The sequence below is a fragment of the Antedon mediterranea genome, chromosome 4 (assembly GCF_964355755.1).
Source record: "Antedon mediterranea chromosome 4, ecAntMedi1.1, whole genome shotgun sequence".
Taxonomy (NCBI): domain Eukaryota; kingdom Metazoa; phylum Echinodermata; class Crinoidea; order Comatulida; family Antedonidae; genus Antedon; species Antedon mediterranea.
In genome coordinates, this window is record NC_092673.1 from 35,338,381 (window position 1) to 35,482,559 (window position 144,179).

At 33.1% G+C, this 144,179-nt stretch overlaps 6 protein-coding genes and 2 long non-coding RNA genes across 13 annotated transcripts in view; 4 read left to right on the forward strand and 4 right to left on the reverse strand.

Annotated features, from left to right (window-relative positions):
- The first annotated feature begins 2,901 nt into the window (after window positions 1-2,901).
- LOC140047427 (iron-sulfur cluster transfer protein NUBPL-like) lies at window positions 2,902-16,296 on the forward strand. The gene is made up of 10 exons (XM_072092455.1): window positions 2,902-3,104; window positions 6,890-7,028; window positions 7,619-7,653; window positions 8,842-8,935; window positions 9,352-9,391; window positions 9,547-9,637; window positions 10,321-10,414; window positions 10,835-10,920; window positions 11,380-11,500; window positions 12,522-16,296. The coding sequence occupies exons 1-10, from the start codon at window positions 2,997-2,999 to the stop codon at window positions 12,680-12,682; spliced, it is 969 nt and encodes a 322-aa protein (XP_071948556.1). The 5' UTR covers window positions 2,902-2,996; the 3' UTR covers window positions 12,683-16,296.
- LOC140047426 (FK506-binding protein 15-like) lies at window positions 12,651-97,933 on the forward strand. Of its 5 annotated transcripts, none has more exons than XM_072092454.1 (32): window positions 12,651-12,705; window positions 39,307-39,416; window positions 48,085-48,169; window positions 48,580-48,649; window positions 48,827-48,901; window positions 49,586-49,684; window positions 55,300-55,452; window positions 58,896-58,964; window positions 59,549-59,692; window positions 64,547-64,659; window positions 65,089-65,134; window positions 66,028-66,138; window positions 72,660-72,807; window positions 73,736-73,854; window positions 74,971-75,195; window positions 78,196-78,392; window positions 78,974-79,015; window positions 81,261-81,363; window positions 83,125-83,296; window positions 86,822-86,958; window positions 87,219-87,302; window positions 87,617-87,640; window positions 88,171-88,233; window positions 88,660-88,812; window positions 89,318-89,410; window positions 89,539-89,667; window positions 89,974-90,081; window positions 93,704-93,833; window positions 94,293-94,517; window positions 94,751-95,255; window positions 95,559-95,661; window positions 95,987-97,933. In XM_072092454.1, exons 2-32 carry the CDS (start codon window positions 39,332-39,334, stop codon window positions 96,050-96,052), a joined length of 3,876 nt encoding a protein of 1,291 aa, XP_071948555.1. In that variant the 5' UTR covers window positions 12,651-12,705; window positions 39,307-39,331; the 3' UTR covers window positions 96,053-97,933. The 5 variants fall into 5 exon arrangements, with proteins under 5 accessions (XP_071948555.1, XP_071948551.1, XP_071948552.1 ...); XM_072092450.1 differs by lacking the exon at window positions 12,651-12,705 and adding an exon at window positions 22,944-23,089; XM_072092451.1 differs by lacking the exon at window positions 12,651-12,705 and adding an exon at window positions 22,944-23,089 and having other exon boundaries at window positions 73,739-73,854.
- LOC140046470 (uncharacterized) lies at window positions 16,420-20,171 on the forward strand. Of its 2 annotated transcripts, XR_011844793.1 has the most exons (4): window positions 16,420-17,658; window positions 17,818-17,877; window positions 18,529-18,603; window positions 19,299-20,171. It is a non-coding gene; the product is annotated as an uncharacterized lncRNA (long non-coding RNA). The 2 variants fall into 2 exon arrangements; XR_011844792.1 differs by having other exon boundaries at window positions 16,423-17,877.
- Window positions 56,617-57,942, reverse strand: LOC140046471 (uncharacterized). Its single transcript, XR_011844794.1, has 3 exons — window positions 57,603-57,942; window positions 57,156-57,260; window positions 56,617-57,033 (listed from the first exon to the last, which is right to left on the reverse strand). It is a non-coding gene; the product is annotated as an uncharacterized lncRNA (long non-coding RNA).
- Window positions 97,934-99,056: 1,123 nt separating the features above from the next.
- On the forward strand, window positions 99,057-135,929 carry LOC140047428 (suppressor APC domain-containing protein 2-like). The gene is made up of 6 exons (XM_072092456.1): window positions 99,057-99,193; window positions 99,567-100,291; window positions 115,599-115,711; window positions 128,243-128,488; window positions 132,050-132,148; window positions 134,705-135,929. Exons 2-6 carry the CDS (start codon window positions 99,571-99,573, stop codon window positions 134,828-134,830), a joined length of 1,305 nt encoding a protein of 434 aa, XP_071948557.1. The 5' UTR covers window positions 99,057-99,193; window positions 99,567-99,570; the 3' UTR covers window positions 134,831-135,929.
- LOC140047429 (uncharacterized) lies at window positions 129,909-131,036 on the reverse strand. The gene has a single exon (XM_072092457.1). The coding sequence runs from the start codon at window positions 131,014-131,016 to the stop codon at window positions 130,096-130,098; it is 921 nt and encodes a 306-aa protein (XP_071948558.1). The 5' UTR covers window positions 131,017-131,036; the 3' UTR covers window positions 129,909-130,095.
- LOC140047431 (uncharacterized) lies at window positions 131,843-133,471 on the reverse strand. Its single transcript, XM_072092458.1, has one exon. It carries the CDS (start codon window positions 133,468-133,470, stop codon window positions 132,577-132,579), a length of 894 nt encoding a protein of 297 aa, XP_071948559.1. The 5' UTR covers window position 133,471; the 3' UTR covers window positions 131,843-132,576.
- Window positions 135,930-143,868: 7,939 nt separating the features above from the next.
- The window catches only part of LOC140047843 (uncharacterized), a 10,896-nt gene continuing 10,585 nt past the window's right edge, over window positions 143,869-144,179 (reverse strand). The window contains exon 13 of the mRNA XM_072092875.1: window positions 143,869-144,179. This exon is cut by the window's right edge and continues 927 nt beyond it. Coding sequence (XP_071948976.1) covers window positions 143,869-144,179 — 311 coding nt within the window.

Sequence of the window (144,179 nt, forward strand, 5' to 3'; positions counted from 1 at the left end):
ACATTAGAATTGTAATTCTACCGTTACACATTATAGTGTATTTTTAAATATCCGTTTCATGCAAGATATTGTATTATAGGCCTACTAATATGTTGTGAATAAAAGTTTTAAATTTTTTTTAAGCAGATCTTCGAAATTGAAGCATATGTGATGAAGTCGAGTTTTTTTAAAACCCAACCTAAAATTCGCATCTGGATAGTTGAAATTTAACATTATAATTATCAAAGCTGATAATTGTTATTGTTTTCTAAATTATAGAAATATTAAAATTAGTAAGCAGGCTTTTGTGCGCTAGCTCTGTTTGTATTTCATAATTTTGTTTTGTTGAATTACTGTCACGGACGGCCGCGTGCATTGCATGTCTCACACTTGGGTAACAATCACCATTGTATGGCCGGCTGGTCGTTTCATAATTTCCGGGGACTAAGCTTTCATTCTTAGCTCTGCCCCAACCATGGTGAGCTTAACTGGAGACTTAATAAATATTTAATTTCATATTTCAATAAATATTTTTTCCAAAATTGTCTTTGCTCAGCCCCAATCGTGGTGGGGTAGTGAAGACTCTTATATGTCATGTTTCAAAATACTATAGGTGTCATTTCTGGGGACCTTGTAGCTATTTTAAACAGTTTGGTAAGCCCTGCGTTGTTATGCAAATGAGTTTGTGCAGGTGTAATGGGGAAGATGGTGTTGTTAGTCCTACGCGGTGAACACGCCACAAAATTAAATTTAAAAGTTAAATTTTGATTTTGTTAATCTTTATTAGAAATTCAAATCATGTAAAGATACAATTTTCCGGGCGGGAATCTAGAAACTCCCCTCCTTTAGTTTACAACAGTAATCTTGAAAAGAACCCCATGTGGAAAATAAGCTTATCCGTTGGAAAGAAGCCATCGTACCCAAGAGTACTACAAAATTAGGAACATTCGGGGTGTTATGGTGTCTATTTAATAGAAAAATGAATGCCATACACTTTTGTTTATGATTTAAGGTCCACTTGCCTAGGCCTGACATTTTCAACCCTCCAAATATCTCTCTTAAAAAAAAACAATATTTATAAAAAAAATATCTGTAGAGGTTCGAACCCTAGGTGATACTACTCAAAACTGAGCATTACCCGTTGCACCACAAACTGACACATGACTGAACAGCTGTCTATTTATACGTGTATTACGTAATTCATCATTACATCATAAATATCCTATCAACCTTGATAAAATCAAAATGATCAGTTAGCTCAGTCGCCTTTATTGTCTTTGCTCAGCCCCAAGCATGGTGGGGTACTGAAGATTCTTATGCATGTTGTTTGAAAACATAATAGATGTCATTTTCGGGTACCTTGTAGCACTATTTTAAACAGTTTGGTATGTGCGTGTGTTGTTATGCAAAAGAGTCTGTGCAGGTGTATTATGGTGCAGGTGTATTATGGTGCAGGTGTATTATGGTGAAGATGGTATGTTAGTCATTCGAAGTCAACACGCAACACTGTTAAATTTTGATGCTGTTAATTATTTACATTAGAAGATTTTTCAAATCATGTAAATAAAAGAGTACCGGTACTAAAAATGAAGGAGCACATGGGCTTCTTTTCGAGGTTTTATGGCAGTCTATTTAATTGAAAAAAAATGTCTATGCAACCGTTGTTTCTGATTTTAAAAAAGGTCCACTTGACATTTACAATCCTCAAAATATCTCTCTTTCAAAATAAAAGAATATTCATTATTTTCCATTTTAAAAAAATCCACTCGCGCCAAATTGAGTCCACTTGAGCACAATGTATTAGTATTAACATACGAAAAGATTGAAACTTTAGTGACGTTATTTCTATTTTATATCACTGCTCCCCTGGTACCAAATTGTGTCCACTTGAGCACAGTGTTTTATACGAAAAGATATTAAAATTTAGTGACTTTATTTCTATTTTATATCACTGTGCTCCACTGGGGCCAAATTGTGTTCACTTGAGCACATTGTATTAACATACGAAAAGATATTAAACTTTAGTGACTTTATTTCTATTTTATTTTTTTTATTAAACCTTATTTTGTGAGGGTGACCCTAAACTGCGCGCATATGCAGACAGTCAAAAACATATATGAAAAAACGGATGAACTATGTTAAAAAAATATAAAAATATATAATATATATGAGTTTTTTCTTTTGGGATTAAATATTTTTTTAGACCAGACTTAAAATTATTTATTGTTACCGCATTCCTTAGTTTGGTGGGTAGCAAATTCAGGTATGTTGGTGTTCTATAGATGAAGCTGTTCTTAAAAGTTTCAGTTTTAGGGAAAGGGACGACAAATTTCCTCTTACTGACACTTCGGGTACATCGATGATTTGGAATTCTGGCAAGACGCAGGGCAAGCTATTCCGGAGCAAGACCATTTGCAGACCTGTAGGCAAGGCAGCCCAGTTGTAGATGCATGCGATCTTGAACTGTATGAAAATATTAGTTCGTGGTGTGAGAGGATGACCTTTAAGGATAATGCGAAATGCTCTATTTTGAATGGTCTGTATTCGGTCAATATTCGATCTGATTCCCCAAACACTACATCAATAGTCAATGTGTGGGCGGATTATAGTGTTATAGAGGAGTATGGATGTGTGTTTGTTAATGAAATGACCGAGCACGCGATAAGATGGAGATGAACAAGCCCAGTTTGGAACGGAGTTTATTTACATGAAAAGAAAAAGATAAATTTGAATCAATATGAATGCCAAGATGTTTCTGTTTGTCAGTTTGTGATATGGGTATATACGAAAGGATATTAAAAGTAGTGACTTTTATTTCTATTTTATATCACTGTGCTACCCTGGTGCTAAATTGGGTCCACTTGAGCAGTTAACGTTGTACTATTTCTATTATTGAAGTTAATAAAGGCATAAATGGCGCTCCGTAGAGAATTAGAGAATGCTCCAGTCGTCAGAATACGCTCTGGGGCGCGCCGGGGAGTGTGTGCAGGGCGCACGTGGAAATCAAAGCAGATAGGATGTTATCATGTAGGCCTAGGCGCATTTTCGGAAGTAGTAAACAATGTTTAAAGTCATTCTTTTCTTGTATTCATAAAAAGAACTTGTCATCACATGCGAATCCTTTGGTAATTATAGATTTCAATGTTTACTATGTGGTTATGAATAATATTATTTTATACGACTATTTAGCGCCATCTCCTAGCTACTAATAAATAGAGTAAACTAGGCTAGTAGGCTAGCCTAAATTATTATTTTATTGTCACTATTCAGCAATATTTTGGCATGTAACTATTAAATAATTGTGTTTGAGTCTAGACTTAGACCTATCGTCTGAATTCATGAAAATACTGTATCGTCGTGTATGGCCAAAAACTAGACCACAATATGGATAAATATAATTATGCCGTATGTGGGTAGTAGGACTGGTGATGTATCTGTTATGCGCGATTTGAACGATTTGCGCAATATGAAATTGCGCAAGTATTTTCTGGCGCAATTTTAAATTGCGCAAACAATTCCTTGCGCAATTTGAATTGAAACATGTGTTTCAAATTGCGCAAGCAACGTATTAAATTGCGTATTAGTAATCTGCAAATTGCGCAAGGTTTTTAGACAGATTGTGAAATCATGCACGCCCATATTGGGTGTCACGAAACCTAAGACCACGAAAACTAAGACCCCCTAAGACCTAAGATCACGAAAGCTAAGACCCAAGAAATAAGATTACAAATATTTATCTTTCGCACCTGCCTTGTATTAACTCCCAACATTTATTCTGAACACCACACCTTAGAATTAGCACTTTATAAAAAAGAATCAAATAAAAAGTAACAAATACATTTTTAAATTGATGATTTTACAGACGTTTTTCTCGCACACATACGCTACTGTTTGCGAATTTCGCATGACTAGCCTAACAGTAGGCCGACCCCATGTTGAATGTTTTTGTTTCTATGGAACGTCAAAAGAGCAAAATTATATAGAGGGCTGAAAACTCTGTGGAGTCCATCTACAGTGTGGATAGAACAATGTAAAATTAAAATTGTAATGATAATAGTATAATCATGCTAGTACGAAGAAATAAATACTCGCAAATAAATTTTAATTTAAAAATCATGATAATAAGTTTTTTTTGTTTCGTTTTCTTTCTGTTTTTATACTTGTACTATTATTTTTGCTCATTTGGCGCTCCATAGAAACAAAAACATTGAGCATGGGAGGAGTTACAGTATACAAAGAAACACGTCTGTAAAATCATCAATTCAGAGGATTTATTTATTTGTTTTTATGTGTTTCTCCTTCTGAAAGTACTTATAAGTCCTAATTTTAAAGTGTGGTATTCAAGATAAAGTTAGTTAAAGACCCCTTCCCTGCAATTTTGGACGTTTTTTGGAAAATAATACATATATATCACTTTAAAAACATTAAACCATGTCATTCCTTGTCTTAAATGTACGTTTTATGGTAAATTATGATAAAAAGTGAGAAACAATGCACTACCTAAGTAGCTCGCGGCGATCGACCTCTCGTGGACGGTCTTAGGCCTAGCCTAGCTAGGCTTAGTTTTGTAGGCCTAGCTGGTAAACATCGATAACGTACGAACATCGTACGCTAGCTATATACCTAGCCTGACGTTGTATAGTTGCTGCATTAATTGTCTTTCTATTTTTGCCAGACTCCGTTGATACAAATTGGGGAAAACCCGGTATTTTCGCTGAAAAGTTAGGAGTCTTCCATTTGTTTTGGCTTCACGATCGATCGAAAAGTGGGCGAATTACAGGTGAAAAACAAAAATATCAATCCGCGCGCAATGCATTTTGGGATTTATAGCGGGCCGCTATAATTATTAGAATCGATTTATTTTTTACATTTTTAACCGTTTAACACGTTCACTGCCACGGCGTATTTATACGTCAAAAATTGCGTGTCGCTACTTGCCAAGACGTAATACTACGTCAAAATCGTAGCACTTTTGTATTGTATGTAGAATCGCTGGCAGTGGTGATTGGAACAGGAATTATCGCATGGCAGTTTATGAATGATGTACGTAAACGATAATCTAAAAATAAATGTCATATGTTTGTTTGTGTTTATTCCCTCATGCATTGAATATGGTTGATACGATGGCGCCCTCACACTCAATATAATCATCTCAAACATGTCATAAATTGCGCTAATAGTAAATAAAAATAATAAAGGATGAAATGATTCAGTGTGGTTTACTGTTTTTATCTCTCGATGATAGGTTTGACCGATTTTAGCGCGGAAAATCCCCGACGTATATTTACGTTCCTGGCAAAGTCAATAAAATTGTTGGACCATTGCCAGTGACGTATTTATACGTCTCAACGGTTTTTCCCGCCATCGTATTTTGAATGACATCATGATAGTCTGTGACCAGATGTTACACTTTCAAACTGTAATTTAATATGTAAACGGGACTTGGCACTGGGACAGAAATTACGGAAAATGCCTTGGCAGTCAATGTGTTAAAGAGTAAAAAAGTTATCGCAATAGGACCATATAGTATTATTTTTACATTCAATATAGTTTGTGATCTTAAATTAGATCTAAAAAACGTAGGGAATGGGGCTTTAACAAATAGTCAAAATACAAGAAAGGCAGGTGCGAAAGAAAAACATCCTCTGAACCAACACAATGGAGTAAATATATACCAACAAACAACCCGTCAAGTTTGTTTGTTGTAAAGAAAAAACATACATTTACTCAACGGGCGAAAATAATGTGAGTTTATCTATGTTTTGCGGTGGTATTTAATTATATTTATGGTAATAAATGAAACCTACTGTGTTTAAAATTATGTATGGATAAACAAGTATTGTTTTTAAGCTGTAGTATATCTTAGAATTTGTAATCTTAGTTCTTGGGTCTTAGCTTTCGTGATCTTAGGTCTTAGGGGGTCTTAGCTTTCATGGTCTTAGGTTTCGTGACACCCCGCCCATATTTTTATAGTAATTTCTAAGAATGATTCAAAATTAAAGATAATATCGCATTTCCTTATGCTCCCGGGAGCCTCCCTCTCGAATTTTCATTCAATTTTCTGAATAAAAAAAATCTCGAATTCCCAATGGTTCTATAAAATACCATATTCACACATATATGAGAAGAAGGCATAATAAATACCAATAGTAATATAATAATTTCAATTCAAATATCAGTACTAATGACGATTAATAATACTAATAACGATTGGATTTTTTTAGAAACAATAATTATTACGAATTATTAGACGTTTATCAATGGGGCTTCGTACGTTTACTTACTATTAATATTTAACTTAAAAATTAAATTTAATAACAAAGAAGATCGACCTTTCGGAACCATTCTCAACAACAAATGAGTACAATAATAAAAATATACAAACAGTTCGGTTTCAAATTGCGCAAAGGTGTCATATTGCAAGAACTATCTTGCGCAATTTACAAATTGTGCACAGCAATTTGAAATTGGTCAAGGATTTTTGTGCGCAATTTGAAATTGCGCAAGTTGATTGTGCAATTTAATATTGCGCAAGAAAATTCTTGCGCAATTTCAAATTGCGCAAATCGTTCAAATCGCGCATAACATATCCATTTGGAAACGCTATCGGCATGGCCATGGTCAACCGTAAATATAAAAGTTTTGTATACTAGGCACTGCCAGTCGACCATGCATGAAAATTAGTATTTTTTAATGCCATAGTTATCAGACGTTTCAACCCATCACGATTTGTTCGAGGGCTTAATTTCTCAAACTACTATCATCTAATCTCCCGAATCCATCATGTCGATTACTAAAACTGGACTGATATGATCACGGGCAGAAGAATTTTGAACATTTGTTGTGAATTTCAAAATGTGTTGATTGAGTGATTCATGATAGTTAAATAATTAATTTGTTTGCATTCTAGGGTATCCAAGGTGGAGATAAAAGCAAAGCAAATCATTTGAAAGAAAAAGGTCTACCAAAAAAATGGCCAATTGCAGGAGTGAAGCAGGTTATACTTGTGGCTTCTGGGAAAGGTGGTGTAGGAAAATCAACAACAGCAGGTGATGGACAAGATTATTTGGGTTCAGCTAACTAACAAACATGCCACACAGCGCATCACACAGCGCACCATACGTCGCACATCGCACCACACGTCTCACAGTGCGCCATGTCACACCGCACCACAATGCTATACACACGCTTATCCTAGACACATGCACGTTTAACTCTTAAATATCCAATTTCACTCGTAAATATAATTGAACCTAACCCTCTAAATGGCGCGCCCTTACAGTAGGTGTGTGTTGTACTATAGCTTTGATTTGTGTTTGGTGGCATGTTGTGTTATTTACTATTTGCATGTCATACAAGAGACCAAGTTGGCTCCCATGACAAAGCCAATTACTTGCTGTTACAATCTTGATTCTTAGAAATTATCCTATTTAAGGCATTTATTGAGTACCGCAAATGTAATTCTCACAGACAACTGTGCATAACAAAAGTTTTATTTTATTTGTGGAGTTTAGTATTTAAAAATAATAATAGCATACTGTATATATTAAGTAATAAATAAGTAAAGTAAATAAGTGCACATCCCTTGAAAGCAATACATATCAAATTGATCAATATTTATATTTATTTATTTTTATAGTCAATCTTGCTCTTGGTATCGCTACAAATAACAAGGTATGTAAAAACAGTCGTATCGCAACAACAATATTTTAAGTATTAATTAGTACCCAAAAACAATCTGTTCTTGAATGTATCCAAGACCAAAGAAATGGTTGTAGACTTCCGTAAATCACTTAATGTCAAATATCCAATATTTATTAATGGTATATCAGACAAGTTTGTAGAAGAATTTAAATTCTTGGGTATTTATATTTCAAATGATCTGAAGTGGCATATTAACACACGTAACATTATTAGAAAGTCCCAAAGAAGAATCTACTTCCTACGTAGACTTAGATCATTTGGTATAAACTCTGAAATAATGTCGTCCTTCTATGGGTCAGTTATAGAGAGTGTCATAACGTATTCTTTAACGGTATGGTTCGGTAGCACTACCGAAAAATGAAAAGCGTGACCTAAATAGAATAGTCAAGACTGCATCGCGTATAATTGGATCTGCACAATTGCCTTTGGAGAACATATTTTCGGATCGTCTTCTGAAAAAGGCAGTGGCTATCAAAGATGATCAATTTCATCCGGCCTCTAGTATGTTCCAGTTGATGTGCAGCGGTCGGCGATTTCGTTCTATTAAGGCCAATAAGGCACGATTTACAAATAGTTTCTTTCCAGGATCTATTAGAGCCTTAAACATCATGTAGACACTTTTTTGTAATGTTTTTGTTTTTGAGTTTGTGTTGTGTCCGTTGGATCATAGAGATATTTATAGTGAACTATAATATCTCTATCGTTGGATATTGTGCTCCGCCAACAGAGCAAACAGAATTTCTATGTTTTTTCTTAAAACAAATGATAATAAATGATACTTGATGATAGTGTAAGTAAATAAATAAATTCAAACTGTAACCGCAATTAATGGAAAGTTTTTCAACTAAACTGCCTTGAAAACAACGGTTCTCATCATTGAAGTTAAACAATTACTGAGAGAGCTTTATAGGCTTCTTGTAGCCTACACACAGTCACACCACTTATGTGTATATGATTGATATAACTCCGAATTTAACTTAAAACTCTGTACTATGTACAAATGTACTTTTAAATTTACACAAAATAAACAGTAATTTATCCCTTTTTTTTTAGTAGCCTACTTGGCTTTTTGCTACTCCCTAACTACTAACTTTTAAGACATTATCCTTTCAATAAGATCTTTATAAAGTGTGTGCATTTTTTGTGTTTATATTATAGTCCGCCTCTGTTGGCCTCCTAGATGCTGATATTTATGGACCTTCAATTCCAAGAATGATGAACTTAAGTGGTCAGCAACCTGAGTTAACAAACAGTATGCTTACTTTTTATTTGTTAAATATTTAATAAAATTCAAGATGGTGAAACAAGTGCAATATTTATATGTTAATTGTTATTATTTATTGCACTACATATTAATTAGTAATAGCAACGATAATGATACAAAGAAAGTTTATTGCAATCTCAAATAAAACATTTAAAATTGAAGTTTAACAAAAATAATAGCAACAGTGGTGGTGTTGATGATGCACTGGGTCATGGGTTCAAATCTTGTCAGATTTCAGGATAGTTGTCATATTTCAAGACTTTGTGGAGGAGGACAGCGACTTTCACTCTTTGGAAATATGTTGTTACAGTAAATAGTGTTCTGGAAAATTGTCTGTGGTCAGTAGTTAATGTACCATGCATCATAGTATGTAAATTTAAATAAATTCAATGTTTTTTTTCCAGAAAATCTCATGAGGCCATTAACCAACTTTGGAATAACCTGGTATGTTTATTTTGTATTTATATACAAAACATCTGTTTCATGTATTTGGTGGATAAACCTATTATTTTTTTTTATGTAATCACCATTTATTAAGTAAATGTTTAGCGCTCAGATACCTTATATATGCTAATGAATGTTTTATGTGTTATATGTAGTATGTCAATGGGATTTCTGGTGGACGAGACATCACCTATTGTGTGGAGAGGTCTAATGGTGATGTCAGCTGTTGAAAAGTTGATTAGACAGGTATTGGGAAACATACATTGCTTCTGTCCTTTTTTCTAGGATACCTCCAGCATTATAGTTTATACTTTTAAAACATGCATATATTTTCTGATTTATAAACTAAAATATAGAACAATAATGATGAATTGAATTGAATTTCACCACATATTTAATTATTTACATTGTTATATCAGGATAATATAGCGCTAACATCAGAGCTGAAGTATCCCCACTCCATCCCCCAACTACAGAGTGATTTAACATCAGAGCTGAAGTATCCCCACTCCATCCAACTACAGAGTGATTTAACATCAGAGCTGAAGTATCCCCACTCCATCCAACTACAGAGTGATTTAACATCAGAGCTGAAGTATACCCACTCCATCCCCCAACTACAGAGTGATTTAACATCAGAGCTGAAGTATCCCCACCCATCCCCCACTACAGAGTGATTTAACATCAGAGCTGAAGTATTCCCACTCCATCCCCCAACTACAGAGTGATTTAACATCAGAGCTGAAGTATCCCCACCTATCCCCACCCCAGGGTGGTTTAAAACCAGTACAATTCTGATCATTTTGATACCACATGATCTCCCAACCCCACCAACCCTTCTCCAGTTTTAATTGGTCAATGTTCTGCCCAAGGCCACTGAATAAAATTATGAATTTACTTAATAATAATAATAATTTCTTTTACTACAGGTGTCATGGGGCCCATTGGACTACTTGGTGGTCGACATGCCTCCTGGCACAGGTGATACACAGCTGTCAATGTCACAACTTATCCCAGTCGATGGTATGTCTTACTGTTCTAAAGTCAAATATTCAGCTTTAAGAGTTTGCAGTTGTTTCATGAAATAGGAAACTTTCATGTGTTAATACTATTAAATTATAATTAATATTTATCTATATTATAATAGCCATAGTCTTAACAGTGCTTTTATATAGTGCTGAGGAAATTTCTGATTCCCCCACACAGCAGAACATAAATCAATTTTTGTGAAATGGCTGAATGTGTTCAGCAATTCTTGGTCATCTATACACATGTCAAAGATACCAGATAATACAGATATTGGCTAACTTTATTTAGTTCTTTAATTGATGGATATGTTATATGACTGTTTTTATAGGGTCTGTTATTGTAAGCACGCCACAAGATATTGGCTAACTTTATTTAGCTCTTCAATTGATGGATATCCTTTGACTGTTTTTATAGGGTCTGTTATTGTAAGCACTCCACAAGATATTGCTTTGATGGATGCAAGACGAGGAGCAGAGATGTTCAAGAAAGTTGATATACCAGTAAGTATAATGTTGATGATTGATTCTGTATTGTATACACACACGCATACAAATGGTAGCATGCAAATATAGAAAAAATAAGCAATCAAGAGAAATTTAAAAAAAAACCTTCTAAAAGAGTTTCTGAAATGTGTTATGGGAAGTATCTACATTATACAAATTTTAGATGCTTGCTGTCTAAAAGAAAAAGGACCATCCCCTCCCCCCTGGCCACACAGTCCCCCCCCCCCCTCCCGATCTACACTGTTGATTATGTATATTGGTCATAATAATACTAGTAATAGAAATTGTAAGATTTATTATGACCCTAAACAACTTTTATTAATTTAAATGGTTATCTATAGCATTGTACAGAAAACCATAGGCATTCTGAATATTTGCAATAACCTCTGAATGTCAGATTTTTATGTAGTCGGTCTACATTTGTATTTATTTTTGTCATGTGATATTGGTTTGTAGGTTTTGGGTCTGGTGCAGAACATGAGTGTATTTAACTGTCCTAAGTGTGGACACAGCACCCATATATTTGGTCATGATGGTGCAAAGGTGGTAGCTAAGGAGCTGGGTCTAGATACACTAGGTAAAACTATATGTAATAACAACACAAGACACCTTTAGTTATTACAATCCATAATAATAGGACATATTGTATGTAAATAAGTAAGTAATTAGCATAATAAAACAAGGAATGTAGGCAACAACCAATCATATGGCAAGTGTGACGCCTAAGTTATAGATTTGTTTGTTCAAGGAAGGTTTACTCCACGAGATGTGGATGGCTTCCTTGACCTTAAGTTTGAAAGCGGAATCTGCAGAATCCAGAACGGTGAAGCAACCCGCATTAGCGAGGGCCTTACACCGTTCTGAATCCTGCAGATGTTGAAAAATGTGAGAAGCCTTGTCCCTGAAATGTTCACGCACCCGCATTGATAACCGTCTATTGGTTTCACCAATATACATGGAATTACATCCCATACATTTAAATTTATATACAACACGAGAGCGGACCACATCAGGGACAGGGTCCTTAAGACTAAACAAGTTTGAAATTTTGAATGATTTGAAATGCGGGTTGCTTCACCGTTCTGGATTCTGCAGATTCCGCTTTCAAACTTAAGGTCAAGGAAGCCCTTCACATCTCGTGGAGTAAACCTTCCTTGAACAAACAAATCTATAACTTAGGCGTCACACTTGCCATATGATTGGTTGTTGCCTACATTCCTTGTTTTATTATGCTAATTACTTACTTTTTTACATACAATATGTCCTATTGGTATATAAGCACTCTAGGCGTTGTTTACTGTTCTGATGATGAGAATAGTTTCTCGAAACATGTCACATTTACATTTTAAGGCAATTTGCCTTTTTATTAAATGCCTCGTTATAGTCATCCTAACTCGCAAGTTTGGTGGTATTATTCATAATCCATAATAAATTGTTACAACAAGCTACGTGAATCTGAATGTCAAATGGTACTTCCTCTATGTTGCATTAGTGTATATAATATGTCAAGTTAATAACTTGATGACAAGTTTAAAATGTGTGTTTTTCCATTGACCATTAATAGACTAAACAATTTTGAAATACTTTTTTGCCCTCAGTTGATATTCCTCTACATCTAAGTATCAGGCAAACATCAGATGAAGGTGCACCGATTGTTGTGTCTGACCCTGAGAGTGACCAGGCAAAAGCATATAGGAATCTGGCCGATGAAGTGGTCAGGAGGTTACCAGAATACAAAGACCCTATATCTAAGAGCTGACAGTAAAAGAGGAATCAAGATAGGTCTATTTGTTTATTTTTCACTAGCTGACTGGGCTAATCCGTAAATGTATGAGCCTGCATGCCATGCCTAGCTCAAACTACTGTGTTTGTTGCAATGTTGGTGTGTTATTATCTGATGTGTCATATGTTTGTGTCACTATTCATTAACAACATTACATCTGCTGTTGCATAGTTCATGACATAACAATAGTATCAATTTGTTGTTGTATTTTTTGTACAGTTACATTATGCTTTAACCCTCTTAGTACCGAATTCCCTAGAGAGAGCCATTTCCCCTCAACCGAATTCTTTTCAGAACAGCATTTTTATAGTACTCCAGGGAGTTGACATTTTTAAAACAGTAATTTCATCATTTTATTATAAATGTATGAAAATATGTTTCTAAAAACAAATATTCCTTATTAAATTTCCTGTAAAATGATGTATAATGAATATTTGTATGATTTATTTTTATTTATGAAATGTATGAATTAAAAAAAATTTAAATAAAATTTCTTTAAAAAAATCGTATAAAAACGATAATAAAATGATATTTAGAAAACCCCAAGAAACAAATATTTATAATACATACCTATAACTGTACATTTACTTGAACAAAAGTAATAATAGGAGAGTTAGATACGAGTTATTTTATTCAAATAAACCGCCATCGTATAATTTTAGCCTAGGCCCAATCAAACCATCCTATCACCATCGTTAGTCTGAACATGCCCACTACAAGCAAGTTGCTCAGGCGAGTAAATTCTGACAACGTGCTGCATGGGCCTACAAAAAATCCTTCTCGCGTTGCACATTTTTCAACAAAGAAGTCAGTATTTCCGGTTGTCTGACTAGATACGGGAAACGTGTAATCCACAAACAACGTAATTTTGATTAATTAATCAGTTTTTAATTAATATTTCCAAAAGATTTTCACATAGCGAAAATATTTTCGTTGACATTTTTGGAAAGTAAATTTTACGCTTGATCGAATAAAAGCTATCCCAGAATCCTCAGACAAGCAGAAGTTAGTGATTATCGCCCTCAAACACAGAAGGTACGATTGGTGTCTAACGCCGACTATGGGTGTTCAACGCATGTCCCCAGGGGTTTCAAACGCCGCCCGTGGCACTAAGAGGGTTTTAAGATCCAGAGTTTGTTCTAGCTTATGTTGAAACTAACTTAAAAGGTTAAAGAGAGCTTAGACATTTAAACCAATTTGTCATCCTATTTCCTTGTGGATAATGGGATGTCAGGAATGCCCCAGATCATAAGGTGGTGTAGATGAATGAATCCATTGAAAGGATTTCAAAAGTTATACCAGAGAGCAATGTGGCATACTGAAACCTGCCATCCATTAGCATTGTGTTGGTCTAACGATTGTGAGTCCGATTCCACGATTGTCACATTGCTTGTATCATTAGGCAAAACACTTTGCCTCTCTCCACCCAGGTGTACACCTCGATCAAGACACAACCTTGCGCTGATTAATAGCTGCATTATGGGAGTGTTTCCATAAGTGTTTGATCCAAAAATGACTGGGGTAATAATATTTACAGAGGTTAGAGGTTTCTTAACATTGAGCACTTTATAAATCCAGGATATTATTACCTCCGCCAAGGAGGTTATGTTTTCACCCCTGTATGTTTGTGTGTGTGTTTGTGTGTTTGTGTGTCTGTGAACAGCTTGGAGGCCACAGTTTTTATCCGATTCTCACCAAATTTAGCCACAATGATTTATGCCTCAAAAGCTCGGACGAGTTTGAATTTGAAGGGAAAAGGTCATAGGTCAAGGTCACAACTAACAAAAAACTATTTTACTGCCTACAGACCACAGTTTTTATCCGATTCTCACCAAATTTAGCCACAATGATCAATTACTTATATAATTGTGGTTAAATTTTGAAGGGTCAGGGTCAAAGATCAAGGTCCACAAAAAAAAAAAAAACCTCAGCAGGACTTGAACCAGCGATCTCAACTGTGAGAGGCTGGATACATAACCATTACACCAAACTCTCATCTACAACTTGGTAGTGTGCGTTAGCCTATTTACATTTAGAACTAATAAAAAAAAAATTTAAATATATATATATATTTTCCGGGGACATTTTATGTAGGGAATTTTACAGTAGTCGGAGGTTTGTACTCTCGGAGTACCCTCTAGTTATTATTATTATTAATATTATTATTATTACATTTAACTTTTGATATTAACTAATATAAATGCCTGCATGAAAAATCTAAGTACAGTCCTTTACGTGTATTGTACCTTAGTAGGGTACCGGTAGGGGTGATGATCATGTCTTGTGATTCAGTATTGCCTACAAGGATGTGACTAGAGGGGAGACTAGGAGGTGGGGGTAAACATTGTAATTACCAGCAAGGGGTTTCTTGGTCATGTTTGCAGGTTTAAAATTAGGCAGGATGGACTTCGTTGGGTATTCAGGATATGGCCACCCTACTTGATTACATCCATGCCTAGTACATATTATGTCATAATTAAACTGAGATAAGCGTGGCATGAAATTTAAGTATTTTGCATTTAGACTTAAAACCTGACTGCTTATCAATCTGAAATAAACCACTCCCACTTTATACATGTTGTAGCTATAGTGTTATACAACACGTAATTGAGATTTGCAATTACAATTTGTTTAAATAAATGATGATATGATTTTTTTTTGTGCAATATGTTGCTCATTGTGATTTAAAAAAAAATAAATAAACAGATTTTTGAGTATCTAATTTATGTCTTCTGTGTTTTTTAAAGTTCAACAATCTTATTTATGCAATGGTCGGTTGTTAACTCCAGCTCCAAATGGCGCGTTATATCTTAAAAGCACCTCGAAATACACCTTGTGCCGCCTTATATGGAGAGCTTGGTTGGTCTCCAATTAACGAGATTCATAACGCTCTTCGTATAAAATACTTCCATAGAATTATAAAGATGGAAAACTATCGATGGCCAAAAATTATGTTTATTGGAATGCTACAACTTAATTGTGAATTTAAAGACTTAAGGTATAAGTTTCTATCTTGTATAAACGATATTCTCTTGAAGTGTAATTTTGAATCCAAAAATATTTTCACCACTCTCTCAAATTATAAAGAAGTCTACTTTCCAATTTCTGAAATCTTAAGAAAACTTAACTATATAATGATAGATGAATGGAGAATTGAATTACAAAATAAATCAAGTCTCCACATCTATGAAACATTAAAATCAAAATCTGGACTTGAAAATTACTTAATTGATAAAACTAATTTTGAAGGTGCTGCATTAAAATTTAAAGCTCGTTCAAATACTCTACCTTTGAATGATAGAACTGCAAATTGGAATATTGATAATAATGAAAAATGTAAATTATGCGGTACAAATTCGGACGAAGACATCCATCATTTCATCTTTAATTGTCCAGCTTTAAATAATATACGTAATCAGGAATTATTTAATTTATATGTGGAAATGTATAGAAATGGCAACAAAGATATGTTTGATACTTTTTATACTTCTCATGAAAATGACAAACTTAAATATATTTTGGGATACTCAGATAATTTAATTGATGAAGAGTGTGAAAATATTTTGGATAGTTTTTGTAAAAGATACCTAAAACAAGCATGGAAATTTCGAAAAATGATTTACTGAATTCCATGAGTGTAAAGTTATGATCTACTGTATGTATCGATGTAAATTGGGGGGGGGGGGGGGGGGGGGTTGGATAGGGGTTGATAGTTGCTTTTGCCTTTTTTTTACTTTTCTGTTAATTGTTATATTTTGTATTGTGAAGGATGCACCTTTGTGCTAAGTGTGCCACCGATCTAAAGGTGTAATTCCAAATAAATAAATAAATAAATAAACTTGCAGTTGTAGCCAACTTGTATATTTTAAGTGACCGCTGCACTTAGGATTTAGTAAGTTCAGCGGTCACTTAAAATGAAGAAACAAATAAAGTATGCTTTTAGAATATTTATCGCATAAATTATCAAATGCAGGCCTTGATGTTGTCCTTGCTTCTTCTGAATTGTATTGTATGTGGTGTGGTATATAAAACAAATATTGACTAGGACTTTTATTGTGATATGGTTCAAAATATAGCCCACAGTAATTTGGAGATATACTATAGTTTCCAGATCAGCTTGAGTTAGTCTTGTTATATTTGTATAATATCATTGTTTACTTTTACAATGTTAACATTTCCAGGTAGGATTAAAGTTTCTTTACACAAACACCACTTTTTATACTTGCATGATTTTGTTTTTCTATTGAATTGAATCTTTCATAGTTTGAGCATACGCAAAAAGTGATTCCTCCTTTCCCTACCTACCCTAAGTTTAATTCAATTCAATTCATTTATTTTCCAGAAGAGAGCCCTGTTCATGTCAGTTTATTACTAATTTGATACATTCATTACAGCCTATGAATATGAATTTGATGTAATAGTTGATTACATTAATATAATAGCTGGCAATTGTCATAAAATTACCAGAGCATGCATTTGGTAACAATAATGAGTGTACATTGTGTATAAATGACGACATACCTTTATGTTTACTACCATTGATCGATAATGAGTCTATAAAAATACTTCCTTGTCGAGTGTACTTCTGGCTGCTTTCCCTTGTAGTACTACATTAATGGTTGATTGCAGTATAGTTTCCTTTATTTGTTGATACATAGTTACATTTCCTGTTATATATAAATTTAAACTCTATATTATCATACACGTGACACTGACGTCACACTGACCTAGTACCAGCAATTTATTTTAACTTTTGTAAAATTAAATTTGATGCATGGATAATTTAATTTGGGTCATTCTAAAAATAGTATTTATTTGTAATATTATTTTACTCAATGAATTTTAGAATCAATTAAAAAATACTAATTTATGAAAAAAAAGCAATATAATGTATTATGCAATTACCATGTGCTTGGTCTTTTTCTCTACGGCAGGAGTAGATAAACACCACGGTACGTTCTGCTCAAAGAAAATGTTTCTTTTTTATGTTGAAATAATGATTATTATTAATCATCTTATAGTTTTTCAGAAAATCACTTGTACCAGAAAATATTTGTATTTAGTTATTCACTTTTTATTTATTTATTCTTTTTTATTTTCCCTTTTCATAGGTTTTCTTTTCTTGTTAAGCAGCATAGTCTCTAGAAAACATGGGATTCTTTGATATATTGGTAAGTAATGTAAAACAAAATATTAGTTAGTAGTGTTTAATTTGCTCAATTCTTGGTGGAAGAGGTGATGGTTGAGATTAGAGTGGATTTTTTCCCACACCTGTTCAACAGCATTATGTTTAAACATTATGTAATAATGTTAAAATAGAGGTGAGCCCTCTTTGAAATAAGCACTAATTGAGATATCTTGCATCATTTTGTGTTTAAAGGCTTGGTGTATAGCATTTTGATTGAAAACAGAAAATGTGCATATCCATTATCAACCTATGATAGAACCATGTTTTATTATAATAAATAATAATAATATCATCGATTTGTTGTGAAACCTGTACCATAATGCAGCTAGTAATCAGCGCAAAGTTGTGTCTTGACCTTACCAGGTACCCATTTGTACACTTAGGTGGAGAGAGGCAATCGTATTAGTAAAGTGTTTTTCTCAAAGATGCAAGCAATGTGACGAGCATTGGATTTGAACCCACAATCCAACGTCCAACACACTGCGCCACATGCTCTTATCAAATCTTAAAATACATTGACAGATTAACATGTGATGACCAAGAGAGCGAGGGAAGTTGAAAAGGAGCCGGGTATGTGTTTGTTGTATAAAAAACATACTCATGTTGAAAGTATATGTTTTTATTAATTCCACAGAGAAGAATTCAGCAAGGCATTGTCCATTGGGGGACAAGACTAGTAAATAAGTTTTTCAGTCCTCGTATAGAAGATGTAAGTAATTTTAATATGTCTGATAAAGGTTTTACACTTGTTTTGTGCATTCAGTATATTCACAGTCAAGTACAGTTACATAATTCTTCTTTTAAAGATGAATGGTTGCCCTCTAAAAAAATAATAATTTTTAACAATTTTTTGTTGAATATGCCATTCTCATCACATAATAGTTATTCATTCATTTATTTATTCATAGTCAAACACAGTAAAATATGTACATGGTTTGAAATTATTTTTGTTAAAAATTCACATAAAAATATAAAAATGAGTTAAAAGGTTAACATTTTGTAAAAATACAAATAAAACACATCATTTAAAATACAGATAAAATACATAGTTTAAAATACAAAATACAAGCAAGATTGGTGTGTGAAGAGTTACTCACTTTTACCAAAAATTTGATAAAAAAAAAACCTGAAAAAATGTAATTTAAAGCAAGAAATAGTCAATAGTCAATTGGGTTTTGGTTGAATTTAACTGCTTATTTTGTAATTTTATATTAAAGTGAGAATATTATTTTGTTTTGGTTTTTTTCTACGTAAGTATTAAAACTATAAATGGCCTATTTGAAGTTTTATTTTATTAATCTGGTCAGTAAATTGGTAAGAGTTTTGGTTCTGAGAGTCACATATTTATAGTAAAGCTTAAAAGTGAAATAACACTGAAAAATTCTTTTTCTTTTCTTTTTTTAGGACATAATACTAATAGACAAAATGCAAAATTTGAGTCTTCAAGATAACTGAAATATTTCCATCTTTAAGCACTACCAGCAACAGTTAAATAAATATGGATACATTCAGAAGATTTTAACTGTTTAGATAACAATTTTTCCAGAGAATATTTACTCTTTTGTTAACTAGTTAGTCTCACATCCACTGTATGGACACCAGATAGTCGGGACAGTAAACGCAAAAGGATGACAGTAAATAACAGAGCGAGTACAAATCAATTTCAAGAAACACGTGCCCATGTAAACACCATGAACACCTAATCATAACCTTAAAAGTGGCATCAACCAAAGACAGTCCATACAATGAACAGAACAGAGTATAGTGTACTTATACTAATATTTTGTATAAATTACTGTATCCTTCCATCTAAAGCATGGTTCACACTAGCGACGCAACGCAGCTACATATTGATGCAACAGTGCTGCAAATATCGCAGGTTTGATTTCACGCAGGCGGGGGAAAATACAATGAGTGGAAGGGCATTTTCTTACATTGCATAAGTTGTGTTACATTGCATCGCTACTGGAAACCAAGCTTAACCGTCTTGATGTGAAAGCTCATTACTTTATGTTTTAAAAATAAGGTGGAATGTCATAATATTTCGTATCAAATATGAAATATTTTTGCAATGACATTTCATTTTTCTTAAAAACATAAAGTGAGCTCAAAGAATTTTGTGTTATAGTATGTAGGCCTCATTAGAAATAATTATGTTAATATGACCTGTTTCTGTGATTGCCATTATAGTAAATTAATGTATGTTAAATCTTTTTGGTTCGAAAGGTTTTCATTAGTAATAAATATTCTTCCCTTTGCTGCTGTACTTTGAATTGTTTTGCTATATTGTGAATTCATAGAACAACTGAAGTCTTATGCTATCGGTCTCGAAAAATGAAACTTAAAATTCATGTTTATAACATGTTCTGAAACTAGGTATATTGAAAAGAACAGTAGTAAGAAAAAAAGTATGAAGCAATATTTTAGAAAAGTGATGGAGAAAGCTACAAAATTAACGGACGTTTCTCGTTTTCATTCGGAACCATGCTCCTGCAAAGTTTTGTATTTTGTGCGTCTGCTTAAACCATGAAAATAAATAGTTGCGTTTCCTGTGAATTGGAAGGATGAAATCACATGCTATTTATTGATTATTGGTTGAATATCTGAATTATTATTATTATTATTAGTCAAGTAAATTTCCGGAAATGAATGGTGGCAAATATGCACTGTTACCATTATTTAAGTTGCCAAAATGGAATTAATTAGAGACAAATTCAACCAACCAGGGAAAGTTATTTTACAACTCCCTGATCATGGCGTATTATCGGCTCTATCTCTCGTTCTCCCATTATTTTTACCCACATGAACATACAGAATAAACATAGAGAATCGGCAATAAGCATCATTACTGGAATCATGTAATTGGGAATCTCTGACTTCACACCATAGTTTGTGGTTGAAATTATTATTATTATTATTTTTATTTGGTTTTCTGTAATTCTACGTATTTTGTTTTCTCATTTAGTATAATCAGGGAGTTCAATTGTTGTAACTCCCTGGTATAATTATACGTTCAAGGGTCATTCTTCAGTAAGTGTCTAAAATCGTGTCCCGATACTTTGGTGGGATAGAGACTGAAAATTCATCATTAAAAAATAAAAATTCTTGACTTAAATCATAATCAACATTATTGTAAATACATGTATAATTAATTACATAAAACAAAGATAATTACATTGATATTGTTAATTTTTATAAAAATGTTTCAGGCAACCCCCTAAAATCCTATGTCCCGATCGTACATCTTCAATTTTATGATCGCTGTATATATTTGATAACAGGACTTTTGTTATCGAAAATATTGTAAAAAGTTAGTTAATCATGATTTCATGCGATTATATTCTTCGAAATACATCTCTACATACATTAAATCTCAAACTTTAAAGTTTTTGTTTGGAAAAAGCTTGTCCCGCAGTTTTGTGTCATTTCCATCACATAATTTAAATGTACCGTCTACAGTTTAACGGCGGGGAAAAAAGTTGACTGTGCGTTGTAAACATGCGAAGATATTGAAATAAAACTAGCCGCGCATAATTTCAATAAAAGAGGAAAAAAGCTAAAAAAAACGAGGTTTTAGAAAAATTACAGTTGCGTATCCGAACGGTATAGAACTCATTAAATAATTATAATTTCTGTTTTTTTTCAACTGGAAGTACAAGTTATTCACGGTATCTAGAAGTATGCAATCCGTCTCCGCTGTCAGACATGCCTACGATGTGATCCTAGGCTGTCCAATGCTAAATACATCATCTCCGTCACGGTCAGCTCCGTCACATTTCCCAATGTTTCGTTGTGACGGAGATGACGGCCCGTGACGGATATGACTTTTTGTTATTGCCAGGGCCTTTTTTTGTTGTACATTTTGTTTTGTATATCTTTATTATGTTATTACATTGTATATCTATGTGACTTTGGTCAATAAACATAATCAAATCATATCTTAAAGTCATCTCCGTCACATGATTTTTTAGGTTTGTCATATCCGTCACGGTTTCATCTCCGTCACATGGATATTTTATCCTTTTAAATCCTAAAATATTTAAGTAATGAACGCAATTATGTGGTATATTGAAATATAAACAATATTCTTCTACTATGTCAATGGATAGTAATATTAGTTCAACAGAATTTTGTAAAACATCAGTGACAGTCATACTACTATTTTCTGAAAATTATTATTTTTTGGAATAGTAAATGGTTTTGAACGTATAACATCATACTTATAAATGTTAAAACAATCATTTTTTGATTAATAGAGACAAAAATAATATATAGTATCAAAGAATTAATAATGGAAATAATTTTATAATTCCTGAACCGTTATTTTTTCTATCTTTGTATATTCCATAATTGTGACGGAAATGACAGTAACATAGAACCATGTATTTATAAATACGAATAAAATACGAAATATATAATAAAGATTGCGCCAAACATACGCTTGCAATGTAATACATGTTCATTTATCTGAATAAACTTTTAAAATTAAAAAAATGCAAATTTTAAAATCGATTTTTTATAAACCTGAAATTAGACACTTACTGAAGAATGACCCTCAAATAGTTTTCATTCATCATTGATGCACTCATCTTATTTATTCTTTCCACACATTTTGGAAATTGAAAACATTTCTCTTGTGTGTTTAACATACGTTAATAGAATGAATATGTGTAAGTAATCATGCCGCCCATTTTGTGTCTTGTCAATACTCCATGGTCCAATCCACAAACCAGAAGTAAACAAACATTACGTAATCAAACAGCGCCCTCATATTTAAACTTTTTTTATACACATTCATGAATAATATGATGCCGAATACTCACTAATAATTATAAATACCAAAAATATCGTTGTGCATAATAATAAATTATATGTTATGTTATTGACATTTATTATGCTATTCTTTTGGAAATAATTAGGAAATTTATATTACCACATACAAAATAAAAAAAGGTCTGGCGACCAAATTTGTCAACAAATAAATTGGAATTTGTTGTCTACACAAAATCACAAAGTCACGTGAGTGCTATGGGTTTTTCAGAAGTTTAATTCCCAGGTTCAACGAAACAACCTGGAAGAATTGTATTGAAAAATCTGTCATATAAAGTCACAAATCAGTATCAAAGGTTTGAAATGTTTAGTGGAGGAGCCGATGATGAAGATGGATCAGAATTTGGCTCAACAATGTCTTCTGGGTGAGTATCAAAACTAGTTTAGGCCTAGGCCTAGGCCTACTAGCCTAGGCTCTAGCCTAATGATAATGTAGTAGTAGTAGAGAGTAGGCCGAGCTCTATAGAGAAGGGCCAAAATACTACTAGGCCTAGGCCTAGTAAAAGTAGGCTAGGCCTAGACCTTACGTTGCGGGGGTATGCGTTATATGGAAGACTCGGAGGACCTAGCCTAGCTAGTACTGTATATAGCCTTTTTACAATATTGAGTCCGTCCTGTGTGTGGAAGGAGGAAGAAAGAAAATATTTTAAATAAAAAATTATTATTAATTTAATGATTTGATAAAATATTTTAAATATAGCCTAGCTAGCTAGGTACTAGGAGCCTGAATGTATCTGTTTTTTATCTGGCCTGACTGAACACACCTTTTTACACTACATACAGGCCTCGGCCTCGATAGTATTATTATTATTGTATAGCGCACATTTATACAACATTTAATTATAATCAGCGGCGCTTCACATCAATTAGTATCGTAACATTGTTTGAAATATAGTGCTTTTAAATGTTTTTTAAACTGATTATAGTCATCTAAGTGTTTAATGTGACTTGGTAATCTGTTCCAAATTTTGGGTCCTGCTACGGCGAACGAACGGTCAGCAAATGTCTTTCGTTTAGTTCGTGGGATTGTCCGGTTACAATTGCTGGTGCTTGAACGATTACTGCGAGATAAGAAATCCATCAAATATAATCAAAATGTTCAGTAATGTACAGCTAACTCTTATAAAAACTTTAACAAGACAACCAAGGTTGACATAGTATTTATTTTAGATGCTATTAAATATTTCTGTTAGTAATTTTTATATTTTTTCTTTTAAAAAATGTCATCTGTTTTCATATAAATTGTAACTTTTCTTTTATTACTTGATGTAAACGTCGTTTGATTTTGTCTGTTTTGTTTTAATGGAAATTACAATCATCACTAAGATCTTTAGACTAAATCATGCAAGTGGTCAATATTGTTGGTCTCATTGCACTACCTAGTTTTAAATCATTATTTGTGGTTATTAAATTAGCTGAATCTATCAATAATGATGAGGTTTACATAGTAGCCCTATTTTTAAAATGTTTTTAATGACTCTTTTTGTACTGCCATGGATTTAAGTAATTGTACAGGTTAAGGTGGCTAGAGACATACAAAGTCTTAAAATGGTTTAACAAGTTTATCGCAAAATCAAAAATTTATGTTGGACAAGTAACCCATCCTAATAACATGAAAACTAATACAAGATGTGAGGTATATTAAAGTAAACTTCCTGCAAAAGATCTATTCCCATTTGTGGCTCAGACATTTAAATAAACTGTTATTTTATATAGTATTAGTATACTGTATTTTAATTATCATAATATATTGTAAATGATATGAATTTTAAACTTTCTATTTGTTATTTTAACTTTCTTAAATTTAATTATCTTGTTTTCTTGCATCATTTTAACATTTTATAGAATTTGCATATTACTTTAATGTATTATCTCAAAGTAGCAATAATGTTGTTTTCTATGTACAGTATGGTTTATCTTGTTTGCTGCCCTCTAAACTCAGTTGTTCTCATTCATATCCTAGTTTACTTATTTATAGTGAATGTACAAACTGCAAACCATTTATACAATATAATCATATATAAAAATTTTTTCTTCAATTCAACCAGTATTAAAGGTAGATTTGTAGTCACATAAAACAATTTTAATATTTTTACATTTGTGATCCGACACAATTTGCGACCCCATTTAAAAAATATAAAACATTATTTACAGAACAGGGCTTTTCAAAGTAATTTATTTTGATTTTTTAATTATTTAAAGTGATAATTGTTTACAATTTTTTTTATTGAGTATGTCATTTTATTGTCACAAATATTGGATTGGAAAAAGAAATTATTTAACCTGAATCATCATTACTTTGTCTTTTTATAAGTGAAATCATTATTAGTATTATTTTGTATTCCTACTGAAGTGATATAACAATATTAAAACTTCAAAATGGCCCTATTCGGTCAGATTTTATTAATCTTCATGTTTCAAGTTTTGGGGGACAATTCATCTTTAAATATCCAATTATTGTACAGTAAATTGACACTAAACTTTAGTACAAAAAAAAATTTGAAAATGATGACGTGAATATCAACCAGTATCCTGTTAGATATAATATTTCCTCGTTAGATTGTTAGTCACATGACCTACGTTAGCATAGACATATGACTCGGATAGTCCAGACTGTTTTTTTGTACAATACCTGGTGATCTTTTAGATATTACTTTTGGATTCATTTACAATCACGGTAAAAATGTAAGTAAATATTTCATATTATTTCAGTTAAACTTTGAATGTCTTATAACATTTAAATTTTGATATTTAGATTACTTTGAAACTATTATATTTCGTTTTTCATAAGGACTGAAAATGAAATGACGAGAATTATTTTTTTAAATTCGATTTTAAACCCAATAACTTTACGGGACACAAGAAAAATAATTAGGCAGAAAGAATGTAATTTAAGCTTAATTAGACTAGGCTATGAATGAGGTAGGTGCCACCCGGAGAGGTAGAAATTCTCATATAACTTTTCTAGACCAGTTTTTTCTGGGGAATCCAAATATATTGGGTAAACGGGCTGTAACCTGAGAACTTTCGCGTGAGGGCGCTTTTTTCAAAATGGCTGCCAGTTACAGTAGACTATGATATCTTGGCAACCACTGGTCATAGAGAGTTGATTTTGGTGTCAAATTGTTTGGAATGTACATGTTCCTATTTGATGTAATAGAACATTTTGTCAGAAAATGGCCGGAAATACCTCTATTGACCTTTGACCCAATATCTAACAGATATCATATCTCCGTAACTACTGGACACAGAAAGTTGTAATTGGTGTCAAACTCTCCAGAATATAGATGTTTATATTCAAACTAATAGAACATTATCTGTAAAAATGACCGGAAATAACGTTACTGACCTTTGACCCAAAATGCAAGACATTTCTCCTATCTGATCACGTTAATCCTGTCAATTAATTCATTTTGTGCCAATTGGAGGTTGACATTCTCATATTATTTTCTTGACCAGTTTTTCATGTGCAATCCGAGTAATATGAGATAAATAAGCCATAACAAGGCCAAGAATTTAATTCTTTTACTACATACATGCTTCCCTTTAGTGTTTCAGTCTGTATGTCGTGTATTAATCTTCAAGATCGCTCACATCACTGCAATCTGAAAAGTCTTCATATTCATTATGTGTAAACAGTTCCTGGACATCAGTGGGCATCACTGTCTCAATCCATTTAGGCTCCATTTGTTCGTTCCATCCATTGTGTGTACTGTTGTTGACAAAATCATTGACGTCGGCTGATTGCCATTCTTTAGTAATGAAGTTTGCTCTAAGTATATGAAACTCAAGGGTCTGCTGACATAGTGGCAGTAATGATATATCTGTAATCTTGTTGTGTCTGGAAAACTTTCTGTTGAAGATATCATATCTTGCTTGATTTACACTTTTCCCCTTCACTCCATACAATGGTGAAACATACTCTTCAAGTTCCTCATACAACTCTTTTGATGGAACATCTGACACTCCAAGGTTGCAGAATGTGTCAACACATTTTGCTTTGGATTCCAGAAGCTTCCAGCAGGTACGTTTTCCTTTCCGAACGAAAGCGGAGTTATACTCGTTACATGTGAAAGCATGGAATCCAATAAGGGATGATTTCTGCGCTTTTGTTAAATCAATGTCACTCAATTTCAGTACATTTCGGTATTTCCCAGTGTTTGTATCAATAATTACCCTCTGCCCATCACCCTATGAAATGAGATAGTGAAATGACTGGAATGTCAAAGTCTCCAGAATGGGAACGAATTATTACTACGCCTTGATTGTTATTTGTTAAAGCATGCTTTGCATGCAGGATGACTTTCGTGTCGGCTTCTTCTTGGCTACTATTAAGCTCCGGAACCAATACAACATCTCAGTTAGTAACGTAGATGCATTCTTTGTACGATGAAAAGTAGATAACATCACTCCTCGTATCTGTTAGAATGCTTTCTTTCTTTGACACTAGTACACAGCGAATAAGCTCAATCAATCTGGTCTTGTTTTTGCCGTTGGCAAGGAAATTGTTAAAATCACGGGGCAACTTTGATATTTTTGAGCTTACAATTACTTTTGGTGCAATACCGCGTCTGTTTCTCGCAGTGCTCGACCAGGATCCATAACATCATCTCACTTTATTTTCGAATAGTGGGAAGAAACTCGAAATCAAGGCAAATGGGAAAGTAAGAGTAATATAAGCTAATCGGGATGTTTTAGGAAAGCTTCTTACCACCTCAACAAAGCATGGTAGAATAATTGACTTTAAGAAAGCCTTTGAGTATCCATTTACCCCTGTCCGCTAAGCCTTGCTAATGCAGATGGGACAAGACGAACAACTCAGAAAAGTGTCCTAATGGAAATTCTCATCGAAAGTTCAACAGATGTTATAGATCCTGGTCGGGCACTGCCAGCAAAGGCTACTGTCATTGCCTATGTTGTTGACTTGATGGCATTAATCAGAACATTTACATCTTACCCTGATACGTACGAGGATCTTGTAGCAAAGGTTTTCAACAGCATCCCTAAAGGATACAAGCGTGTTGATATTGTTACCGATGCATACCTGCCAAAAAGCATTAAGTCTGTTGAGAGAAACATACGCGGTATTGCACCAAAAGTAATTGTAAGCTCAATAATATCAAAGTTGGCCCGTGATTTCAACAATTTCCTTGCCAACGGCGAGAACAAGACCAAATTGATTGAGCTTATTCGCTGTGTACTAGTGTCAAAGAAAGAAAGCATTCTAACAGATATGAGGAATGATGTTATCTACTTTTCATCGTACAAAGAATACATCTACGTTACTAACTGAGATGTTGTATTGGTTCCGGAGCTTAATAGTAGCCGGAAGAAGAAGCCTACACGAAAGTCATCCTGCATGCAAAGCATGCTTTAACAGATAACAATCAAGGCGTAGCAATAATTCGTTCCCATTCTGGAGACATTGATATTCCAGTCATTGCACTATCTCATTTCATAGATATTGGGCAGAGGGTAATTATTGATACAAACACTGGGAAATACCGAAAGGTACTGAAATTGAGTGACATTGATTTAACAAAAGCGCAGAAATCATCCCTTATTGGATTCCATGCTTTCACAGGTAACGATTATAACTCCGCTTTCTTTCGGAAAGGAAAACGTACCTGCTGGAAGCTTCTGGAATCAAAAGCAAAATTTGTTGACACATTCTGCAACCTTGGAGTCTCAGATGTTCCATCAAAAGAGTTGTATGAGGAATTTGAAGAGTATGTTTCACTATTGTATGGAGTGAAGGGGAAAAGTGTAAATCAAGCAAGATATGATATCTTCAACAGAAAGTTTTCCAGACACAATAAGATTACAGATATATAATTACTGCCACTATGTCAGCAGACCCTTGAGTTTCATATACTTAGAGCACACTTCATTACTAAAGAATGGCAATCAGCAGACGTCAATGATTTTGTCAACAACAGTACACACAATGGATGGAACGAACAAATGGAGCCTAAATGGATTGAGACAGTGATGCCCACTGTTGTCCAGGAACTGTTTACACATAATGAATATGAAGACTTTTCAGATTGCAGTGATGTGAGCGATCTTGAAGTTAATACACGACATACAGTTTGAAACACTAAAGGGAAGCATGTATATGTAGTAAAAGAATTAAATTCTTGGCCTTGTTATGGCTTATTTATCTCATATATTCGGATTGCACATGAAAAACTGGTCCAGAAAATAATATGAGAATGTCAACCTCCAATTGGCACAAAATGAATTAATTGACAAGATTAACGTGATCAGATGGGAGAAATGTCTTGCATTTTGGGTCAAAGGTCAGTAACGTTATTTCCGGTCATTTTTACAGATAATGTTCTATTAGTCTGAATATAAAGATCTATATTCTGGAGAGTTTGACACCAATTACAACTTTCTGTGTCGAGTAGTTACGGAGATATGATATCTGTTAGATATTGGGTCAAAGGTCAATAGAGGTATTTCCGGCCATTTTCTGACAAAATGTTCTATTACATCAAATAGGAACATGTACATTCCGAACAATTTGACACCAAAATCACCTCTCTATGACCAGTGGTTGCCAAGATATCATAGTCTACTGTAACTGGCAGCCATTTTTAAAAAAGCGCCCTCACGCGAAAGTTCTCAGGTTACAGCCCGTTTACCCAATATATTTGGATTCCCCAGAAAAAACTGGTCTAGAAAAGTCACATGAGAATTTCTACCTCTCCGGGTGGCACCTACCTCATTCATAGCCTAGTCTAAATGTAAAATGACAGACTCACTTACATTTATTGGTGGCAAGACACTATTAATGGCCGGCCCTTTACACCGCTGCCAAAAATGTGAATATGATCCGGATTTATGTAATCCGAGGCGTATCTGGGACATAGAAATGCGGAAATGTAGACTGATGTAAGGGACGCATTAGGCATGATAGTAGAGTATACAGTCCGACTTTATCAGATAGACGGTCTTACTAAAGTCATCCCTTAATAGACGATTGCTATAAAACAGTCTCAGCTAAGACAGCGTACAGTAACAAATTGGGGGCGTAATCTACGCGTAAAATACCAAATAAGGTAATGTTCGTCACGCTTGTTCAATTCACAATCATAACAGTACGTACATTTCTATGCAAGAAAATCTATTCTAGGGCTATATAAGAATAAACCGTTATTATTTGATTTAACACTTAAAACTCGTTCAATTGGTTATCTTTCACAATCAATAATATTATTAATACAACAAAAAGAGAAGTTTACCGTAATACTGTTTTAAGACTCCTTCGAGTAGGCTTTCATTTTTAAAACCGCTTTACAGGTAGCAATGGTTTATAATAAAGACTACATGTTACGTCACGAATTATAGCCGGCTTAGCTAAGACTGTTTACAAACCGCTTATAACAATCTGCCCCTGGCCTTTCCACAAGACAAGACTATTTTAAAAATAAATAAATGTAGCATTAACATAACAATATACAATATATAAATTGTTTATTGTACTGTGTCTGTCACGCTCTGTTGTTATTAGGGCAGATAATGTGAAAGTATTCATGGTACTTTCTTACTCATTGCTGCTGTAAATGGCAGAGGATACACTTCATTAAAGCTTATTACTTGTAACTTCCTCAGGGTTTTAAGATATTTCCAAAATCAGACCCTCTTAGCCTCGTCCATGGGTACATTAAGACATGGTGAAAATAGTAACCTTAAATAAAGGAACAGCGAAGTAAATTAGGCCATCTTAGCCTCGTCCATGGGCATTACAGTAAGACATGGTGAACATAATAACTTAACTTAATACCACAAGGAACTATGAAATAGACCCTCTTAGCCTTGTTAACATACTAATCTTTACCATAAGGAACTGCAAAATAAATAGCCCCGTCCATGGGCACATTAAGACATGCTGAACGTGCTTAATTTTATCACAAGGAATTGCGAAAAAATGAGACCTTCTTAGCCTCGTCCATGGGCACATTATGACATTATGAACATACGAACCTTTATCATAAGGAATTGCGAAAAAATGAGACCTTCTTAGCCTCGTCCATGGGCACATTATGACATTATGAACATACGAACCTTTATCATAAGGAATTGCGAAAAAATGAGACCTTCTTAGCCTCATCCATGGGCACATTATGACATTATGAACATACGAACCTTTATCATAAGGAATTTCGAAAAAATGAGACCTTCTTAGCCTCATTCATGGGCACACTACAACATAATATTAGTGGGCATACCAACCTTTATCACAAGAAATGGCGAAATAAATCAAGCCATCTTAGCCTTGTCCATGGGCACATTAATAATAATATAATAGTATAACCTTTACCACAAAGAACTGCAACATTGTAGGGCTTTTCTTCTGATCATCCCTCAAAACATTTTTGCTTGTAAAAGATATAAAAGTTTACAAAATTCTTTTTAAAGTGTAGCAAATACATATTACTTATTACTGTACATATTACTTATTACTGTACATATTACTTATTACTGTACATATTACTTATTACTGTACATATTACTTATTACTGTACATATTACTTATTACTGTACATATTACTTATTACTGTACATATTACTTATTACTGTACATATTACTTATTACTGTACATATTACTTATTACTGTATATATTACTTATTACTGTACATATTATTATTAAATGAGGAAAATTAAACTATAGAAGAGTATAGAAGATCCCCTGTTTCACAATAACATGTTTTCCTCCCAGAATGCAGCAGACTCCATGATGAGAAAAAGCCACTGACATTTATTTCAATAAATTATAAAAACATAAGTCAATTAAAATACAGAACTAGAATCTAACTAATTAATATTAATAAGTTTACTAGCCCTCTGCTTAATTTGCATATTCAAATTAGTAATTTTGATGTAGATTATATCAAACTGATTCATTTGCATATTCAAATTAGTAATTTTGATGTAGATTTTATCAAACTGATTCATTTGCATATTCAAATTATTTCTAGATTATATCTAACCTCATGTGTATCATCAGGAACTGCTATTTTCTTTTTCAGATATTTTGTGGGATGGTTGATAGGTTTAACTTAGTTTCTAACAAAATGACGTCAAACAGTTAGGTAGTTTCCGGCGTATCGTTACGTTCAATTGCACTGTCAAGTCGTTAGAGCTGTTATAATTTTTAAGTTTCTCTAATTGAAATAGTAGTTTTTTTTCCATTGTATGGACGTGTAACATTTTTAGCGCAACTGATTTCCGTATACTTAGTGGAAATAAGAGCTTTTTATAAAACAATGTCGGTGCTGACTGCCAGTCGACCCATTTCAATCAAACGCTCGACATCTCAATGTAGCAGTATGACTTCTTGTAGTCTTCCGACTTCTCGTAGTCTTCCGGATTCTCCTACTAAGATGGACGTTATTGTGAATGGCAATGCAGATTTAGTAGAATCCAAGGATCTTTCTGTTGAACAGAATGAAATTAATGAAGTTGTAAACAACAAGAATAATGAAGAGAAGAATGAAGACGGCAAGATGAAGAAAAGAGAAAGACGATCAGTTCGGTAAGGTAGAAATGGATGCGTTAAAAAGTACCACTTTCATTTGGAAATTTTTATTCTCAATAGTTGATAATCTAGTTATTAGTTTGAATAGGAACCATAGTTTTCTCCCGTGCCCATAATAAATAAAAACGTCTGGATTTAGTCGTTTCAGTGGGATTTATCATCAGGATCGTAATTTTGAGATAATCATATTTTTTTCTTGATCCCGACAGGCCGGCACGCTTTTTACCGTAAATTCTGGATGAGCGGGATTTTTTTCGGGAACTTGTCGCAATGATGTGATTTATTATTATGATTGGGGCAGTTGTACTTCCTATTTTGCCTCTAATGTTTTATGAATGCAACATTTACTATCCTTTAATGTCAAAATGTCATTCTAACTTAATTCTATTGAGCACTTTGTTGAGTCCTGAAGATTTCTCCTTATAGATGTTCTACCATATTCCAATGGGATTGAATAAAAAAAACCTTCATAGATGGTTATTTAAGAGTTTTTAACTTGTTGAAGTTTATAAATTTGTGCGTGAATGTTTTACAGTACAGTAGTAAACCTTCAATTTCACTTTTACCTTCGTGATTCAAATAAATTGAGATGATCTTGCAATAGATACAGCTGTATGATATTATTTAATAATGAGATTGAAAAGATTAACAATGTACAAAGGATAATTGGTTATTCTCTTATAGCCTTGGATTAAAATAAAATGTTACAATGTGTATATCACTGCACAAAAATCACCTTGCCGCATACAACTTTTTTAATGACCATGTGAGTGTTTCGGTGGACACTGTCGAGTCTAAATATATTTCTAAAAAACGCACGCAGATAGAGATAATTGAGAATTGTTTCATGTGGTATTATTGGAGTACAATGCTTGCAGTTTTTTAAGTGATTCCTAAATTTTATCAAATGCTTATTTCAACTATACTACTTCTTTTAGGGAAGAAGACAATTGTAGAATCTTTGATGTTATTCCTAAATGGGCCTTTCATGTTTGTTAGTAATTCTTTTCTTCCTCAGTTTTGGACAGTGGAGCAACACTACACATGCACAATTCAGTCAAGAGTGTATACAAGTTAAAGGGATATTACTTTAATATCTTTTTTATATTTAACATACAGTATGAACGCACTTTCGCATCTGTTCTGTTTCAGATTTCAGGTCTGCTTTCAGTTTTGGAAGTACTTTATCTACGCTGGTCATGGTTGGCTGATCATTAATGTTCTGTTATGCTGCCATGTTATAGAAACCATCTATTTGGTAATTTAACAACAAAAAACACTTCGACCATTTCCGAATAAGTTTTCCGTAGACTAAATTTGATCATTTTTTTTCAATTTTTTTTTTGTAAAATTTATTTACGCCCGTATTCTTAAACCGGACTTTAGTCGTAGTTCGAGCTAAAACTAAAAAAATGACGTCATTTTAATTCATAAACCGAACTTCAACTAAATCACCGACTAAATCAGGCCAACCTCGACTAAATCGAGACGGATTTTGATCGATTTTTTTAGTCCTGGAGGGGGCAGGCTAAATGGTCGACTAAATGGTTTTTAAACGATGTTTATAAAAAACGTAACAGTCATTGAGTTGTTATATTGGCCAGATATTGAAGAATGAAATATCTATATTCATATTAGCTTAATTAAATATACATTGGTATAAGTTATAATAATGAAAATCAACTTTATTTACAACTGTATACAAATTACATTATTTTCTTCGCGCAAGTCCGACTTGAGCTACGTCACGCCATAGCGACAATGGGAGATGCGGCAATTCACCACGCGATGGAATGTTTAGGGGGCCTATCGCTTTCTTGTCACGCTATGAAGTGTGTGGTTCGTCGCGATCATACTTTGTTGGGGGCCTAGAAAATATAAAAGTTACCGTACCGCCATGGTTCCTAAATATATTTTGAAGATTTTATTTGTTGTTAATCAAATATACTTCACTGTTAAATTAATACTGATATTGTTCTAATAATTAACGATTAAAATTATTTTTCATGTATATAGTCCTGATGCGTAAAAAGTGTTGTAAGAAATGGAAAGTGATAATATATCAATGCGCAAAATTTCGTCTGCTCCTCAAATACTCTCTTGTCATTGGCCAATGTATAGCCTTTGTTACCCAGACGTGTGCAACTCGACTAAAAGCTCGACTTCATTAAGTCGAACTGCAAACTTCGACTACTTCGTTTTTGAATCGAATTTGAAGTAATAGCTCGAACTACGACTTTTTCAAGTCGAACTTTAATGTTTAAAAAGGGGGATAATGTCCTTAAAACGCGTTGGGCCTTGGACCTCACCCTTGAGGCTATGTTCCATCTGACCTGCAAGATTATTAGTTTGTTACAACAGGTCCACTGGCGTATACACTGTCTGAGAAAAATCAACCTTGCTCACCATATCAGAAAACTACACCAATCAGGTAGTTGAAACATTCGCAATAATGTTAATAACATTCTTCCTGTTCCGTTTATTAAGAATGTATGTCACACGTGTCATCGCTGATGTATTTTATCATGTTTGATAGATGTTATATTAGGTGTACTGCCTGTACCGCAATTTCAATTAAACTCAATTATTAATTTGTAGTTGTTCTTGTAGGTTTTGTCACGCTTGGTTTGTTTAGTTTTTTAACCAAGATTTGATTGATCAGCTGAATTGCGGATTAAAATTCAAATTTAGGCTACTTTATTTTTTCAAATAAATTGTATGTTATGCCTATGTCAATTTCAACAAATTTCTTGCCCAGGTTACCTGGATAAACCAAGCTATTAATGCAAAAGGATAAGTTTTTTATTACTCCCCTACAATAATGGACCTCTCCACCAACCATGTCCTGACGTGTGTATGCTCCAACATACCACCACCATAATCATTTTGTTTAGTTGACAGCAGCACTCATATGATATGCCAACACCATTGTTGGTTTGCATAAAAATCGGGCAAGTAACAACTACAGATCCTACTAAATTTAACTAGAGTAGCAACCCCTATTAAGGGGACACCTTAGGGAGTCGACCTAACAAAGTGTCCCATTGATTGGCCGTGTTAAAGATATTTTCCCTTGTTTATTTCGTGACAAATTTTCTTTTTAATAGAGGTGTCCCCTGAATAGGGGTTCCACTGTAGCTTTGTTTCAACGTAGTTGCAGCAAAATAGTGGTACTATTCACAAACAAAGTAAAGTTTCTGCCACTTGAGGTGCAAGTTGAGATAGGTGATGGCCTAGATTCAATGTGGTACTATTCACAAACAAAGTAAAGTTTCTGCCACTTGAGGTGCAAGTTGAGATAGGTGATGGCCTAGATTCAATGTGGTACTATTCACAAACAAAGTAAAGTGTGCCACTTGAGGTGCAAGTTGAGATAGGTGATGGCCTAGATTCAATGTGGTACTATTCACAAACAAAGTAAAGTTTCTGCCACTTGAGGTGCAAGTTGAGATAGGTGATGGCCTAGATTCAATGTGGTACTATTCACAAACAAAGTAAAGTGTGCCACTTGAGGTGCAAGTTGAGATAGGTGATGGCCTAGATTCAATGTGGTACTATTCACAAACAAAGTAAAGTGTGCCACTTGAGGTGCAAGTTGAGATAGGTGATGGCCTAGATTCAATGTGGTACTATTCACAAACAAAGTAAAGTGTGCCACTTGAGGTGCAAGTTGAGATAGGTGATGGCCTAGATTCAATGTGGTACTATTCACAAACAAAGTAAAGTGTGCCACTTGAGGTGCAAGTTGAGATAGGTGATGGCCTAGATTCAATGTGGTACTATTCACAAACAAAGTAAAGTTTCTGCCACTTGAGGTGCAAGTTGAGATAGGTGATGGCCTAGATTCAATGTGGTACTATTCACAAACAAAGTAAAGTGTGCCACTTGAGGTGCAAGTTGAGATAGGTGATGGCCTAGATTCAATGTGGTACTATTCACAAACAAAGTAAAGTGTGCCACTTGAGGTGCAAGTTGAGATAGGTGATGGCCTAGATTCAATGTGGTACTATTCACAAACAAAGTAAAGTGTGCCACTTGAGGTGCAAGTTGAGATAGGTGATGGCCTAGATTCAATGTGGTACTATTCACAAACAAAGTAAAGTGTGCCACTTGAGGTGCAAGTTGAGATAGGTGATGGCCTAGATTCAATGTGGTACTATTCACAAACAAAGTAAAGTTTCTGCCACTTGAGGTGCAAGTTGAGATAGGTGATGGCCTAGATTCAATGTGGTACTATTCACAAACAAAGTAAAGTGTGCCACTTGAGGTGCAAGTTGAGATAGGTGATGGCCTAGATTCAATGTGGTACTATTCACAAACAAAGTAAAGTGTGCCACTTGAGGTGCAAGTTGAGATAGGTGATGGCCTAGATTCAATGTGGTACTATTCACAAACAAAGTAAAGTGTGCCACTTGAGGTGCAAGTTGAGATAGGTGATGGCCTAGATTCAATGTGGTACTATTCACAAACAAAGTAAAGTGTGCCACTTGAGGTGCAAGTTGAGATAGGTGATGGCCTAGATTCAATGTGGTACTATTCACAAACAAAGTAAAGTGTGCCACTTGAGGTGCAAGTTGAGATAGGTGATGGCCTAGATTCAATGTGGTACTATTCACAAACAAAGTAAAGTGTGCCACTTGAGGTGCAAGTTGAGATAGGTGATGGCCTAGATTCAATGTGGTACTATTCACAAACAAAGTAAAGTGTGCCACTTGAGGTGCAAGTTGAGATAGGTGATGGCCTAGATTCAATGTGGTACTATTCACAAACAAAGTAAAGTGTGCCACTTGAGGTGCAAGTTGAGATAGGTGATGGCCTAGATTCAATGTGGTACTATTCACAAACAAAGTAAAGTTTCTGCCACTTGAGGTGCAAGTTGAGATAGGTGATGGCCTAGATTCAATGTGGTACTATTCACAAACAAAGTAAAGTGTGCCACTTGAGGTGCAAGTTGAGATAGGTGATGGCCTAGATTCAATGTGGTACTATTCACAAACAAAGTAAAGTGTGCCACTTGAGGTGCAAGTTGAGATAGGTGATGGCCTAGATTCAATGTGGTACTATTCACAAACAAAGTAAAGTGTGCCACTTGAGGTGCAAGTTGAGATAGGTGATGGCCTAGATTCAATGTGGTACTATTCACAAACAAAGTAAAGTGTGCCACTTGAGGTGCAAGTTGAGATAGGTGATGGCCTAGATTCAATGTGGTACTATTCACAAACAAAGTAAAGTGTGCCACTTGAGGTGCAAGTTGAGATAGGTGATGGCCTAGATTCAATGTGGTACTATTCACAAACAAAGTAAAGTATTGATGTATTGGAACTGCTTTAAAAGGAGATAACCTAGATTTATGTACTTTTTTCTATTAATGTATACATTAATAGCACAACTTGATAGCCTGGAGATATAGTTGTATGCACAACAGAGTTTGGCTTGTCACCAAATTACACATTATTAACACAAAAATACACCAGATAGTGTCAGGTATTAAAACAATGGTTTACCGTCAAGTGGGAAGTTTAACAAGGGCGGGTGGAAAAGTTTTGCTTTTTAAATGTTTTTTTTTAATAGATTTTTGAATAATTTGTTTTCTTAAATTTTCCAACACAGGGAAGAAGTGAAGAAAGTTTTAAATTATTAAAATGCATGATATATGCACGTGGTAACTTTATTTGACAAAAAAATGAAATGTGCCCAAATATGGTAGTAATATGACATCACCACAGTGTAGACAGAGCTTTAGGACATTGTACTGTACTACATCTACCAACCATAGGTCAAACAAGTTTCATTAACTTTGTTCCGTAAATGTAACAAGGCCAGGTTTGAAGACAGGAAAAGGATGTCCATTATTATCAAATTAAAATTCTAAAAATAATGGTAGAAATTGCTTATTATCTGAGATTAATGTTTTATCTTAATTATAACTACTTAGTATTATTACCTTTGAAACTAAAAATAAATCTATTGTTTCATAATCATCATTTAATTATTGTTTTAATTATTTTCAGATACTGATTATGTGATAGCTTTGTAAAATGCTGATTTATTTATTAATTGGATATGATTTTAATTATTATCATGATTAGTGTTTAATTTATTTGTTCCATTGTTATGTATTATGATTTGCTATTGTTATTTCATAATCAAAAACAATGTTACCATAGAAACCCTCTGGAACACATTAAGATGACAATGTTACCATACAGTGTAAACCCTCTGGAACACATTAAGATGACAATGTTACCATAGAGAGTGTAAACCCTCTGGAACACATTAAGATGACAATGTTACCATACAGAGTGTAAACCCTCTTGAACACATTAAGATGACAATGTTACCATACAGAGTGTAAACCCTCTTGAACACATTAAGATGGTAAACCCTCTGGAACACATTAAGATGACACTTTTCCATAACAAACAAGGAGGAATATGTGTTTCAACACTACAGCCATCCATTATTCAAGGAATCACCTCCATTAAGGGTACACTTTGTTTGGTCTCAAAATTGTCCCTAATAGAGGTTCCACTGCATGTAAAAGGCAGATCTGATTGGTGACATACAGTATATGGAAAATTCATATATGGGCACATCACAGTCACAGTAAAGTTTTATAGTGTAGACAGAGCTTTAGATTGTGCAATCATGTTGGATCTATTTTTAAAGTGAACTGAGCATTGCAAAGTAGAAAATACTGTATTAAATTGGATGAACAAACCGGTATAAGTTTTAAAAAGCATTATAATTTGGAAATTCAGAGAGTTATTTCTTTGTTATATTGTTTTTTTATAGTTTTTTTTGTTTTTATTTCAACTTTAATTATAGAGGTACGTCCAGGGTATAAAATACATAGAAAAGATAAATTACAATACATTATTTAAACATGTAAATAGCATACATATTTTATAATTCAATGGTTTTTACAGTAACGTAAATCTTAGTATGAATGCACTTTTTATGAATCGGGAATAGTTTTAATATGCTTTTCATATTTTTGATTGAATACATATTAATTAATTTTTTTTAATAGGTCTAAACTTGGTTCATTGTTTGGTATGGATCGAGCCAATACACAAGATGGTAATCAGTCGCTACAGTATATTGCGCCTAAGCAGCCTAAGAAAGGAAAGTCAGCTAAATGTAAGTTATTCATGGTAATCAGTCGTTACAGTATATTGCGCCTAAGCAGCCTAAGAAAGGAAAGTCAGCTAAATGTAAGTTATTCATGGTAATCAGTCGTTACAGTATATTGCGCCTAAGCAGCCTAAGAAAGGAAAGTCAGCTAAATGTAAGTTATTAATGTTAGAACTAGAACGCACATGTGAGACACCTCTATTCAGGAGACGTCACACGCCTATTAAGCGGACACTTAGTTAGGTCCGGAAGGTGTCCCTTTAGTAGACATTCTACTGTATACAAGGGATCATGTCAAACTATTCTACTGCAGATACTGCAGTATCTTTTTTTTCACTGATTTTAGTTTGTTCAGTGTCTTTTTTTGTGACTTTTTGAGGTTTTCATTGCAATAAACAGTGTATATGATTACCCTAAACAAGTTTGCTAAAATAAGCATTGAATCAGGTTAAAGAGTAAACAACATATAGTTTACTGCAGTAACTGCAGTAGAATAATTTTGACATGCCCTCTAATGAGGATTAATTCATTTATTTGCTGACGTATATATTTTGATACTTGGTGACAAAAACTGTTGATCTATTTCTGGATGTCATGTCATACAAGATTCAATACGGTATGTAAAACAAATGTTAGTCAGAAATAGCCAGTGTACAGCAAATTTAAAACAACATTTTTTAAAATCATGTTTAATATGCATGAATCATAAAATAACACTTTTGTTGTTTAAAAGGTAAGGCTCTTTTATACTTCTCAAACCATAATACTATTTTTATTTCTCTTTTATAGCTACCTGTAGCGTTAAACTCATTTCCATATTTAAGTTCATTATAAATAGTGCATTACAACCTATACAATATAAAACATGGTTTCCAATACAAAAAATAGTTTCCTTAGTACTACTGTCACCATTACTTATGACAGCCAATGAGAATCAATGTTATAAGTCATGTGACCAGGTGTCAACTTAGCTCGCTGTGTATTCATGCCCTTCTTTACTGATTGCGTCGTGTTAGGCCCTTAGCAAAGGGGAAACGGCAAATATAATTTTTGACGGTAGGATTTTACGGGCTTCCTATGGGGCAAGACTACGTCCATATTGAAGCTTAGTGTCAGTAGATTTGCACTATTTTTGGGAATATTTTATGGACAAACTTGGATATTAGTGTTTTGTAAAATGCCAATTGGATTCCGGAAGAAATCGAAAGGTTTGTACATGACAATTGTCACAAATTTTTATTTCAAGATGACTCACTCAAATAAATCGGTAATTTCATTGTGTCTGTTACTGTATTTCCTAAAGTTCTAAATAATTTGATAACAAGTTGTAACAATGCTTAATTGCGATTTATACAGATTTGTTTGCATATTTCTTTTGTCTTATAATTGGGAATTAGTTTCGGAAAAACATTATGCGATAACATATTTTACAAAGGTCATAATCAAATTGACCTTTTTCTTATTGTTTCGTTTTGGCCATTTGTGTACAAAATTGTTTAATGTGTATACGTTTTGTTTGCGTGTGTTTTCATTGAAATCACTGAAATAACTTGGACACGCCATGTTGACACGCCAAAAAGGTGACTGCAGAGCTTTGGTATTTACAACATGCACAATATATATTTTTTCTTTTATTCGAAAAAAATAAGTTTTGTTTTTTTATATTATTTTTACTATTGTTCAATATAATGTTTTGACTATTTTTTTTACCCTTTAATATCCGAACTTATAACACATAAAAACACATGCTGTTATTGACTTGCAATAGACATCTGTTCAGTTTCATAGAGTGTTCATGTCACATTTCAGAACATTCAGTTAGAGTCAGGCAGAACTACAACAAACTGCTAGCTTGTCACAGTAGTTTTATTTTTTACTGCTAACGGTCTTTGGAATAATACAGTATAAAATAGAGGATAATGTAGTATTATAATCAGTTTGAAAAATATTAATATATCCATAAATTTTAGTAATAAGTTGAACTTGCACCACATTTACACGATTCAATTTGTACGATTTCAGCAAGGCTTCTTGATCCATTACTACGAATTCGCAGTCCGAATCAGGTATGGATTCAAATCGTACAATTTTGTGAACGATCCTATGCTTTATCACTGAACCCATTTTCCACGATATTTTTCTCAGGGCACTGAACCGAATGTGAAAGCAGTTTAAGCCATGTTAATTAATTGCAGGAACATTTGGACCTGCTTTCATACTCGATTCCTCTACACAGTTTTGGTAGATTCAAGCGACGACCAGCATGCGTAGGTCATAGGTCACGACGAATCAAAACCTCTTCATTTTGTGAATACAAACCATGTAACCTAAATATGAAATGAATTTAACATATTTTAAGTTAGAAATGTTTATGACACACTCGTTTGATAATTATTATTTTGTCTGAGTATTTCGTATGTCACCAACTGAGGAAAACAACTTTATTGAGGCTATTAGACATAATACAGCATCCCATAGGTATACTGTTTTATCAATGATAAATGAACACATATACTATAGACTGACCAAAACATGTTGTCATTTTGAATGTACAACTACAGTATGTAAAATAAAATTTGTTTTGTCTCACTGCATATAAATTATCACTACAGCATTACAAAAATTATTATGTCATAATTAGTAGCTAGACCAACTGCTACGAATTTTATGATCACCTATTTTGCATAGGTCTTTAAAAGTTTTAGTCCAGGGGTGCACAATGAGAGTACTGCTCTGTTCCTCTTGAAAGCCTGTTAGCTACTCTATGCCTCTATAAGGTCCATGCTACTCTGTGCCTCTATAAGGTCCATGCTACTCTGTGCCTCTATAAGGTCCATGCTACTCTGTGCCTCTATAAGGTCCATGCTACTCTGTGCCTCTATAAGGTCCATGCTACTCCGTTCCTCTATTAGGTCTGTACTACTCTGTGCATTTGGAAGACAGTCCTAAACCTCTTGTTGATGAGTATTGACACAATGTAGTTTCTTTCTAATGTAATTAATCTACCAGGTTCCTAATTTCATTAACTTTATGCCTTTGCACAATTAACCTTGATTCCTTATGACATTATGGTATTCCCAGGGAATAATACTAGATTGGTTGTACAGTATGTACCTGTTAAAGACCAACTCCTAAACTATGAGCATGTTTTTATGGATACTGGCACAGTATAATGTAATTATTCTGCCAGGTTCCTACTTTTTTTAGGCATATATCCATTTGTAAAGTTAACCTTGATGCCTTATGACACTGGCACATCTCAGGGAATAATTCCATTATTGTCAGTTTAGTTATTCAATCAATCTGTGTACAACCTTGAACTGAGAATCTTGCATGTGCTCCGTTTGTTCCATTTTCCAGGAACATTATTTTGTTTATTTTATTTTGTTTAGTTCGTTTTTCATATTTCAACAGATACATTTGTTCATGACAAATGATACAGAATATTATTAGATTTCCTGTTGAGTCACCTGGTTATATTTGTAGGTAACAAACCAAATTATTTTTTTTAGCCAAAATAAATCTTTCATGGAAAGAATTAGGACAATTTCATGTCCAGGATTTCATTGTATTTTTTTTTTGATGCAGGGTTTATTATTAATATTTTTGTGACTGTTTCTAGTTTAAACAAATTAGATATTTTTGCATCAAAAGCATGATTAATTTAAATTTGCCATAAATTAAAAAGTTTGAGTTGCCAATATTTAGGAATCTTGGTTAGTTTAAAAACAATATTTTTATATTAAATACATAGAACATTTTAGTTTTCTTTAGAACAAAACCAGAATACATTCATTTCCAAGTTGCCAAAATGCATTTTTTCTTTTGTGAAGAGAATAAAGCAATTCAACAAGATACTAGATAGACTAAGATACTAATAGATATTGAAGGAATCTTTTGGTTACACCAACCATTGTCATCGACATGATGAAAAACCTGCCAAAATGAACCTCTTCTGGATATAATTGCCATGATGTGTCCTTGATCTTGATGATAGCGGAGTTTTCAAAAAATATTTGTAAATTTTAAAAAGTTCTCGCCCCTGTTTCTATGAAGGTTGGGACTAGTCTCTTTCTCAAATACACTTTTCATAAACTATACTTCGTTTATTAAAAAATAAACTGTTTTTATAACTTATAAAATTTCACACAATTTATTCAAATCTTATATTCTTTTAACTGTGTTCACTCAACCATGCAGCATAGACAATTTGCATTTTGTGGCACACCATGTGTGCATTAGACAATACACCGTAGTAGTCTATTTATTCTAGTCTCAAAATAGTAGCGTGAAGGAAACAGTGCTGTACTGTTCCATGCATGTAGGTGGATTTATGATACAAGAAAAAAAATAAAAGAATGGAAAGAACTGTACCCGTATTAGCATAGTGCTTTATTGACTAATACATCTATTGAATTGAGCTTACAACATTGAGTCAGACTTGTTCATTATGTCGGTCTAAACATCCTCAAGTCTCCCTTGTGTCATTGGCTAAATTTTTCAGATTAGATTCTGTAGACTTATGTTTTTTAAATTTTTTTAAAACTGTTCTTTTAATCTTCTTTCCTCTCTAAACTATAAGCATAACACAAATTTGTATTCAAAACAAAATTATAATAATTTCTTAAATGTTTAAATATACAAGTTTGTATCCCACCCTTGCAACATTAATTTTAAATTATCAATTTGTGTTTATTGACTCCTATTTCTCTAGAGTTACTTGTAATTTATTAAAACCTGTTCACAAGCAATTTGTCAGGTATTAGCAAATGGTTCACATCTCCCTTGAGCTAGAGATAGTTTTTGAGTAACAGTGTTGCCAAACTGATAACAGAATGCGCAACTATTAGGATATTATGTAGGAAATATCAATAGCAAGTACCTAGGGACAATTATAGAAATTAAATAACAAGTCACACTTTTAACCTCCGATTAGAGCCATGTGTTTTTGCTAGGCCTAAATCTGCTTTTTATTTTCTTGTTTATTTTGTTAATATATCACTTTATTGTTACCATATTCCAATGTGAAATTTGCATCTTCTTTAAACCATATGTTATTAATTGCAACCTATCTTCTTAATAGGTAAAAGGAGACTGAACCCTGTGCTAGATTTTTGGAAAAACAATAATACATACATAACATACAGTTCAGATCAGTACTTTGATTCATACTTCAGCCTGGCTATTTCAAGATCTTTGATCCACCCCCTCATTGCTATCGATCTTATTATAATACATCACTGCATATGGTTCTATTAAATTTACCATCATAATCTTTGATTTATTCAAATATTTTTTAATCAATACTGTATTACTCAGTGGATGATTTAAAACACAAAATAATGTTCTCTATCTGAAGGTTCCTACTATGAAAGTGTTATCAGATTTCTCGTCCAGTTACGGAAACTTGGTTCGCACAAGGTCGCAACACAGTCTGTACTGTATGCGGAACATAAGCAATTTGACCAATCACAAGTGATGGATTATTCCAACTGTCGCTTGTCATTGGTCAACTCACTTGCGTTGCGCTTATGTCCTTGTGTCGTGTCCTAGTGGGAACCAAGCTTTAGCATATCAAGTGATGGATTATTCCAACTGTGTCCTTGTGTCGTGTCCTAGTGGGAACCAAGCTTTAGCATATCAAGTGATGGATTATTCCAACTGTGTCCTTGTGTCGTGTCCTAGTGGGAACCAAGCTTTAGCATATCAAGTGATGGATTATTCCAACTGTGTCCTTGTGTCGTGTCCTAGTGGGAACCAAGCTTTAGCATATCAATTTAAAGGAAAAGCAATAATATTCAACAAAATTGTTGAGTTGACAAGATTTTCCTAAAATGTTTATCTTTGTGATCTGAAACTATAAGTGAAAATGAAATAAATTGAAAATTAATTTATATAACTCAACTACATAATAAAGCAACATGAAATGATGTTATTCATTTTCACTATTCTATGGTCACAAGGAAGCCAGATGATTTTAATTTATAGAATTATACTTTTGCCGGGACTTTTGCTTTCTTAGTATTCAGGTTTGTTGACATCTTGTAACCATGGCATCGGAATAAACATATTGTGTTGGATACCATTGGATTTAAAGGCTCTTGCTTTTTCCGAAATGCCTAAAAACATTCTCTAATCTAAAATGTTCCACAGTTTTACTCATTGCAACATTTTTAAAAGAACCATTCATATTGGAGTCTTTGAATGAAAACAGACCCTTGAAATGGTGTCCGATTATTTTGACTGCCAGACATTTCGGCTAAATTCATGACGTGCCAATCTTGTCATAATTTATTCACCATCGTCTTTATTAAGTACAATTAAGGGTTAGGCCAACTTTACTCACCATTGCCTAGAGGGATACACTTTTTGTCAACTTGGCTTAAGTCAAATGAACTTGATAAATACTTTGGCCTTGGTAACAAACCGTGTATTTGGATCAAAATGAACGGTGGTCATATGCCCTTTGACATTTGATGAATTCTACTTAAAAATTGCATTGGAGGTACACGACAAACGCTTTCTAAGTTGGCCTCTTACTCAGCATTGGAGGTACACGACAAACGCTTTCTAAGTTGGCCTCTTACTCAGCATTGGAGGTACACGACAAACGCTTTCTAAGTTGGCCTCTTACTCGGCAAGTTTGAGGATTCATACAAGGGGTTTATCAATCATCTTTGAGTCATATTTCTATTCTTTAATTGAACAATACCTAATTATCATTTACTTCCCCATAACTCATTCATTCATTTCCTATTTTTTTATCACTTTCTATTTTGACCTTTCAGTTGACCTAGTTAACCTTCCTCGTCGCGTCTCCTCTACCCCTTTATTCGTTTAGTCTCTAATCTCTAAACCAATCTGTTGTGTCATTTTTCAGGATTGTGTTAAATATAGCCACAACCTTGCCCTCATGACACTTTTTGTAATTTCAAAATGTTTGTTGTTTTCCAACAATTATAATGTTTTTTTAAATAATTTACACTGTTTCAATTGTTATTGTTTTTATACATCCAATACAATTTTATTTTTGGCTTGAATCAAGAACAGACACATATACAGTACTTGTTCAAATGAGTACCCTGGTCGAATACGGTTCTTCAGTGAAGACAATTTCTGAGATGCATGGACGAATTCCATTCTTAGATCCAGCCTATAGAAATTGTCGGAGCATCATCGGCATTTTCACCAATCACACTTAAGTGAGGTTTTCCCTTACTGTAACTCAATCAATATCAAAGTATTTCTCTTAAATTGTATTCACTTTGATAGAAAATATTTCTTAATACTAAGTGTAAGTGTTTCCCTTAGCCTAAGTGTGATTGGTGAACACAGCCAGTGGGCCCCTGATAAATTTCAACATTTACAAAGACAGGATGTTCAGCATTTCATTTTACCGTTTTTAGGCCCTCATCTTCTTCCCGCCCCCCCCCCCCCTCCTCCTAAATAAAAATATAGAACTTTAAAGGCATGAAAATTTAGTTTTTACAAGTGATTAAAACTATTATACAAAAGAACATACAATGTTCAAGAGAAAGGGAAAATAAAAATGAATGTAGAAAAGGTTGCCTCCTCATTTCCTTTGTCCAACACAAGATTAGATACTAATTTGAATTACGCCCACTTACAAATCTTTGACTAATGAACAGATTTTAATTTACTGCCCATGGACTGTTACGCAGTAGATACAGTAAATGACAGATGAAGCAACACTTGTGGCTCATTAGGTCATAAAGTTCAACCCATACACAATGTGTAATCATGTGTAATTTAGTTGAAAGTAATGACTTTGAGTAAGTGTGGGTCCTAATCACATGCAACATATTTTTCTCCAGCTGTATTGTTTTATACATTGGTTAAATATTAATAATAAAAAATGAATAATATAACCAGGTGGCTATGGTCTTGTTCAGACGTAGTTATTTACCCAGGTGTCGTTGGCTTCATGAACCAATTACTAACTTGGTGTGTAGATCCTCCCCCTCCCCCATAAAACCTGAATGCACCCTGTGTGACTACTGTTTTTAATCAATTAATAGTTTGATTTATATAGCGCCATTTCTGGAACGTTTAATAAAAGCAATAGTGATTCAATGTTGAACGATACTAATATTAAGGATTGAGGTGAAAAATGTTCATTGTTACCTGTACTATGCGTATACTCAGCTCATACAGTAAACTTTCTCTCTAATTAATACCTAAACAATATAATGCTGATGTAGATAAACTCAACATACAGGTTAGTATACAGTAGGTGAAATGTAAGTAAATATGCATAATGTTCAGGTCTACAATGAGATTGGAAACTTCAAAGGTATGTAATTTCTAGTATTTTTTATTTAGTCACGAAAGCTATCACAATGGCAATTGTTTAATTGTAAACATGTGTTAGTGATTATGATCATTTATTGGCTTATGAATTTTCATGTCGCAATGTGAACAATTTAAAAGAAAAAAAATAAAAGAATATAATCTCAAAGCATTGTTTTTCAGAGCCTTGGCCACAAGAAATAAAGTGGTTGCAAGAAAATGGAACAATCCCCTGTGGGGCAACTGATGTTGTAAATGACCTCTGTCATAAAATAGTCAGGTTGAAACCTTACCAATCGTACTGCTGGCTACAGCTCTTTTTATAATATTGTTTTATAATATTGTTTTATTTAATTTGTTTCAGCTGGGAGTGGCAGTGGAGGTGGAGGTGGTTCAGAAGGAACTCAGGCCCAGGTGCTTCACGCGGTTGCTGTCCATGCATTCAGATAGTAAGTCTTCATCTTGGCTATCTCTCCTATGTTCCTTGTTGGTGTTGATGGACTATATGATTACTTATTAATAACAATTCTGGTGTGAAAAGTCCTACTGCATACAGGACACATGGTTCCAGGTGGCAGGTTGTGAATTTGAAGCTCTCTCTCTCTCTCTTTGCGTCTTGTTTTGGTAGGCGAACAACATCCACTCCATCTTAATTGGCTTTTGATAATTAAGGCTTTAAAACTATTGAAAGCTGCTGAAATCATCATTGTTCGGACTGTTTGATTGATGCATGGATCACTTAATTAATGATTTAATAATTTAACATTATCCAATTTTTACAATCGCATCTCCAAATTATCAAGTAACATTGATTCAAATTTATCCTTCATCATACAATATTTTGTATTATCTTTTTCAGTACCAATAGTCAGTATGTGAAACAAGGAAAACTAGGGGCAGCCATTTTAGGTTATCATGGAATCACAGATGTAAGTGTTTTTAAACTGTGGTCATGGTTTTTTTCTTTATTCTTTTACTTACCATATATTCTTTATACTATATTGATTTTATAATACTATATTTAAATGACATTCATTTTTTTTTAAATTTCTGAATTAATCTGTAATTTTCTTTCTTAACTTGTTCAATTTTGTGTTCATGTTTAGTACAAGCTTTTACTATATGTTAGCAAGCAACAGCAAGTCACACATGCAAAGATCACACCTAACTTTACATTCACAGTAAGTATACATAAATGGCAATCCACCCAATATGAAGGTGTAGATGGCGAACGCCATCAGATTCAAAGCTAAGAAATTTGTCCAATTGATTGAGTTTGGAGAGGGCACATTTGGAGCATGTGACCTTACAATCCCGTACAAACCAAGATTGACAGACAGGAGATTGCGTTTACAATAAGGTTGCTTGAAACACATTGACAACAAGTTTTTTAAGGTCTAAAAGTTCCCATTCCTTTGCTACTGTTCATTTTGAAAGCTAGTGTTCATTTTGAAAAAAAATATGCCCAACCTCAAGATGTGCCCAACCTCAAGATGTGTAACTATGTTTGAGAGAGTTGGAATAATATGGCCAACCTCAAGATGTGTAACTATGTTTGAGAGAGTTGGAATAATATGGCCAACCTCAAGATGTGTAACTATGTTTGAGAGAGTTGGAATAATATGGCCAACCTCAAGACATGTAACTATGTTTGAGAGTTGGAATAATATGGCCAACCTCAAGATGTGTAACTATGTTTGAGAGAGTTGGAAAATTGTGCCCAACCTCAAGATGTGTAACTATGTTTGAGAGAGTTGGAATAATGTTGTAATGTGCAAAAAGAAATTCACAATAAGTTTAATTATTATGTTAGAATAAAGAACATTTTGTATAATAAACATTTTTCCATTCTTTCTGTTTTTTAGGTACAAGCCAATAACTATGCTACATTCTATGATGAACAACGTCAGAATTGGTCACTTATGTTCGACAGCGAAGACTCTGCTTTTGAATTCACAAAACAGGTAGCTGGTTTAAACACCTAGGATACATGCAAATTAAATCCATCATTAATTGAACCTTATTGGCTGCAGCATCTACAGTTTGCTTTCAGACTATTACACACAATGAAAAAAAAACAGCTACAAATTGGTATTTATTTCGTCCATTTTCCCCTCAATGTTAATAATTGCTAATTGTGTAGTGAGTAGTAGCCTATAATCTTAGATACTGTAGGGCTTGTGAGTTCTTGTTCAATTTGGTTCCATGTCTTGGATACTGTAGGGCTTGTGAGTTCTTGTTCAATTTGGTTTCATGTCTTGGATACTGTAGGGCTTGTGAGTTCTTGTTCAATTTGGTTCCATGTCATATTTGTAAATTCCATGTTAGTGAGAAGCTCGCTGACTATGTGCTTTTCCACCTGTTTACTTTGGCTGGCTATGTATTGTTTGACTTCTTTAGTCATAGTAAAGTTAATTAAATAAAATAGTCAATAGTCAGTATTACCTTAATAAGACACATTTAAGTGCATCGTTCGACACATTCAGGCTGTTTTAGTATTTGTCGTCTTATTTTTTTAAATATTGTTACTAGTGCTATGGTATCATAGAATCATTGAAAGAGGTGCATCCCATAGAGAGATTTGTGTGAAATGGTTTGCACGATTTTTGCCATTCCACACTATCATTCAGTTCATTTGCCAAAGTCCTTAGTTGGACTGTATACATTCATACTATATACACTATCATTCAGTTCATTTGCCAAAGTCCTTAGTTGGACTGTATACATTCATATTATATACACTATCATTCAGTTCATTTGTCAAAGTCCTTAGTTGGACTGTATACATTCATATTATATACACTATCATTCAGTTCATTTGTCAAAGTCCTTAGTTGGACTGTATACATTCATATATATACACTATCATTCAGTTCGTTTGCCAAAGTCCTTAGTTGGACTGTATACATTCATACTATATACACTATCATTCAGTTCATTTGTCAAAGTCCTTAGTTGGACTGTATACATTCATATTATATACACTATCATTCAGTTCATTTGTCAAAGTCCTTAGTTGGACTGTATACATTCATATTATATACACTATCATTCAGTTCATTTGTCAAAGTCCTTAGTTGGACTGTATACATTCATATTATATACACTATCATTCAGTTCATTTGCCAAAGTCCTTAGTTGGACTGTATACATTCATACTATATACACTATCATTCAGTTCATTTGTCAAAGTCCTTAGTTGGACTGTATACATTCATATTATTTACACTATCATTCAGTTCATTTGTCAAAGTCCTTAGTTGGACTGTATACATTCATATTATATACACTATCATTCAGTTCATTTGCCAAAGTCCTTAGTTGGACTGTATACATTCATACTATATACACTATCATTCAGTTCATTTGTCAAAGTCCTTAGTTGGACTGTATACATTCATATTATATACACTATCATTCAGTTCATTTGTCAAAGTCCTTAGTTGGACTGTATACATTCATACTATATACACTATCATTCAGTTCATTTGTCAAAGTCCTTAGTTGGACTGTATACATCCATACTATATACACTATCATTCAGTTCATTTGTCAAAGTCCTTAGTTGGACTGTATACATTCATACTATATACACTATCATTCAGTTCATTTGTCAAAGTCCTTAGTTGGACTGTATACATTCATATTATATACACTATCAGTCAGTTCATTTGTCAAAGTCCTTAGTTGGACTGTATACATTCATATTATATACACTATCATTCAGTTCATTTGCCAAAGTCCTTAGTTGGACTGTATACATTCATACTATATACACTATCATTCAGTTCATTTGTCAAAGTCCTTAGTTGGACTACACTATCATTCAGTTCATTTGTCAAAGTCCTTAGTTGGACTGTATACATTCATACTATATACACTATCATTCAGTTCATTTGTCAAAGTCCTTAGTTGGACTGTATACATTCATACTATATACACTATCATTCAGTTCATTTGTCAAAGTCCTTAGTTGGACTGTATACATTCATATTATATACACTATCATTCAGTTCATTTGTCAAAGTCCTTAGTTGGACTGTATACATTCATACTATATACACTATCATTCAGTTCATTTGTCAAAGTCCTTAGTTGGACTGTATACATTCATACTATATACACTATCATTCAGTTCATTTGTCAAAGTCCTTAGTTGGACTGTATACATTCATACTATATACACTATCATTCAGTTCATTTGTCAAAGTCCTTAGTTGGACTGTATACATTCATACTATATACACTATCATTCAGTTCATTTGTCAAAGTCCTTAGTTGGACTGTATACATTCATATTATATACACTATCATTCAGTTCATTTGTCAAAGTCCTTAGTTGGACTGTATACATTCATATTATATACACTATCATTCAGTTCATTTGCCAAAGTCCTTAGTTGGACTGTATACATTCATACTATATACACTATCATTCAGTTCATTTGTCAAAGTCCTTAGTTGGACTACACTATCATTCAGTTCATTTGTCAAAGTCCTTAGTTGGACTGTATACATTCATACTATATACACTATCATTCAGTTCATTTGTCAAAGTCCTTAGTTGGACTGTATACATTCATACTATATACACTATCATTCAGTTCATTTGTCAAAGTCCTTAGTTGGACTGTATACATTCATACTATATACACTATCATTCAGTTCATTTGTCAAAGTCCTTAGTTGGACTGTATACATTCATACTATATACACTATCATTCAGTTCATTTGTCAAAGTCCTTAGTTGGACTGTATACATTCATATTATATACACTATCATTCAGTTCATTTGTCAAAGTCCTTAGTTGGACTGTATACATTCATATTATATACACTATCATTCAGTTCATTTGTCAAAGTCCTTAGTTGGACTGTATACATTCATACTATATACACTATCATTCAGTTCATTTGTCAAAGTCCTTAGTTGGACTGTATACATTCATATTATATACACTATCATTCAGTTCATTTGTCAAAGTCCTTAGTTGGACTGTATACATTCATACTATATACACTATCATTCAGTTCATTTGTCAAAGTCCTTAGTTGGACTGTATACATTCATACTATATACACTATCATTCAGTTCATTTGTCAAAGTCCTTAGTTGCACTGTATACATTCATACTATATACACTATCATTCAGTTCATTTGTCAAAGTCCTTAGTTGGACTACACTATCATTCAGTTCATTTGTCAAAGTCCTTAGTTGGACTGTATACATTCATACTATATACACTATCATTCAGTTCATTTGTCAAAGTCCTTAGTTGGACTGTATACATTCATATTATATACACTATCATTCAGTTCATTTGTCAAAGTCCTTAGTTGGACTGTATACATTCATATTATATACACTATCATTCAGTTCATTTGTCAAAGTCCTTAGTTGGACTGTATACATTCATACTATATACACTATCATTCAGTTCATTTGTCAAAGTCCTTAGTTGGACTGTATACATTCATACTATACACACTATCATTCAGTTCATTTGTCAAAGTCCTTAGTTGGACTGTATACATTCATACTATACACACTATCATTCAGTTCATTTGTCAAAGTCCTTAGTTGCACTGTATACATTCATACTATATACACTATCATTCAGTTCATTTGTCAAAGTCCTTAGTTGGACTGTATACATTCATACTATATACACTATCATTCAGTTCATTTGTCAAAGTCCTTAGTTGGACTGTATACATTCATACTATATACACTATCATTCAGTTCATTTGTCAAAGTCCTTAGTTGGACTGTATACATTCATATTATATACACTATCATTCAGTTCATTTGTCAAAGTCCTTAGTTGGACTGTATACATTCATACTATATACACTATCATTCAGTTCATTTGTCAAAGTCCTTAGTTGGACTGTATACATTCATATTATATACACTATCATTCAGTTCATTTGTCAAAGTCCTTAGTTGGACTGTATACATTCATACTATATACACTATCATTCAGTTCATTTGTCAAAGTCCTTAGTTGGACTGTATACATTCATACTATATACACTATCATTCAGTTCATTTGTCAAAGTCCTTAGTTGGACTGTATACATTCATACTATATACACTATCATTCAGTTCATTTGCCAAAGTCCTTAGTTGGACTGTATACATTCATATTATATACACTATCATTCAGTTCATTTGTCAAAGTCCTTAGTTGGACTGTATACATTCATACTATATACACTATCATTCAGTTCATTTGTCAAAGTCCTTAGTTGGACTGTATACATTCATACTATATACACTATCATTCAGTTCATTTGTCAAAGTCCTTAGTTGGACTACACTATCATTCAGTTCATTTGTCAAAGTCCTTAGTTGGACTGTATACATTCATACTATATACACTATCATTCAGTTCATTTGTCAAAGTCCTTAGTTGGACTGTATACATTCATACTATATACACTATCATTCAGTTCATTTGCCAAAGTCCTTAGTTGGACTGTATACATTCATACTATACACACTATCATTCAGTTCATTTGTCAAAGTCCTTAGTTGCACTGTATACATTCATACTATATACACTATCATTCAGTTCATTTGTCAAAGTCCTTAGTTGGACTGTATACATTCATACTATACACACTATCATTCAGTTCATTTGTCAAAGTCCTTAGTTGCACTGTATACATTCATACTATATACACTATCATTCAGTTCATTTGTCAAAGTCCTTAGTTGCACTGTATACATTCATACTATACACACTATCATTCAGTTCATTTGTCAAAGTCCTTAGTTGGACTGTATACATTCATACTATACACACTATCATTCAGTTCATTTGTCAAAGTCCTTAGTTGCACTGTATACATTCATACTATATACACTATCATTCAGTTCATTTGTCAAAGTCCTTAGTTGGACTGTATACATTCATATTATATACACTATCATTCAGTTCATTTGTCAAAGTCCTTAGTTGGACTGTATACATTCATACTATATACACTATCATTCAGTTCATTTGTCAAAGTCCTTAGTTGGACTGTATACATTCATACTATATACACTATCATTCAGTTCATTTGTCAAAGTCCTTAGTTGGACTGTATACATTCATACTATATACACTATCATTCAGTTCATTTGTCAAAGTCCTTAGTTGGACTGTATACATTCATACTATATACACTATCATTCAGTTCATTTGTCAAAGTCCTTAGTTGGACTGTATACATTCATACTATATACACTATCATTCAGTTCATTTGTCAAAGTCCTTAGTTGGACTGTATACATTCATACTATATACACTATCATTCAGTTCATTTGTCAAAGTCCTTAGTTGGACTGTATACATTCATACTATATACACTATCATTCAGTTCATTTGTCAAAGTCCTTAGTTGGACTGTATACATTCATATTATATACACTATCATTCAGTTCATTTGTCAAAGTCCTTAGTTGGACTACACTATCATTCAGTTCATTTGTCAAAGTCCTTAGTTGGACTGTATACATTCATACTATATAAAATCCTAAAGAGTAATTATAATAATTTTGTAATAATAATTTTTAATCTCTTTCAGATTGGTCTTGCTAAATTTAACGCAAGCGGTAGCAATCCAAGCAATGTAGTGTACCAAGAACTAAGGCTAGGCCAAGGACCAACGCTGCAAGAGGGTGACTCAGTGGAGGTTAAATACACCGGATGGCTACTGGAAAATAAAGCAATAGGAACGGTTAGTAACAAATTATATTAAAATGGATATGAAAGGATTTTAAAATTTCACAAAAAGGACTTTGTATGAATCCTTTTAATGTTAATAAACAGCACACAAAAAATTAGATTCAAATACCTAGTAGAAATTAAGAAATAAACAAATTACATTTTGGTATAAAACGTCCGCAAAATGGCCGACCAACTGGTACGCCATCTTAATTTTTATGAACGTTCTATACGCACGTACGAGATCGTCAAATTTAGAGTTTGAAACACCCGGGGTTGTAGCCACGGCAGCAGTCGTTTTGTGATTGGTTAATGAATTTTAATACAGTCCAATCACCGCCTTGTCTCGTTCGCGGACTGTGTCAAAACAAAAATAAACAAACCCATGCTACACGAGACTCGCGTGTTGCAAGCTCCCTGTTGCTGCAGTCGTAGAAAATATCGATATTTCACAAATCAATAAAAAGTTATGTCTGCAAAGATTGTACGTGAAAAGAAGAAAGTGTGTATTTGTACTTCTCACACTAAACCACTCACGCAGACTACAAATTAGGCTAGGTCTAGTAGACTATAGTTTCTTCTAAATTCGCTAGTAGTAGGCTAGGCCTACACATGGAGTTACTCCATGGCCTCCATAGCAGTCGCCGGTCCACCGACGAACCTCCAGGAAGTGGACAAGGCGCGGGCGTAGACGTATGTAAAAGGCGACGTAAATAAAAAAGGTAAGCTTGTGTTGAACTTGTTTTTGGCTCTGACTTTTGTTATTGACTAATATAGTAATATAATAATACTAATAATTAAAGTAGAGCAGAGGAGGTGAGGCCGAGAGGATTATTATAGTTTAGTTAGTAACTGTAGTGTAATTAAATAATAACCTCTTTCTGTTTGTTACCAAGTCATAAAATATAATACTATAGGGCCTAGAGGTAGGATTGAATAAAAATAATAGTACATTTCCATCCATTTATTGGTCTTATCTTTGCAGATTTATGGAATCAACAGTACATGAGATGGCTTTGAAGAACTGTAATAGTACTAGTAATAAAATTGTAAACATCAAATTATATGGCAGAAATAGTGTGTGGAATGAATTTTATTGAACAAATGCATCATAATGAGTTTGGAACAAGCAGGATTTTTCAAACAGGACATAAATTACTTTTTAGACCTGAGACATTTTAATTCTATCAACACCAGCCAGCTCCATCATATTCAAGAGATGGATTCTTTCATAAATGTCCATTGTACATAGTATTTGGCTAAATAAATAAAAAAAGAAGTACAGTAGTGGTTTATTTGTTTATATACCCAGACCCATTTAGATGGTTAAAAACAAACACTATATGATGCACTGCTACTAGTGTACTGTCTGGTAGTACATTACCATAGTTACAGTATGACTGTAACCCTAGCACTCGCGTCTAAAGAATTCTATTATGCATATTTTACTATTCTTCATAAATATTTAGTTCTGTAATTTTAATTGTCTGCGCTCATTCTATACTTGGTGTCTTAGTATACTGCATAAATGTATCGTGCAAGCATGATCCAAGTAGCATCTATTATAAAGTACTCTGGGTATCTTTCTATTCACCTGAAAAAAGGAAAATGAATAAGCACATGTTTATCTGCCCTCAAAACAAAATAATAATTTAGTATAATGTATTATGTAGGTTTGATCAACAGTTTAAAATAGCAATGCTCAGTATCTGTTACCTTAATATTATAATTTGACTCTAACATTTGCGCTTCCATTCCAATCAATAAATACATTTGCTTATCCCGTCCATCAATTATCATAATTGCACTCCAATTATAGACCTGTAGGTAGGTAAAAATACAAATGAATTGTTTATTTACTGTATACTGTACTGTATATTGTACTGTATATGATACAAGCTGAAATACCCCTAACTAGGCCTGGCCTGTTATAACCTTTATTACTACATTAGAGAAAATCCAACTCTATTCATTTTATTGGGAATCATAATATTTAGTATTCAGTGTTGCCTAGCCTACTAGCTAGTACAGTAGGGCGGCATGTAATAACAAAAAAATATTTTAATAATACGTTAGTCAGGACACTACAGCACACAACAATATTAATAAACGTACTTATAAATAATGTGTATATACATAATACAGTAACACAATTGTGCCTACCATTAACACCCTCAACGATACATCAAGGAGCATACGCTCTCAGCTCACCTCTGGCCGGGCGACTAAACACCGTATCCAGCAGTCATCACTACTAAAAAGGCCTAGGCCTAGCTAGCTCCAGGCCATGGCATTATTGTCAAACACCATTTACTCGTCCAACCGTTTCTTCAAAACGATGTTAACATCCGTGTTAACAAGACGATGTGGACGAATTTCCATCAATTTCAGTTAATTACAACGAAATAATAATAAAATGAATGTTTCAATAATACGTGTATAATAAATAGCGAAATAAACATCGCTCGCGAGGAGGGTCGAGAGAGAGGCCAAGGTGGTCGACTCTGTGATTCTCACGCATGCGCAAAATAACTCCGTGTACCCAGCAAGATAGGCATTTGGCTATGAATTTCGTAAAAGATGGCCTTGAAAAACGAAATTAAAATCCGTTTTAAAAAAAACTTGGTTGATAATATGAATTAATTTTATTCGATTAGGCTAACATACTTATCCAAGAATAAAAATATCAAAGCAATAAGTAATTACTACCATGCTTTTGCATCAATCAATGATTTACTGCTAAATTCCTATCTCTGTAATACAAAAATAACTTTTAGTGACGTCACAAAAAGTTTTTCACAGGTTTCTCAGGGGCGTTTTGAGGGCGTTGTCGTCCTCCAAAACATTAAGTATGACTATGGCAAGCTTAAAACTGATTGATCTACACGTTGAGCCAATAAAATGATATTGCTAGGAACCCTTTCATATCCATTTTAAGACATAAGAGGTGTACACGGTCTGTCCAGTTCCTGTCTGTCGAGAAATTTTATAAATTATATGAAATGGTCTTCGGTAATAAAATGACCATGACAAAAATTAAACACTTCCGAAACCTGTTTCTTGTAGCAGAATCATTGACATACAAATATAAAATATTTGTTAAGACACCTGAATTGGTTTAAAATACTGTATATCAAAAAACATAAACGCCCTCTATCTATATTATATACAATAGAATCCCTGATTATGCACATTCAGGAGCAAATAAAGTATACCCTGAATAAAAGTTGTCCATATATTTTAAAATGGCCCTCATTCGTTTCATGGGATCGCTTAAAAGGGACATTTCTCTTTCCTTATAAAGAAGGCATTATACTGTATATAAATCATATGCAATGCTGTTTAATGTTTACAAGGTAACCAAAGTATATGCATAAAAAAATGTATTGTAATTTAAAGTATCACGCATTAATATAAATATTTTATCATTGATACAGTATATTCATTTATTTACAGGCATTTGATAGCAATATGTCTATGGAGAAGGCTTTCAGATTCAAGATCGGAAAAGGAAAGGTCATTAAGGTATGGTTACAGAAGAAAACTATATATATATATTTTTTTTTTCATACACATCTCACAGAAACTCGGCAATTATGGGATGGGGAAACTATTTTATAATTTATTGTGCTTATAAACAAAGTCTTGTTTAAGGAAGTGGAGTTGTAGGTTAAAACCCTGGCACTAGGTGGAGTTGTAGGTTAAAACCCTGGCACTAGGTCAGAATTGAAGACTGCACCTACAGTTCCACTACATATTTTAAGAGGGAGAGAGTTTGTACGTATACAAATTAGTTGTACTTCATGGATCCATCAAAATGACCAGTAATTTTACTGGAAAACTTTTAAACTAGATTTGAAAACTGCCACAGGATGGGGGAATGTTTAGCCTTCTTTGGAGTACTAGCTCTTCTTTATATACCACTCTAGTTCCTACTGGTAGAACATTTAAAGACCAATTTCTCTTGTCAAATTATTGACAGTCTATAAAACATTTCATGCTTCATAAATTCTGAACGTCAAATGAATGGTGTATTGATAGACAACTCATGTTTTGATGTATTGATCATTTTTCAGAAATCTGAATTTATTCTTATCTCATTTTAATAGGGTTGGGATCAAGGTGTAATTGGTATGAAGAAAGGAGGTAAAAGGTTACTACTAGTACCCCCCAGCATGGCCTATGGAACCAGAGGTATGGGGTCAAGGATACCGCCAAATGCGACACTCGTATTTGATATAGAAATACGAAAGGTACAGTACATTATTTTACAGTTTTATTGCGTGCAATATTTATTCCAACATTGATCGTCATTCTTTTAAATCGGTGTTATGATCAATTATTTTGTGAAGGAAAAGTAAAATCATTTTGAGATATATTTTTTAGCTTCCATTTCGAAAGTTGTGTTATAGACTCCAAAACAAGCCAGTTTCTTAGTTCTTTCCTTTGACAAAACTAAGCTTACAGATTTTCTTCATCTCACTAGGTGAGATTAATTTCTCTCTAGTATTTCGTCAAGCACTTCTTTGTTAACAAATTCAGCACTCTACTATAGTGTCCAATAATAAGTTTAATATATAATATGAAACACACTCCGAAAAAAATGAGACAAGCCTATTTATATTTAAAACTGTATGTGTTCATTATTTGTTCATCTTCTGAAATAAAGGGCTGTACCTCTCCTAGGAATTTGTTGCATTTGGCTGATGGTGTGTCATTGCCCATTAAATGGCTTCCGTGTGTATTATCTTAGAAATTAAACTCTGTGTACATCAATATCCTGTTACATAGGAATACAATTGTACAGTATTACTGATTTGCAAACAGTAGGTCCTGGTCTTGGTCAATAATTGGCTGACTTAGCCTGCTATAGTATTTATTATCATCTCATTTGCATACATGTGTTAGATCCAGGTCATCACGAAAAGAAGAAGTTTAATTGGCTACATGCACTAGGGTTTATCATCACCTCATGGACCTAATCGTCATTCAAAGCTTCTAATATGACTTCTAAAATTCCTGTTCTCTATCATATAACAGTTTTTTCAGTGCCAAATCTTGCATATTTCTTAATGTCATTGCACACTGAAAGTATCAGATTTCATACGGATATGAATATTGATGTTTTGACCCACATCCTCCGCCTACGTTGTTTACAAATTTGACCCATCTAAAATAGAAACTGATGACAAATTTGATTACATAACCAATTAGGTCACGGTTAAAAATTCTTTAATAAATTATTTAATTATTGAACAGTACATAATAATAGTAACAAAACTAGTAAACGAAAAACAAGTGAGTGAAACATTCAGCAGGGAGAACAAACAAAAAGAATTTTAACACAACAACCAAAACCAAAATACTGTAAACCCTCTTTTCCAAACCAGAAAAACCAATTTATTTTTTTTCCAGCCTCAAAAGTGGAACCAATTTGTTTTTTACCTAACCAGAAAATATGGAATCAATTTATTTTGATAGATTAGAGAATTTAAACCAGCTTACGGCTCAGTATTCAACATACCTAAATTTGAATTGTTGACACGTAACACATGTCCTCATCAGAAGAATCTTATGTTGTTATGAGGATTGGTGACATTTCTCTTTGAATTAATTTTTCCATAACTAGAAAAAAGTGGAAAGTCGAACCAATTTGTTTTTTTCCTAACTACAAAAGTCGAACCAATTTGCTTTTTTCCTAACTATAAAAGTGGAACCAATTAATAAGAATAATGATAAAAGGAAATCTTATATAGCGCCGGTTTCCATCACAAATTAGTTGCTCATGGCGCATTGAAACAACAATGCAATGAATGAAATCATGTAGTAAAAAAGTCAGATCCGAGCAGATGATAAAGGTCTTAAGCTTTGATTTAAAGGAATTCAATAAATTTACAGATCTAACATGTTTGGGAAGTTGGTTCCAAAAAAATGGAGTTTCAAAGGTAAACGATTGATTACCTCATGATTATGTATCTTTGGCATATCTCATTAATTTATTAATTATTTACACTGTGGGTTGACTTCTGTCGCAGTTAATCGTAACTTAATTTAACCTGGTTGGCCTTTAGAGGTAATCAGATTGGATCTCTCTTTCCGTTGTCTCCTTTCATGGTCAGGCCTCTGTGATGTTCCACAGCTATTGACATTCCCTGGGGAGGGGAAGCATCTGTCATGTTTTAACCTTCCACCATTCAATTTGAATAGAAATTTAACATAATTTGTTACGTTTAATGCCATTAGCATGCTAATTGATATTGTGTAGAGAAAACTTGTACTTTATTGTGATGTTGTATATTTCTATGTGTAAAATATGAATAACTGTTAATACAGTTCTTGATATGACCAATTGATTGACATAGGCCAGTTGATATGACCAATTGTTTGATATAAATATATGTGACGATGTAAACATATGACAACTTGTAAACAAAGATGTGTGCCATTTTTACTCTTAGTGAATGGGAATTAAGTAGTCATATTTAGAAATGCACAATAAACACTCTATTGTTCATTAATTTCCCTACTCTGACGTAAATTATACTTGATGCAAGTACACTAACAATTCTCACATGGGACTTGAACCTATGACCTTCATCACTAGCCTGGCATTCATACCTCTAGACCACTGAACTTGTGCTGATGACTAGGGTTGGATTCGAACCCGTGGAAGCACCACGTATGGCACCACGTATGGCACCAATAGGATGAAAACTTGATATTTAAAAGAATAAGGGATAGTATCCCAGTGTTCTTATTATGTTAGGTTCTGTTGGTGACTTATTACGTGGTAATGTGGTGTTTCAGTTTATTACATTAGAACTCCTTTTTGGACATCCCTATTCAGAGGACACCCCTATTCAGAGGACATCCCTATTCAGAGGACACCCCTATTCAGAGGACACCCCTATTCAGAGGACACCCCTATTCAGAGGACACCCCTATTCAGAGGACACCCCTATGCAGAGGACACCCCTATGCAGAGGACACCCCTATGCAGAGGACACCCCTATGCAGAGGACACCCCTATGCAGAGGACACCCCTATGCAGAGGACACCCCTATTAAGGGGGCACTTACTCTTGAAATGAACGAAAGAAAAAGACAATATATGTTTTAACATTAGAGCAAACCCCTATAAAGGAGACACCCCTAAAGGAGACACCCCTATTAAGAAGCCCAAAAGATGCCCCCTTGTTGTACCTTTGTTTATCTTTCTATTGGCTATTGAATACCCAAAGCTCTTTACTAATAGAATAGTAGCATCATTATTATAATTACTTTTGGGACTTCTGCCAATATACGTTGCATATAATCTTGGCTAGGTTTTATCTTGTCAACTGCCATTATTAAGATTGTTACACATTGTAAGACCTAAAATCGGCTTCAGTTATTAGATGATAATAACCATATCATACAGTCCACACTAAAGCAGAAATTATTTTCCATCTGAAAACTTTACTGAAATTACTTTGTTTTATATACCTATATCAAGTCACAATATGTGCTGGCGTTCATCGTGTCAGGGTTAGTTTTCATGATAGCAACCTCCTTGCAAGTTTGAGGAAACTAGATGCAAATCACTTTTTTTCTATAAATCGTTTCTTTAATTAATGTGTTGGCAGACTATTGGATTATACATCTTGTTCTTGCTGTTTACTTTTGGATTCCTAAAAGGCTTCTAATGATCCGTATATTTGCTTTATGGTTTACAGGAAATTACAAAAAGGTAAATTATATATTACGTCACTTAAGTCTGCTGTGCTCTGGTGGACAATAATTGAATTGAATTGGGATGATAGTTATAGTACTAATATTTTGTTTGTTCTTTTTGTATTTTTGGTTTCTGTTGGACCTTCTGCTTTTGAATTTCGTGTTCAGTGGTAAAATGTAAGTTAGGGTGGTCGACATCTTGTTTTGTTATTCTCTATGTTCTAATACCCAGCATACTATAGTAACACTATTGCTAGTTCTACTTGCTAGTTCATTCACAAGGTTAAAGGTTATTTACACAGACAAGCGGTAACAGTAAGTGGAAAACGTGTAGCTTGTCCCACGTATAATATGTATCTATCCTCTGTGCTTTGTGTAACTGGTCATAAGGAATAACATAGATTCTAAATTTTTATTACCGTTACAGCTCGTAAATTGACCTTTTACAGAGAGGATATTTTTTTACTATAAGATGTGACAAAAGCCTACACCACTAAACCCAACAAATATACTTGAAGCTCTCTTTCATTGCCATTTCCAGTTCTTCTGAAATTACCTACAGTGTGCTGCACCTGATGAAAGAATGAATCTTGATAACTCATCTCATTGGATATACTTCCTCATCTTTCTTCTATTCTATTAAAACCATTTTAACTGACCAATATGTTGAATATTTTATTTAAGATTTTAAATTGTTTATTCTGTTATTTTCTGTTGTATGTCATTTTTATTCTTGGAATATGTTTAATTGTGTGCCTCTTCCTGTATGACTCATACTTGATATTAATTAATAATTATCTTATCAAAATATTCATAAAATGAACCTTTCCATTGTTTAACCTCATTCTTCTATTGCTATTTTGTTTAGGGTGGTTAATTTCAATAGTTCCTTTCTTCAATTAATTTTTCAAGTTATTGTAATCTTGACATCTTGTTATTGATAACTTGATAACTTGCTTGGTCCATACTGTAAAATTACCTGTACAAATTAAGGTTTTTCTTTGTGGTTGTACTAGTTTTAGACACCCTTATTTAAGTGACACCCCTATTAAAAGAAAACAAACAAGGAGCACTATGTTTTAACATTATGGTCAAGCCCTATTCAGGGGACACATTAAGGGAACATTTTGTCCCCTTAATAGAAGTTCTATATATAATATGACAAAAATATACTAAATAAACTATCTTCTTTTGAGGTACAGACTGGTTTTATAAAATATCAAGAAGGTGTCAAATCATGTTTATGACTTTTTACCTTAGCATAATCTGCAAAAAGTTATATGGCACAGTTCCAAAGATAAGCATAAACTTATGACCAGTTTGATATTTAATATAATTATATGTTTTTCCTATTTGATATTAACATTTAGTAAATCTTTCTATCTTTTCTTGCAGATAAAATTTGGAAGGGAACGAGATGATACAGGTTCAGTATCGTCTGCGTCCGAGAGTGTTGATCCACCTATGAGGGCGCTACCTGATGAACCGATTGGTATAGGCATTCCAAAGTAAGTACCTCATTTGGATATAATCCCATCTTACCACTAAAGTTATTCAGTGGGCTTAACCAAAGATTATCAGCAATAAATTTTCAGTACTGTATTTATAACTTGTCTGTGATACTGTGTAACACACAGGATGCAATTATTGTGATGTTCTTGTATACTATATGCCTGAAAACTCTATTTACCAGAGTACTCTATTAAAAAACTTAAAGTAGAGGATCATTTTCTGGTGTGATTATCTGGTAGGCACTACACAGTTGGCTGCCATGGCTGCGTAAATTGCCTATTAATCATTTTCTGGTGTGATTATCTGGTAAGCACTACACTGTTGGCTGCCATGGCTGCGTAAATTTCCTATTAATCTGAATTTCCTTAGTTTCCAGTTAAGCTTGAGGAATCGAATAAATACCTTTACCTTTTACATTTTTTTAGTAATGACGACATAAAGATATCAAACTCCAGTGATCATCTATCAAGCGTAAGTTATTTTTTTAATGATTCCAGAATCCAAATATGATTATATCGATATACCTATACATGGATGTAATTGTGCTGAATTCACGATGAGCGGGACACCAATTTTTTTTTTGTTGCTTTGGGTTTTGAAATCAAATAAAATAAAACACTGCACCCTAGAAACTTCTAGTTCCCTGGAAGTACTATTATTATTTCTCTTACACACACACCTTTTTGAAAGTTAACTTTCTTGAAACTCAAATATTGATAACCAAATCATCTCTCAACATAAAAATTGCCTTAGTACCCAAATTCTGTACTACTATTAGAAATGTATTCTAATCAGAATTGTAAGAAGACTTTTTTGCCCAGTGCAACAGCAAATTATATATAAAAACAAATCTACCTCTGGACGGTATCAACACCAATTTCAGTACGATACAATAACCTTGTGATGATGTATTGTATGGACTTTATTTTCAAAGAAACTGCAGTTTTTTAAGAACTTCTTTTTAATTATCTACATTAAAACATTACTTTAACAAAATAATGATTTTATATACATTAAATCTAGCAAGCTGATTTGAGTCACTCTTCGATGTTTTTTAAAGTTTCCTGTTTGAATTAGTATTCACGATAATCATTGCCAAGAATGCTTCATTAAAATTTGTGTCTTATCTGATGCGTATGATGATGGACCATCACTGATAGTGGCTCCATTGCCATGTCGTAGCCACGCTATATCTGCATTGTACTTACGACTGAACTGTAGCCATAATATTGCTACGCACTGTACCCATAAAAAAAAGCCATTTAATTTAGAGCTGAGAAAAAAACATGAAACGAGTGAAGAAGAGTTTTGTTTGCGTTGGAAAACCGTGGGTTAGTAAGCCATATTTTAATTTTTCAAAACAGAGCCCTGGACCAAATAAGGCCAAGCTGATCTCAAGAATGGCGAAGATGGGTCAACCTATGTTACCCTTATCATCTACTCCTGGTCAGGATAGCACAGATTCTGATGTAGAGGTACGTACATGCATACTTATTTTTGCATTGTTAATTAGTCATTGCAATATGTTTTCCAGAATTAGTCTTCTTTGATGCAGGTATAGATCTGTCCCAAATAGACCTTGTGTATGTATTCCAGAATTAGTCTTCTTTGATGCAGGTATAGATCTGTCCCTTAGTCTTCTTTGATGCAGGTATAGATCTGTCCCTTAGTCTTCTTTGATGCAGGTATAGATCTGTCCCTTAGTCTTCTTTGATGCAGGTATAGATCTGTCCCTTAGTCTTCTTTGATGCAGGTATAGATCTGTCCCTTAGTCTTCTTTGATGCAGGTATAGATCTGTCCCTTAGTCTTCTTTGATGCAGGTATAGATCTGTCCCTTAGTCTTCTTTGATGCAGGTATAGATCTGTCCCTTAGTCTTCTTTGATGCAGGTATAGATCTGTCCCTTAGTCTTCTTTGATGCAGGTATAGATCTGTCCCTTAGTCTTCTTTGATGCAGGTATAGATCTGTCCCTTAGTCTTCTTTGATGCAGGTATAGATCTGTCCCTTAGTCTTCTTTGATGCAGGTATAGATCTGTCCCTTAGTCTTCTTTGATGCAGGTATAGATCTGTCCCTTAGTCTTCTTTGATGCAGGTATAGATCTGTCCCTTAGTCTTCTTTGATGCAGGTATAGATCTGTCCCTTAGTCTTCTTTGATGCAGGTATAGATCTGTCCCTTAGTCTTCTTTGATGCAGGTATAGATCTGTCCCTTAGTCTTCTTTGATGTAGGTATAGATCTGTCCCTTAGTCTTCTTTGATGCAGGTATAGATCTGTCCCTTAGTCTTCTTTGATGCAGGTATAGATCTGTCCCTTAGTCTTCTTTGATGCAGGTATAGATCTGTCCCTTAGTCTTCTTTGATGCAGGTATAGATCTGTCCCTTAGTCTTCTTTGATGCAGGTATAGATCTGTCCCTTAGTCTTCTTTGATGCAGGTATAGATCTGTCCCTTAGTCTTCTTTGATGCAGGTATAGATCTGTCCCTTAGTCTTCTTTGATGCAGGTATAGATCTGTCCCTTAGTCTTCTTTGATGCAGGTATAGATCTGTCCCTTAGTCTTCTTTGATGCAGGTATAGATCTGTCCCTTAGTCTTCTTTGATGCAGGTATAGATCTGTCCCTTAGTCTTCTTTGATGCAGGTATAGATCTGTCCCTTAGTCTTCTTTGATGTAGGTATAGATCTGTCCCTTAGTCTTCTTTGATGCAGTGTATAGATCTGTCCCAAATAGACCTTGTGTATGTATTCCAGCAGACCCCTTTGATTTGTTTTAGTAGACACCTGTTTGTTGCTGTATGTTCAAGTAGACCTGTGTGTGTTTCCCAGTAGACCGCTGTATGTTCCAATAGCCCCTGTATGTTCTAATAGACAACTGCGTGTTCTAGTAGATGCCAAGTATATTCAAGTTGACCACTGTATGTTCCAGTTGACCACGGTATGTTTCAGTTGACCACTGTATGTTCCAGTTGACCACTGTATTATGTTCCAATTGACCACTGTACTATGTTCCAGTTAACCTCTACAATTTCCAGTTGACCACTGTACTATGTTCCAGTTGACCCCTGTTTGTTTCACTGTATGTTAAAAAGGTAAGGGTAAAGGTATTTATTATTGTCCTCAAGCTTAACTTGAAACTGAGGAAATTCAAATTATGCTCTCTACAGACCCACGCCAGCCAGCAGTGCAGCATCTACCAGATCGGCACACCAGGAGTGTCTTAGTATTCAGATATTTTGTTACAATTCCAATAGTTTTAGTTTTTCCATTTTGTTTGTAGAAGTTACTTTACTGCACAATTATCAACATTATTACAATCGGTTTCTTCATATCAGATTGTTCATATAATACAATAAGGCTTTAAATCTATTTAATGTATATATTTTGAAGGTAATAGTTTCATTTGTGCTATATGTGATCGTTACAAATTAAGTTGTAAATGTTAAGACGCTGCTGCTACAAGTTGAAGGTTAACTCCTGTACTGTCAAACGCGAGGTAACTTCATTGGAACTATTCCAATATAGAAATATATTTCTTTTTTAATCGACGTAATACATTAAATAATTTTATAAATTCAATTAAATAAAGATTAAATTGACATCTATACATATCCCCTTTCTCCTCTGTATAATTTACACGGGGGTTTTTATCGTTATTTCTCTGTTGATCGGATGTTAGAAATAAGCTTATATAAATTGGGTTTTACAGTTTATTGCATATAAATGTTTTACTTTGTGTTCTCTACCTGCTGTATGAGTAGTATTATTATATTCTTGATCGCTATGGATTATTCCATTCAGAGACACTACTTGGATAGTTGTATAAAATTGTTCCAGAATGAATTTTGTTCTAACAATTACTCAAAATGAAAAGTATTGCATAAAGAAATTTCACATGGCTTTGGCGTAGGGGAAAACATACATACATATATAATGTAATACATACATATTTGTAAATAAATGAGACTGCACCCCCTGACCCACCCCAGGTAAGGTTGATTTGAAGCACATTCACCAATGTTCTGGATATGCCACCAACTAGTGTCATAGGTCACATGATAAGCTTCCTGTGGACATGGTTTCCATGCCAACCCATAGTCTAATGCTTTCTGTATTCTTGTTTGATCGTTTCTGGAAAATGTGTCCCAATTAATTATACTTTAAAATACCATTGGGCACTATTAGGTCTAAACAGAAGTTTAGTTTCAGTTTGTTTGTGCTTATCTTAAACATTTTGGACATACAGTTGCCATATTATATTTTACATACAGTATAATTATATTGAAATATAACAGTTAGTAGATTTTATCAATTTTGCTAGCATGTAACTCTTTCACTAACTATTTATCTGTATGGGAAGTACTTAATTTGACTCGTAACAGTTCAAGGGAGAATCTGAGAGGTCTTCATTCATTTATAGGGCTTTCAACAAAGGTTTTAGTTATAGAATCCCTGATGAAGGAGTAATGTTTTCTTGGAATTTGTCAAAAGATTCCATTTGTAATTTAATTAACCTATGAGGGAAAGTCAACCCCCTTTTTTAATATGTAATTGAATTAGTTTTTTAAATTGCTTATAGAAGGGTTTAATATGTGAATTTTAGATAAAATCTTGTAAAAGAATGTAATACTAAGGCACTTGCTTTAATATATACTAGTAATTGATAAACATTAATAAATAGGATAGGACATTGTAAATTTTACATTCTATTCTATGGCTCTCTCTACACTGTCAAACTTTAGGTGACAAAAAAATGTGATGTGCATATATGGACATGATGATGTCAATATGACTACCATATTTGGGCATATCACTACCATATTTGGGCACATATATATAATCAACATTTAATAATGTAGTGAGAAATTAGTTGATTTGAGGTCTCTTCCATTTGAAGCTGCTTTCCATTCTTTCCTTTGTAAAAACAAAAAATCCATTTCACATGCATAGTGTCTGCAGTCATATTAGTGTCACTTTGTGGAGTCACTGACAAATTATAGCAAAACCACACCCCATGTTTTTATATTGCTTTATGATAAAAAGAAGCAATAAATAAATAATTTATATTTAAAACGAGGACACAATTGGCCTTTATCCAATGCCACATATAATAGTTGTATTTTGTATAAAAATATGTTGGATTTTTTTTACTATTTTGTTGTAATGTTTTAATTTTCTGTTTGTTTAATGTGAAGCGAGTGCAAAGTCTGTTTAGGTTTTAGCCTATTCTCAATCCTGGTTATTATTCATTGGTGATCAAATAAATTCCGTCTCTCATCTAATCCTCTTCGGGCCTTTCAGTTTTTGCAAGTATCTATCTAAATTTGTGACTTTGCGACATAATTTGGAAATGATGGTTGCCAGCATGGTATGGATCATTCATGATCAATGTTGCCTTTTTGAGTAAACGTTCAGTGTACAAAGTACCAATAGAATGTTAGGGTATGCCTATGATTTATTTATTTATCTTTATCTTCATTGGAACAGCCGAGGTGACACCAAGCTATATGCAATATCGTGGAACAGCCGAGGGGACACCATGCTATATGCAATATCTTGGAACAGCCGAGGTGACACCAAGCTATATGCAATATCTTGGAACAGCCGAGGTGACACCAAGCTATATGCAATATCTTGGAACAGCCGAGGGGACACCATGCTATATGCAATATCTTGGAACAGCCGAGGTGACACCAAGCTATATGCAATATCTTGGAACAGCCGAGGTGACACCAAGCTATATGCAATATCTTGGAACAGCCGAGGTGACACCATGCTATATGCAATATCTTGGAACAGCCGAGGTGACACCAAGCTATATGCAATATCTTGGAACAGCCGAGGTGACACCAAGCTATATGCAATATCTTGGAACAGCCGAGGTGACACCAAGCTATATGCAATATCTTGGAACAGCCGAGGTGACACCATGCTATATGCAATATCTTGGAACAGCCGAGGGGACACCATGCTATATGCAATATCTTGGAATAGATAGAATAGATCTTTTCAGTGAGAAACAGCGACAGAAATATTGATCAATTCCCAATAATTCTTTTTTGATAATTTATAAATATTAATTTTCAGTAACCTGTTGCATTTACTTTTCAATCATAAAATTACTAATTTCATGTCGGCATATAAATTTAACATTCAATTTACATGTTGTAAGTAATATATTTTACATAATAGAAATATTAGGAAGTCTAAGCACCCATTAACAGAAATTCATTTAAATCTATTATAAACATCTGTCCAAATTTAGTGACTTTCCATATTGAGTTTTCACCAAAATGGATTTTCAACTCAAACTTTGTTGTAGATATTACATATCCCCTGAGATTGAAACACTAAATTTAGCTATAATGTACAAATTGTCAAAATAAGCAAGTTTTTTATTATAAATTTATTAAAAGCTTAATATAATCAATTATATTTCGTCTGTAAACATTTAAACAAATCAATTAATTTTATGTTTTTGCTTCTAATGAGATAATATACAATTTTTATTTGTAAATTTGATGTAAATTATTGTAAATAAGAGTGATGTATTTATATAATATGAATATTAAGTTATTAAAGTCCATTAATTACCATTTTATTATCTTCTACTGTGCAAACTTTAAAATATTTTTTATTTATTACCTCTCATGGGACAATTAATAATTATTTAATAAATAAAGTAAAGTTATATACTAAAGAATAGTCTTGTTTAAGAAACTTACATTTATCATTGTGTGCAACATTTGGGTAACATTAATGTTTCTCGCATCTCATGGGAACACATATTATATATATATATATATATATTTAATTTTGACATGTCTAGATAATTTTAAATGCAATCAGAATTATTTACTAGTCTTATCTGTAAACTAAACACATTTTTAAATTGATTAATGTATGTCCAATGACATGCGAGAATTGATTAATGTGTGTCCAGTGACATGCGAGTGAAAGTTAAATATAGACTTGAGGAACTATCACATCAAAATTGAATTGTCATGGCAAGATTTAATTAAAACTGGAGACGTTATTTAGAAACACATGTACTTTTCAGTCTGAGGGGTATACACACCATTTTATTACCGTAGTATAGTGGTTGGCGTGGACAGCACTGGTGCAAGGAGGTACACATGTATATTCCTGCCTGAGGGCTATTCAGACTCTTAGTACTGTAGTTACTGCCTGGCCTAGGACAGCACTGGTGCAAGGAGGTACACATGTATATTCCTGCCTGAGGGCTATTCAGACTCTTAGTACCGTAGTTACTGCCTGGCCTAGGACAGCACTGGTGCAAGGAGGTACACATGTATATTCCTGCCTGAGGGCTATTCAGACTCTTAGTACCGTAGTTACTGCCTGGCCTAGGACAGCACTGGTGCAAGGAGGTACACATGTCGTTGTTGTCGTCGTCTTCTGATAACTTGAAGGATCTTTCAAAGCATGTGACATTGTTTGCGTTTAAAGAATTTTATTCTAGAGGTCTTTTGTTTACATTCCCAAATTTGGTAAAGTATACCTAGATTTTTTTGTTATGTTTAAATTAATAGTTCTCTTTTGAACTTTAATTTATACGATTTTATCGATTTGATATTGGTCCATTGGAAACTAGTGATACTGTTGCAAGTCATCAAATATAAATTTGCCTTTTTATTCCTAGATTTTTTATTTATTATGATAGCTAGCTTAAGACATATGTTTAGATTTTAACTATTTCATTGTGATTGATTTAAATTTTGTATGAAGAAATGTATATATTGTATTTATAATTGTACACTGCTTTAAATTTCCATTTTGGTGAACCACTTGACAGTGATTCATTTCACTTTTTGGTTAACAAGTCTTTTGTTTTGTATTTGTTCTTTTCTGATGAAATAAATGAAATTAATTTTGGAATTTCTTTTAGATGCTGACGCCTGAACATAGACCTACAGACGTACAAGAAAACAAAGAAAATAGGAAGGAAAATGTTAGTAACTGTATTTTATTTTTTGTTCTAGGAGCATTCTCCTACTGAGATGACTGGACACACAGCACACATAGTAAATAAAAGGCCAGTCAGAGCTCCAAAGCCTGTCCCGAGGAATGGACATGTACCTGACCCTAGCCAGCTCAGTCATGGTCAACAGAACAATAATATGAGCCATGGTAAGTCTCGGACTGTGTCTGGCTTTTTTCGGTACTGGTCACAAATAGGCTAATCCAAACTCTTAGTTTCGGAGAATAGATACAGTAATTTGGTTTGTCTTAAAACACATGCAAGTATGCATGAATTTTATTTTTATATTTTTTGTGAATGGGTTTAAATAACTCATTAATTCAGATTCATTTCTACCACATTTTTTCAAATGCGCTGATATAACTGGATAATATTTAGTTTTTCCTTAGTCATTTGCGACCTTTAACCTCTGAGTCAGAAATGTCTTTATTTGTAGATATGTCTTACTCTTAAATTAGGGTAATACAGAGTTTGCAGAATGTGAGATAAACCCTTAGTAGTTGTTGCACCTTAATTGAAAGGAAATATGTAGGGGGATTGATTGCATTTCAATATTAAGTTGTCGATTTAGAAACCTGAGATTTTTTCGCAAAATAATTTGTAATGCTGTCGGCCATTTTGTCGAAAACTATGGGAACTATATCAGAATTAGAAGAAGAATTGAATTATGAAAATAACTGGTTTCATGATGGTAAGTCCATGAAGAGTTAAACTGGCATTATGTGATATCTGATGCTTTGTTGGAATTTAAATGATATTTTTAAATTTCTAAAGCACAAGGGATTTCTCATAGCTGTTGTGGAAATCTGTACCAGTTGTGTACGTGTACTACAGTATATGTGCAACGTCACTGTAGGAGTTAAAATGTAGTGTTTCCTTTGTTTAATTCTCCACTTTCCTACAAATAACTTGCTTAAAACTAAAGTAGTAAAGCAAATTCCATTTGATATATTTATAAACTTAATAAACATATATTTTGTTTGTTATATTCTAACGAATAAAAAGATTTATTATGCAAAATACAACCACAGCCAACCAGTAAAGCAACATCCTTAAATGTTATCTTTCTTTCTTTAGCAGTTCATCCTCACCAGCAACAAATTGCTATTTACCAATCAAGGCCTCAGCTACAACAGCAGCAGCAGCAACAACAGCCACAGCCTCAAGCGCAGCCACCACCCTATGGTTACATGCAGGTACCTGCCGTAGTTCCTGACTTACCAGACCCTGGAGTTGATGTAATATCTGGACGGTTATTGAATCATAACCATGCAGGCTTAAATCACTTCAACTCATTCAAAAGCTTTTAATTCTTGCAATGACTAGGATGCACAGTGATGCCATATGTCCTGGTATACACAAATTTTGTGCTAGAAAAGACATCTTGAATAGATGAAAAACATTGAACCCAGTCAAGTGTAAAAAACCAAAATAACAACTTTACTGAACAAATATATTGAATTTGGTACAGAGTAGGACATTTACTTAAGCATCTTCTTTGCACGAATTTATGTACAGTTTATGTCCTAGTCATTGCAAAAAAAGCTTTCGTCATGTCAATATTATTTATTCATTCCTAAAATCTTTTTATAATCAGTTAGCCATTAACATCTCTGTACATGGACTCTACATGTGCATTTCATTTAGCCCTGCATACTTATTATACTTATGCATACAATTATTTTGTTGATAATATCATAATGATGCGGGTATAAGCCCACCAAACATAATAAAGTCATATCCACTTTAGGAAGGGGGTAGGGGAATGGGATTATACCCAAGGACCCAAACATGTAGTTGCAGATCATCAGAATTCGATCTATTATTTTGTTCATAAATTTTGTTATTTACATCACATGTGACAAAAAATCAGTTTTAGCATTGTTTTAAACTCCAGAAAATGATTTTTATAATTCTTTCTTTATTTTAATATTGATACAAATACTAACTAAGTAATGTAATATATATTTTTTCAAAGGAATATTGACTTTGAATTAACAAATTCAACCTAAGTCTGCAGCTACAGTATTTTAGTGATCAAACATTTTAAATCTCAGATCTTAAAAATTACTTGTTATACCCAAGTGTCTTCTTTTACATGACAAATGATCAGGAGTATAAACTGACCTTATACCATTTTGTGGGCTTATAACCATGTCAGGGTGGAAGGGATTGAAAATAATTTGAAATGAATATTTCGTATACATTTTAAAGGCAAAGATATGTACTCTTAACTTCCCAGACTCAAATCTCAAATCTCCTAATATTACATTTTACTATTAATACTTTTGACACACATATTCTTATCTCAGTATCCACAGGGCACTACCGCTTTCAGTTATCAGGGACAGACTCAACAATCCCAACCTAACCTTGTACAACCGGGTCAGTTCGGCACCGGTGTTTACCCTCAACCGTCATTGGTTCATACTGACCTCCAGTCGCCAGCCATCATCACAGAAACGCGGCAGTGTCACTCCGACATGAAGCTTGCTATCGGTCTGGTTTCAGAAAAAATTGACCGTCTATCCAATAAGGTAATTACACAGTGATTAATTACTTAGGTCAATTAACAGATGTGTCTAATTAATTTTACCCTTGACTTGAATTATTAATTCACTACTACTACTACTACTACTACTACTACTACTACTACTACTACTACTACTACTACTACTACTACTACTACTACTACTACTACTACTACTTGGTAAATACTTTGGATATGAGATTTTTGTTTAGTATCTTTTGTGCTATATTTTATATTAGCTGTCCAAAAAAACCTATAGTATTCGTGAAAACAATTTTATCTGGTTTCAATTTATAGCAAAAACTAAACTTGTCAAAATAGTTTCGTCTGGCTGATAGTATTCTAATTGTTAATTAAAATGTATTTTAATAACTAATAGTAATTAATTAAAGCATACAAAAAGTACTCAATATCATATGTATGCTAATTTAAAGTGTAGCCTGAATAAAATGGAAAAAAATATCAATTGCGAAACCAGTCCGGTTTCCTATGAATCACTGTTGAGCAGTTCTAAGTATTGCTAAATATTGCTAAATGAGGCGTGAACCATAAGCAAGCACTGTGAAATATAAAGACGATGAATGATTCAAGACTGATGTCTTAACCTCTGTCTACACTATCAAACCTTGTGACAAAAAATTGTGATATGCCCATATATGAACATGATGATATCATATCACTACCGTATTTGGTCATATCACTATCATATTTGGTCATATCACTACTACCATATTTGGGTACCTCACTCTTTTTTTTGTCAACTAGTTTGTTAGTGTAGACAGAGCTTTATAGTTATAACACTAGGCAAAAAATCATGTTTTAAATAGGGCCTAATTGTCAATGCTCGTTCTACATCACTGAATGAGTGGGCTCAATGATTTATTATCCTTAGTTACACTGGGGAAGAAGTCGTTTCAGATATAAAGATCCAGCATGTCTTTTGAAGACCAACAGGAATCCCTGATGCAATCAAATATTTGACTGACAGTCACAAAGCTGTTAGTAGTTTAAATCCGGGAAGAGTGAAATTAATTAAACTCTTTCCTGGTTTAAATTAATCATAATAATTGGACCCGTCAACTAAATTAATCCAAAACACAAGGGTTATCCCCTTTATTTGGAAATCTGTAAAATACTGGGACTTTTTTTAACTGCTTGTCAATGTCATCGTGGTTGATTGAGTGAAGGAACCGTGAAAATGTGTTGGTTTGTGTTACAAAGTGTCGATAAGACAATTTCTTATCTTTTAACATAAGATACTTAAAACCTCTTCCCTGCTTAAAACACTTCTTAACCAGCTTTTGAAAATAACTTCATTCACAACACTTGTTCTTCTTCACCTCTTCAAAACAAATTGGTGTTATTATCAATGTGGGCATTCACAATTTATATCCATTTTCCAGATAATTTATTCATTCAATTAAAAAAAAATTTAATTTCCTGTTTGGTTATAACTTATATTTTCCATCTATTATTATTAGGTTATATGCATGATATGCATATAACCTCTTGATTCTGTCAGAATCTTTATTTATTTATTTATTTATTTATTTATTTATTTATTTATTTATTTATTTATTTATTCTTTCCTTAGCACTATTTGTCCGTCAATTATCTTGGCATCGGTTTTATCTATCTAAGTCAATTTTTCAGAGTATATTCCTTATGGCCAGGAATCGATGTGGTTATGTTTTCACGGTGCGCAATCAAAAATTACGCGGTCTACGCGCGATTTAACGAAATCACGTTTGTAATCATATCTTCACAAACATGAATCACTTTTAAACAAAATTTGGTACTCATAAATTTCAGGTCATATTTCATCATATGGCAATACAATTACGTGCGTAGCGCATATAACGCATGCGTACGCGCGCTTAAAATGTTGAAAATTGTCAGAATTTATTTTCGATGAAATTAGAGTACGTTTCAGGCAATTTTAAGCGTTTAAAAAATTGCCATGAGTGCGCAGATTTTTGCACGCGCACTGCGCGTCAAACGTTAATGCGCACTGTTTGTGTCTGATTACTGTTGTATAACCTTTCTTTAATAATATCATCATATTTTATTCACTTTTCAACGCGAAACAGCGTTATACGAGCACGTCAAAAGTGACGGGCTACGCACGTGTAAGTTAACAAAATGGTGAAAATATGCTAAATTTTAAAATTAATATATATCGTTAGAATGCTCGGGAACACCTAATTTTTATTTAATTTTCTTGAAGTGTATGTATCATATGTATGATTTATTATGAAATTAGAAGAACAAAAGTTGATTAAGTCATCATTAATGGCATATTAAATTCAACAAAATTAATTTCGACAATCAAACAAATTATAACATTTTCTTAGGCCAAAATAACAAACTTAACGTTAACTTTCTTCCTTAAGAAGTTCATATATTAAAGTTAAAAGTATATAGTTTGACAGTGCATCATTTTTTTAAATTTTTAAAGATGTCATCATAGTAAAACATTATAATTCATTGCGGTATGTAATAATCTATCTGCACCAAAGTGGTTACTGCATAGTAAATACACGGAGGAATTTTTCTCCAAGTTTTAGTCAGTTGTGTATGGCTCGATGGTCTGTGCTCGTGTCAATGGCATTCAAGGTACCGAGTTCGAGTCTCACCTTGGGAAACGAAATAAGATTTTTTTTTTATTATCCGTATTGTTCAAATTTATTTCTTAGTGTATAGATTATACACATGATTTATAATGAAATCTAGATAAAAAGTTACTTTATGTCTTTTTTATTATGTAACAACAAATGCGGTTTATGACATTATACGCAGAGGGATCTTTGATCGGATTGTGATACCGGCTATGGTGTTCGCGTTAGCAAGGTCCTATCATATATTATAAATAATTAAAGATTCTGAGAAAATCAATCAATCAATATATCTTTTAAAAATCAATTATCTTTATTTAAATCAATGCATATAACCTATAATTCGTCATAGTGACGAATTAAATCTAGTCTATTTTTGTTATCCTATTCAGCTTGAGCACATCAACACAGACAGACATAAGAAAGAGTTAGAATCGGGACACGCTCATATGGAAGGTAGTATTCTAATGCAAAATATCCAAAGAATTGTCCAAGAGAATGAACGACTTCAGAAAGAACTATACGACAAGAACAACAAAATTGAAGTTCAAAATGATAAAATATCTGAACTACTTCAACGAAATCAAAAGTAAGTTGTTTTTTTAGGTTATTAGTGTATGTGTAAGCTTATTATATAAAAATTCTACCTTTTAGTTTGAGCCCACATTGGGAATAACCCCACCCTGGGGATAAGCCCACCCTGGGGAATAAGCCCACATGGGGAATAAGCCCACATGGGGAATAAGCCTACATGGGGAATAAGCCCACCCTGGGGAATAAGCCTACATGGGGAATAAGCCCACATGGGGAATAAGCCTACATGGGGAATAAGCCCACCTGGGGAATAAGCCCACCTGGGGAATAAGCCCACCCTGGGGAATAAGCCTACATGGGGAATAAGCCCACCCTGGGGTATGTTCTTACCTGCGGGTAAAAAGTCAACCCAAAATATGGAGCTATCCATGCAAAATTTATTTTAGTAAATATACCAATTATTTATTGGTCTTGTCAATATTGTATCAACAATTATAACACTATTACTAATATAGTTTAAAATTAAACCGTGACTATTTACCACTAGAAACTCGAATTAAAATAATATATTTTAATATTAAATTTATAGCTTAGGTTTGGTAGGAAATTAAAACAAATTATATAACTTATTTTCAGGCCAGACAGACCGTCATTTAAAGAAATGTTTGAAAAAAAGAAGTATGAAATAGTTGTTTGTAGGCATGTTATAATAAGAAACATTAACTAATAATTAATTTATCCTATTAAACAAATTTGTCCTTATTAGTTATTATTCTCTTCATTTTTTAAACCTGCATGTTCTTTAAAATTAAATTGATTTTGTGTGTTTAATGATTTGTTCATGAAACCTGGCATGTTTTTGAATGAATATATCAGTCATACATTTGTATGTACAGTAGATGTATGCAAAAAGTAGAGTATTCCTCTGCATATTAAAGTATTTCTGAAGATTCAACCAATCACACTGCGTCACCCAGACAGTCAATTGTTAAAGAGGCCATAAATCTAGTGGATCAATTTCCAGCGCACTAAGGACCATTAAGATATATTATAATGTATATTGGCCTATTGACAGAGTTGCGATATAGAAAATAGATTGTATTAAACATTTGCAGTTAATGTCACTAAAATGTATTAGATCTGTTTACACACAGGACAGTTATCTTGTTTGCTCTATTGATGCATGTATATGCAAAACCTTATGGACATTTGTATGCAGAAGATATTTCTGTTTCTCTTTCTGTTGATATTTTAAAAAATCTTCTGATTCTCTCTTCTGTTGCTTTTCAGTTGATCTGTCCGTTGATATCTTTGTTGATCTTTCTGTTGCTCTTTCTGTTGCTCCTCCTGTTGATCTCTCTGTTGCTCCTTCTGTTAATCTTTCTGTTGCTCTTTCCGTTGCTTTTTCTGTTTATCTCTCTGTTGATCTTCCTGTTAATCTTTCTGTTGCTCTTTCTGTTGCTCCTCCTGTTAATCTTTCTGTTAATCTTTCTGTTGCTCTTTCTGTTGCTCCTCCTGTTAATCTTTCTGTTAATCTTTCTGTTGCTCTTTCTGTTAATCTTTCTGTTGCTCTTTCTTTTGATTTTTCTGTTACCATTTATTATGTTGCTTGCTCTGATGCATGTTCAGTACTCAGAATAAAATTGGTTGAACATGGAATGGAATATCATTTTTAGGACTTTATCATTGTTTTTTGTTTTTTTATTTTATTGTATGCATCTTGTTTGAGTCTAGTATGCCTACATGGTTGTCAAATATTTTCAATTTCTTTATTTATTTACATCCTCTTCTATATACCCCTGTGATTTGCACAAGTCCCTTGGGCTTCGTTTGTAATATTCTTGATTAAAATGAATTATAAAATAATTACCTAAATTAATAATGAGCATATCTGGATTTACCAATATATTCTTTAAAACAATTAGTTGATGATAAGACTTTCTTAACCAGCAATGAATTTTGTTGTCTGATTTAAAATAAAGTATATAGAATATATTTATTTTTTCGTTGAACTCTTCCTTTGGGACACCCATACTTTAACACAGAGGACACCCCCATTAAGTGCACTCTTCCTTTGGGACACCCATACTTTAACACAGAGGACACCCCCATTAAGTGCACTCTTTCATCTGGACCAAATAGAGAAAATACATGTTTCAACATCTATTCAGGGTCACTTTAGGGAACAATTTTCATTTAAATATAGTTAATCAAATAAAATAATTACAAAATAAAAGTTGTTAACAGTATACTATGTGTAGGATAAATATCAAAGCTTAAGAGATATAATAACAGTTAAATAGACTGAAATCATGATGCTGATCAAATTGCTTAAATTAAACCTACACAATACTATAATGCTTGGATCTTAAAAACATTGTGCTTATTGGTGATTACCGTCAAAATGTTCAGAATGTAAGTTACTAACACAGTGAACTTTTAGCTATTGCATTTACATTATGTCACTCTATATAGGAAACACAGTAAACAGTAGAACGCCTATTCAGATGACACCCATGTTCTGGGGACACCCATATTAATAGAATACTTTCCTGTTAAACAATAAATGCCAACCATTATTCAGTGGACACCCATGTTCTGTGGACACCCATGTTCTGGGGACACCCATGTTCTGGGGACACCCATGTTCTGGGGACACCCATGTTCTGGGGACACCCATGTTCTGGGGACACCCATGTTCTGGGGACACCCATGTTCTGGGGACACCCATGTTCTGGGGACACCCATATTAAAAGAATACTTTCCTGTTAAACAAATGATAAACAATGAATGACAATCCTTATTCAGTGGATACCCTTATTGAAGGGACACCTTTGTTGGATTTCATTAATAGAGTTTCTACTGTATATAAATATATAATCCTCAACCTCCTAAATATTGAAATTTTTAAAAATGTTTTCAGATTTGTTGAGCAAAGCAATAGTCTGCTGGAGCAAAGAAATGATTCATACAAACAATCGTCCCATCAATCCCAATCAAGAGTGCTAGAACTCGAACATGAAAAAGTAAGTTGGTATTGCGTGAGTAAAATATTAGTTTGTGGTTAAAATCATATTAGCTTTGGTGGTACTTATACCAACTATAAATAGATGATCTACATGACAAGTTAATCCACTTAAATTCACTTCACAACTAGCCTAAAACAGGATTATGTTGTCCTTGCGACTTGAACACAATTCGGCTAGTTGCCAGTAATAATACCACTGATTTAAAGTGCTCTTGTATGATTGAAGGCGGTTGCACAGAATTGATGAATGGTAGAGAGTGCTGCCTGACAAGACATGGCCTTGGGAGAAAACATGTCAAAACATTTTAGCTGAATAGCCTATGTCGCTGCGGGTGCCATTATGTTCTCTAGTTTCTTCTAATAAATCAGTTTTTACAGTGTCTTCCACCCAGCTTATTTATACAGTACAGCTCTTGCCAACCACTCAAATGGAACTCTCTGGTTCTGAACCGCCTCAACCTCTTTCTAAGACAAACACAAATGTCCTTGAACATCTCATAGCTACAAAACATAAATATAACTGATAATCTGTCACTCTATATATTCTGTTTAATTTTAGTCTTCCATCTATCTTATTTTTCACCTAACTCGGTAATACAGTACAAATATATATATATCTCTGTCTGCCTAACCCAGCTAGCTTAGTACAAATCTTGCCACCCACCCATGTCTATCTCTGCAGCCTTCTCCCCTATTACCAAAAGACAAACAAAAATATCCCCTTCACTTACAGCAAAACAAACTGTATATGGATATATATTTAAATGTATAGTATAACGAAATTACTTGGTAATAAAGTGTATGTGTTATCAATCGTCCTGCATGTAATGAAGTAAATACTCTGAAATCGTCGAGGGAGGGTGCCTACTGTAGCCCTCTGATGGATTACTTCCCAAAGTTATTTAGCTCATTTGAGTCATCAGCGATAGTTGTGGCTATTTTTATGTAGTGTCCGCTCTTGATTACTGTTCTTATTTTCTGAATTGTCTCCTTTATAAAGTACAATGTCTTACTTATTTCCCATTCATGTTAATTCTTAATTCTGCAGACGTTTTTTTAGTACATATTTATTACAGCATGCAGTGTTGATTCTGTTGAGTCATTCTTATAATTGCTATTACACCCACGGCTGGGTACATAAATCATAGTTCTTATAATTATTATTACACCCACGGCTGGGTACATAAATCATAGTTCTTATAATTACTATTACACCCACGGCTGGGTACATAAATCATAGTTTGTTTGTTTGTTTGTTTGTTTGTTTGTTTGTTTTATCTTTATACTGGGTAACCTCTTCAGTCAAAGACTGATCTCCCAGAGGGCCCAGTTGGTGATCAGTGGCTGTGATGTACTAATACACCGGGGTAACCCCCTACTCATCTCGAAAGATGTACTAGGTTCTTTAAAGTGCACACGAGCAAGTTGTGTACACTGGACCTACGGTTTATAGTCCTTATCCGAGAAGACTCGTTCTACCACCAGAACCATGGAGTGAGTGAGCCTCGAACCCCTGCCGATGTTATGGCTAAGGGGACACCTTCGGGAACAAACAAAGTTTCCTCTTAAAAGGGGTGTCACCTGAACAGGGTTTGCCTGGACATAGAGTGTTAACAATTATTTTCCCTTGTTTGTTTCATGTGAAAATATTCTCTTAATAGGGATGTCTTGAATAAGTGTGTCACAAGGAGAGAAGTGGAGGGTTGTTTTGCTGTATGCTTGATTATTTTATTCAATATGTTTTGATTTTTTTTCAAAGAACCAAATGACAGCAGATCTTAGCAACACAACATCAAAAATTAGCAAACTTCAGCTGGAGCTAGCCAGCTGTCAGCAGAAAGAATCACAGCTAAGACAACACCTTATAACTATGCGTCACACATCAGATGACCACAAGAACGAGTTGGAAACGTTAAGAGCTCAGGCAATTGGTAAGAAAAAACAGACAGATAGTTTTTTTTCTTATTGAAAAAGTGGAACCCTTTATTTCTTGCTTTATTCTGCATTTTAATAGACATTGGTTAAAATGTGTTACATTTGTGTAATATTACATTACAGTAATTAATAAAAAAAGATTTCTAGTGCTCACTCCTGTACCACTACCAAATGTGCTCACTCCTGTACCACTACCAAATGTGCTCACTCCTGTACCACTACCAAATGTGCTCACTCCTGTACCACTACCAAATGTGCTCACTCCTGTACCACTACCAAATGTGCTCACTCCTGTACCACTACCAAATGTGCTCACTCCTGTACCACTACCAAATGTGCTCACTCCTGTACCACTACCAAATGTGCTCACTCCTGTACCAATACCAAATGTGCTCACTCCTGTACCACTACCAAATGTGCTCACTCCCGTACCACTACCAAATGTGCTCACTCCTGTACCACTACCAAATGTGCTCACTCCCGTACCACTACCAAATGTGCTCACTCCTGTACCAATACCAAATGTGCTCACTTCTGTACCACTACCAAATGTGCTCACTCCCGTACCACTACCAAATGTGCTCACTCCTGTACCAATACCAAATGTGCTCACTCCTGTACCACTACCAAATGTGCTCACTTCTGTACCACTACCAAATGTGCTCACTCCTGTACCACTACCAAATGTGCTCACTCCTGTACCACTACCAAATGTGCTCACTCCTGTACCAATACCAAATGTGCTCACTTCTGTACCACTACCAAATGTGCTCACTCCTGTACCATTACCAAATGTGCTCACTCCTGTACCACTACCAAATGTGCTCACTTCTGTACCACTACCAAATGTGCTCACTCCTGTACCACTACCAAATGTGCTCACTCCTATACCACTACCAAATGTGCTCACTCCTATACCACTACCAAATGTGCTCACTCCCGTACCACTACCAAATGTGCTCACTTCTGTACCACTACCAAATGTGCTCACACCTGTACCACTACCAAATGTGCTCACTCCTGTACCACTACCAAATGTGCTCACTCCCGTACCACTACCAAATGTGCTCACTCCTGTACCACTACCAAATGTGCTCACTCCTGTACCAATACCAAATGTGCTCACTCCTGTACCACTACCAAATGTGCTCACACCTGTACCACTACCAAATGTGCTCACTCCTGTACCACTACCAAATGTGCTCACTCCCGTACCACTACCAAATGTGCTCACTCCTGTACCACTACCAAATGTGCTCACTCCTGTACCACTACCAAATGTGCTCACTCCTGTACCACTACCAAATGTGCTCACTCCTGTACCACTACCAAATGTGCTCACTCCTGTACCACTACCAAATGTGCTCACTCCTATACCACTACCAAATGTGCTCACTCCTGTACCACTACCAAATGTGCTCACTCCTGTACCACTACCAAATGTGCTCACTCCTGTACCACTACCAAATGTGCTCACTCCCGTACCACTACCAAATGTGCTCACTTCTGTACCACTACCAAATGTGCTCACTCCTGTACCAATACCAAATGTGCTCACTCCTGTACCACTACCAAATGTGCTCACTCCTGTACCACTACCAAATGTGCTCACTCCTGTACCAATACCAAATGTGCTCACTCCTGTACCACTACCAAATGTGCTCACTCCTGTACCAATACCAAATGTGCTCACTCCCGTACCACTACCAAATGTGCTCACTTCTGTACCACTACCAAATGTGCTCACACCTGTACCACTACCAAATGTGCTCACTCCTGTACCACTACCAAATGTGCTCACTCCCGTACCACTACCAAATGTGCTCACTCCTGTACCACTACCAAATGTGCTCACTCCTGTACCAATACCAAATGTGCTCACTCCTGTACCACTACCAAATGTGCTCACACCTGTACCACTACCAAATGTGCTCACTCCTGTACCACTACCAAATGTGCTCACTCCCGTACCACTACCAAATGTGCTCACTCCTGTACCACTACCAAATGTGCTCACTCCTGTACCACTACCAAATGTGCTCACTCCTGTACCACTACCAAATGTGCTCACTCCTGTACCACTACCAAATGTGCTCACTCCTGTACCACTACCAAATGTGCTCACTCCTATACCACTACCAAATGTGCTCACTCCTGTACCACTACCAAATGTGCTCACTCCTGTACCACTACCAAATGTGCTCACTCCTGTACCACTACCAAATGTGCTCACTCCCGTACCACTACCAAATGTGCTCACTTCTGTACCACTACCAAATGTGCTCACTCCTGTACCAATACCAAATGTGCTCACTCCTGTACCACTACCAAATGTGCTCACTCCTGTACCACTACCAAATGTGCTCACTCCTGTACCACTACCAAATGTGCTCACTCCTGTACCACTACCAAATGTGCTCACTCCTGTACCACTACCAAATGTGCTCACTCCCGTACCACTACCAAATGTGCTCACTTCTGTACCACTACCAAATGTGCTCACTCCTGTACCAATACCAAATGTGCTCACTCCTGTACCACTACCAAATGTGCTCACTCCTGTACCACTACCAAATGTGCTCACTCCTGTACCACTACCAAATGTGCTCACTCCCGTACCACTACCAAATGTGCTCACTCCTGTACCACTACCAAATGTGCTCACTCCTGTACCACTACCAAATGTGCTCACTCCTGTACCACTACCAAATGTGCTCACTCCCGTACCACTACCAAATGTGCTCACTTCTGTACCACTACCAAATGTGCTCACTCCTGTACCACTACCAAATGTGCTCACTCCTGTACCACTACCAAATGTGCTCACTCCCGTACCACTACCAAATGTGCTCACTTCTGTACCACTACCAAATGTGCTCACTCCTGTACCAATACCAAATGTGCTCACTCCTGTACCACTACCAAATGTGCTCACTCCTGTACCACTACCAAATGTGCTCACTCCTGTACCACTACCAAATGTGCTCACTCCTGTACCACTACCAAATGTGCTCACTCCTGTACCACTACCAAATGTGCTCACTCCTGTACCACTACCAAATGTGCTCACACCTGTACCACTACCAAATGTGCTCACTCCTGTACCACTACCAAATGTGCTCACTCCTGTACCACTACCAAATGTGCTCACTCCTGTACCACTACCAAATGTGCTCACTCCTGTACCACTACCAAATGTGCTCAATGCGCTTTTAATTGCTTATAATTTACATTTGATTAAATACACAATCAAATTGTGTCTCACTGTAAGCCTTGGCAAACTTTTACTGATTGGTTTAACAAATCTAAGTTTGCAGACTCAGATAGGCAGTGGGTTGCAGAGTCGTGGAGAAGCTGTAGTGAAATTTAGCTCTACCACAATAGGAGTTGAATGACATAGGTTGATGGAGAGAATTAGCTTATCATCAGGTCTTTAAATTAAGTTTTTTTAAATCATGCTCATCACGTGTATAACCTTTTCTTTTTAATATCTATTATTATTTTTTTTCCCCATTGTACAGAGGATGAATTGAAAATTAAGGAATTAAGTAAAACAATTAAAGATGATAAGCAATTAAGAAAACAGATTGAAAACAGAGTGACTGTGCTGGAAGAAGAACTTGCTGACCTGAAAGCAGAAAGAGATAACTTACAGAAAGTATGTTAAAATACATTTTTAACTAATATACAAATAAGAAACATTTATAAGTGAATTTTTAATAATAATAATAATAATATTCTAATACAAAACATTTTCTGCCTTTGCCACATCATGGAAAGTGCCTGGCATTCCCATTTTTTACTAATAGTATATAGTTGTATATTTTTAACTTTTATAGTGCCCTCTATTGTTTGGATAATTGCATTTTTCAAATTTAGCACCTCTGAAATTGTAACATAAACTAATTTTTATCTCAGCATTTGTCCGAAAGAAAAAAGAAAGCTGTCTTAGAAAAGCAGAAGACAGAAGAAGAATTTGATGAACTTAAGAAAATGCATGAGGTTTGTTTTCTACTTTAAACATTATTATTGTTATATGCATGAAGGTATAAAACCTCCATGTTATTTGTATTCGTTGATCTGTTTCTTTTTTATTACACAAAATATTTTCACCCATAAAACATATTATATTTTTCTATACTGTTTATAATTGTGCCTCTTTTACTTTAACTTATGTTTGTATATTGATTGTAAACAAACGTTATCAGCCAATGGCTGCTGTTTTGTATATTTATTTTATACCTGAATAAATAAATATATGATATTAATTGATTCAACTGACTCAACTGTTTTGACTTTTTTATTTGATGTTTTAGAAAATTTCCAGAGCATACAGAAAGGTATTTTTGCCTTGCAAATGCATGTCTCTGAATTAAATAATATAAATTACGTCATTATTTTAAAATAAATGAATTTATCTAATGTGGCCCAATGGTGCACAGACAGGTTCTTCTTTATGCATGGACACAACATTCTTTTTAATCAGTTTCTTAAAATAACATATAATTTAACTATTCTATTTAAGAGATAATAGTAAATAATAATAGTAAAACTCTTAATAAACTATTGACTTTGAAAAAAATTCATAAAATGAAATTATTGAACATGCATTTTTAAAACTTTTGCAACCAAAATTCTTAAATTCTCAATTTCTTAAATTAACATAAAATTTAATTTTTCTATTTAAAAGAGAATGATAATGACTAATAAACTATTGGAATAAAATATAATTAATTAACATTAATTAATGCATTTTTTTAAATTTATTTATTGCAACACTTTTTTGTTAGAACAGTAGTTACAGTATACAAAATGGTTGGCATGACCTTAATAGATATAAAATGACTTTGAAAACTTTTTTTCCTTGAAGGAAGAGATAGAGACTTTGAAGACCAAGTTGAGGCACCAGAAAACATCCAAAGAAGTGGAACAGGTTAGTGCCACATTATTTGTGTTAATTGTTTTCTTTTCTTGTGTTCCTTTGCAGATAGAGTAAGAGTGACTTTTTACCACATCTAAATAAAATCTTTATAACTTCAGTATTTTTCTTTTTTTTCTGACATTGACATTTACACAGGTTGGCCTATTGGTCAATGAAGATTGATGATACATCATTACTTACACTACAGATACTAGAAATTCAAATTTCTAACAGACGACTCAAATCATTTAAAGAGAAAAAAAGATGCTCACCTTATTACTTTCCCATAATGCAACATGCTAGCAGCTTTGCAAAACAATACTATGCTATAAATAAACAATGTATTTTGCTAGATGGGTGATTATCCAGTTTTATTAATGCAATTTGTGAATAAACATTTATGTAAAATTGTGTTTTAACTATTTCTTTTCTTTACAGATTACACAAGCTGAGAAGGAAATTGAGAAGCAATGGCGAGATAAGTGCGATCGTCTTCTTGTACAGGCTAGAGAGAAACACGACAGGATGTACAATGAACTAAGGGAAGAAAAAGATGAGCTAGATAAACGACTCATTGCAACTGAACATAAGGTACTCTTTGGTTCATTACGTGTATCTCCAAAATGTAATCACCCCCACCTCCAGCTCTCCAAAATGTAATCACCCCCACCTCCAGCTCTTCTAAATGTAATCACCACACCTCCAGCTCTTCTAAATGTAATCACCCCCACCTCCAGCTCTTCTAAATGTAACCACCCCCACATCCAGCTCTCCAAAATGTAACCACCCCCACCTCCAGCTCTCCAAAATGTAATCACCCCCACCTCCAGCTCTCCAAAATGTATTCACCCCCACCTCCAGCTCTTCTAAATGTAATCACCCACACCTCCAGCTCTTCTAAATGTAACCACTCCCACCTCCAGCTCTTCTAAATGTAATCACCCCCACCTCCAGCTCTTCTAAATATAATCACCCCCACCTCCAGCTCTTCTAAATGTAGTCACCCTTACCTCCAGCTCTTCTAAACTTTTTTATCTTGAGTATTATTTTTTAAATAATGAACAGTAACTAAAATATTAATATTTTGCTTTGACAGTTGGCCATATTGAAATCATCACAGGGGGATGATGCCCAACAAATAGAACAGCTTAAAGAAGAAATTGATGAGATGAAAATATGGAAAGATAAGGTATGTCAGATTTTATGAAAAGTGCTTAAAAAAATAATCTTTTGTATTAAGTCACTGATTTTACTTATGTTTTCAAAATAATCTAAGTAATTATTTCTACATATTTTTTATACTTACCATGATTTCAGTATAACAGTCTCCATGGCAATGCTATGAGTATGAAAGAGCGTTATGAGTCACGTATACGTGAATTGATGCAGGATTTAGAAAGGTCATCATCGGTCACAAACAAACCACATGGCAGTGTCGTAGAAGAGGTAATTTACAATATTACTGGATTAATGTAAAGAATTGTATACAAATATGTTATCAATAATTTGCATAAGCACCTTATAATTTGAATAAGTTGTGTCACACCAAAATTAGTTTAGACCCAAATCAAATCCAACACAAGAATGAATTTTGGTCGCTATGTTTTTATACCAGAGAATTATATCAGAATATAGTCAGTAATTTACCCAAACCATATTTTTCTTGACAATAATTACCCAAACAAATTTTATTTAGCTTGGATATGCTACAGATTTAAAATAACTTTTCTTGAATTTTTTTCTCTCCTTTAGGTTAAGAAAATAATGAATAGCGTTTTTTACTCGTTAAGAGAGGAATTTGAGGAAGACCGCACATACAAGGGGTCAGAGGTATTGAGTACGATCATGAGTACTATTAAGGTGAGGGTAAAATGTATGTCAAAGGACAGTAGAGACTTTTTACTAAAGAAATAACGCATACATTTATACATATTTTGAATATATATATATAATGGATTAAGCGGGTTAAAACATAAATATTGTTTTTATATTTTTCCTTGATGATGAAAATATTATTTGTATAATAACGAATGAAATAGTGTTTATAATCTGTTTAATGTTTGCTTGATATGCTGGTGTATTTTGTAAAATCATAAGTTACATACATTCTCATAAATGAATAAAAGTGATGTATGAGAAATTTAGGTGTCATTTCCATCATATTGAAATGAAATAATCAATAAAAATTATAATGCTTCGAATTTGGAAATGACAGATGTGGTACATGTGTCAAAGGTCACATTTAACATTCTATAGTTAAAGGTTGTGATCCGACAAATTTTAATATATTCAAAATAATTGTGAGTTTTAATTGGTGAGAGATCAAGGTATATTCTGAGCATGCTCAGTTATGCATTCTCATTTGACAATTGATGGTTTGGTTTGGATAATAACATTTCAAAATTATATTTACTTTACTATCTGTTGATCCTAAAATTATAAAAAGAAAAATATATATAAATGATATAAATAGTTTTATATAATCAATGAAATATAAAAAATGGAGAAATGAAAATTATAAATAAATTCTTATAAATATCAATAAATAAATGTAAATACTATGATACAGTACACATAATCATATATAATACATAATTCATTCTAAACCTATCTCTCAATTAGAATTGTTTTATGTTGCAATGCTGTGTTTATTGTTTTAATTCAGCTCCACCGTTAAATAGAGCCGTCAAACTGTGAACGCATTAGTAAACTGTAAACGCATTAGTTGCAATGCTGTGTTTATTGTTTTAATTCAGCTCCACCGTTAAATAGAGCCGTCAAACTGTAAACGCATATGTTGCAATGCTGTGTTTATTGTTTTAATTCAGCTCCACCGTTAAATAGAGCCGTCAAACTGTAAACGCATTAGTTGCAATGCTGTGTTTATTGTTTTAATTCAGCTCCACCGTTAAATAGAGCCGTCAAACTGTAAACGCATATGTTGCAATGCTGTGTTTATTGTTTTAATTCAGCTCCACCGTTAAATAGAGCCGTCAAACTGTGAACGCATATGTTGCAATGCTGTGTTTATTGTTTTAATTCAGCTCCACCGTTAAATAGAGCCGTCAAACTGTAAACGCATTTGTTGCAATGCTGTGTTTATTGTTTTAATTCAGCTCTACCGTTAAATAGAGCTGTCAAACTGTAAATGCATTAGTTGCAATGCTGTGTTTATTGTTTTAATTCAGCTCCACTGTTAAATAGAGCTGTCAAACTGTAAACGCATTAGTTGCAATGCTGTGTTTATTGTTTTAATTCAGCTCCACTGTTAAATAGAGCTGTCAAACTGTAAACGCATTAGTTGCAATGCTGTGTTTATTGTTTTAATTCAGCTCCACCGTTAAATAGAGCTGTCAAACTGTAAATGCATTAGTTGCAATGCTGTGTTTATTGTTTTAATTCAGCTCCACTGTTAAATAGAGCTGTCAAACTGTAAACGCATTAGTTGCAATGCTGTGTTTATTGTTTTAATTCAGCTCCACTGTTAAATAGAGCTGTCAAACTGTAAACGCATTAGTTGCAATGCTGTGTTTATTGTTTTAATTCAGCTCCACCGTTAAATAGAGCCGTCAAACTGTAAATGCATGAAATATTCTCACCATTTTAACTCTTCATTCATTCATTATTTGTAATAGTATTTTTATTTGACAAATTTTCCCCCATGAATAGTTTTATCACCAAATAAAGAATTACTGAATAGTTACTATACATTTGCAAGTGTATGTAGCCTGTACTGTAGATGTGTATGCCACATTTAATGTTTTAATAATAATTATTTTTGATAAAATATTAAAATCATGAAATTATATATATGATATATGAGATTTTAAAAATGTATAGAAATATGTATTAACAACCTATAAATATTGCCTATTCAGAAAAATTGTAAATAGTTTTAAAAAGATTTCAATTTAGTATAAATTTTGTTTCAATGAAGCTATAATGATATTTTATATGAATAATTAAGATTGTATGCATGATGTGGATCTGGCTGGCAACCAATATTTTGGAAATAAATAATTATAAAATTTATATTGAAATTATTTGTTTCTCTGTTTTATGCAATGTCCTGACTAAATTGCATGTTTAATGGAGTTAATATTTTTAGATATAATTTTGTGAATAGAATTTCGGTTTTAATAACTACATCAGTTGAAAAAATGGTTTAAATTTGTTATTTCCTATTCAATTTAAGAACATTCAATTTAAGAACCGTGTTAAGTCTTATGTCCCATTGTTTTTCTTGAAGAAAAAAAAGATGCCATAAAAGTTTAAAATCCTTATTATGTATGTCTGAAACTGATTCTGTTTGTCAGTATTTCTAGTATTTCTATAAAAGGTTTGTTGTCAACACCCAATACTGTTTACAAAAGACAATTAACTTTAACATAACACTTAAATTGATATAAAATAATACTATTTATACATCGTGAGATCCATAATTTTGTGCCGTGAGGATGTGTTGTGTTCATCAGTCAAACTTGTATTTCTGTGTGTTTCTCTAAATTAGTAAGTGGTTTAGCATGAATATTCAGCATTTGTATGCATGTCATTTTTAGACTAAAATAGAAAAAAAGATTAATTTAAAATTATGAAATGTCTGCATGACACGTTAAAGTATAAAGTCAAAGCCTCACAGATTCTCAGAAACTGAGCTAAAGGGTCTCAGGTTATTTAAAAGACATTTTTAAAAGTAGACTTCCTAAAAAGGCCAGACATTTTGGCCCAACCTAACAGATTTGTTAAGAGTTGGCTTTATATACAATTGCATTCCATGTTGATGTTTGTATGAATGACCGTTTGTATGAATGTCCATTTGTTTGTTCTTGCATGGAGAATAAATAAGTTACGGGTTCTTGATACAAAAGAGTATACTGTTTAAGGTATACCATGGTTATATGCATGAATGTGTTGAATTGAATCCACAAAAATGTTCCATGTTAATCGGTTAAAGTACCTTTAAACAAGTTATAATTTTTTTTAATCAGTGCTATTTTCAGATTAAATTTCTTCTTTGTGGCTTACACAATTAGTGCTTTCATAGCAACTACCAATTGGCAATTGTTTCATATCAACTGATTTACAAATGTTAAATATCAAATTAATGGAATTTAATTTTCACTTAGGTTAATAGAGAATTTGTATCAGTACTAATATTGGATGTTTACCTAAAAGTGATTGCCTACAAATACAAATTAAGGAATGGTTTTTAAAACATGATATGATGCATTTTTCTTTTATAATACAATTCCGGTAATAATAGTACTGTATATTGATTTATCTTGTATTTATTTATTTTACACTGTAAAGTATGTTCTTAATTAATATAAATATAAAATATGTTGATAATAATAGCAATATTTGTATTGTAAAAATTGTTAAAAATTAAGATTTATTTTTAATTCTTGTGTGGCAGCTGCCTTATTTGAAAAAAAAAATTAACGTTATAATGTACTAATATAGGCATCTTTTTACATTATAGAATGTTACTTTAAAACTTGTGAAGGGAGAAACAGAGGAGGATAGTGAAGATGAGGATGAAGAGGAGGAGGAAGAAGAAGAAAGTGAAGGAGAAGATGAGATAGATGAAGAAGAAGAAAAAGATTCATCAGGTTGGTTTTCAGTCATTTTAGTATTTTATCTTTTTATCAGTGTTTTATACAATTTAGTAACTTTAGGTCTTCTATCAATCTAAAAATGGTAGCACTTGCTATTGTTCTATGCTAACAGTGAGGTGTTTGAATAATATCTGTTTTATCTATCTTAACTATAACAGTTTCAATTGGCGTACACATTGTTTTTGATATTTAAATTTTACCTACTGTATATGATGCACCTTTGTATACATTTTTGTAAACCCTGCCGTACATTTGTTTTAATCTGTGTTTTAATATACAAAAGGAGAGTGTGTATTTAAAGAAGAAATGTTGTACTTCTTTTATTTGAAGTTGCCATAACAAAGACATCAAGAATTACATGTCTTCGCCAGAACTTTTGCAGAAAGAAAAATGTCTGTAGACGAGACGCAGGTAGTCATGACTATGAAATTTATCATAAAATACATTTTACAGGTATTCAAAGACAATCTACTGACATGGTTTCAGCAAAGAAAGAGGAAGTGACACCAGTTGGAAAAGCTGCTGAACAGTCCCAGCAAACGACCTCACTCCCTGAGAATACTGAATGTAATGTCAATATGCCAGGCCTGTCTGAGGCTTTGGCAAATTTAGAGATCCAACAGAGGGAAGAAGAAACCGGAGGTGTAAGTGATCGTGTGGAGAAAGTAAAAAGCTCAGGTGAGATGGCTTTATCAGGAAATTCATTCTATTCATAATTATGAGAAAATGTATTTAATATCTGATGTATTAATAGATAACATATTTGTATTCTAGCAATCTTGTTTGGTAATTTAATTATCAATTTATGTTCTATGCAATATAGTATCTCTAGTTAAATTTTTGTATATATGTAGCAGACTGTATTCATAACATTAAACACAATACACATTGTATTTTCCTATATTTTATAGACAATTCAGAAGTTGTCAGTCCTGCAGTTAGGCAGCCATCTACACCTCCACCCTCTGCTGATGAAGAGTCTGATGATGATAATTCCTATCCAGTTGTTGAACCAACGATCAATAAAATTCCAGAGACTGTACCAGACCTTCCTGAAATAATAGAAGAGGAAGATGAAGAGGAAGAGGAGGATGAAGAGAAGGATGAAGAGAAAGAGGAGTTGGAAGAACAAATGGAAGACAAAAAAGATGAAGGTACTTCTGAAGACCAAGAGAAAGTTACCGTCACTGAATCTTCCGATTTCGAGACTAATGCCCTTCCAGATCAACTTCCTGATATTTCAACAGCTGAAGATAACCAGGAGAAGTCTGAAACAGATAATGACTTCTCTCCTGTGGAGAATCCCCCTGAGCTTCCACCAGACTCGCCACCAGAGCTTCCTCCTGAGCTTCCTCCAGAACTTCCTCCAGAATTCCCACCAGAGGATGAAAAGCCTAGAACTAAAACTTCAAGCAGGTACATATAACAATTCATTAGAATATTGAGGGCAAGAAATATCCCAGAGCAATATTGTCTGACATGTTGTGTCCTTGATAGGAAAGGAAATCGATATGTATGCAAGGTTTAGGTGAGCTTGGCCACTCCCCGAGTTTGCTCAGCCACGCTCAGATATAGCTCAGCCACTTTAGTTAGTTAGTTTTCTCAGTCCCTCTGTTTGCTCCAACACTCCCTGCATTTGCTCAACCACTCTGAGCTTTCTCAACCACTTTCTAAAGCCAAGCCAAGTTTAATGTATATATTTAACTTACTTTATTGTAGCATCTTTGATGATGACGACGAGGATGATAGTGATCTGTTTACAACACCTATTAAAAAGGTACAAAAGAAGCCTGTCGAGGATACCAATGATGACGATGATGATGTAAGTAAATCTCATTCATTATTGACACTTCCATCCACATACCAGGACTCAACACAAGGATGTAGATGCATCACAAGCAAGTTGACCAATCACAAGCGATATATCAGAAAATCTATTCTGTTGTGATTAGTAAGAAATATTTGCATTGCGCTAAATATTTGCATTGCGCTTGCTTCTGAATAATAATAATTTAAAAATGAAATGTTACTAGGTTTTTGTCAACCTCCCAATAATTCATATATTAACTTGTTTATATTATACTTGCAGAAATAAATCAAATTGATTTTGTCACATCTGACTAATATCTTCCATTTTGTTTTTTCAGCCGATGAAACGACCACCACCTCTGTTTGGAGAGGATGATGATGATTTAGATTGGTTGAACACTTAAACAATTCATTACATTCAAAACATCGACAAAGTTGAGGCTGTGTGCTCATTTAATAAATTTGTTTTCCAAGCAAAATCTATCTAAATTCTGACATGAAACATTATTGAATATTGGATAGTTTTTAATGCCTAAAACTTTTTTTTTACAATGAGTGCTGTATTAAGTTGATAATCACTTTACTAAATATTATATTGAGCATAAGCAATTTCAAATAAATTAGAGATTTGCAATACTAAATATAATAGTTAATGATGCATTCAGAATTGACTTTTTGGTGTAGTTTTATAAACATAATACTTACAAAATTCATATAAATAAAAGTGTTAATGAAAGTTTTGAGAAAGGGCCGATTACACAGTGGCAGTACCATAATTCTGAAAAAGAGACGTCCATTTTTTCCTTGTCAAAGGGCTCCGAACTGGCCCCTATTGACATCAGATGTTACTATTAAATTTTGATGAAATTAAATCAGTACTGTAACAGTAAAGTTTTTTTTCACTATGGTAAACAATTAGATGTATTTTTGTTTCTTTGGTTTATGGATAAGATCTTTGATTTTATAAATAGGATGTATTTCAGGTGAGATGTATTTTAACATTTATTAAATATAAACATAGACATTATAATATCAAATACAAAATTAAGCATTTTGTGGTATTCAACAATTTGATAAGACGATAGATAGATAATTAATTTGATTTAAAGGCTGAAATAAAAATTATATAATATAAAAGTATATTTTGTGTTATACAATTACAATTATAGTAGTTCTTGAAAAACTATTATTATCTCAAATAATTATGATTTATACTCAACTTCCCCCTTTAAACCTTGAAAGAGAAAAAAGTAAACCGATCGAAAAACAGTATCTTTTATATTATCTTATAGTATCTTATTATATATATCTACTTTTACAATATTAGGATGGAGTTATAAAAAACTGGAAATTCTTAAATTGGCCAAAATGTCTGATTTTTCAAGAATTTGGTTTTCAGAATGCAACTTAAAGATAATGAAAGAAATTGAGTTGGTTTATGTAACTTTTTGTAGTTTTCTAGGTATATCGTTATTTGACATGCTTTACTGTATCCATAACTGTCATTTTTTTAATGTTACAAAAATTATCATTCCAATTTTATATAGTTTACTTTGTGATTAATTATCATAGTTAATTGATTAACATAGAGTAGGTTTTGAAAAAAAGCTAAATTGATTTAATGTTTTGCTTTGTTAATAATGGTGCATCTAATGATATGGTCACATTGAGTGCTGCTACTTTCAGGTTTACACTCCAAAAACAACATTAATATATAGAATATTTGAAACTCAATTACTAAAATAAGTAAGCACTTTGTAGACTTAATATTTAGTGTAGACTAGAAATAGTACTGTAATACTTAACTGTCCTAAAAGAATAGTGTAAAAATTAGCATTCAATTGTATATAATTAAAAGTAAAGAAAAATATTTTAATTTGCCAATTCCTTAACATTATGCAATAATATTCTGTAAAAATTATTAATTATGAGCTGATATGACGTCCTCAAAGGTCGCCATTTAGGTAAAGGAATGGTTTGTATTTCAACACGGGTTATTATTTTAATTGATAAGTGTAATACATTGATAACGTATAATTGTATTTGCATTTACAATGCATGCATACTTATAGATGTGTAATCAAAATACAAAAACATGAATAATTTAGTTATATTTGCATATGCATGAGAATATGCAAATAATAAAGTAGAATATGTCTTATCTGTAAAATATGATTTATTAAATTAGTTTATCAAGTATGATTAACTCTTGATAATTATTGTATATGTAATTTTATTATGGAAAAATAATGTTTAAAAAAAAGGAATCAAATATATTTGTTTGTTTGTGTGTATCATAAATGTTATCGTTTTATTTAAATACAGTACCATATTTATTCGGGGAAGGGGTTTATTTTTTTGGGTGTAATAAACATGTATAATGAAAATACACCTAGATATGAAAAAAATTTATTCAATTCAGAATCAATCAATTCTACTACAAATAGAAATATGTTGTAATAGCTGCAATATTGTGTGTATCGAGTCTCGGTTGGGGCGACTTTTTCTCATTCTCACAGATTTCCTCATCTTTATCGTTTCAAATTAATTAATTAAATTTCAGTATATCACCGGGCGGTTTAAAATTAATGTTCTTTGCCTGTTGTGTTTATATATATATATATATATATATATGCATGTGGCAGGGCGAAGTTAAGCAACGTTGGGCCCGGTTGCGTTCTGGATGGGAGACCGTCTAGAAATCGTGGCGGGTGCTGTATATACTGGAGAGTGATGGTGTAATGGTAATATCGGACTAGCATGTGATAGGCATGGGTTCGAGGTTATCTGTACCATACTAATTGCATCCTTAGGCAAGATGCTTTACTCTCATTGCCTAATCTGGTAGGCGCTGCACTGCTGGCTGCCGTGGGTCCGTGGAGGGCCTAATCCGAATTTCCTCACTGAGGACAAATATTAATACAAAATACAAAAAAAAAAAAAATATTCGAAAGTGAGGGGGGAATTTAATCAAAATTATGTTGTATTGAGGGCACGTTTATTCAGGGGAGGCGTTTATTCAAATAATTATAATAATATAAAAGTACCGTATATTAAATTAATATAACAATAATTAACATGATATTGTCCTGCTGTAAGATATTATGGGTCACTCCGAGGTCACTATCTCAATTGTCATATTCGATTGGGAACTTTCGTTGTCAACGTAAAGATTCGTTGAGTACTTTTTGTATTCGAATTGTAAATTTGTGCTCAACAGAAAGTCATTCGAATAGAAAACGTTGACAACGAAAGCTTTTTCGTTAAGAACAATCTCAACGCTCAAAATACTCCGTTAAAGAAGTACTCAACGGAAAAACTACTCTATATGTTACAAATAATTATACAATACAAATTTATTATTTGGTGGAAAAACAGATTTATGATAGCGCCCTCTATGTTAAGACATTTTTGGATACCACATTTCAAAACCAAAACAATACTTAGTTTGCTGACAGTTCGTGAGTTGATTCAGTGTTGGACGGAGGGGAAGTATTTGATTGTAATATTAAACAGAAGTTTCTCAATCAGTTAAAAAATAACAGGTAATGTAGGCCATTTGATTTCACTGTTGACATTTTGTAATAAAGTGTGGAATGACCGAAGAATCTAATGTAGACTGGTAGGCACGATGTTGTAATTTTTTAGTTAGCCTGTGTGACAGGCTATATGTAGCCATCGATGCATGCATGGAGTAACTTTAGTAAGCAGGAGCACTTGGTAGGCCAGCAACAAGTGGTGGTGTGTGGCTTACACTGAGATGATAGTTGGGTCTAAGTAAGAGGAAATTCTTTTCAATAAACGTCTATACATCATCAATTATTTTTATTGTTGGTATTTAGTTTTGTGTGAGAATACACACCTATAACTTTATAAGTATATTAATAAAGGTTTTTTTTCATTTTTTATAAATTTCAGCACAATGATGGCTACTTTGGTGCCTCATAAACCGGTAGAGCACACTACCAACAACAACAACAACAACATAGTTTCTCCACCAAAATCACCTATTGATAACTTGCCTAAAGCATTTGTTTCGTCGTTAAAAGTACTGTTTGATATTCTTGACGAAGACAGAGATGGCATGATAGATCTTAAAGACATTGAAACCAGATGGAAAGGTGAAGATGTTATTGGAGTCCCCCGTGGCGTTTTAGAAGGGTTAAAAAAGGTTACCCCAAAAACCGGAAAGCTAAGTTTTGATCGTTTTTGCACAGGTTTAAAAATAGCGCTTATTAACAGTAGGTTTGAGAAGACGGCGAATGGTAAATCGTCGCATGAGGATAAACAACATCCGAACACAGCTACTGTACGTCCTAACAACGCCATCTTGCCCATGCAGCGTGAACGTTCAAAAAGCGCTTCCCATTTGTTGAGAGGAAAGCCTCCCGGTCTTTTGGAGACGGATCTTGATAAAACCGATCCAGGGCCGGATATAAAGAGACGTCAAAGAGACCATCCAATGCGCAGAAGTTTTGGACATTCTAATGGAGGCCCACGAAAGCCAATCGACTTTGATGGGTGGATGAAGAAACAAGAGTATGGGCAGGTCCCTTCTTCACGAGTTTCGAGGAGTGTTTCGTCAATCATGAACCGTCCTCCAAGTCGTAACTCTCTTGATGGCCAGTCAGGCATGAATCAAGGTATGTACAGTATTATATATTTATCAAATACAGTATTAAATGAATACCAAGTTCTAATGAATGCAGATGTATTTAAATATTTGAATTTTATTTAGTTGTAATTCTTTAACTTTGATGTATAAATTATTTGTCAATAATATTCTTGCATGACAGATAAAAACCAAATGCTTAAATTTTCTCTCTTTAAATTTCTTTTCCAATGATAAAGTGCCTACTTTACATTTTCTGGAGACTAATTAATCACAACCTATTCATTAATTATACTTCGAAGTTAGTAGAGTGGATTTTAAAAACTTGTTTAGTATATTACAGTAAAGTAATTTATTGTGTTCAACTCTAACTTTTAACTTATAGGATAATGGGTTGATGCTGAATTACAGTATATACTGTAGTCAAATTAATTTGGAAAATATAGTATACCACAAACATTTACATATACACATATTTTAAATTAAATATAGTATTGTAGAGTTATTTTGAGAATTAATTATAAGAAATACATTAATTATAAGAAATACTATATAAAACTGAAACAAAACGATTGTTGCATCAACACCAATTTTTGCTGTTCTAGTTCTATAAGGAAAGCAACATACTTAATAATAGTATTCTTCTTAATGCTTGTACTGTATTCCGGTTTTTTTAAAAGTAATATTTGTAAATTCTACATGATTATATTGGGTTATCATTTACACTATCTAATGATTTTGTTGAGCTGGTATTTTGGAGATTGATCATTTTCACACACTCATGCATATCATGCTTTGAACAAAGGTGCCAAGGAGCATTGATTAATAACTGTGGAATGTCAATCAATGAGACAGCTATTTATTGAAACAAAACACCTAATTGATGGCATTAACAACTGTTCATCTTTTATGTGTATCACTGTTTATTGTGTGTTATTCTCTCCTTTGTATAGCACTGTATGTCAATATAGTAATTATTATTATACTATTATCTTTGTATAGTTTATATGTAGTATTATAGTACTCTATTATACTATTATCTTTGTATAGTTTATATGTAGTATTATAGTACTCTATTATACTATTATCTTTGTATAGTTTATATGTAGTATTATAGTACTCTATTATACTATTATCTTTGTATAGTGTATATGTAGTATTATAGTACTGTATTATACTATTGTATACTGAACAATGAAGGGAATAGATAAATACTGATACAAGAGTGTTTGCTGATGACAAGACAGATATCACAGTTAAAAGAACCCATGTTTGCTTTTCATCATTAAAGTTATATGGAATTCTGGTATATAACACATCCACCTTTCTCTGCCATACAAAAATTAATTAAAATTGCCTAAATGTTACCATGTCATGTGTACTAAAAATCACTATATTTACAACAAGATTAAAACATAATTCATAAAATAACAAGAGGCTGTGTAATGTACTCTATTTACTACTGTAACAAGAGGCTGTGTAATGTACTCTATTTACTACTGTAACAAGAGGCTGTGTAATGTACTCTATTTACTACTGTAACAAGAGGCTGTTAGTACAGGCTATATGTGACATTTATCCTATGTAACCTTGAAAAAATTCTAATAAAAGGTCTTTTGGTATTTTCTTGTAGCTTTAGGTGTGAATAAATACCAAAAAATTTTTGCAGCCTTCTAGTTGCTGCGTTAGTGAGATATTGAGGGTCAAAGGTCAGTGACCTTTTTTGGCATTTGATGGCTCATAACTCCTCAACTCCTGGGTTTAAAAAGACAAATGTTGTGCCTACATCTATGTTTTAGTGGTCAAACAACAAAATAATGTTTTTGCAAATTTCGTGTTACTTGTGCCATTGGTCAGATAGTCAGGTCAAAGGTCATTGACCTTCATTCATTCAACTACTGCTAGTGTAGGACCTGAGTAAGATTTGTATGCATTCAATTTAGGAGAGAATATCTCAACTGTTATAGGATAATTTGACCCCAAGGAACAATATGGGATATGTGTCAAATTCGTTATCTGGGGCGAACATGCCCAAAATCGGGGTCAAAGGTTAGAAATGTGTGGTTCTTATATCTCGACAACCACTTGTCATACAGATTTGCTTTTGGTGTCAAATTGTTCAGAATATACATATTTATATTCAGTCTAACACAACTTTTACCCCAAAAAATGACCGGAAATGCTTTTACTGACCTTTGACCAAAAAATGACCAAAAAACACATTTTCGGGTTAAATTATTCCATAAAATGTCAATGGACACACTGTAGGGTATAAAATGAAAGCATATACAATATGCTACCCATTGCTACCCAACTGGTATTAAACATTTTTAATTAGGAATATAACTTACATAACATAATTGACTTCAGTATTTAGAATTATTATTAATTTATCTTTATCAACTGGTACGACCTTTCCTGATGATTTGAAGTTGGGTCTAGTTACACTTATTTTAAAGACACCTTCACATACTTGCATGGCAAATTTTCAATCTATTTCTAATGTCGCTTTCTTATCTAAGATCCTTGAGAAATGCGTTGCTTTAGATCTCATACATTTTCTTGACGACAATAATCTGTTCGACCCTCTTCAATCAGCATATAGAAAGCGCCACAGTACAGAGTCAGCCATTCTCAAGGTGCATAATGATATTATTTTAGCTCTGGATAAAGGTAATTGTCTTTTTTCTGTGTACCTCGACCTGTCGGCAGCTTCTGATACCATGGACTATTCCATTATTATTGCAAGACTCTCGTCTATTGGTATCCGTGGATCTGCTCTAAATTAGTTCAAGTAATATTTGTCTTCTAGGAAGCAGCAGGCCCAGATTGGTAATGTCAAATCCACCTCTATCGACCTGAAATGCGGTGTTCCTCAAGGATCAATACTGGGTCCAGTATTGTTTTTAGTTTACACCTCGCCCATGAGTGATATCATTAAGCGACATTGTGTCCAATATCATGTGTACGCAGATGATACATCAGCTTTAATTCAGCAGAGTTTAATGAGGCGAAGTCGGTTATCGAAGCTTGTGTTGTTGATGTTCAGGATTGGCTAACTAAAAACATGCTCTTTTTAACCCTGGTAAAACAGAAATCTTATTTATTCATTCAAAACACTTCAAGAAATTGGCCATTGCTAGAAACATCAATCACATCATCGTTGGAGGTTAGATATATCGGAGTTGTATTTGACTCAGCAATGATTATGTCCAGACATATCAACAACATTAGTAAATCTGATACCTACCACCTTCGTAACATAAGATCAATTCGCAAATCCTTAACCCACTCCTCGCTTATTAAACTTGTCCATGCACTAATAACATCACGGTTAGACTACTGCAATGCCATTTTGTTTGGTCTACCAAATAAAGAACTTAATAAACTACAACTAATTCTTTTCTTTTTTATACCAAATATTTCATTACAACGCTAGAATTATTTCACCCAAAATAAACTTACATTAATTTATACTCATTTTTGTCTAAATTTAATAAAAGATATATGCATATTTTCCAAAAATAACATCACATAATTAAATACAAGTTAGGTAGCATATTGTATGTGCTTTCCTTTGATACCAAATATGTCTTTTCAAACATTTGAATTATTTAATATCATAAATAAACCAAAATAAATTATCTGGTAATGTATACCCATTTTTGTCAAAAAGCAATAAAATATGCACATTTTTCACCAAAGTAGCATCATAATTACAGATTTGTATTAAAAGTTGGATAGCAATGGATAGAATATTGTATGGGCTTTTATTTGATACCAAATAGTTCTTCCAAACACTTATTTAAAATTATTTAACATTATATAAATAAGCACAACAATTACGCTACTAAATATTCATTTTTTGTATAAAAGTAATCAAATTAGGCACATTTTCCATAAGATTAGATTCCTAATTAAAAAATGTTCAATACAAGTTGGGTAGCAATGGGTAGCATATTGTATATGCTTTCATTTGATACCATACAGTGTGTCCATTGACATTTTAAATAATAATTTAACCCGAAAATGTGTTTTTTGGTCAAAGGTCAGTAAAAGCATTTCCGGTCATTTTTTTGGGTAAAAGTTGTGTTAGACCGAATATAAATATGTATATTTTGAACAATTTGACACCAAAAGCAAATCTGTATGACAAGTGGTTGTCGAGATATAAGAACGACACATTTCTAACCCTTGACCCCGATTTTGGGCATTTTCGCCCCAGATAACGAATTTGACACATATCCCATATTGTTCCTTGGGGTCAAATTATCCTATAACAGTTGAGATATTCTCTCCTAAATTGAATGCATACAAATCTTACTCAGGTCCTACACTAGCAGTAGTTATTAATGAATAAAGGTCAATGACCTTTGACCCGACTATCTGACCAATGGCACAAGTAACCCGAAATTTGCAAAAACTTTATTTTGTTGTTTGACCACTAAAACATAGATGTAGAAACCACATTTGTCTTTTTAAACCCAGGAGTTGAGGAGTTATGAGCCATCAAATGCCACAAAAAGGTCACTGACCTTTGACCCTCAATATCTCACTAACGCAGCAACTAGAAGGCTGCAAAAATTTTTTGGTAATTATTGACACCTAAAGCTACAAGAAAATACCAAAAGACCTTTTATTAGAATTTTTTCAAGGTCAAACCATATATAGCCTCTACTATGTGTAATGTACTCTATTTACTACTGTAACAAGAGGCTGTGTAATGTACTCTATTTACTACTGTAACAAGAGGCTGTGTAATGTACTCTATTTACTACTGTAACAAGAGGCTGTGTAATGTACTCTATTTACTACTGTAACAAGAGGCTGTGTAATGTACTCTATTTACTACTGTAACAAGAGGCTGTGTAATGTACTCTATTTACTACTGTAACAAGAGGCTGTGTAATGTACTCTATTTACTACTGTAACAAGAGGCTGTGTAATGTACTCTATTTACTACTGTAACAAGAGGCTGTGTAATGTACTCTATTTACTACTGTAACAAGAGGCTGTGTAATGTACTCTATTTACTACTGTATTATGATGTTGAATAAATACATTTAGTTTTTGTACAAATTTGTGTACAACTCCTAATTAAAAATAACCAAATAATATTCATTTATTTAAATGTCACTTTGACTAAAAATTGGATCAAGAAAAAAAATTACCTGAAAATTTGATCAAGAAATAGTCAAATTAACTGGAACTAAATAGGTTTTTGGTTTAATGTAACCGTTTATTTCTTTCTTTTTATAAGTGAGTTTTTAGTTTAATTTTTTGCGAAAGTGATTATTAACTTGATTAAAACTGCAAAAAACTGTACAAACTAACTGATGGAGAAAATTTATTAGTAATAATGAGTAATTTAGCTGCATTTTACCTACCATGATCATTTTGTATAAGAACCCCATGTGCTGGGGTTTCTTTTGTTTATGATATCATTACAACACACCTGGATGTGTTTTGTGGTGACAAAGGTTGTTCATTGTGAGCTTGTTCCCTTCAAGGGCAGGTGGGCTTTGAAAACTATTATCCCTTTTATGCGCCTAGGTCATATACAACCCTTTGTTTTGTATTGTTTTAGGGGACCACATTTATCAACTTTCCAAATGAAATTGAAGTTCACTATTACTCATACAGGTTACTGATTAAATCTAAGTACTGTATTTAGTAGCATTTTATTATGCTTAAAATTGAGAAGTGGTACTAAGTAGTACCCAATCTAATTAGTTTCATTTCTCTCGCCAAGGTTTCCCTAATTCTCTTATTGTTAATACTGTTTTGACAAAGTTTTAAACGATTTAATGATGAATGCAAAGAAAATGGAAAATATTTACCTAAGAGAAATAAATGTTTCAAGTTATTCATGAACCTTAATTTAGCTGGCAAGTTCAAAATGGCTTACCAGATTAAAACTGTCTTAATCTGCAGTTTAAATACGCTTTTATGATAGTTTTTAAGAAATTGAAAACCACAGAACTTTTGTGCTTAGTATCAAATTCCCCATTAAGAGTTGAATGGCCCTATAGTATAATTTCTTTAACATTGTAAAATATTTCTTGCAATTTTAAACTACATGCACATTTTTTTCTTTAGGTTTTTGTGATTAAAGCATTTATAATTCAAAAGTTTTCTTTTCTGATGAATATTTAGAACATTTTTCTTTGAACATAATCAAACATTTCTAAAGGTGAACATATTGTACTGTAACATTTTAATTATGCTACAGTATAAATTCAATTCAATTCAATTCAACTTTATTTCAGACAAACTGTCCATATGAAACATATAAATACAATAAAAAATAATACAAAGCATTATGTGACAACCGTCATGGAGAGAGGACTAATAATTATTTGTTGACATATAGTGCCTCTTAAAATACATGTGGATTATGTTTTGGGATTTATTGGATGTAGACTGTAGACATTATTATATTATTGATTACTATAGTTTACAAAACAACACATTATTATGGTTATACTGATACTAGTAAACACACGTAAAAGTATACATGAAATTATATATACAGAAGTTCAATCCATTTTCTACAGTATACTGTACATAATATATTGAAGACACTTTCACAACCAAATAATAATGGTATTTCCTGAGATGGGGTTGGGCATATTTTTGTATTTACCCCTTATACAGTAATAGAGGCGGGGTGTCCCTGAAATACAGGTTCTGGTTCTAATACGGAGAGAGGACAATTGTACATTATACAACGCTACATACATTATACAATAGCAAACTCTACTGTATACATGTTTAAAAGGATCAATTTCCAAACAAAGCGAAAGGAAAATTGTTAATGGTTGTAAAAAAACAAATACAGTAATTAGTGATTTATTATCAAAGATAAGCGGCCATTACTGTATTTACCGAGCTAATAAATAAACGGTGAAATTATTGCCCGCTTTTCAATGAAAGAAAATTAGCCTTTAGGGAGTTTATTAGTCACAGGTGTGTTATCGGCTTGATTTAAAGAACACAAAAACTTGTAAGAAATCAGTGAGCAATAGAAAGCCCCTTTACACTCATTAACTTTTTATTCAACTTCACCATGAAACAACAACGAATTCACTAAGCTATAAAATGAATGAAAACACATAAACGTCTGCTACAGCGTTTGTGATCATGAACTCTTTCTGATTGAATAAAAGAAATAAATGGTATACAATTAAAGTGTGATGATATTGTTGTCTCAGCGTCTTCATAAAAGATAAAGTGTACCATCTGGTGGTGGTGATGTCTTCTACAAACAAACACATTTGTCCCTCAGCAGGTGTGTCATGAGTTCATAGTAATAAGTTGAAAAATAGTAAAATAAGGATAATAGTAAATAAATGATAAAATAATTCATCATAAAGTTACATACAGTATTGTACTGTCTACAAGATTATTTTATTTTTAATCCTTTTATTGCTCACTGTATTTTTTATTTCTTTTTATGTCCTGTAAATTATGAGTCTTTAAGAATGTGTGGCACTGACACAAAAGTTTTGTTTTGTTCAACAATGTTTCAAATATCAATAAAATGGTTCTTATATTTGTTCTTTTATAGCAAATAGTATAATTCATACCCCTTTCAACATTAAACACTTTGTTTAATAAACTCCGCAGTGCTAGTACGATTTAAATCTATAAATCCCAGAGAAATTCCATTACATCAATCCTGCAACACTGGAGTTTTGCAATAAAAAAAAAACTCCTTACCTCGCCCTACTGTTGTTATGATCACTTATTGTCAAATAATTGAATATTCAACTGAGCGTACCTATTAAATTGCTGCCAAAAATGTCACAGATTCCAAATTCTATACCCTACGGTACTTGGTGCGTTTCTGTAGTTTGTTGGAAAATATGAAAGTGGTACAGTAGGTCCCTATGAAACAAGAACCTAAATCTTCTAATATTTTTACTTTATTTTCATAAATATTTTTAGCTAAATTATCAAAGGAATACAAATACAGTATTAGGAATCAACAGGTAGTCTTAAAAGAATGTAACTTTGGTATGTGACATACTTATGAAATGAGTAAATGACATTGATTAGAGATTGTTGGTGGCATTATCTCATTGTCCTTTAGATCCTATTTAATATCAAAGATCAAGATCAAGGGGATTTAAGTTTAAATTAGTTAAATCAAGTTTAATCCATAGGATTAGAAGATTATACATTCATCTACTGTACTGTATAAGAGCCATTACAGTACTACCACCATGTACTGTACAACCTAGGAATTTTCCTTTATTTTTAATAGAACAGGGACGTTATTACACTAGTTAAATCTAATTTTTCCACATACAGTGTACTGCAGTAACCTTTTTTATCTGTTTCATTATAAAATACACTAATACTACTGTAAGCCTAAATTTAGCAAAACTGGTTGTTGCATTCCAAATTAGATCATTTTTTGTAATCATTCATTAAAGTTAAGGAGAATTTAGATGCTTGGAATTTGGATGAGAGTTTGTAAATGTTGACATTAAGGAATAATGTTAATCTATCTACTGTATAGATTTCTATGTTAAAAGAGCACTAAGAATGTAGCAAAATATGAATCATTATTTTAAGCTGATGCCTGCCAAATATAATGTACAGTACTTGTATGCAGTAATAATAAAATAAGTATAATTTGAACCTGTGAATGACCCCATAATGGAGTCGAAATGTCGTTCCTTTTTTATTATTATTTTCCCTTCAACTATCCATGTTGAAAATATTACCTAGAGAGGTTTCTATATAAATAGCAATTAATGTCAAATTATAGCAATAAAAATAATTGATTTCCAAAAGATGTCATAAATTACCGTATTTCGATTAAAATATTGCCTGACCAAAAGTCAATGGCCACAAATGAAGAAATGAGGTCTCTGCTAAAAGTAGCATACTTATTGGCCAATTTTTTGCAACACTGATATTGCTATAATCATGTAGTGACCGTTTAATGACCGATACAAAGTGGTTAGTCATTGACTAAATATCAATACTTTAATGACAACACAAAATATTAGGACATATGTTGAAGGTCTAATCAAATCATACAGTATACTGTATGTAAATTCATATAGTATTGAATGTGATTTTAGCGTAACTAAAATTTGACTATTGTACCAATATAAACTGAACTACTTTTATAAAAAATGTCTTAAAAAATAAAAGTTAAAAGACCTCAGAGTAACGGTGACAAATGACAATCGTGTTAGGTGTATAAATTGAAAATACCATGATGCGAAAAACTTCTAAGCCAAGTTTTTAAAAGTGCACATGAATCTTAACAGAAAATAACAGTGGAGAAGAGCAACACCTCAGTAGCCATGATTTGATTCTCGATTCTTGTTTTGATTTTAGACATTGTCTTAAGTAAACAAAAAAAATCATGTTTTGATCAACTTTACACATAATTTATTCAATATACAGTACTGTAGAACCCATTAAATGGACACTTTTGGGACCCAAAATTGTCCCCTTAAAGAGCCGTTCCCTGAACCAATGTTGACCGTACTGTTAAAACACATAATGCAGCTTGTCTGTTAGTGTTAAAACACATATTGCAGCTTGTCTGTTAGTGTTAAAACACATATTGCAGCTTGTCTGTTAGTGTTAAAACACATATTGCAGCTTGTCTGTTAGTGTTAAAACACATATTGCAGCTTGTCTGTTAGTGTTAAAACACATAATGCAGCTTGTCTGTTAGTGTTAAAACACATATTGCAGCTTGTCTGTTAGTGTTAAAACACATATTGCAGCTTGTCTGTTAGTGTTAAAACACATATTGCAGCTTGTCTGTTAGTGTTAAAACACATATTGCAGCTTGTCTGTTAGTGTTAAAACACATATTGCAGCTTGTCTGTTAGTGTTAAAACACATATTGCAGCTTGTCTGTTAGTGTTAAAACACATAATGCAGCTTGTCTGTTAGTGTTAAAACACATATTGCAGCTTGTCTGTTAGTGTTAAAACACATATTGCAGCTTGTCTGTTAGTGTTAAAACACATAATGCAGCTTGTCTGTTAGTGTTAAAACACATATTGCAGCTTGTCTGTTAGTGTTAAAACACATAATGCAGCTTGTCTGTTAGTGTTAAAACACATAATGCAGCTTGTCTGTTAGTGTTAAAACACATATTGCAGCTTGTCTGTTAGTGTTAAAACACATAATGCAGCTTGTCTGTTAGTGTTAAAACACATAATGCAGCTTGTCTGTTAGTGTTAAAACACATATTGCAGCTTGTCTGTTAGTGTTAAAACACATAATGCAGCTTGTCTGTTAGTGTTAAAACACATATTGCAGCTTGTCTGTTAGTGTTAAAACACATAATGCAGCTTGTCTGTTAGTGTTAAAACACATAATGCAGCTTGTCTGTTAGTGTTAAAACACATATTGCAGCTTGTCTGTTAGTGTTAAAACACATATTGCAGCTTGTCTGTTAGTGTTAAAACACATAATGCAGCTTGTCTGTTAGTGTTAAAACACATAATGCAGCTTGTCTGTTAGTGTTAGTGAGAAAGTGTTTCAAAAGGTGGGATCCTACTTTACATTATATATTTTATAAATTACCTTTTAATAGTATTGTTTTTTACAGTATTATTATACATTTTCAGTATAACCCACCGTTCCCAATAGAAGTTTGATTCACCGCTGATTCCACATATTATCGTTATTACGTTATTATGAATATGGATGTGCCATTGTGTTTTTGCAAAGTGATACCATGTAGAAAACAATAGTTGTTTTCCATTTCTAGTTCATTAGTTGTCTTACGTACATTTTTTCAAGAAACAATCAACGGTATGAAATAGACCGTGACTATGAATACAAGTGACATCACTCTTCTGTGACAGTGATCGCAACAGCTGAAGAGACGTTAACATATTATTCCATAAATAGAATCAGTAGAATAGTTGTGTACAGATGAATTTATTAATTAACTGTACAGTACTTATTTCTCTATGGATTATTGTTTTTGTCCACAATTAATAGCAAAATGGTTTAATAAGTATGTTGTTTATTTTTTTCCTACAGTAGGAGTGAGGATGCCCAAAGTATATTGATCGAAATATCTGGCTCTTTTCAGAACTATATATAAGTGATGTACCGCATAATTAACTAATATAGGATTAGAGTTTGGTAAAGGTATAAAGAATGGGTATGAAAAAATCGTTTTCTTGGTTGGTGCAATAAAGGTTTTTACTTTAAAGTGCCTTGTCACCACCATCATATCCAGGGTTCAAATCCTTGCTATGTCGCATACTAAGGAATGAGTAATTTCATACATCATCACCAAAACAGCAAATTTCCTAAACTTTTGAAACTCGGTAATTTGAAATAATTCAATTTCAATACTGGTTGTTTTGAAAGTCATCAATTTCTAAAATATGCTAATTAAATGCTAATTAAATGGTAATTTAAGTCATGTTGGCAGCACATTCCAAAGTTAATTACATAGGTTTCTGAATCCTATAGATAATTATTAGTGCCTTTATAAATTATTCATGAAAACTTAATGTTGATATCTCTGACGAAATCACAGTTATTTGTGTTTTGGTAAACAGTATGTCCCTTAGACTGTATCGAATTTTGTTTGCTTTTTTATGAGAACACTAAAAATATTTGTTTCTTGTGAACTTTATTGAATCAATCATAATATTTTTTTAGTCATAATAATGAAACCATAATAAGTGTAAATATTTATAAAATATCTAAAATAAAATTTAGAATACAGTGCTTGCATACAAACAATTGGTTTAGTTGTCCATTTTTGCCATATTACCAATTTTTATTATTTACTATAACCTCATTGAACTTTAAATTCATAATTATAATACCGGTAATTACTCTGTTTACATATTATTCATAGTATTGACATAGTTAGCTATTAGTATTAGTGTCTGCAGCTTGTGGTATTTTGTGCTAAGATATCTTTGTTTAATCACAATTTAGTCTACAGTGTGGCGTGAACCAAGGTCTGTGTGTCTAGGGGAAGCTGTGAACATTTGGGGTATTACTGATCACTGATAACGTCAGCAACTGTTTTTAACTGAATAAATTTGCATGGATTGCTATTAACAGGGAAGTGCCCACAATGAACAGTCAGTGACATGCAGCCCTTCAACTTCCTACAGTATCTGATACTATTAAAGCTACTGTACACATGTAGCATTGGGTGTTCTCAATAAACCCTCTTCCAGGGCAGCAGTCAATGTACTGTATCCCACACTCAGTACTTCCCTGACGATTACAAAGATATTAATTCTACCAGGAAGTCTTTTTACAGTATTAAACTGCTCATCATAAATATCTTTAGTACAGTATTTCAAAATGAAATAAACAATCATTTTTTATTATTAATTATTTCAATTTCACACTCAGTACTTCCCTGACAATTACAAAGATATTAATTCTACCAGGAAGTCTTTTTACAGTATTAAACTGCTCATCATAAATATCTTTAGTACAGTATTTCAAAATGAAATAAACAATCATTTTTTATTATTAATTATTTCAATTTTCTTATGCAAGAATAATTAAAATTGAAAAATTGTTATACTGACAATAATTACCGTATATATAGTAAATAATAAGATATCTTGGTCTTTAGGAATACGTATCATTGGCTTGGAAGAGGTTTTTATAGTCATCTACTGTATGTAGGCTATAGTAAAGTAATTCATATTGATTGAAGATTTATTTTCAATTACAATTTTGTTGTTAAACTTTTCACTCTATTTAGGGCCTGTTTCTGCTGCAACTGCTCAAAATACGGTATAAAATATGGTATAAAATACGGTATTTTTTATACCGTATTTTTTAGTACCCCGTTTCTGCTAACAATACTTCTTGGGTGGTCGTGTTAAATTTCATCTTTTTTACCCAAATTGCCATTCATTTATTTGATCGATAATTAAAAGTCGCAATAAAGGAAGTTTTACGTCTCACTTTCAACAGCCTAGCCTTAGTGATAGAGATGTTGTGAGAGCACAGAAAACATCGTAATGGGGACAATTAATTCGTTCCCTCCCTCCCCGAGTTATTGTATTTTGCAATGTTGTACTGCTTTCGCAGGCTCTTCAGCTTTGAGTTTACTTGCTTTGGAGACAAGTCTATTCCATACTCCTGCTTTATTTTTTTAGAAATGTCTTTATAAATGTGGTTGTCCCTTTTATTACCTTTTAGTTGGCCAGACATTTTAGCTTCCCCACACAAATTTATTTAGTAAAACTGTGACGTCTTCGCTCCACATTTTCGCCGAATATATATATACACGTGTGTAAAACAGCTGACAGCGAAAGAAAATAAAAATACGAATGTTGACCTTTTGTCATGTAAAAAAAAAATACGGTATTTTTTATTAGCAGCAGAAACGGGTACAAAAAATACGGTATAAATTTGTAAATACCGTATTTTATCCACAAATTTTGTGGGGAAAATACGGTATATTTTTTATGAGCGCAGTTTCTGCTGCCAAAAATATACCGTATACATACGGTATTCAAAAAATACCGTATAATATACGGTATTTAGTTGGCAGCAGAAACAGGGCCAATGATGTTAAATTCGAAGTGTCAAATAAATAAATGATTAGTATCAAGATGCTTTTAAACTTGGTGATTATTTGTCCATTTGACATTCCTTGTTGATGACATTATCTCTTAATTTATCCGGCAGTCACCAAGGTGTCAAACTATTGCTTCTTTATTTAATTAAGAACCTACCTGTAACTACATTGAAGTCTTTAATACCAAATTACTAGCAACCAGTTATTAATATAAATTACTGTAAGACCTGAAATGGGACCAATGTCAATTAACCAACTACAGTATATGTCAAATAACCATTTTACTTGTTTTAGTGAAGTTCTTAGCTGCAATGTCTAACTTTTTACAGTATGTAGATCACATCATGACATTTTTAAACCACACACTATGATATGTAGCAGAAACACTCGCTAGCAAGTAATATTTTAACATAAAAAATACTTTGTTTTTGTTTGTAAATAATAATACCTGTATTAGCATTCATTTCTTATTTTAATGAAGATTGCTTTGTTTTTTAAACGTTAATTAGACGAATTATTATCAATAATGAACGCTAACTGTATGAGGTCGATAATGACTGTCTCGTCAAAAAGTAATAAAACATCACGATTTTGTGACATTGTCGCAGAAAATTAAACTCTTCAACTTGGTTTTGAATGCACAGGCAGTGTAGAGATTTACAGCTGATTTCCATACATCATTTCTAATTACAGTCAAAAAAACATGTTTCAACGTCAGTCTTTATTAACTTGTTAAAATGTTAGTATTTGACTTCACGATGCTCTCATTTTATGTTGATAACAATTTATTTTAATTTCTTGTGTAAAACAAGAGAGTTTCAGCTGATTAATTTTCCTCCTTTTCAAAATGTATTTTAAATAGGAAAAATTATTTATTGTTTAATTTGTAAAATATTGAACACAATGTGTTTCCACATTTTAAACCTCAAAAGTCTATACTTTGTATACTATGTTTGTTTGCACGAGAATGTCTGCAGTCTTTAAATTATCTTCCTGAATTTTGTTTTTGTAAATTGCTACTATATAGACCAGGTCTATTGATTTTAAAGAAAATTGACATTTTTGATATCACAAAAGCTTCGTATCTTCACATTTAATATGGGCCAAAATATTAAATACTGTAGCCAGCCTCCTCTGCACTATGGGCCAGAATATTAAATACTGTAGCCAGCCTCCTCTGCACTATGGGCCAGAATATTAAATACTGTAGCCAGCCTCCTTTGCACTATGGTCCAGAATATTAAATACTGTAGCCAGCCTCCTCTGCACTATGGGCCAGAATATTAAATACTGTAGCCAGCCTCCTTTGCACTATGGTCCAGAATATTAAATACTGTAGCCAGCCTCCTCTGCACTATGGTCCAGAATATTAAATACTGTAGCCAGCCTCCTCTGCACTTTGCCAAGTATTTTGCTCAGTTTCTTTACTTATTTAGTTCTGATTTTTTAACCAAATTTAACCATTTTGCTATTAATAAAAAATTTGTTTCTAAAAATATAAAAACAAAATGTATTGGTAATCATCAAGGCTATCCATATGAATCTATCTAAAGAAACTCATGATAATTTCTGAATGTAAACCTAGCTAATGTGAATTTTTAAATGAAACAGAGTTTATAATCAGTTACATAAACAGACTGAGCTATAGTTGCATATATTGTACCCTAGAGATTGGTATCACTCTGCATGTTATTAAAGTAGTAACACCCCAAGGCTATTGTACATTATAGTAAACTCATTAACAATTTTTTAAATTTTTTTTTCTCTATAGCCAAAGATGTATTGCATGGTAGTAATGGGCAGGGAATGATAACAAGGTCAAAGGTCAGCAAACGTGAAGACCCAAGAAGACATACACTGTCCAGTGGTATTGATTACAACATGGTAACTATACTAATTTAATTAATTTAATTATCTGTTTCAATTCATCAGTTTCTTTTTTTTTTTTTTTTTTTTTTTTATTTATTACGGTATATATAAAATTACAAAAACAATAGCACATAGCTAATAACGTTTGTATTACAATAAAAAATATTGAAATGAAATCTATAAAAACTACAAAAATAAATTCGGAATATACAATTACAAAATTTCACAATTATTCACTAAAATTTAAAATATTAAGAATCTTAAAATATATACACAATTTTGGAAAATACAATTGCACTTTTATTTAAAAAAACGAAAAATTTACATTATAATATACTAAAGTAAAACCTATCTGCACTGTTCTTTATTTGATTATTATTATTATTATCTTTTAGTATAGGTGGCAACATTGCACAATTATTCACTAAAATATTCACAACATTAAAAATCTACAAAAATATATTAAATTTCGGAAAATAAAAGTTTACAGTATATATTAATATTAAACGTTGTCTGCAGTGCTCTTCATTTGATTATTTTAGGCGGTAATATTGCACAATCATTTATTATATATTTTTTAAATTTAATTTTTCACAGGAGAAATTTAATTTGTTTATAATATAGGGAATCGTTGAATTTTTATATCGGTTAGTTTTTATTTTAGGTAATGTAAATCTATTGGGGTTACGTAATCTAGATATATTAGGTCTTTCAGCAGGCAGCATATTACGATGTCTCTCTGACTTAAGGATACCTTCTCCAAATTTTAATGTTAATTTTTCTCTACGTTCAGCAAGGCTGGTAATTTTAAGTTGAGTAAGGGCCGTATCATAGCTCTCATAGTCCTGGCCAAGTATAATTTTGCATGCTCGCTTTTGCAACCTCTCAATTTCATTGGTCTGATGTTTTGTAATGCTAGAGTGCCAAACAACACATGCATACTCAGTCAGCGGCCGAATATAGAGTTGATAAATACTTAACATGTCACCAATAGGTGCACTATATCCTCTCAATGCATAAAGAAGAAACATTCTTCTACTTGCTCTAGAGATAATACTTTTGATTTGGATATCCCAACCTAAATTGTCTTGTAGCTCAAGACCTAATAATTTCATACTATGTACAGTATCAATTTTTTCACCACTTATAGTAAATTGGGGGTAGTTTATTTGGGATTTCATAAAATTTATATTAATAACATGGCACTTCGAAGGCTTGGGTAGCATGTCATTTTGATTACACCAACAACTCAAGGAATCTAAATGGGATTGAAGTTCTGATGATGTACTATTATTTTTTATATTAATTATTTCTCCCAGTGTTAGATCATCCACAAATTTCCAACGATTATCAGTGGTGTTACCCGCATCATTCACCATAACAGTAAATATGCTGGGTCCCAGTTTGGTACCCTGGGGGACCCCACACGTTATAGTTCTTAGTCCAGAACAATGTCCCTTAAATTTCACACACTGGGTGCGATTCATCAGAAAACTGCTAATCGTTGGAATTATCGACGGTCTAACACCAGATTCTATCATCTTTGAAATAGCGACATTATGGTTTATCCTATCAAACGCAGTTGTGAAATCAACTGTACATAATGTGGCGTAGGTCCCTGGCACATCAATATTGGATATAACCGTATTCAACATATCTACTAAGTAGTGTGTTGTACTAGTTCCTCTCACGTTACCATACTGTTTACAATCCAATACTGGTTCGAAATCCGTTTTTAACCATCCCGCTAGGAATGATTCAAATACTCTACCCAATATTTTAGTTAGTGAAATAGGTCGTAATTGGCCAACCATTGTCGGTTTTTTAACTTTAGGTACTGGTACAATTGATGCGGTCTTCCACACAGTTGGAAACACCCCTTCGTTTAGACAGGTATTAAAGATTAAAAACAGGGGTTGTGCTATTTCAAAAGAAAACAGCTTAATGAGTTTCACCGGAATATCATCTGGGTGGCCAGATTTATTGGAGTTTAATTTGTTTAAACTCTTCCAAATTTCTCCATGGTATATTTTGGGGGGTGGTTTTGTAGGCAAGTACGAGGGAAGTGTTTCCAATCTGAGTGGTGGAAGCTGGCAACATACTCTTGAGAAATGTTCATTAATTTGTTCAGCCTGTTCTTCAACAGATTCACCATAATTATTTAATTTAATATTGTCTGACTTATTGTTATATCCTGTAATGTTTTTAATTGTTTTATTCCATTTACCGGGTTGTGCATTTTTTAGTCCTTCTATATTATCCTTATAATGTTTCTCTTTAGCTTTGTTAATTTCATACTTTACTTTGTTTCTTAGGCTTCGCCATAAATTTATATTATTAGATCTATCTATCTATGTTCTGTTCTTATCTTAAGGAAAGAATATAGACATTTGCAAAACTAAGAAGTAAAACAAAATTAATCTTGTATGGTCAGGTCAGATTCACCAACTTTTAAGCCGCACTGTTCTGTTCCAACTACTGTTTTGTTCCAACTACTGTTTGCTTTGTTACCCTTGCAGCTTATTTTATCTCAAGATCTGGAGATTCAAGTCCTGTCCTGTTATCCTAGCCAGTATTATTAATATATACCTTTTTAATGTGGTATTGCACACAATTCACTCTATACAGTAGAATTATTCCATTTTACTGTAGGTTACGGACTTTGATTTCACAAAGAAACAATTTAATTTGATTAGGCACCACATCGATTGCATTTATTTTAAATCCATTTGTTCATATAGTGGCCTAATTAATTTACTCCTGAGTACAACAGTCGTATTGAATTAATATAATTAGATCAAAAGAGCTAATAAAGTCTAGAGAATTTTGAAAAGAACACAAAAAAAAAATGAATTAGAACCTCCTGGAAAGAGTAAGTATTCTGATTAGAACTGTAGATCTAGAATTGTTAATCTTAAAAGCAATGAAGCACAATTTTTTGCCATAAAACTTTCTACTCAGTTTTTAGCTTAAATGTATTTTTTAACCTGTTCTACCCAGTATATTTCAACCAGTTTTACAAAGTTTATTACCAGTTCAACAAAGTTTATTTTAACCAGTTTATGCTAACCAGTTTAACCTGTTTTACCTTGTATATTTCAACCAGTTCTGCCCAATTTATTTCAACCAGTTCTACCTACTTTATGCTAACCGGTTTAACCTGTTCTATCCCATATATTTCAACCAGTTCTACCCAATTTATTTCAACCAGTTCTACCTACTTTATGCTAACCGGTTTAACCTGTTCTATCCCATATATTTCAACCAGTTCTACCCAATTTATTTCAACCAGTTCTACCTACTTTACTGTATGCTAACCGGTTTAACCTGTTCTATCCCATATATTTCAACCAGTTCTACCCAATTTATTTCAACCAGTTCTACCTACTTTATGCTAACCAATAACCTGTTCTATCCCATATATTTCAACCAGTTCTAGTTCTACCCAATTTATTTCAACCAGTTTAACCTACTTTATGCTAACCAGTTTAACCAGGGAGTTGTAATACAACTCCCTGGTTTTAATGTACTTTATGCTAATCAGTTCTACCTACTTTATGCTAACCGGTTGTACCTACTTTATGCTAACCAGTTCTACCTACTTTATGCTAACCAGTTGTACCTACTTTATGCTAACCAGTTCTACCTACTTTATGCTAACCAGTTCTACCTACTTTATGCTAACCAGTTCTACCTACTTTATGCTAACCAGTTCTACCTACTTTATGCTAACCAGTTTAACCTTTTAGCTGTTCTACCTACTTTATGCTAACCAGTTTAACCTTTTAGCTGTTCTATCTACTTTATGCTAACCAGTTTAACCTTTTAGCTGTTCTACCTACTTTATGCTAACCAGTTTAACCTTTTAGCTGTTCTATCTACTTTATGCTAACCAGTTTAACCTTTTAGCTGTTCTACCTACTTTATGCTAACCAGTTTAACCTTTTAGCTGTTCTATCTACTTTATGCTAACCAGTTTAACCTTTTAGCTGTTCTACCTACTTTATGGTAACCAGTTTAACCTTTTAGCTGTTCTATCTACTTTATGCTAACCAGTTTAACCTTTTAGCTGTTCTATCTACTTTATGCTAACCAGTTTAACCTTTTAGCTGTTCTATCAACCCATTTTACATTATGGTTCTACTTAGTTTGTTTTTATAACCCTTTTTACAGTCAGTTTAATTAAACTCTGTAGGTTTAAGCATACCAGCAGGCTCCTTATTTATAACTTTTAATATGGTAGTAAGACGTTCTACCAGCCCTAATTCCTTCTGTATAATAAACATCTTGAACTAGAGCTTTTAATAAATATTAAACAATCTTTGTTCAGTCCAGCATGTTTATTGAGCAATGTTTTAATTCCCACCACAATTCAAACATATGGATTACCTATTAGGAAAGATATGCATCATTTAAGATTGTGAATTTTAAAGTAGTTGTTTGTCAGTAAATATAATTTAAATGAAACATTATAATCTTCTTTTCTTAATGTATTCTGTCAATGACAAGTAAGGAACGGCCAATTAACTGAATGCATATTTTGCCAAAAAACTTTCAATTTGGCTCCAAATTTATTTGTTGAAAATTAATTTTTTTATTTATACTTTATACATCTTTATTTTCTTTATCAAATTGTCAAATAGATTTCATATTTCAAGAGAAATTATATTTAAGAACTGTCTTTTTATAACCTTATTTAACCAACCATTTACTAAGAATACTATATTTTATTTAATTTTGTTTAATTTGTAATTGATGCTGTATTACCAATTACTATCACAATAGATTGCCAATTGGATGACTATTGAAAACTAAACAACTTCCTGTGTGTCTTATCACCTATGCTGTTTATGCTATTGACAGGTTTCCTTTAGGGAACCCTTGGGATAAAGACCCCAATGGGTTTAGGAAGTGGTGTATCAAGGCCAACAAACCTACTTCAATGTACCTGCTGTTAGATTTTACAGTAAAGGTGTTTAGTTTAAGTACCTGGTTTGATTCTTAAATGAAATGGATAATTTACAGCCAGTAATTCTTATGTCATCAGCCTAGAGATGTGCAGATAATATGCATGACACTTCACTGTGTCTTCCTTACAGCATGGTTGTAAAAGCCTCCATTGGGGAACCCTAGGGAGAAAGAGGTTAATTATACTTCATTAGATGGTAGACCATGGTGTGAAGTTAACACAAAAGGTGCTTTGTGCTACATTTACCATACAACATGGTTGTGATTCATTTCAAAAGAAAACTGGGAAGACTTTGAGATATTGATTATATTGAGTTTAGTTTTAGTAATGTAATACTACTACGGTACTGTATGTCGATTTAAATACTATGCTTGAGCATACAAGCTCTGTAAGAATACTCAGGTAGGCCTATGTAAAAGAGAAACAATTTAGGCTAAGAAATAAAACAATGAACAACACAATTTTTTGTTTTTAAAAATTGAATTTGTAGTACAGTTGAAAAATAAGATCCTGGGCAAAATTGAATTTTACTTAAATTTTAAAAAAATTTTTATATTTTTAAAAGCATGTCATTAAGCAATTCTCAAATGTAATATAAGCTCTTTAACTGAAAAATAAATAGAGTTAAATAAATTAATGGTCTATCTGTTCATTTATAAATAAATTATAATTCAGCCACCTTTTGCTGCCTTGAATAAAAGATTGTATTTACAAAGCTTTTCATTGTTAAAGGTGTAATGAAGGCAGAAGTTTAAATATATACAGAAATGTTATCTGGGAGAAGTTAACACAAAAGGTAGAGCAATTAGCTTAGACGATAGTCAGTATACAGGGAATGTGATTATGATGATGATGATGTTTACTACCATGAAATGTAAGAATAAACTCTTCCCACACCTGTCCATTGTTGAAATTGCTGAGGCTCTAGTTGATAATATATATTTATGAAATAATAACTTCTTTTACGATTGTATTAGATCTAATTTTATGGAAATATAATATTATATATGATCATTCTAAAATTTTTTATTGGTATTACTACTAAAATTATAATTTTTCGTGATAAGAATAATGAATGCACAGTGTACAATTCTAACACATGAGGGCGTGGTTGCGGACTGGTCCATTATAATACAGGGGTGTTCTAGGAACTTTTCACTTTTGTATCTAAAGCCCTCCCTCTGGAGAGCACGGGATATTTTCGGTTTATACAGGTAAGCTAGCACTCATAGACTACTAACACCACTACTGGTTTGTGTAATTTTGAACTGCTCGGTAGCAGACTCTAAAATATTAGCAGATGAATTTAGAATGTAGATATTCTTCAATATACTGGAGTAAAAACATTTACCCATATAACTATAACTATAAAAATAAACATAATATACAGACAGTTTAACTTATTCAGTTTATAAATTGAGTTTCAAACTGCTTGGTAGCCGACTGTCTAAATTATTAAAATATGAATTTACAAGGCAGACATCTACAATAGTAAAAGAATATGTTAAATATAACTATAAAACTACAGAAATAAACGTTATATGGCGGTTTATTCAATATATTTTATAAATTGAATTGGATGACAAAATCCTATGAAATTATCCACTGGCACAAATATGTAGTTAAAAATTTTGAATTACTTGGCTGTTTATGGTAGGTATTGCATCAAGGGACTAATTAAAATGATATATGTTTAGAGTATTTTTGAAAAATATTATATATCATATTTAAAATAAAATATAGGAAAGGAATTTTTAAAACTAAAAAGGATTTTTTACAGCATCTGATATTCATTTTAATTGGAGCTGTCTGAGGCTGGACATCAACATATGTATCTTATTTACTATTTAACAACCTATAATTAACTATAAAAAATATATTTTTTATTTTAAAATATTTTAAAATATTCCTATATGCATTGTTTCATATTAATATGTATAGTACTGTTAAATTGATTTTTGCCTTTCCATGGTCCTAAAATATTTATTTCTCTATGGTCCTAAGACTTATTTCTCTATGGTCCTACGGCTCATTTCTCTATGGTTCTGAGACTTATTTCTCTATGGTCCTACGGCTCATTTCTCTATGGTCCTGTGGCTAATTTCTCTATGGTCCTAAGACTTATTTCTCTATGGTTGTGTAATATAATAATTAAATTGTCTACATATTATAGGCCTGTCACGATAAATATGGTCCTGGGCCAAAATCGGTCCGGCCGGACCAGTTTTGGCTCTAAAATTGTGGCCAAAAGCAGTCCGCCACTGCCAAAATCGGTCCGGGCTTTTCTTCTGTCGATTTTAATTGAATTACTAGTCCTATGATGCTGTTTTAAATTGTTTATGGCTATAAAAATATCCCATGATATATATTAATAAGTTATCTTGTCGGATAAATACTATAAATAAATGTATTTTATCTAAAAACATGACTTAGGTGTTCACTCAAATTTCGGCCTGCCACACACTCACATGAACGGGTATGAGACGCTGATATTGCCAGCTAGATTTGATTTATGATTGAGGCCTTTTTCCTTCCTCAGCCTAATCAATATTGGATAATTTTTTTCTAATAATTGTATTGAATTGATATATTTATTGATTAACCATAAATAATTAATAAATTAAATTGTTTTTAACATCATGGGGAAACGAAGATGTTAAAAAAGAACAAAATGGATTAAAAACAGGCAGAGATACATATTGTATACAAAAAGCCTAACAATTAGTACTTATTATTGATGAGTTACTACTAATAATGATAATAAAAAAAACTGGCTTAATTTATAATATTAAAATAACAAATAAAACCCCATAGTTTTCAATATAATGACTAATTATGGCCTTTTTTTTAATGATATATACATTATGACTCATATTGCGCACCATATATTTGTAAGACCGTACCATATTTGGCGGCCAAAAACAGTCCTACTGCCCGGACCGATTTTATCCAGGCCGGACCAGTTTTGGCGGCCAAAATTGGTCCGGCCGGACAGGTTTTGGCAGCCATAAATGGTCCCCCGGACTGATTTTGGCAGCCAAAACTGGTCCGCCGGACCGATTTTGGCCCGGACTGATTTTGGCGTGACAGGCCTATTGCATATGCAGTATACAGTCTTGGGAATTCCTTGCTAACTTGTTTACATAATATTTAGTTTACATAGTCAATGTTAAGTACAGCAGTAGGACCTCTTTGAACTCAGGATTAAATCTCTTATTCTTTATGCAAATAATACCTGTATTTGATTTGTTAAATTGTGGGCAGTGGGACTAACCAATTACAGTAGGCAATACTAATTATAAAGCATGTTACCTCTAGAGATACCCCCTAGCTCAAATTCATCTTTTGTATAACAGTTGTTGGAGTGTTGAAGAGTGACAATGATATTGAGTACCTTTGTGTTGAAGATGTTTATATAGCTTTCAAAATGCTAATTGAAAGGAGTAAAGGAAGATTATTGTCGCTGGCACAAAAGACCAACAAATTCTAAATCTCAGATTTCACTCCGGTTAAATTTTTCATAGATAGAAATAGATGGCATGTTTATTAATTATTTTATCGCTTTGGTTCAGCATTCTTTGCCTGCGATGTAAAGGGGCATATGCAAGATTTATTTATAGTGTATTACTCACTCTTTTTAGAATGAGTTTTATTTTTTACATAATGAACTATTTTGTCTGTTATTTCAATTGCACCATTTACATTAGGATCCTATATAATAATTTACTTTCTAACTCTTTTTGTTGACACTTGAAAATAATCTTTTTAATGATTTAATTATTTTTTATAGTACATTATACAGTATTTATATTTCTCTTGATTTTTGTTACTTGGCAATACCATAAGGAATAATTTTCCGATGACTATTTTAATTTCTGTGAACGACATTAAACATCTGCATTTATCCATGCTGTTACTTGACCAAGAGGTGGTTGCCCTAAGCCCATCAGAATATAATCAAAACCCACAGGGTTCAACTAAAGGGTCACCAAATATGTTTTGTGTCCAAATTATGACCACAAATCTGTACTACTAATTATGTCTATACAGCTTACACTTTTACTGTTAGCTAAATTGCGACAATAAGATACTAAACAAACATATACATCTAATCTGGTTTTCAAATAAAGTTGAATGGTGTATGGGCTGCAAATGTTGACAAAACACTTGATTGTTAAAGCATTATTTTACTGTTAAACTAAGGACGTACTTTAATCTGAACGATAATAAATCCACGCTGAATTAAACATTATTAGTCGATTAGTCAGAGGGTAATTAGACCAATCACTAATGACCCTTTGTTTGGTCTGTTAATACTTGGTTCAATACATAGTGAGATTTATACAAAGTGGACCAATAGCAGGAGGGTTCATTCACCTTCAATACCAGGGTAGCAATGAGCAAAAGTAAGAAATATTAGGCATAAGCTAAGTTATGATTTTTTCTTTATGAAAGTTAAAGCCACATCCTAATAAACTAAGTTTGGCTCTGCTAGAAGACAATTGACGTGAGCTACTTAGGTACTGCATTGTTTTTCTCTTTTTATCATAATTTACCATAACACATTTTTAAAAATTATGGCAATACTGCTGGTTGACTGGACATTTCAATTTAATCTTCTATGCTTGTGTACCAGTTGGTGACATGCAACAAAGTATGTGTCATAATATGACAATGTCCCTTTAAAAGTTGCAAGTCCAGTTATAATAGGCATGCAATGTTTACATAGCACAAAATCAAAACAGCCTGTTTTATACTGTTAATGAGATACAGTGTATGTGTCATACAATGACAATATCCCTTTAAAAGTTTAAGTAGCTCAAAATCATAAGTCACCTTTTTCCATAGTGTAATGTGAAAGTGGTACCAATTGTTTGTCATACTTATGACAATGGTCCCTTTTATGTTTAGTCATACTAATAAATAGCAGAATGCTATATTTGTCATTTGCATACATTCTTTAAATTTTCGTTTATTTATTTTTTCCACTCACTTATATATATATATATATATATATATATATATTGTTCAAAAACAACCTGTTATTCACACAATCTACTATAATGCTTTAGGTGATATTTTACCACAACCCTCATACATTACCCAAACCCTACAATTTAACTAAACTATGAGATTTTAATATTTAAGCCTTTATGAATAATATGATTTTATACAAATTTCCTACTATTTTATAACTAAGAAATTTCCTAATCAAACAAGTCATGGATGTAATTGTAGACAGGGACACCAAAATTCAGTCTAATTTTAAAGCATTCCATCCACAACCTATTTTCAACTCACCACCCGATTCTCGATACCTAAAATTACAGTTTAGTAATTTGTTACCACTTATCCCTACAGTAGACTTCTTTTCATTACATTCCTACAGGTTTTCACTATTTTAAAATAAACTTTAAAACCTGCCTGCGTTTTTAATCATTCTATTTAGGTGCTAGAAAAAAAAAAGTTTATGCTTTTGGTTTTATTTTCTCAATGTTTCACGTTATGACACAGTAGCTGTACGGTTGAATTCTAAAACATTTCAACAAAGTTTCACCTTTTCATTTTAAAGTTTCCCATAATTCATGTCCATAATATCATTTGTATCAGTGATATTTATGGATGGACTATTTTTTAAATTGGTTTTATCTCTCAATGTTTCATGTTATGATACAGTAGGTGTACAATTTCATTCTACAACATTTAAACAAAGTTTTCCCATAATTCTTCATGTTCATAATATCATTTGTATCACTGATGTTTGTCAATCACCAACTCATTGACATTTACAGATGGATTTGATTTTTGAAACAGTGTGCATTATGCTGCAGGCTGTTACACTGTTACAAGTTAAGCCTCAGAGTGCTGGCTTATATTTCATGCTAACATCAAGGCAGTTGCTGTTAAACTTTCTAATGTTTCTACCGTGAAATATTCCTGAAATAGATCCAACATTATCGGTGTTTCTTACGCATTTTGATGTAACTAATTTGTGTTGATAAGTCGTTGCTATGGCAACTGTAATTCCGAGGTATTATTTTGTGTCGGTTCATCCGTTGATATTCACCAAAGCAAATCCACTTAATTCAGATACAGTAGTCGCTACATCGTTCTAGTGAAACTTTATTGAAAAGTTTTATGTATAATAACAATTTGAAATCTATATGATTATTTTGAATAAAAAAAAATATTTGTTTAGATTTAATTGTCGTTTTGAGATAATTTAAATCAATATGATTATAGATGAAATCTATTTCTTGAACTTACAGTGTATTAGTGTAAAGCTCTGTCTACATTATTTTGTTAAAATTATAATTACTATCTTTTTAGGGACCACATTGGAATTAAGTTGTTTTACTTTAAACGACTTTATGTGTTTTCCCGTGCATCGTCAGTCTTCATTAATCCCGCCATTTTTATTTGCTTTTTTGATGTACATGTATATTAATATTTAAGGTGATTTTATATATTATTGATGTATTTTTAATGTTATTTATTGAGATGCCAAATAAATGAAAGAAAGAAATACACTATCAAACTTTATTGTGACAACAAAACGCAATGTGACCATATATGACCATGATGATGTCGTATCACTATCATATTTAGTCATATCACTACCATATTCGGGCACATCACATTTTTATTGTCAAACTAGTTTGATAGTGTAGACAGAGCTTTAATTATGGTTTGGATACTAGAGTAATTGTATCTTGTACATTGATATGAGAATAAACCCACTGAATATGAAGATTTAAAATAATTGTCCTCTTTTCTCCCTTCATTGTGACCAAAGTTTGTGTTCCAGGGAGTTAAATTTTGTGTTTTTCAGAACTTTTTAAAAATTAGATTGGAAAGGAATTGTTGTTACAATTTTATTCACATTTTGTTATTAAGCTATTAAAGAAAAGATTTAAAGAATATTATGGGTTTTATTGTGTGTATTTGTTCCTTGCTCACACCAGTGTCTTGAATCATATTCAACCCCCCAGCTAGTAGTATGAAGGTTGAAAAGAAACTTGACTATTGTATTATTAACCTTGTCTGAAGCTGGTGGAATAAAATTAGTAACAACACACCTGCTGGTATGGTAGGCCTACACAAGTTATAAATAATAACTTTTAGGTTCTTTGTTTAATAGAACAGACAGAGAGGGGGCTAAACAAAATGTGGCAAACTTGTACAGTATGGCCTAAAGATTTTGTTATTTAAAAATGTTATCTTAATTTAATTTGTATTTAATTTTTGCTAATGTCTGTATAGAGGTTTTTACAGTGCACTTTGGCCAAATATTTTGACAAAAGATAATTTATTTGGCCAAACATAATTTATTTATACAGTATATATTATTTTTGACAATTAATAAAGATATATGTACAGTAATATTATATTCACAAATCTTGTTTGTTAACTTATTTCTCTTATAAATAAATTCTTTTTATCATTATTTATTTTGTTAATTCAGCAGGGGCCAGAGGAGACATTTCATTTTTGTTATCTCCTTTTTTAAAGGTTATCTACCATTTTGTATTTTATAAAAGTTTAACTTTAATTTCTAAATGTTTTTGTTTTTACAGTTAAAACGAATGAAAGCAATAGAACAAGAAAGAGATATTTTGATCCAGGGGTTAGAGGTCATCGAACGAACCAAAGAATGGTACCAGAAAGAACTTAACTTAATTTCCCGCCAGATGAAAAACCGTATGATCTTAGAAGGTTCAGACACCATCAACCCAGCACGGCAAGAGAAAGCTGCCTACAAACGTGCCAGAATACAAGATATCAACCTACAACTGACTACGCTTGTACAGAGCTCAGAAATGGTACAGATACTTATAAATCTTTATCTCTTTCAAAGTAGCTTTCTTTGTGGCCGAGTGCCATAATGAGACTTGAGGGAAAAGTAAACGTTGCGATAATGCATCATTTGTAATGTAGATACTATGTTTGCAATTTAAACAAGAATGATTGCAAAGGAATTTAACAAGTTAGTTGTTCAAATTATAATATGAAAGTTAAATGATTGCAGCTTAGAGTAGCATCTTGTAATACCTCGCTCAAATTCATCAGGTTATAGCCTATTAAAATAGGGCCTTTTTGCAGTATTTTGATATGGTACGTATCCTATCATATAAATGTAGGTTAACTTATTTTACATACTCATTTGGAAACATACAATATATACCTGTATGTACACATACAATATTATTACCTGTATGTACACATACAATATGTACCTGTATGTACACATACAATATATACCTGTATGTTACACATACAATATATACCTGTATGTAGACATACAATATATACCTGTATGTTACACATACAATATATACCTGTATGTACACATACAATATATACCTGTATGTACACATACAATATATACCTGTATGTAACACATACAATATATACATGTATGCAGTTAATAGGTGGTGCAGTTAATAGGTGGTGGAGTTTAATAGGTGGTGGAGTTTAATAGGTGGTGCAGTTTAATAGGTGGTGCAGTTTAATAGGTGGTGCAGTTTAATAGGTGGTGCAGTTTAATAGGTGGTGCAGGTAATAGGTGGTGCAGTTTAATAGGTGGTGCAGTTTAATAGGTGGTGCAGTTTAATAGGTGGTGCAGTTTAATAGGTGGTGCAGGTAATAGGTGGTGCAGGTAATAGGTGGTGCAGTTTAATAGGTGGTGCAGTTTAATAGGTGGTGCAGGTAATAGGTGGTGCAGGTAATAGGTGGTGCAGGTAATAGGTGGTGCAGTTTAATAGGTGGTGCAGTTTAGTAGGTGGTGCAGGTAATAGGTGGTGCAGTTTAATAGGTGGTGCAGTTTAATAGGTGGTGCAGTTAATAGGTGGTCACGGTGCAGGTAATAGGTGGTGCAGTTTAATAGGTGGTGCAGTTTAATAGGTGGTGCAGTTTAATAGGTGGTGCAGGTAATAGGTGGTGCAGTTTAATAGGTGGTGCAGTTTAATAGGTGGTGCAGTTTAATAGGTGGTGCAGTTAATAGGTGGTGCAGTTTAATAGGTGGTGCAGTTTAATAGGTGGTGCAGTTTAATAGGTGGTGCAGTTTAATAGGTGGTGCAGTTTAATAGGTGGTGCAGTTTAATAGGTGGTGCAGGTAATAGGTGGTGCAGTTTAATAGGTGGTGCAGGTAATAGGTGGTGCAGGTAATAGGTGGTGCAGTTAAATAGGTGGTGCAGTTTAATAGGTGGTGCAGTTTAATAGGTGGTGCAGTTTAATAGGTGGTGCAGTTTAATAGGTGGTGCAGTTTAATAGGTGGTGCAGTTTAATAGGTGGTGCAGTTTAATAGGTGGTGCAGTAAACATTGTGTTAATCGCTAATTTTGACACAGTCCCTTGGTTTTGATAAAAAGAAATTTTCTATATTTCAGTATTAATTATATGGTTTAGTAAATTGTTGATATTATTATTAATTAACACTTCTTAAAGTCCCATAACAGAATTATTATTGCTTTTTTTTCATGCAAACGGAGCGCGTACATTTTCTCATAATACGGCATAGATGCCTCGACGCATATTTTCACATCTTCTTGTAGATCAGCTCGGTCTGCTGGTGGATTTGATTTGTAAAAACTCTGACTTGCAAAAGCATTGTTATAGTATCCACTTAATTGGTTTCCTTTCATAAAATGTTTAGAAAACTTCCATTTCTGTACAACACTATCTCCTGCATTCCAACTCAACAGTTCGTCTTTATACTGAATTCCTGTCCGCTTGCAAAACTCTCTTAAGATGAATTCTGGATTTTCCAAAAGATCATCAGAATCTATGATTACTGGGTTTGGCTCGATTCCAGTTTTTACAAGATGCTCGTAGAGTTGGAAACTTTCTCCAAAAAAATACTTTTCTGAAGTGAGATTGTTATTGTTTTCCAACGGATATTCACATTCGTGTACCTTTCCCACTTTTTCTAACACTTTTTTCCAAGATAAGAAAACCTTTACAGGGTTACGAATCAAAAATGCATGGCGGTAACCTTCTGGCAACATGTGCAGCTTCCACGCGATACCGTATGCCATATCTTTGACAAACACAACTTTCTTGTCTGGATATTCTGCCATCAACACATTCTCTTTTATGGACTTGTATGTTGCCTTGTCTGTTTCCCAACCAGCATCAAATCCTAAGTCAACCTGACTTGTTTTAGCCATAATTTTCACTTGATTTTTTGCAAGTGATGGCTGGAACATCTCTGGTCCACGGATGAACGCGGACACGTACGGCTCATTTATGATCTGAACGTCGTCAAGGTTACTCATGCATTTTGCAAACGCAGTAGACACTGTACGAGGAACGCACCAAAGAATAACACGAACTTGCTTATCATCAGCCATGTTGTATATTAAATAGAATAAACCAGTGCATGTAGTAGTCTATAGCTCAGGGTATAAGATGCTGGTAGGTCTTACTTATATTAAAACATATGCTGATGTACCATTAATTTTAATGACTGCTTTTGTTATGTTTTTAAATATCAGTGAATAGAGTATGTGTATATACTGTAAATTTTAAATACTTTTTAAAAATAAGAAAGGTCAACCTTCAAGAATAATAATAAAAAATAAATTTTACGTAATAAAAATTACTTTAAGAGCAAGTGAGTGGCCATGCCCATTAAGCAGTATGGTTTAAAAAAAGGTACGCCCAACTAAGTGATAAGTCAAATGAGTGGGCCAGTCAATCAAGCGGTGCAATAAACAAGCGGTGCATTAAACAAGCGGTATGATGAAAAAGCGGTTCTCCCAACTAAATGACAAGTCAAATGAGTGGGCCAGTCAATCAAGTGGTGCAAACAAATAAGTGGTACAGTTTAATAGGTGGTGCAGTCTAGCACCACTTCCAAAGCGCCATACAGAAGGTGGCGCAGTCTAGCACCACTTCCAATGCGCCATAAGTGGTACAGTTTAATAGGTGGCGCAGTCTAGCACCACTTCCAAAGCGCCATACAGAAGGTGGCGCAGTCTAGCACCACTTCCAAAGCGCCATAAGTGGTGCAGTTTAATAGGTGGCGCAGTCTAGCACCACTTCCAAAGCGCCATACAGAAGGTGGCGCAGTCTAGCACCACTTCCAAAGCGCCATAAGTGGTGCAGTTTAATAGGTGGCGCAGTCTAGCACCACTTCCAAAGCGCCATACAGAAACCTTGAAAGTATTAGTGCTGGTTTTTATTATTCACAGTAATCATAAACCATTCATTTTAATTTTCCACATTCTCTTTTTTAATACAATATTTATTTTCTTTTCCCTTTGTCCTATCTATAGTATTTTTGTTCTATTTTCCATTTCTATTTCATTTAATGTCAATCAGTTATACAACCTTTACAATCATTTAATTGTTAATTACATTGTGTTATTGTTTATTTTGTAGGGTTTTCCTGATCATATGAATTTAGCAGTTGAGTTGAAATCTCCTTCTGACCGAGGCACTATGAACCAACTTAGGCAGCAGAACAGACAACTTACAAATGTATGTTGATTAATTATTTTTGGTTATTGTTAAACATGAACATGTTTAACGCTAAAATTGGTATGAGTAGAAAGCTATCTAGAATGCATACTTAACTTGTTTTATTCTGATTGATTAATTGAATTTGATATTCTTTCATACAAGTGTCTTAACAGTTGATGAATTCTAACTCTCTTATTATTAACGGCAAACATAATCATATGGTTTACAATCATTGACTACTAGAATGACATGGCATAGTATAAAACCAGTATCATTTTGATTGAGCATCCAGTATTAGCAAAATAATTAACATTGTGTTAGTAATTCAACTTTGACACAGTCCCTAAATGTTCTATATATCAGTATTAATGATATGGTTTAGTAAATTATTGATTATACTATTATTATTATTAATTATTACTTTTTAAAGTCCCATAACAGAATTATTATTGCTTTTTTTCATGCAAACGGAGCGCGTACATTTTCTCATAATACGGCATAGATGCGTCGACACATATTTTCACATCTTCTGGTAGATCAGCTCGGTCTGCTGGTGGATTAGACTTGTAATAACTCTGACTTGCAAAAGCATCTTCATAATAACCACATAACTTGTTGCCTTGCATAAACATTTCCGAAAACTTCCATTTCTGTACAACACTATCTCCTGCATTCCAACTCAACAGTTCGTCTTTATACTGAATTCCTGTCCGCTTGCAAAACTCTCTTAAGATGAATTCTGGTGTTTCCAAAAGATCATCAGAATCTATGATTACTGGGTTTGGCTCGATTCCAGTTTTTACAAGATGCTCGTAGAGTTGAAAACTTTCTCCAAAAAAATACTTTTCTGAAGTGAGATTGTTATTGTTTTCCAACAGATATTCACATTCATATACCTTTCCCAATTTTTCTAACACTTTTTTCCAAGATAAGAAAACCTTTACAGGGTTACGAATCAAAAATGCATGGCGGTAACCTTCTGGCAGCATGTGCAGCTTCCAAGCAATACCGTATGCCATATCTTTGACAAACACAACTTTCTTGTCTGGATATTCTGCCATCAACACATTCTCTTTTATGTACTTGTATGTTGCCTTGGTTGTTTCCCAGCCAGCGCCAGTTCCCAAGTCAACCTGACTTGTTATAGCTATCATTTTCTCCTGGTTTTTTGCAAAAACTTCTGATGGCTGGAACATCTCTGGTCCAAAGATGAACGCGGAAGCGTACGGCTCATTTATGATCTGCATGGCGTCAAGGTTACTCATGCTTTTTTCAAACGCAGTAGACACTGTACGAGGAACGCACCAAAGAATAACACGAACTTGCTTATCATCAGCCATGTTGCATCTATAACATATAGAATAAAACAGTGCCAGCTCTAGGTATAAGATGCTGGTACTGTAGGTCTTCTTAACATTAATAACATTAAATTTAATGTGCTGCTTTTCTGATAATTTTAATCAATATAATTTTTTAATATATATAATTTAATTGTATCAGTGCATGTGATGTTGAAACATACAAGTAATGTAACCAGCAATACAGCAAAGTGATACTATTTCCGTATTTTTTAAGAATAAAAACGACATCAGAGTTGGTTTTTCTTTTAAATATACCATTTATGTTAATCACTTATATGAAAGATAAAATAAACTATGCTATACATTTTTTTTCATTTAAATAACTTTTTTTCGATCCAATTTTGAATTGTGAATAATTACTACAGTATTTTAATTATTATTCCAGGGGGACATTACAAAAGCAATATGTTGTTGCGAATGTTGTTGACAGTAATTTTGTGTTGTTACATTGATTTTATGATCTGCGACTCTACACTAACAACATATATACAAGATTACAAATGACACCAAGAGTAAAAGTTTCACACTATCAAATCTGTCACTGTGTGATCTCCTTCTGTCGAAATACAAACATATCGGTTGAATAATTAATGTAGGCCTTAGGAAATATTAAAGATCTGTGCTTGTTTCTGTCTCTTCTGCCATGTAAAATTAAATTCACCTTGGAGATATGTTCTTCTTAACAGGAAATTAAATGCCCTGTATTTTGTTGTCACAGTTTCGGTATTAGTCCATTACAAAGCATGTCTTGGACTATTACAGAACTTTTTAACAAATTCAAATTATAAGCCAAAAGAACTTGAAATGAATATTTAGTATTTTTAGTAATATTTTTCAATTAAATCTAACACTCAGAAAACCATTTCCATTTCTTTATTATTCAAAATTAAAATACATTTAAAAATAGTAAAAAACCCAAATAAAGTCTTTGGAAGCAATTAAATCACTCTCGCTCTCAGATCTGCTTATCCACCTTAAAAATAAAGAACAAATAAAATATTTAATAAATGATACAAATATAAGTTGTAATTAGAATAATAAAGATTTTAGATTATAGTCATTTAAATAACAGAATCTTAAATTAATAATTTTGATATTTAGAAACAAGCAACTGTATCTGCTCATTCAATTTTTTCATTTTAATTTAAATAAATTACTGTTTATACTTATTTATAAAGAACATTTATTATTGAATATATTTAATTTATTCCAGGAGGTATCACAGAAGAGTGAAATGATCACAAAACTCAATCAAGAGAAATCAGCATTAATACGCGAATTATTTGAAGCACGAGGGCGATCTCAACAAAAGTTACCAACCAATACGACATTCCTTTGAAATTGAACAAGAATAGAAGACGTGTTGTTTAGAGAATGAGAACAAGAAAAGAATGAGTCATGACAGCTGAAACGCAATAATTGAGTTGTACTTGTTTTGTTTGAACTGAAGTATGCCCTCTATTACAGCAAGTCAACCTCATAAAACGTGCAAGTAGCGTCTCCTGGAAAAGAAAGATTGTTATGTGAAGTCTATCCATTAATCTTGTCAAAGTGTCCAAGTAATTAGAATACTTGGTACAGTATCATTGCAGCAATGCAATATACAGTGTTTACATAGTTTGTACCGCTCACAGTTTAGTAGGTTGATCCTCATTTTTATGCTCTGTATTATTTGTATGGCATTTAATGAAACAAATGTTTGTTGTATTTTATTGACAAGTGTAAATTTCCTGACAATTGGAAAGTTTCAAATGTCTTCAAAAAGTTATTGTCTTTGGTTTTTTGACTGACTACTATATTTATGAAATGGTACAAATGTTGTGCATGTGTAAAAATATTGTTCTTGCTACATATAACTTATTTATTGTTTGCAAACAAACACACGTTTAGCACATTCATCCTCTTCATCAGTTATATACCAATTTAAGCATTAGTAAAAATAACCAGAATGCTGTGTGGAGGATGGATATTAGTACATTACTAAATAACAAAGTTTATTGATAAATTATTTAATTTACTACATCTTACAAAATGATGTGTAGCAAATTCTTCGTATATATTATAGATGCCTGCGACATAGCAAGTCTCTATTTGTGTAGAAATAGTAATATTACGAGAGTTTCAATTTCCACGTCATGCTTGACTGTTCGGAGACACCTCACTGAAGTTCATGTATTCATTTGAGAATTTATTGAAACGTGTAGCAACATTGGACTGTGATATTAATTCGTCATCCTTCAATGGTAAATTGCTTTACAGTCAGCACTTATTACTGTTATATTCTCTAGTTACAACTATTAGTAGATATCCTATTTAAATTAAATAAATATTGCATAATAAGTTAAATATAAATAGAAATATGAAAGCACAAGTATGTCTACTGTAATTGTCTTTATTACTTACTTAGTACTTACTTAGTACTTACTTAGTACTTACTTAGTACTTACTTAGTACTTACTTAGTACTTACTTAGTACTTACTTAGTACTTAGTACTTACTTAGTACTTACTTAGCACTTACTTAGTACTTACTCAGTACTTACTTAGTACTTACTTAGTACTTACTTAGTACTTAGTACTTACTTAGTACTTATTTGAGTATAAGCTCACCATGTGTTTTATACTTTATTAAAAGAATAATATTGTATACCAAATTTTACAGGAACTTTTTGGTTATTTTATCGTAATTTTGTCTGTTGTTTTTAAAAAATTAGTATTTGTGTCGTAATTAATACTTTTTAAATTTTAGTTTTTTAATATTAAAGTTTATGTTCGTTATTTTTGGTTTTTTTTTTCTATTTTAATTTATGTTTTTCATTTTATTTTTTTTGATGATCTTAGATGTGTGTAATTCTTGTCATGTACATGTATTACATTGGGTATCACACCTGTCTGACATAGCATACTTACTGTCATCAGTTACTCATCAATGATATGTTATCCCAAGGCTGTACACATATATAAATCAAGTGCTTTATTTCTGTAAACGTAAATGTGACCTACAAATCAGTGAACACAAATTTAATATTCTTCAACTGTTGGCCACTGTACGAAATTTGTTTGCATGAATCTTCCAAATCACTCTCTGCGAAAAATAAAGCTCTAGTTCCTTTAATTTTTCGCTTCTGTGATTGTTAGTTCGAATTGTTTCTACTTTTTGCGAAGCGCAAAAATTGCGAGCCAAGGAAATGAACTATGACGCATTCATGAGCAATAATGCTAATCGAAAAGCTCAGCAAACATGAAAATCGCAGCTAGTCTATTCTATATTCGACAGTTGTCCATAAAAACCCCTTTTTGTACTATTTTTTTTTTTAAATGGCCAAAATATACACTTTTTAAAATATTATAATTATGCGAAAATATTGCCATAGGCCTATATGCGTATATATTGTGTTATCATCGTCTATGATATAGTACAAGGATTTTTTTCCGAAATATCCACTTTTTAAAATGTCATAATTATGCGAAAATATTGCCATATATGCGTGTATATTGTGTTATCATCATCTTTTAGAGCCATATTAAATAGTTCTGTCAAAAAATAAAAGGGTCTAAATTTAGCCATTTTTCGAAAATTTCCCTGTTCTATTATAGTACAGGGATATTTTTCGAGAAATGGCCAAAATAGCAATTTTTTAAATTCAATAATTATGAGATAATATTGCCATATATGCACATATATTGCGTTATCATCATCTTATAGAGCCATAGTAACTAGTTATGTCAAAAAATAAAAGAGTCTAAATTTGGCTTTTTTTTTTGAAAATTTTCCTGTACTAACAGTACAGGGATTTTTTTTCGAAAAATAACCAAAATATCCACTTTTTAAAATTCAATACTTTCATTTCATTTCATCTCATTATTTATTTGGTCTATTTAAGTATATACAAAACAAAAAAAACTAAGTGAACTTAATCACTGTAGCTGAGCCAGTTGACCCAACCCCAAAGTCAGTTTACACATAAAAGACGTAAAGACAAAATACAGTTACAGCGAATCAAAATGAATATGAACTTTTCTAATGAAGGCTGATGGGCTTTCTAGGACTGTCAGCATCTGTCAACGGTCTGGGAAGCTGGTTCCAGACACGGTAACCTAATTGCTATAGAATGGAAAAAAGCCTGTGTCCTTGATGCTTGATGTCTGAAGCACAAGCGATCATTGTGACTTATGACTTATTATTATTATTATTGTGACTTATGTGAAAATATTGCCATATATGCGCATATATTGTGTTATCATCATCTTTTAGAGCCATACTAAATGAAATATTGAATATCGAAACGTAGCAGGCTATAGGCGCTTGACCTTTGACAAGATCGCCTGAAATTTATAAATTAAACTTACGATACTTATTATTGTATATTCAGGAATAGCCGCTCCATAATATCTTTGCTTTTCTTCTTTATAATAATATTTTGTATTTTTAAATTTATACTAACAAATATATTTTTTTTAATATTATAATCATAACAATAAATATTTTAAAAATATATATAAAATAATATTTATTGCATAATATACAGTCTAGGATAATTATTTGATATACAAAATCATTACACCCAACTTAGTTTTTAATAGAGATAGATCTATTAATAGAGATATCTCCAGAAAAACTAAGATATCTGGTCATTTACGAGAGGTGTGGTCGTTAAGAGAGGTGGTCGCTTACGAGAGGTGGTCGATTATGAGAAGCGGTTTCTTATGAGAGGAGGTGATCCCTTACAAGAGGTGGTCGATTATGAGAAGCGGTCCCATAAACAGAGATGGTAGCTTACGATGCATGGTCGTTTTAGAAAGTTAGTTGCTTATGAGAGGTGGAAAGACTGATAGGTAAGTAAAGATCGATGCATTTGCACATGATTTAGACATTTTTGTAAAATATATAAAATTTTCTACTTTAGCTGGCGATAGTAACTACATAAGCTGGGAGTATGGCGTGCCAAGCTGTCATTTATTCAAGCAATAGAGATATCTTAGTTTTTAATAGAGATATCTTACTTTTAAATAGAGATATCTTACTTTTAAATAGATATCTCTATTAACAGAGATATCTCTATTTAAAACTAAGATATCTCTATTAAAAACTAAGATATCTCTATTAAAAACTAAGATATCTTAGTTTTAAATAGAGATAACTCTATTAATAGAGATATCTCTATTAAAAACTAAGATATCTTAGTTTTAAATAGAGATATCTTATATCTGGTCCCTTAAAAGAGGTGGTCATTTACGGGAGGTGTGGTCGTTAAGAGAGGTGGTCGCTTACGAGAGGTGGTCAATTATGAGAAGCGGTTCTTTATGAGAGGAGGTGATCCCTTACAAGAGGTGGTCGATTATGAGAAGCGGTCCCATAACAGAGATGGTAGCTTACGATGCGTGGCCGTTTTAGAAAGTTAGTTGCTTACGAGAGGTGGAAAGACTGATAGGTAAGTAAAGATCCATGCATTTGCACATGATTTATTTTATTTTTATTTTATTCATTTCGGCAATAAACATAAAATAATAATTTAAAAAAAAAAACAAAAAAACATAGAAATATATATATATATGAAATACAAGACACGAAGCCGAGAGACAAAAGCATTAAACAAAACGCTGTCACCGGTAAGGTGTGTCTCTCCAAATTTAGACATTTTTGTAAAATATATAAAATTGTCTACTTTAGCTGGCGATAGTAACTACATAAGCTGGGAGTATGGTGCGCCAAGGTGTCATTTATTCAAGCAATAGAGATATCTTAGTTTTTAAAAGAGGTATCTTAGTTTAAATAGAGATATCTTAGTTTTAAATAGAGATAGAGATATCTCTATTAACAGAGATATCTCTATTTAAAACTAAGATATCTCTATTAAAAGCTAAGATATCTCTATTAAAAATTAAGATATCTTAGTTTTAAATAGAGATAACTCTATTAATAGAGATATCTCTATTAAAAATTAAGATATCTTAGTTTTAAATAGAGATATCTTAGTTTTTGATAGAGATGTCTCTGTTAATAGAGAAATCCCTATTAATAGAGATATCTCTATAAAAACTAAGATATCTGCTCCCTTAAAAGAGGTGGTCATTTACGGGAGGTGAAGTTGTTAAGAGAGGTGGTCGCTTACGAGAGGTGGTCGATTATGAGAAGCGGTGCCTTATGAGAGGAGGTGATCCCTTACTAGAGGTGGTCCCATAACAGAGATGGTAGCTTACGATGCATGGTCGTTTTAGAAAGTTAGTTGCTTACGAGAGGTGGAAAGACTGATAGGTAAGTAAAGATCGATGCATTTGCACATGATTTAGACATTTTTGTAAAACATATAACATTTTCTACTTTAGCTGGCGATAGTAACTACATAAGCTGTCATTTATTCAAGCAATAGAGATATCTTAGTTTTTAATAGAGATATCTTAGTTTTAAATAGAGATATCTTACTTTTAAATAGAGATATCTCTATTAATAGAGATATCTCTATTAATAGAGATATCTCTATTAACAGAGATATCTCTATTTAAAACTAAGATATCTCTATTAAAAACTAAGATATCTCTATTCAAAACTAAGATATCTCTATTCAAAACTAAGATATCTTAGTTTTAAATATCTCTATTAAAAACTAAGATATCTTAGTTTTAAATAGAGATATCTTAGTTTTTAATAGAGATATCTCTGTTAATAGAGATTTATCTATTAATAGAGATATCTCTATAAAAACTAAGATATCTTATACTTGTTTTAATTGTATAGTTTTAATTGTATAGGTGTATTTTAAATTGTGTAACACAGTAATACAAATTAATTAAATTTTTTATATATTCTGTATATTTTATATTCATTTTTAACTTGTATTAAGTTGTATGTTACAGGGGTTGCGGACACAAACGTGTTATGGCGCTCTGTTGCTGTCGCAACCCCCGGACCGCTTGTTGTCGAATAAAGAAATGAAATGAAAATGAAATGATATCTGGTCCCTTAAAAGAGGTGGTCATTTACGGGAGGTGTGGTCGTTAAGAGAGGTGGTCGCTTACGAGAGGTGGTCGATTTTGAGAAGCGGTTCCTTATGAGAGGAGGTGATCCCTTACTAGAGGTGGTCGATTATAAGAAGCGGTCCCATAACAGAGATGGTAGCTTACGATGCGTGGTCGTTTTAGAAAGTTAGTTGCTTACGAGAGGTGGAAAGACTTATAGGTAAGTAAAGATCGATGCATTTGCACATGATTTAGACATTTTTGTAAAATATATAACATTTTCTACTTTAGCTGGCGATAGTAACTACATAAGCTGGGAGTATGGCGCGCCAACCTGTCATTTATTCAAGTAATAGAGATATATGCTATTGACTGAAAATGCACAGTAACAACCACTGTACTTCATTTACAATCCCCCTGCCCCATTTAACACAAGTATATGCTATTGACTGAAAATGTACAGTAACAACCACTGTACTTCATTTAAAACCCCCCTGCCCCAATTAACACTAGTATATGCTATTGACTGAAAATGCACAGTAACAACCACTGTACTTCATTTAAAACCCCCCTGCCCCAATTAACACAAGTATATGCTATTGACTGAAAATGCACAGTAACAATCACTGTACTTCATTTACAACCCCCCTGCCCCAATTAACACAAGTATATGCTATTGACTGAAAATACACAGTAACAACCACTGTACTTCATTTACAACCCCCCTGCCCCAATTAACACAAGTATATGCTATTGAATGAAAATGTACAGTAACAACCACTGTACTTCATTTACAACCCCCCTGCCCCAATTAACACAAGTATATGCTATTGACTGAAAATGCACAGTAACAACCACTGTACTTCATCTACAACCCCCCTGCCCCAATTAACACAAGTATATGCTATTGACTGAAAATGCACAGTAACAACCACTGTACTTCATTTACAACCCCCCTGCCCCAATTAACACAAGTATATGCTATTGACTGAAAATACACAGTAACAACCACTGTACTTCATTTACAACCCCCCTGCCCCAATTAACACAAGTATATGTTGACTGAAAATGCACAGTAACAACCACTGTACTTCATTTACAACCCCCCTGCCCCAATTAACACAAGTATATGCTATTGACTGAAAATACACAGTAACAACCACTGTACTTCATTTACAACCCCCCTGCCCCAATTAACACAAGTATATGTTGACTGAAAATGCACAGTAACAACCACTGTACTTCATTTACAACCCCCCTGCCCCAATTAACACAAGTATATGCTATTGACTGAAAATGCACAGTAACAATCACTGTACTTCATTTACAACCCCCCTGCCCCAATTAACACAAGTATATGCTATTGACTGAAAATGCACAGTAACAACCACTGTACTTCATTTACAACTCCCCTGCCCCAATTAACACAAGTATATGCTATTGACTGAAAATGCACAGTAACAACCACTGTACTTCATCTACAACTCCCCTGCCCCAATTAACACAAGTATATGCTATTGACTGAAAATGCACAGTAACAACCACTGTTCTTCATTTACAACCCCCCTGCCCCAATTAACACAAGTATATGCTATTGACTGAAAATGCACAGTAACAACCACTGTACTTCATTTACAACCCCCTGCCTCAATTAACACAAGTATATGCTATTATTTACTGAAAATGCACAGTATAATAATATGACATATTGTTTAGAAATATTATAACATAATTTGTATAATATTCACTCAATCACAATGAATAAAGCATTTACATTTATATTACCAAAGATTATGATAACAAACAAATATTAGTATTAAAGTAAAAAAATATTCCATCCATTTTATTTTATTTATTTATTTTATTTTATTCAAACTCATTCAACAGCGGGAAACCCGCCCCTTACAGAATGGAATAAACTATACCATATAAAAATATATATAAATCATCTTAAAATCTAGCAATACAAATTTATACAATTTTACTAATTTTATTACAAAAACAATTATAAACAAAACGGCACATAAAGAAGATTACATTTGGAATTACGAGTACGACAACCAACAGCTTTAACATGAAAGGAAAACAAGGAGATAAAATTACAATTGAAACGGGAATTCATACATTTATACAAAAACTGAAGATCGAACATAGAACGACGAGAGACAAGCGAAGGAAGAGAGACAGACAAAGGAGGACAGTGACAAGTAGAATACACAAAACGAACAAAACGATCTTGGACTCTTTGAAGACGGGTACTATGAACAGACGAAAACGAATTAGACACAACACTACAGTATTCAAGATGGGGACGGACAAGAGAAACATATAAATTAATTAAAGTATTAGAATTTTTAAAACACCAGCAATTACGACGTATCATGCCTAACATTCTATTTGCATGACTAACAGCAGCATCAACTTGAGGAATAAAATTTAAGTTACAGTCGATAATAATACCAAGATCTTTATGACGATCAATTCTTTCCAAAACATGATTATTAATGCTGTAATCATATTGGATATATTGTCTTTTCTTAGTAATCGTCATAATTTTGCATTTTGGTAAGTTTAAACTCAGCTTCCAGGTGGTGGTCCATCTGAAGAGTGTACCAAGGTCATTTTGAAGGGAAACAGTATCATTAGGGCCATTTGTAACAACCTGATTTTATTAAGTTTAAAACTTTTGCGAAAGTTTCACATTATTACAGTATTAAGAAACGACAACTTTAAATAACCAAACATTATCATAAATAAATCAAAATGATGTACAGTTAATACTAAATTCAGGCACTTTGTCATCAGTATAAAAATATTAATTTTTCATATACGAGATATATTGAGGTAATGTCAGTTAATTTGTGTTCGTTTTTTTTTGGCTGCCATATGCATCCGTAATTTTCAATTTATATTATTTTAAATGGTCTCAAGTCAAAAATGAAAATGCCTCTAAAGTATCTGAATCATGCAGTTTAATGAATGTCAAATTAAGCTGCACTTAAATAACATAGCAGTTATACATAGTAAAATTCACCATTTATACTCTGGAAGTGTTGCCTCCTATCCTGCACTATATCATTAGGTAAATAACACCACTGCATGTTAAGCTTTTTCAGTTTAGGAGAAATAGCCAGTAATGTGGTAAGTAAACAAACTGTGATATTCGTGAGAGTATTCTCACGGATATCAAGATTATCTAATTCCAACACTAGGTTCCTATTGACACATTCCCTCACCATAGCATCTATGATAACACCTGACAGCCTGCAGTAGCTTATGTTAAGTGTTTTCAGTTTAGGACAAATAGCCAGTAATGTGCCAAGTGAAGAACCTGTGATATCATTGAGTGAATTCCCAACGATATTAAGATTATCTAATTCCAACACTAGGTTCCTATTGACACATTCCCTCACCATAGCACCTATGATAACTCCCGACAGCCAGCAGTTCTACTGTATATGTTAGGTGTTTTCAGTTTAGGAGAAATAGCCAGTAATGTGCCAAGTGAAGAATCTGTGATATCATTGAAATTATTCTCACGGATATCAAGACTATTTAATTCCAACATTAGGTTCCTATTGACACATTCTCTCACCATAGCATCTATGGTAACAACTGACAGATTGCAGTAGCTTATGTTAAGTGTTTTCAGTTTAGGACAAATAGCCAGTAATGTGCCAAGTACAGAACCTGTGATATCACTGAGAGTATTCTCATGGATATAAAGACTAT

Coding starts and splice junctions, on each gene's coding strand:
- LOC140047427 (XM_072092455.1), top strand. CDS start 2,997: ATGTTATCATGTAGGCCTAGGCGCATTTTCGGAAGTAGTAAACAATGT. Junction 3,105..6,889: donor CATCACATGCGAATCCTTTG/GTAATTATAGAT, acceptor TTTGCATTCTAG/GGTATCCAAGGTGGAGATAA. Junction 8,936..9,351: donor GCAACCTGAGTTAACAAACA/GTATGCTTACTT, acceptor TTTTTTTTCCAG/AAAATCTCATGAGGCCATTA.
- LOC140047426 (XM_072092450.1), top strand. CDS start 23,028: ATGTTTAGTGGAGGAGCCGATGATGAAGATGGATCAGAATTTGGCTCA. Junction 64,660..65,088: donor ATTGGTATAGGCATTCCAAA/GTAAGTACCTCA, acceptor ACATTTTTTTAG/TAATGACGACATAAAGATAT. Junction 93,834..94,292: donor AGAAGAAAAAGATTCATCAG/GTTGGTTTTCAG, acceptor TACATTTTACAG/GTATTCAAAGACAATCTACT.
- LOC140047428 (XM_072092456.1), top strand. CDS start 99,571: ATGATGGCTACTTTGGTGCCTCATAAACCGGTAGAGCACACTACCAAC. Junction 100,292..115,598: donor CCAGTCAGGCATGAATCAAG/GTATGTACAGTA, acceptor TTTTCTCTATAG/CCAAAGATGTATTGCATGGT. Junction 128,489..132,049: donor TTGTACAGAGCTCAGAAATG/GTACAGATACTT, acceptor TTTATTTTGTAG/GGTTTTCCTGATCATATGAA.
- LOC140047429 (XM_072092457.1), bottom strand. CDS start 131,016: ATGGCTGATGATAAGCAAGTTCGTGTTATTCTTTGGTGCGTTCCTCGT.
- LOC140047431 (XM_072092458.1), bottom strand. CDS start 133,470: ATGGCTGATGATAAGCAAGTTCGTGTTATTCTTTGGTGCGTTCCTCGT.